At 43.0% G+C, this 125,462-nt stretch overlaps 2 protein-coding genes across 3 annotated transcripts; both read right to left on the bottom strand.

Annotated features, from left to right (window-relative positions):
- Positions 1-3,800: 3,800 nt before the first annotated feature.
- Positions 3,801-25,665, bottom strand: KCTD13 (potassium channel tetramerization domain containing 13). Of its 2 annotated transcripts, XM_070944386.1 has the most exons (7): positions 25,601-25,665; positions 22,226-22,490; positions 16,375-16,544; positions 7,603-7,692; positions 6,830-6,882; positions 6,502-6,697; positions 3,801-5,348 (listed from the first exon to the last, which is right to left on the bottom strand). In XM_070944386.1, the coding sequence occupies exons 2-7, from the start codon at positions 22,482-22,484 to the stop codon at positions 5,106-5,108; spliced, it is 1,011 nt and encodes a 336-aa protein (XP_070800487.1). In that variant the 5' UTR covers positions 22,485-22,490; positions 25,601-25,665; the 3' UTR covers positions 3,801-5,105. The 2 variants fall into 2 exon arrangements, with proteins under 2 accessions (XP_070800487.1, XP_070800488.1); XM_070944387.1 differs by lacking the exon at positions 25,601-25,665 and having other exon boundaries at positions 22,226-22,546.
- Positions 25,666-29,988: 4,323 nt separating this feature from the next.
- On the bottom strand, positions 29,989-117,168 carry KIF22 (kinesin family member 22). The gene is given in 14 exon segments (XM_070944804.1): positions 29,989-30,165; positions 35,829-35,905; positions 36,724-36,838; positions 40,652-40,820; positions 40,985-41,090; positions 66,051-66,125; positions 66,988-67,028; positions 67,030-67,091; positions 67,180-67,307; positions 97,133-97,173; positions 97,175-97,437; positions 108,172-108,391; positions 115,821-115,921; positions 117,097-117,168. Coding segments are annotated over 14 exon segments (1,647 nt in total).
- Positions 117,169-125,462: the final 8,294 nt, after the last annotated feature.

Here is a 125,462-nt window from a genome sequence, read left to right as displayed (position 1 = left end):
ATCCCTCAAATATCAGTTGTGTTCAAAGGCAAGCCAAGTGCTTCTATTGCAGTTCGAGATCCCTACCTTGATACTGCCATTTCTGTGGGGAGGGGGCCTGGTTCCCTTTATTTGCTTATTGCCCTCTTCCTGTTTCCTGCATATCCTGTAATCCCTTAGTTTATAACCCTAGTTTTGACACCTATTTGCCCTATGCTTTGATTTACCTTTGGGGGAATGTGTAAGGGGGGAGGGCCATCTGTTTTGCCTCAGTTCTGAAATGTCCTGAAAGAAGTGCCTGGGAACATTCCCTTATCTCTCCCAGGATGGGCATTTCTACAACATCTTTGCACCTGTGGATTGGCTCATTCAACATCGGACTGAGGGGAGGGGTTTCTAACTCCTTTATCCTAAGGGAATTGCCTAAGGCAGGGGTGGGCAACTATGGCCCTTTTATGACTTGTGGACTTCAACTCCCATAATTCCTGAGCCAGCCATGTTAGTGCAGGAATTCTGGGAATTGAAGTCCACAAGTCATAAAAGGGCCATAGTTGCCCACCTCTGGCCTAAGGGGAACTTAGAGCCTGCTTTGCTTTTGTCTTGCAATCGCCTTCCTTTCAATAAAAGTTTCCTTTTGAAAAGCTGAAGTTTCAAGAGTTCCTGCTTTCTTGAAAGGGGAGGGGAAGCAGACCTTACATATACTTTTAAATGCAGTATCACTGTATCAGAACCAGTTTGGGGTGGTGGCTAAGGGCTCAGGTTAGAAATCTAAAGAGCAAGGGTTCTAGTTCCACTAAACAGCAAAACCAGCTGAATAACTTTGTGACCAGTCTCTCAGCCATAGAAAGAAGGCAGTGGTAACTCACTTTTGAAAATGTTGCCAAGAAAACGGCAAGGACTTGTCCAGGCAGTTGTGAAGAGTCATGGTTAACTTAAAGGCAAATAGATGATATTATGAAGTCCTTAAAATTTAGAGGTGACTGCATCTTTATCACTGTTGTCTTTCTATCACTACTGCCCATACATTCTCTTTTTAAAACAGCATTTTGGAATATTCCTTGCATAAATGTTTCTGCAAAAGTATGTTTGGAATGCTGTATCCAATCTTAATACAAGGGTCTATCAATCTGAGCTTGGTTTCCAGTTCCAAAGTCTTTATGACAATTGACTATGAAAAATAGGATTTGTGGGAATGGAAGTATAAAACATGTTGACATTAGGTTAAGGAAAAGATCTAATATACAGGTGAAACTCGAAAAATTAGAATATCGTGCAAAAGTTCATTTATTTCAGTAATGCAACTTAAAAGGTGAAACTAATATATGAGATAGACTCATTACATGCAAAGCGAGATAGTTCAAGCCTTGATTTGTCATACTTTTGATGATTATGGCTTACAGCTCATGAAAACCCCAAATTCACAATCTCAGAAAATTAGAATATTGTGAAAAGGTTCAATATTCTAGGCTCAAAGTGTCCCACTCTAATCAGCTAATTAAGCCATAACACCTGCAAAGGGTTTCTGAGCCTTTAAACGGTCTCTCAGTCTGGTTCAGTAGGAATCACAATCATGGGAAAGACTGCTGACCTGACAGTTGTGCAGAAAACCATCATTGACACCCTCCATAAGGAGGGAAAGCCTCAAAAGGTAATTGCAAAAGAAGTTGGATGTTCCCAAAGTGCTGTATCAAAGCACATTAATAGAAAGTTATGTGGAAGGGAAAAGTGTGGAAGAAAAAGGTGCACAAGCAGCAGGGATGACCGCAGCCTGGAGAGGATTGTCAGGCCATTCAAAAGTGTTGGGGGCTTTCACAAAAAGTGGACAGAGACTGGAGTCAGTGCATCAAGAGCCACCACACACAGACGGATCCTGGACATGGGCTTCAAATGTCGTATTCTTCGTCAAGCCACTCCTGAACAACAAACAACGTCAGAAGCGTCTTACCTGGGCTAAAGAAAAAAAGAACTGGTCTGTTGCTCAGTGGTCCAAAGTCCTCTTTTCTGATGAGAGCAACTTTTGCATCTCATTTGGAAACCAAGGACCCAGAGTCTGGAGGAAGAATGGAGAGGCACACACTGCAAGAGGCTTGAAGTCCAGTGTGAAGTTTCCACAGTCTGTGTTGATTTGGGGAGCCATGTCATCTGCTGGTGTTGGTCCACTGTGCTTCATTAAGTCCAGGGTCAACGCAGCCGTCTACCAGGAGATTTTGGAGCACTTCATGCTTCATTCCTCAGACGAGCTTTATGGGGATGCTGACTTCATTTTCCAACAGGACTTGGCACCTGCCCACACTGCCAAAAGTACCAAAACCTGGTTCAATGACCATGGGATTACTGTGCTTGATTGGCCAGCAAACTCGCCTGACCTGAACCCCATAGAGAATCTATGGGGCATTGCCAAGAGAAAGATGAGAGACATGAGACCGAACAATGCAGAAGAGCTGAAGGCCGCTATTGAAGCATCCTGGTCTTCCATAACACCTCAGCAGTGCCACAGGCTGATAGCATCCATGCCACGCCGCAGTGAGGCAGTAATTGATGCAAAAGGGGCCCAAACCAAGTCCTGAGTACATATGCATGCTTATACTTTTCAGAGGTCCAATATTGTTCTATGTACAATCCTTGTTTTATTGATTTCATGTAATATTCTAATTTTCTGAGATTGTGAATTTGGGGTTTTCATGAGCTGTAAGCCATAATCATCAAAAGTATGACAAATCAAGGCTTGAACTATCTCGCTTTGCATGTAATGAGTCTATCTCATATATTAGTTTCACCTTTTAAGTTGCATTACTGAAATAAATGAACTTTTGCACGATATTCTAATTTTTCGGGTTTCACCTGTATATCTCAGATAGAAACAGAAAACTGATGGCAGAAAAAAAGACTCAGTGGTCCATCGAGTCTGCCTTTGAGTTGTTTGTTTTTATTTCCTTTTTATTTTTAATTACATTTTTATTTATTTTTTAATTTTTTTGGATGAGACGTGTTTATCTCAAGCATGTTCAAACTCAGTTATTGATGATTGACCCACTACCTCTGCTGGAAATTGCTTCCAAGCTTCCTCTACTATTTTTGTGAAGTAATACTGTACTTTCTAACATGACTTAACTTCTGTCAGTTGAGGTTATGTTCTGTGTTCTTAATCAAGTCTTTTGTGTATACACTTCACAAATTACAGATATAAAACCATCAGAGTACTTTTAAAAAAATGAAAGAAGTTACTCATGTACTAATCCGAACTAAACTGTGTCATATAATATATGTGGGTATATGCATACTTTTTATTTATTTGTCATGTTTATGTACTGTATATTGGAGGTGGTGACCCTTTGAGAGCTGTATGCAATGAAATTTCATTTTAATGTATGCTGATTAGTGTACATTTAAAGTGACAGTTATTCTAAGTCTAAGACTAATGTAATCCTGTACAGTAACCTTTCTTTCTTATGTATTGGATAGATTTACTCAATTCATATAGAAGACATACTAACAGCCAATCACCTTTTCAAATGTAGAGTCTGAAAGATCCAGAACTGGATGAGAAACATATCCATATGCTCGGTTTTCACCTTCTCCATGAAAGGCTACACAGAGAACAGGTAAATGTGGGGTTAGATTTATGCCTTGCTCACTATACCCAGAAACCTCCATTGTAGCATCTGAAATTAAGAAAAGGACAAACCCTCTGTCTTAGACAGATGCTATGAATGAAAGCTGTACGAAATATTCTAGGATAGAGTAGCTGCTTGAGGAATCTCCCCATCCCCTGGAAAAGAGAGAAATAATAGACAACAGATTTCTTTTTTAAAGCAGGAAACTTTATTACAATAATTTAATAGAAAAAAAACTCCACAGTTTAAATAAATGATGCAAATACAAAATTACAATAATTAATTCAAGATAACCTCCTCCAGAGAGGGGAGGATATACTGAAAGAATTTGGGGAGGGGCAGGAAAACTTGAGATAAAACATTAGTTCATTACAATCTCAACTCTCTCCCTAATCCCATTATTAGGCATATCCAAATAGAGTCTATCAAATTACTGGATTAAAGGGCTGCTGGAATGCCCTGTAGTAATTTGCTACATCTAATGTGAAACAGCGTACTATTTCCACAGAAAACAAGGAGTTCAAATATTGTGGTAGGTTGGACAGGGGTGATACAGGATAAAGTATTGTGGTGTTCCAAATAAATTGAGAATTTTCTAACAAACCTTGCATTTGATTGTGTCCAGAAGAATGGGAACATTATATATACAGTATATGCCTACTAAACTAAAGGTGGAAAGCATTTTAAAAGATATGTTGTGAGTGGGTGGAGAGACTTCAGATGAAATTTGGATTCAGTTATATTAGAAGGCAAAGGCAGCATGGAAAGAGCCCACTAAAATCTAGTCTGGAGAATTACAGTTAATGTTATTATCATCTAGATAATATTATCATCTAGATAAGCAACATTAACATGTCTAGACAGCACCTTGTCTTAGACAGCTGAGAAAGAAATGGAAAAATAGATTGACTGGGTACCAAATTGGCAGTCATAAAAAGCGTAAGTCCAAAGTTAAATTGAAATAGGTATTTTGACTTATACATATATATTTGACCTTATATCTATTTTGGTATTAAAAATGTTCTAGGATATAAAGTTTATAGCAGCCTTTAGGGAACCATAAGGCCATCTGTCTAGGGATGGTTAGAATAGAGCTAAATGGGAGTCTCCTTTCTGGAAGGAAAGCAGTCAGTTTAAAGAAGTTGTGAAGAGAGGATCACAATCTTAATCTCTGTACTGTGAGGATTACAAGGCAGACTGATTGGGCTGGCTGGGGAGAGGCGGCCAGATATTAAGACTCAAATCAATAATTAGAACATTCCAGTAAATTATAGGGCAGACCAAGGCCTTTTATTGTCACAACAAAAGTAGGTGAGAAGGGGAAGATGTGCTCAAATTAGTTATAAAGAAATAGGATTTTTTTTAAAAAAAAAATAAAATACCCCAAACAGAAAAGACTTAGAAAGGGCACAAACACCATAGAGGACCTCTTGGGTGAAATATCAAAAGAAAAAAGGTCCTCCTTTGGTACGGAAGAATTGGAGCAATGAGGACCCCAGAAACAAGGCTGGATCAGTCTTTGAAAACAGCCTGGTGGCCATGAGGGCGTTCGTCATGCATAATGTGCCTGCGGACGTGAATGCGCCGGACACGGTGCTCCCGCCCATCTTCGTCATCACCAGCATGGAGGGGGCCTCCACCTCCACCCACAACTCCCCTGGTGGCCTCCAGGAGGGCCCTGTCTGGCACCCGTGGTGTCTCATAGATCAGGATGTTCAGCGTTTCTTCAAAGATCCGGGCTTCGGGAAACTCGACCTGTACACCCAAGGGAAAGCAGGATGAAGCAAGTTTTAAGCTTCACTATGGGATCCCCTGTTCAAACTGGAAGCAATGTAATTAACCTCTAGCAATATGCTCAATACCAGTTGCTGAAGAACACGAACTAGAGGTAACTATTGCCTTGTGTCCTTCCTGTGAGTTTAAGCATCTTGTTAGCTGTCACAAGGACAGAATTCTAGACTAGACAGTCCTCTATTTTAGTCTTCTTACATGTTTAATTGGATTTAGGAAAGGCTATTTTCTTTAAGAGTTTACATTCCCATATGAAGACACCAAAACATACAGGTAGTCCTCAATTTACAACTGTAATTGAGCCTGGAATTACAGTTGCAAGTCATGCTGATTAGGCGGGTCCTATGACTGACTCAGTTTTATGAGGTTTTTTTTTCCTATAGTGGTTGTCCAATGAATCATCACAGTTGTTAAGCAAACCCATTATCCGCAGTGGGCATTGGAAGCAAACATTGGTTTTTGGCAAAAGATGTTGAAACTTGTGGTCATGTGACCGCAGAATGATGCAAATGGCCATAAATGACCTGCTGCTGAATTACCAAAATGCAATCGTGACTGGGGGGGGAGGGGGAGCAGCTGTCAAAACTTTGAATCTGGGTCATAAGTACCTTTTTGGGGGGTTGTTGTAATTGAATGGTCACCAAACGACCGCAAGTCGAGGACTACCTGTACAGGTAGTCCTTACCAACAGTTCACTTAGTGACTGCTCAAAGTTACAACAGCACTGAAAAAAGTGACTTACAACCATTTTTCACACTTATGACTGTTGCAGCATCCCCATGGTCACGTGATCAAGATTCAAACACTTGGCAATTGACTCACATTTATGACAGTTGCAGTGTCCTGGCGTCTTGTGGTCACCTTTTACAACCTTCTGACAAGCAAAGTCAATGGAGAAACCAGATTCACTTAACAACCATGCTACTAATTCGACAACTCCGGTGATTCACTTAACAAACATGGCAAGAAAAGTTGTAAAATGGGGCAAAACTCACTTAACAAATTTCTCACTTAACAACAGAAATGTTGGGCTCAGTTGTGGTCGTACGTTGAGGACTACCTATATTAGAAAATCAAAGCTTCATATTTGGAGGCCTGAGGACTGGCCACACCTTACCTTGGTCTGCTTCTTTTCGGTGGCATAGACAATGGAAGTACAGCAAACTTCCGCAATCTTGCGGCCCTGCCCATAGAATGACCAGCAGCAGATCTCATCCCCAAGAACGTCTTTGATGAAAAGCACTCGTCCGTTGAACCTCAGAGCTAGTTTGTCAAACAGTTCAATATTCTTCAGTAAGTTGTCATCAGAGTTACTTGGGAGGTGGGGGAGAGAGAAAGAAGAAAACAATTGTGTAGATACTACTAAAGAAATGGGACCAGTGGATGACGACTTGGGAGCAATGATCCCAAGGTCATCCTATTTTGACAACAGGACCATAGCTTACCTGGTATAGGAATACTTGTTATTACTTCTGTTATGCAGTAACTTCACCACAGGCTAAAAGGAAGGTGAGAGATATGAATGAATTGAAAACCGCCCACCCCTCTTGCTAAGAGGTATAGCAAAGCAAACTAGACCTTCCCTCATAATAGCCTCCCACCACCAATAGCCTCCCACCTGCCGGTACGCTCCCATAGAGAGGGGCTCCTCCGGGTGCCGTCAGCCAAACAATGCCGACTGGCGGCCCCCAGGGGGAGAGCCTTCTCTGTGGGGGCACCTACTGTCTGGAACGAGCTCCCCCCAGAGATACGGAGGATCCCGGATCTGCGCACCTTCCGCCGCGCCTTAAAGACCTTACTATTTCACCAGGCCGGCCTGGCCTAATTTTCCCCCTCTTTTATAAAAGATTTTTAAAATTTTAAATATCTTTTAGTATTTTATATATTCAATTTTAAATTGGTTTTAAAAGTTTGGGGTTTTAAATTTGTCGGGGCCAAAATTATTTAATTTGATTTTATTCTATTTTTAAATTTTGTATTGTATGTGTTTTTATTGTTTGGCTGTGCACCGCCCTGAGTCCTTCGGGAGTAGGGCGGTATAGAAATCAAATAAATAATAATAATAATAAATAATGGGGGATGGAGAAGACTGTATTTAGAAGAACCCTCACTTGCCTTGATACCATGATATATGAGGACATACATCCAAGACACTTAAGTTTGCCTGATCTCTATGATTTCCTGAGGTAAAACTTGTGTGACTTCTCAGCCTCCTTACCTTGGAACATCTTGAGATGATCTGCTGCTCTTCCTTGGGAGATGTCACCATGGGGATATGGCAGAGAGGGTCACAGGCTTCACTTTTTTGCTAGGAAGGAGAGAAACAGAAATATTTTTCTAGACTATTAATTATTTACAGATTTACTAAACAGATTCATACATCATGCTAAAACATGATTTGTTAATAAAACATAAGTGACAGGGTCCACAACAGCTGTTAAGCCATAAACAATGGCTTAGAAAACATAACCACTGTGTTTGCACAAGTGGGCTCAATTAAAGAAATTGTACCACAGTGCAGAGTAATGTGTAAACCAGTGTTTTTCAAACCTGGCAATTTAAGATGAGTGCACTTCAACTCCCAGAATTCCCTAGCTAGCATTCAAGTTGGGCATTTCTGGGAGTTGAGGTCCACATATCATACAGTTGCCAAGTTTGAAAAAAACTGATGTAAACCAAGTCACTGTATGCTCAAGGAAGATTTAGAACTAAAATTAAAAGCATAGAACAGGCACACCCAACCTCTTGGCTTGCCTAAGCTGCATTAAGTGAAGAGGAATTGTCTTGGGTCACATACAGTATGTCACAGAAGTGAGTACACCCCCTCACATTTTGTAAATATTTAAGTATATCTTTTCATGTGACAACACTGAAGAAATGACACTTGGCTACAATGTAAAGTAGTGAGTATACAGCTTGTATAACAGTGTAAATGTGTTGACCCCTCAAAATAACGCAACACAGCCATTAATGTCTAAACATTAATGGCTGAGGAGTTTTCTATCTAAATTTTTAATTAAATTTTTAAGAGGTTCTGGGGGGGAGGGTTGGATTGGAACTAGGGTTGTGGGTTTGGGGGATAACCCACTGAGGGAGGGACCAGGCCCGGCTGGGGGGCATGGCACGGGAGGCGCAGGGCTCCGGGTCGATGAGGGGGTTAGAGCTTGTAATGATGAGGGCCAGTACATCAGTACTGTGAGTGGGAGGGGCAGATATGGCGGGAGCTGGGGGCCAAACCTGGTTGTGGGAGTGCGCGCCCGCTGTCTTCAAGTGGTGGCGCACTCCGGCCCCCAAGGCTCCTCTCGTTCCCCAGGTAGTCCAGATTCTCAGGGCCCGGACCTGTTATGCAATGCCAGATCCGGAGAGGGCTCGCAACTTGGGGGTCCTCCTGGACCCACAGCTGTCTGTAGAAGAGCACTTGACGGCTGTGGCCAAGAGGGCGTTTTATCAGGTTTATCAAGTTGCGTCCCTTTCTGGATCGGGACTCGTTAAATACGGTCACTCATGCCCTCGTCACTTCCTGCCTGGACTACTGCAATGCTCTCTACATGGGGCTCCCCTTGAGGAGCACCCGGAGGCTCCAGCTGGTCCAGAATGCGGCCGCGCGGGTGGTTATGGGAGCGACGGGGTGCTCCCATGTGACCCCCCTCCTGCTCGAGCTGCACTGGCTCCCGGTGGTCTTCCGGGTGCGCTTCAAGGTTTTGGTTACCACCTTTAGAGCACTCCATGGCTTAGGACCGGGGTATCTACGAGACCGCCTTCTACCACCAGTAGCCTCTCACCGACCAGTACGCTCCCATAGAGAGGGGCTCCTCCGGGTGCCGTCGGCCAAACAATGTCGACTGGCGGCCCCCAGGGGGAGAGCCTTCTCTGTGGGGGCACCCGTCATCTGGAACGAGCTCCCCCCGGAGATACGGAGGATCCCGGACCTGCGCTCTTTCCGCCGAGCCATCAAAACATTTCTTTTCCAGCAGGCCGGCCTGGCCTAACCTCTCTTTTAAACTTTTTTAAAATTTTAAAATTTTAAATTTGTCTTATGAATTTGGGGTGTTTTAAATTTCGTTTTCCGGGCCAATTATTTAATTGTATTTTAATGGTTTTTTAACATTTGTATTATATGTATTTTATTTGGCTGTTCACCGCCCTGAGTCCTTCGGGAGTAAAGCGGTATACAAATTCAATTAATAATAATAATAATAATAATAATAATAATAATAATAATAATAATAATAATAATAATAATAAACCGCTGGCAACAAAAGTGAGTACACCCTTAAGTGATAATGTCCAAATGGGGCCCAAAGTGTCAATATTTTGTGTGGCCACCATTATTTTCCAGCACTGCCTTAACCCTCTTGGGCATAGAGTTCACCAGAGCTTCACAGGATTTTTTTTTTATTATTTTACTTCAAATTTATATACCGCCCTTCTCCCTAGGGACTCAGGGCGGTGTACAGCCAAATAAAAACACATAATAAATACATTAAGAACAGATTAAAAGAAAATATCTCAATTTGGCCCAAAATTTAAAAAGACAAACAAATTTAAAATCATTTAAAAGATTTGTTAGATTTGTCCAGAGGATGCCACTGGAGTCCTCTTCCACTCCTCCATGAGGGCGTCACAGAGCTGCTGGATGTTAGAGACCTTGCGCACCTCCACCTTCCATTTCAGGATGCCCCACAGATGCTCAATAGGGTTTAGGTCTGGAGACATGCTTGGCCAGTCCATCACCTTTACCCTCAGCTTCTTTAGCAAGGCAGTGGTTGTTTTGGAGGTGTGTGTTCTGACCTAGGCTTCCCCAGCAGCACGAAGCCGAGTCCTCGTCCCGATAAACCCCTTTTATTTAATTTACACTGAATTCCTCTCCAGCAAAGTTTTTCCTCTCCCAGTCTTTCAAGATCTTTACCGATCTTTATCAGGCTTGGAGAGTGGCCAGGCTGATATCTTTCAGACGCCGCAATACTTGGCAAGAATGCAGTAATGAACTAATTGTCTCCTGCAAACTCCACTCCCCTTTCGCTCCTCTTTTATTCCCTCTGGGAGGGGCCATTCATCATCCACCTGTGGCCTTACTCTCAAGTCGACCCTTGTTCTTTAGCTGTTCCCTTCGTCTGGCAACTCTGCACATGTGCACACTGGGAACAGGCTCCAGCTGTTCGTCTGCCTCACTGATGTCTGACTCCAAAGGCAGCTGATAACTGGCATACGGCTCTGGCCCCCTCTCTGCCTCCGATGCAGAGCCCTCATCAGAGCCTTCCCCAGACTCCGGGACTGGCCCATGTTCCTCCCCAACCTCCTCACTGTCCGAATCTGCTGCCAGATCCGCTGGCAGGCCACAACAGTGTGTTTGCGGTCGTTATCATGTTGGAATACTGCCCTGCGGCCCAGTCTCTGAAGGGAGGAGATCATGCTCTGCTTCAGTATGTCACAGTACATGTTGGCATTCATGGTTCCCTCAATGAACTGTAGCTCCCCAATGCCGGCAGCACTCATGCAGCCCCAGACCATGACATTCCCACCACCATGCTTGACTGTAGGCAAGACACACTTGTCTTTGTACTCTTCCCCTGGTTGCTGCCACACACTCTTGACACCATCTGAACCAAATAAGTTTATCTTGGTCTCATCAGACCACAGGACATGGTTCCAGGAATCCATGTCCTAAGTCTGCTTGTCTGCAGCAAACCGTTTGCGGGCTTTCTTGTGCATCATCTTTAGAAGAGGCTTCCTTCTGGGAGGATAGCCCTGCAGACCAATTTGATGCAACGTGCAGCGTATGGTCTGAGCATTGACAGGCTGACCCCCCAGTCCTTCAACCTCTGCAGCAATGCTGGCAACACTCATACGTCTATTTCCCAAAGCCAACCTCTGGATATGACGCTGAGCACGGGCACTCAACTTCTTTGGTCAACCATGGCGAGGCCTGTTCTGAGTGGAACCTGTCCTGTTAAACCACTGTTATGGTCTTGGCCACCGTGCTGCAGCTCAGTTTCAGTCTTGGCAATCTTCTTATAGCCTAGGCCATCTTTATGTAGAGCAACAATACATTTTTTCAGATCCTCAGAGAGTTCATTGCCATGAGGTGCCATGTTGAACTTCCAGTGACCAGTATGACAGAGTGAGAGTGATAACACCAAATTTAACACACCTGCTCCCCCTTCACACCTGAGACCTTGTACCACTAACACGTCACATGACACCAGGGAGGGAAAACAGCTACTTGGGCCCCATTTGGACATTATCACTTAGGGGTGTACTCACTTTTGTTGCCAGCGGTTTAGACATTAATGGCTGTGTGTTGTGTTATTTTGAGGGGTCAGCACATTTACACAGTTATACAAGCTGTATACTCACTACTTTACATTGTGTTGTGACCCCGACTCCCGAGCCTGTCCTAACAGAGGAAGAGGACTCAGAAGGTGATGGGGAGGAACTGACAAGGCCTCCCTCTCCAGGACCCTCCTTTCTGGCAATGCCTCAGGTTCCATCCGAAGGCCAGGAGGAACAACCTGGGATGTGCCAGGAGGAAGGCATATCGGAGCACCAATTGATAGGGAGCGAGGAGGATGAATCCTGGCTTGATCCCAGGCAGCGTCGGAGGGAGAAGCGTGCGCAGCAACGGAAGAGGCGTGGGAGGGCCAGAGATTGAGCTGAGTCACGGAGCCACGCCCCACCAGGAATAAAAGTGGGTGGGATTGCTCTTCAGGCTTTGTGACGGACAAAGTTAAACCCTGAAAGTCACATTGTGATCTCTGAAATTCGGCTTGGATATATTTTGGACTGAACATTGACTAAACTCTTGTCTCGTGGATAATTTGTTGCTCCTGGAACAGACTGAAGATAAGTCCTCTTCTGCTTTATTTATTTATTATTTATTTTTTTATTTTTGAATTTGTATACCGCCCTTCTCCCTGAGGACTCAGGGCGGTGAACAGCCAAGTAAAAACATCAAGTACAAATATTAAAATACAATTAAAAAGATATATATAAATTTGGCCCCATTAATTAAAAACGATAAAACAATTAAAAACACTTAAAAAATTAGGCCAGCCCGGCTTGCTGGAAAAAGAAGGTTTTAAGGGCACGGCGGAAGGCACCGAGGTCTTGGATTCTCCTTATTTCTGGGGGCAGCTGATTCCAGAGGGTAGGTGCCCCCACAGAGAAGGCCCTCCCCCTGGGGGTCACCAGTCTACATTGTTTGGCTGATGGCACCCCGAGGAGGCCCTCTCTGTGGGAGTGCACAGGTTGATGGGAGGCCGTCGGTAGCAGCAGGCGGTCTCGAAGATAACTAGGTCCTATGCCATGGAGCACTTTAAAGGTGATAACCAACACCTTGAAGCGCACCCGGAAGACCACTGGGAGCCAGTGCAGCTCACGCAGGAGTGGTGTTATATGGGAGCGCCATGCAGCTCCCGTGACTACCCGCGCGGCCGCATTCTGGACCAGTTGGAGCCTCCGGGTGCCCTTCAAGGGGAGCCTCATGTAGAGAGCGTTGCAGTAGTCCAGGCGAGAGGTGACGAGGGCATGAGTGACTGTGCACAGGGAATCCTGATCAAGAAAGGGTCGCAACTGGCGGATCAGGCGAACCTGACAAAAAGTCCCCCTGGCAACAGCCATCAGATGTTCCTCCAAGGACAGCTGCGTATCCAGGACTCCCCCCAGATTGCGAGCCCTCTCCGACGGGGCCAAAGACTCGCCCCCAATAGTCAGTGATGGAGTCAACTGACTATATCGGGATGCCGGGAACCACAGCCACTCAGTCTTGGAAGGGTTGAGCTTGAGTCTGTTTCTCCCCATCCAGATCCGCACAGCCTCCAGGCACCGGGACATCACTTCAAGGGCATCGTTGGGGTGGCCTGGGGTGGAGATGTACAGCTGGGTGTCATGAGCATACTGGTGGTACTTCACCCCAAAGCCACGGATGATCTCACCCAGCGGCTTCACATAAATGTTGAACAGGAGGGGCGAGAGGACCGACCCCTGAGGCACTCCACATATAAGAGGCCTCGAGGTCGACCTCTGCCCCCCTGCCAACACAAACTGTGACCGGTCTGAGAGAAAGGAGGAGAACCACCGTAACACGGTGCCCCACATCCCCAACTCTTCCAACCGGTGCAGCATGATACCATGGTCAATGGTATCAAAAGTCGCTGAGAGGTCTAACAGGGCCAGAACAGAGGAGCAACCCCTGTCCCAAGCCCTCCAGAGATCATCAACCAACGCGACCAATGCCGTTTCCGTGCTGTGCCCGGGCCTGAAACCCGACTGGAACGGATCTAGATAAGACGTTTCCTCCAGGTACTGAGGAAACTGTCGTGCGACCACACTTATGGGAGTGAAACCTGTCTTGGCAGGCATTCGGCAGTTTGCTGCCAAAACCTTGGTCTGCCAAGAATTCTAATCTGTTTACCTAATAAAAAATTGGCAGGCATGCTTGGTATTACGTTTGCCTGTGTGAGGAAGGGGGACAGAACACATTGTAGCCAAGTGTCATTTCTTCAGTGTTGTCACATGAAAAGATATACTTAAATATTTACAAAATGTGAGGGCGTGTACTCACTTCTGTGACATACTGTATAAAATATATAACTTAGTTAATATACACTGCTCAAAAAAATAAAGAACACAAAAATAAGACATCCTAGATCTGAATGAATGAAATATTCTTAGTAAATACTTTGTTCATTACATAGTTGAATGTGCTGACAACAAAATCACACAAAAATTATCAATGGAAATCAAATTTATCAACCCATGGAGGTCTGGATGTGGAGTTACACTCAAAATTAAAGTGGAAAAAAACACTACAGGCTGATCCAACTTTGATGTAATGTCCTTAAAACAAGTCAAAATGAGGCTCAGTAGTGTGTGTGGCCTCCACGTGCCTGTATGACCTCCCTACAATGCCTGGGCATGCTCCTGATGAGGTGGCGGATGGTCTCCTGAGGGATCTCCTCCCACACCTGGACTAAAGCATCCCCCAACTCCTGGACAGTCTGTGGTGCAACGTGGCGTTGGTGGATGGAGCGAGACATGATGTCCCAGATGTGCTCAATTGGATTCAGGTCTGGGGAACGGGCGGGCCAGTCCATAGCATCAATGCCTTCGTCTTGCAGGAACTGCTGACACACTCCAGCCACATGAGGTCTAGCATTGTCGTGCATTAGGAGGAACCCAGGGCCAACCGCACCAGCATATGGTCTCACAAGGGGTCTGAGGATTTCATCTCGGTACCTAATGGCAGTCAGGCTACCTCTGGCGAGCACATGGAGGGCTGTGCGGCCCCCCAAAGAAATGCCACCCCACACCATTACTGACCCACTGCCAAACCGGTCATGCTGGAGGATGTTGCAGGCAGCAGAACGTTCTCCATGGCGTCTCCAGACCCTGTCACGTCTGTCACATGTGCTCAGTGTGAACCTACTTTCATCTGTGAAGAGCACAGGGTGCCAGTGGCGAAGTTGCCAATCTTGGTGTTCTCTGGCAAATGCCAAACGTCCTGCACAGTGTTGGGCTGTAAGCACAACCCCCACCTGTGGACGTCGGGCCCTCATACCACCCTCATGGAGTCTGTTTCTGACCGTTTGAGCAGCCACATGCACATTTGTGGCCCTCTGGAGGTCATTTTGCAGGGCTATGGCAGTGCTCCTCCTGTCCCTCCTTGCACAAAGGCGGAGGTAGCGGTCCTGATGCTGGGTTGTTGCCCTCCTACGGCCTCCTCCACGTCTCGAGATGTACTGGCCTGTCTCCTGGTAGCGCCTCCATGCTCTGGACACTACGCTGACAGACACAGCAAACCTTCTTGCCACAGCTCGCATTGATGTGCCATCCTGGATGAGCTGCACTACCTGAGCCACTTGTGTGGGTTGTAGACTCCGTCTCATGCTACCACTAGAGTGACAGCACCGCCAGCATTCAAAAGTGACCAAACCATCAGCCAGAAAGCATAGGAACTGAGAAGTGGTCTGTGGTCACCACCTGCAGAACCACTCCTTTATTGGGGATGTCTTGCTAACTGCCTATGCTTTCCACCTGTTGTCTATTCCATTTGCACAACAGCATGTGAAATTGTCAATCAGTGTTGCTACCTAAGTGGACAGTTTGATTTCACAGAAGTGTGACTGACTTGGAGTTACATTGTGTTGTTTAAGTGTTCCCTTTATTTTTTTGAGCAGTGTATATAAATGGACATAATCTTAAAAGTTTATGATCTTGTTGGGCTGCATTACTAGCTGTCCAGGACTGCATATGGCTTGTGGGCTTGGACACATCTGGCATAGAGTCTAACAGAAATTTAAAAAGGAAACTGCAAGTAACACTTGAAAATATGCTTTTCTAATCTGAAGTCAGTTCTCCTTCATAGATACTCAATATAAACATATACAAAAATGGGAGAAAATATGTAATATGAATGTAGGTATCCATGCTTTTCATGTAATATCTAGGGAGTTCTTTCTCCCTTTTTTTTGGTAATGCAATTTAAATGACCCAAAACTGAATGGAAAAGAATATGGAAAGAAAAGGATGATTAAAGAACCAATTTCTATACCTTTTACATAACTCGTAAAATGTCTCCCTTTACCCTTTTTTCATTTTAACCACAATTCTATGAAGTAGGTAAGGCTGAGACAGTAGTATTAACTCAAAGTCAACCAGGGTGCTTCCATGACTAAAGGGGGAACCTCTCAGGTAGCACCTTCCTCACTATAGCAGCCCAGCTCTCAGGCTGAAAGAAGACTGGCTCAAAGTCACCCAGTGAGCTTCTAGGACCAAGGATGGACTAGAAGTTGGATCTCCAACTCCAATAGCGGAACCATTACATCACCCTCTGTATTGTTGCAAGTGAGACGATAATGGCTGGATGATGCTAGAAGGCAGATCTAGACAGACAGGACAGATCCTGCTTTCCTCTTGTCATCTCTTCTAAGGAGTGTGAGACTCAAGGAAGTCATTGGGCCTTCTAATTTCTCAGCCCAGCCACCCTCACCTGTAATGCAAACTGGCAGTCCTCAACCAAGCCTTGGATCAAATAGTATCGGGCTTCACACAACATTTCCTCCAGCTCCCGCTGGGACTCTGGAAGTGATACTGAGCCATCTCGCAAATAATTCAGAATAGTTCCAAAATGGCAGCCGCTTCGGTCAATCAAGATCCAACCTGGAAAAGCAGTTAATTTCAGTCCCTGAGTTAAAGATGCTGTAGACCAGGGTTTCCCAATCTTGGCAACTTTAAGATATATGGACTTCGACTTCCAGTTGGCACCGCAGGCTCCGTGGACAGTCATTTATGACCGCCAGCCCTGCATCTCCGTAAAAGCCGCTTTGACAGCGCAAATCGGCTGTCTAGCGGCTAAAAAACTCTCCTTCGGGAAAAGAAGGAGAGGAGAGCCGGTGGGCGAGAGTAGAGCCCCCCGAAAGTCCTCTGGATCATTTCCAGAGGCTTGGAGGGTGAGAGCTCCTCAGTCAGCCCGCCAAGAAGCTCCGGAGCCAGGACGACTCTGCAAAAGCAGGGCGAGAAGCCGCGATCCGATCCTGCTTTTAAAAGTGAGTTTGATTGATCCCAAGCGCAGGCAGAGCGGAAAACAGGAGAACAAGCCTTAAAAGTACAGAGCTTAACTCCAAAGTTACTTTGTTTCAATTTGAATCTTGAGCTGGAGGCGGAAGATGGAGTCTTTGTTAGGGCTTTGAAAGTAAAAGCCAAAAACGAAAGTGCTTGAGAACTTTGCGCTGGGAGAGTGGATTAGCTGCTTATTAACTGCTGGGAACTGAGAGTGCGGAGGGAAGAGAAAAAAAAAACTACTCTGTCTGGCAAATTAGAGACTATAAACTAACATCTTTAAGGACTTTGTTGCTTTTAAAGAAAAGAGGGGGGGGGAAAGAAAAAAAAAAGACTTCTAGACAAGTGAAACCAGGAGTTGTTAAAGGAGGGGGAGGCTCTCCAGTTGTGTCAGTGGTGACACAGAAAGCACAACTTCTGGCTGATACACAGAGCCAGACCCAGAGTCAAGATGCAGCACTTAATGATTTTAAGGAAGCTATGAAAGAAGCCATGAATAATCAAGCAACAGCAATGAGAGAAGCAATGAACAATTTAACATTACTTGTTGAAGGGAAATTTAAGAAAATTGAGGAAGACATAAGCGCGATCAAGGGAGCAGTTGCAAAGGAGCACGATAAAATAAGAGATGATATTGTTTTTGCTGTATCAGGACTCTCAAACCTTGTTATTCAGCTTGATGGGAAAGTTGAAGAAATTAATGAAGCCAACTTAAATTTGGAAAGCAAAATGGGTGATGTCATGACTAGAACAGAGAAAGTGGATGATGAATTGGTAATGTTACAATACAGATCTATGGAGTTTGCTTTGAGATTGAGAGGCCTGAAGGAAAATAGCAAAGAAAATTTAAAAGACATTTGTGCTGATGCTATTGCGGAGATAATTAAAGGAAGACCAGAAGATGTGGCAATCCAAATTGATTATCAGACCAAAAATATTTGATAAATTCAAGATTAGGTACAAATTTTGTGGCATCAGCGCCAGAGAAGAAAAATGGATTAGTCATATATGTAAGGAAAGGACTATCAGCTAATCTAATTGAGGCAGATGATCAAGGAAGATATATTGCAATTGAATTATTGACAGTCTGGAAAAATGCTTCTTATTGGAATATATGCCCCTAACCAGCAACAAGACAAGTTTTATAAATTTTTATTGGAATGGAGTAATTGATACGCAGAAAGATAAAAAAAGCTTATCAAAGACTTCAGCACGTGCAAAACTACCTAAATCTTTTTTTGATATGATGGAAGATATAGAACTGAGAGATATCTGGAGAGAACGTAACCTGGAGGAAAAAGATTTTACTTTTTTTTCTGATAGACACCAATCCTTCTCCAGGATTGATTTTATACTAATCACAAATGATTTTATTTCCAGGGTGAAGAAGACGAAGATATGTCCAAGAACTTTAACTGATCATAGTCCGGTCTGGATTGAATTTGAACAGGAGAGGGGAGAAAGGAGGTCTTGGAGGTTGAATGAAAACTTATTTAGATATGAAGAAAATGTAAAGGAGCTTAAAAAACAAATGAGAGATTTTTTTGTTATTAACATGAACAAGGGTACTCCTATGGAAATGGTCTGGGATGCTAGTAAGGCCTATATGAGGGGTATCTTAATACATATGAATAATAAATATAGACTAAAACAACAAAAGAAGCGTAAAGAGATAGAGGAAGAAATAAAAAAGAAAGAACAATTACTTATATCTAATCCAGGAGATAAGAAAGTAAAAGAAACAATAAATATACTACAAGGGCAATTTAATAGGTTAATGGCTGATCAGGTGGCAACTAGTTTACAATATGCTAAACATAATACATTTTGTAATTCCAATAAACCAGGTAGGTGGTTGGCCTACATGTTGAGGAAAAAACAGAAAGCACGAGTCATTAGTAAGATAGAATATAGAGGTAAGGAAGTTTACCAACAGAATATGATTAAAAAGGCTTTTTTGGAATTTTATACAAAGTTATATGCTAGGGACTCAATACAAGGTATAGATATAGATAGATATTTAAAGGAAGGGAATATTTTGGAATTAACGTTGGAACAGAAGGAAGGATTGAATCAACCAATAACTTCTGAGGAGATTGTTGCGGCAATTAAACAGTTAAAAATAGGGAAAGCTCCAGGAACAGATGGACTAACAGCTGTTTATTATAAGAACCTACAGCTTGAAATGGTAGAGCCGCTTAGAACTCTATTTTGTAAAATTCAATCAGGGGGAGGAGTTCCACCCTCTTGGAGAACAGCTTTTTTTTCATTGATTCCAAAGGAAGATCAAAACTGTATTAAACCTGAAAATTTCAGGCCAATTTCACTTTTGAACACGGATTATAAAATTTTTGCTAAGATACTAGCGAATAGATTAATGCCAGTTATGCAACAAGTTATTCACAATGACCAATCAGGTTTTATAAAAGGGAGACAGATGAAATATAATGTTAGGCAAATTATAAACTTATTGGAATATTTGGAGAAAAATAATCAGGTCCCTGCAGCGTTTATATTCGTGGATGCAGAGAAAGCATTTGATCGATTGAACTGGCAATTTCTGTTTAAAATAATAGAAAAAATGCACTTTGGGGAGTATTTCATACATTCAATTAGAGCAATATATCAGGAACAAACAGCACAAATAATAATTAATGGAGGTTTAACAGATGTGTTTAAAATTGAGAAAGGTACAAGGCAGGGCTGTCCCTTGTCGCCATTGTTGTTTATTTTAACTTTAGAAGTTTTGTTGAATAAGCTACGTGATTCTGACAAAATAAAAGGAATTGTAATTAGACAGCAGGATTATAGACTAAGAGCGTTTGCAGATGACCTGGTTCTTACTTTATCTCAACCTATAGAAGCGGCTCCCTATATGTTGGATATAGTAGCTCAATATGGTAAAGTATCTGGATTTAAAGTAAATCTACACAAGACAAAGATGATAACTAAAAATTTATCTATAACTCAAAGAGAAGAGTTAGGGAGGATAATGGGGTTTGAAGTAGTTAAAAAGGTTAAGTATTTAGGAGTATATATTGCAGCCTCAAATACGAAATTGTATAAAAATAATTATGAAACTCTTTGGCAAAAAGTACAGAAAGAAATGGAAAAATGGAAAAAGTTACAACTATCACTACTGGGAAGGATAGCAGCAATAAAAATGAATGTACTACCTAGGTTTTTATTTTTGTTCCAAATGATACCAGTGCTTAAAAAAGATGGAAATCTGATGGAATGGCAGAAAGGGGTTAATACTTTCATCTGGGCTGGGAAGAAACCAAGAGTGAAACTGAAAATTATGCAGGATATACGTGAGAGAGGAGGTCTTAAAATACCTAATTTAAGATTGTATTATGAAGCAGCAGCTTTATCACAAATTAGTGATTGGTTTAACTTAACTGAAGAAAGAATGTTAAACATAGAAGGTTATGATTTGTTATATGGATGGCATGCTTATTTGTTGTATGAAAAAAAGTGGATAAAGTGTTTAAGGGTCATATACTCAGAAATGCATTGTTGAGGGTTTGGAAAAAGTACCAATATAAGCTGAACTATAAGATACCTATATGGGCAAATCCCAGACATGCAATAGAAAATATAAGTATAGAGCAAAAAATAGAGGTGATTACCTATAAAGAGCTTCTTCTTTTGGAAAGGGGTAAGTTGCAACTGAAATCTCTAGATGAATTAAAAGAAGAAGGGATAATTTATACTTGGTTTCAGTATGGTCAGCTTCAAGCTAGATGGAGGGAGGATCAAAAAATTGGGGTTATGCAAAATGAGGAAAATTTGGTGAAACAGATTAGAGATCAAAGTCAGATGCATATTAAAAGGTTGTATAATGCATTACTGGAAATAGACTCAGAAACAGAATTGGTTAAGGATTGTATGATAAAATGGGCACAAAACTTTCAGGAACCAGTGATGATGGAAACGTGGGAAAAGATTTGGGTCAGAAATGTTAAATTTACGCAAGCACAAAATTTGAGAGAGAATTTTTATAAAATGTTTTATAGATGGCGCTTAGATCCTAAAAAATTATCATGTATGTACTCGAACTTGCAAGCTAAATGTTGGAGATGTGAATGTAATGATGCAACCTATTATCATATATGGTGGACCTGTAAGAAAATCAAGGCATTTTGGATAAAAATTTGGTGGGTGATGCAGATTGTACAGTTTCAGAGACTAAATTGATTTTGAACTTAATATCAGCAGCTAGGCTGCTGGTAGCTCAATATTGGAAGAAGGACTCTTTGCCTACTATTGAAGAGTGGATATTGAAAGTAACAAACCTAGCAGAAATGGCGAAAATCTCGGCGTATTTGAAGGACCACACGCAAGAAAGATATGTATCGGAATGGAGAAGATGGATTGATTATATTCAAAATAAGTATCAGACAAGAAAATATCAAATAGCTTATGAATGAATGTTAGTATTAGAAGTATTTGGTTATCTGTAGTGGAGTTAAGGTTTCAGGGGGGGAGGCAGTACTTTGAGGATAAGTAGATTAATCTAGTTTATGTTTGATTAAATGAAATACCTTGTATTTTGCTCTGGGAAGTCGGGGGGGAGGGTGGGATGAAGGGGGGGGAAGGGTGGGGGGAATATGGGGGGGAAAAATTTTGTATTTCTTTTTTGTAAAACTTTTCAATTAAAAAAAAAAAGATATATGGACTTCAACTCCCAGAATTCAACAGCCAGCCATGTAGGCTGGGGAATTCTAGGAATTGAAGTCCACAGGTCTTCAACGTTGTCAAGGCTGAAAATCCTTGTTATAGAGTGAAGAATCTACTTAGATGACCTCCCCACTCTAAAATGGCTTAGAGGGGAAGATACAGTTGTTATTATTTGCACTGATACAAGATTGTGTTGATGCTAGAAGAACAAGTTCTTCTTTGAATTAATTCTGGGCTTACAATGTACTTTATATCTCAAAAAAGAAAATGTAACAACCTTAGACCTAACAGAATCATTTTTATGAATCTACTTTGGATGTTATGCCTTGGCAAGTGGCAGCATTTAGTTGACCTTGTCTGGCCTGGTTAATACTTGGATGGGACATCTCCAGGAAGTATCAAGCATGGCTGGCTGGGGAATTCTGGGAGTCGAAGTCCACACCTCTTAAAAGTTGCTGAGGTTAGAAAAGCCCACTCTAAAATAGGTCACCCTGAAATTTTCCAAGGGCTACCTTAGATGAATCCCCAACACAATCTCCCATCATGCAGAAAATCCCATTTCTAGCTGTGAGAGAGATGGGTCAAGCTGAGACTCATACCTTCACTATCTGTGAGGACTTCCATTCGGCCACTGAACATGGCCTTGAGCATGGTATCTTGCTTGGTCAGAGTCTGCATGGTGGTGTAATGCAGAGATCCTCCCACATTCAGCTTGACGTACTTGCTGCTGGGGTTCAGGGGCTTGAGATCCAAAGTCACCTCGGTTTCCCCACCCCTGCCATCCTGTCGGTGCTGGGTTGGGACCAGCGGAGCACAATTCTGGGGTAGGGATGGATCTGTTGTGGCCTCAGCTGACATAGCCACCTACAGAAAAGAGAAACTGAGCGATGAAACCTTCCAACAGCAGATTTCCTGCACGGAGCATTAGCTGAAGCATTTGGGAATCCTTTTTTGACTTTCTCTAAAAGGCAGTCGATTTTTGTTTGTTTTTAAAGAAGAAAGAAGATGCAGCCTTGGAACTCTGTTAATCTGTGTGTTTTTTTTTAAATTCTCCCGGCAAATTTATTTCCAGTATTATTTGGCTAAATGTCTCCCTGCAGCTCTGCCATTCATTATCACCTCCCCCCTTTATATGTACCCTCTGCAAGAAAAACTGGATTCATTCCATAACGGAGGTAGCAGCAATGTATACCATTCAAGCTTATGGGATCTGTTTTCCCATAAATAGTGATATTTTGAAGAAAAGAGGGAGCACAAAAGGATGTTAACCGATCGATACACAGTCTGTAATTATTTGGAATCATATTTTTATGTTTTATTTTTGTTTTAAAATAAAATCTTTGTGAAAAAAAAAAGCTTATGGGATCTGTTTTATAGGTTACTAACTGGAGTCAAACAGGAAGTAATCCCTTTCGCTAAGAGTTCACAAACAGAATGATTGAGGTGACACATCACACTACTATGCCATATACTGTGTTTCCCTGAAAATAAGACAGGGTCTTATTTTCTTTTGACCCCCCCCCCCAAATAAGGGCTTTTATTTTATTTAGACTTCTATACCGCTTCATAGTGCTTTACAGCCCTCTCTAAGCGGTTTACAAAGTTAGCATATAGCATATTGCATTAGCATATTGCCCCCAACAATCTGGGTCCTCATAATAAAGCTTGGCCTTATTATCAGGGGTCTTATTATTTTGGGGGTGCAGGAGGCGGCGAGCATGGGACTGGATGTCCCGTCGCTGCCGTCGCCTCCCCTCCTTGTTCTTCACGCCGGCCGAACGGCCCAACACGTCCCACCCAGTGGTGGGTTTCTCCTGGTTCGCACCGGTTCACAAGAACCGGTAGTAAAAATTTGTAGCAGTTCGGAGAACCGGTAATAACATTGGCTGCCCACGCCAATCGTCGCTCGCTTCCCCACCCACCTCATCAGAGGCTTTTTTTTTTACTTTTAAAAGCATTTTTTTACAACCTCTTCAGCCGAAAAAATGCTTTTAAAAGTAAAAAAAAAGCCTCTGATGATTGCGCGGCTCAGCTGGGATCGTCAAAGGCTTTTAAAAGCATTTTCTTTTTGCAACCTCTTCAGCCGAAGAGGCTGTGAGAAAAAAAATGCCTTTAAACGCCTCTGGCGATCCCAGCTGAGTTCCTGATCCTCAGAGGCTTCTAAAAGCATTTTTTTCTGCAACCTCTTAAGGTTGTAGAAAAGATGCTTTTAAAAGTAAAAAAAAAAGTTGGCCACACCCAGTCACATTACCCCCCACCAAGCCACACCCACAAAGTAAGCCACGCCCACAGAACCGGTAGTAAAAAAATTTAGAACCCACCCCTCGTCCCACCCCACCCCAATGGCAACAGCTGCTTCCCTTCCCTGTTGTCTCTTTATCAAGAGGGGTGGCAGGTGGGGTGGGGGAGAAGTGAGACATGTGGAGCAAGACTTGGCTCCCCTTGCCACCCCTCTCGATAAAGAGATGGCGGGGAAGGGAAGCAGCCAGGCTGCTGTTGCCATTGGGGTGGGACATGTTGGGCTGCTTGGCTGGTGCGAAGAACAGGGAGAGGAGGGCATGTCCTCCCCTTCCCCCCCCCGGCCTCGCCTCCTCAACTCATTTTGGTTGCGCAGCAAGCAACCAGCGGAAATGGCAGGACCGGCTGTGCATGCGTGTAAGTAGTTGGTGGGGGGGTCTTATTTGTAAGTGATGTTTAGTCACCATATCTAAACAACTCAAGGCAAAGCACAAATGCACTAACCAGACATACGCTCAAACCAAGAACTAGTGATCAGTACCAGAATCTACCCCATCAATCTTTTCACACACAAATCCCATTCTTGCTCTCCCCCCCACCCCGGAATTTAACTGAAAGGAACTGCCTTTAGGTTTCAAGAGTGATTGAGCCACCTTCCCACCCAAGCGGTTGCCTCCAAGAGATGCTGGCACTGAATGGCCACAATCCACCTAGTTATACTGATTGTCAGACATTACAGGAGTTGGTCCAGTATGTTCATAGTGCACCAATCGGTGAGGGGGTGGGAAGATATTAGAAGATGGGGTCCACCCAGAGATCTACTAGCACATTCCAACCTACCTTCTGCTTCTGTGTGACACTCCACACACCTGGCACTACTAATAGCAAACAATGGGTTTGCCTTCAACTGTGCGTTAACTGGTCTTTGCCCCAACAAACATCCCTGCCCAGTGGGATCATTTCCTCGTACTGCCTGGCTCCACCCTGCTGCCCTTGTGCCCAGCCCTTGTACTCCCCAGATGTTACTGTATTCATTTTCCTGCCTGCCCACCACCAGGCTGTCTTTATTCACTCTTGCATTATTTATTATTACTGTTATTTTCTTGACTGGGACCAGAGGTGGGTTTCAGCAGGTTCTGACCAGTTCTGGAGAACCGGTAGCGGAAATTTTGAGTAGTTTGGAGAACCGGTAAATACCACTTCTGACTGGCCCCGCCCCCATCTATTCTCTGCCTCCCAAGTCCCAGCTGATCGGGAGGAAATGGGGATTTTGCAGTATCCTTCCCCTGCCATGCCCACCAAGCCACACCCACAGAACCGGTAGTAAAAAAATTTTAAACCCACCACTGACTGGGACCTTGGGGTGTGCCTACATGTGAGAAAAACAGAATATTAATACATATTGGAAGTAAGTGAAAGCTTCGGCTATGGACAAGTCCATTTTCCAAGTCTAACTCCTATTTAAATCCTCCGAGCGCCAGGATCTCCCTTTCTCCAACCTTTTCCCCTGCATTGGCCCCACGACAGCTTGCCTCTCCTATGGAGGCTTCCTTTCCACTCAGGGCGAGAAATCTTGGGTGCAATTCCCGGGCCATCCCTAGATGGCAGCAAATAATTGAGGTTCTTTATGCTCCTTTGCTGCCATCTAGTGGTAGGTCTGGTTTCTGCAGCCCAGATCCGGCATCCTTTTCCTGCCGCACTCCGACCTCGCCCACTCCATCCCCTGATCCACTCACCTCCCCCACGGGAGCAGGGTGGGCTCAAGCCAGGTCCCTCCCCTTCAGCCTGGGCAACAGCTCCGCAGGATGCCTCGACCCAAGAGAAAGAGGACCGGAGTTTGGGTGCGTATGCTCCCAAACGCTCCGACGCAGCCCCCCAACCCTCATGGAACAGTTACTCTATATACAGTACCCGCCTGCTTAAAACGAGACAGAGGCGGGTTGACTTTCTTTACTTCACCCTCCCGCGGGTGGCTGTAAAGCTGCGCCTGCGCAGACAGTGAAATCACGTCCGCAGTGAAGGGTCAAAGAAGGCGTGATGGAAGACTAAATCAATCGAGGTTGCTGGGGGCGCATGCGCAGGCGGTAGCGTTGAGCCGCCCGTGGTATTAACGCGATCAGCGGGGTGGGACCCGCCTCTGCATCTGGGCGGTGCCGCTCCTGTCTTTTTCATTAGGCAACAGGAGGGGAGGGGAAGGCGGGTCTTATTCTGACCCTGGACTGATTTTTATAGGTTATGTGAAACTAAGTCAACATTTGAGTAATTGTACTTGCGCACATAATTTTTGGTTTCTCCGGCTGGCTTTGGTAAATTATGGCTGGGGCCACGCAGAACGAATTTAATGACACCCCCCCCAACAGATTTAATCTGTGGAGGTCATTGCATTTTGGGATGCCTACACATTATCTGTATTTTGTATGATCTAGATCAGTGGTTCTCAACCTTCCTAATGCCGTGACCCTTTAATACAGTTCCTCATGTTGTGGTGACCCCCAACCAGGCGTGGGTTCTAATTTTTTTTACTACCGGTTCTGTGGGCGTGGCTTACTTTGTGGGCGTGGCTTGGAGGTCATGTGACTGGGTGGGCGTGGCTAGCTGGTCATGTGACCGGGTGGCCATGGCTATGTGTATAGGGACTACTCAGAGGGCTGAAAAAAGTCATTTCTGACAGGTCCTCGCACTTTTGACTGGTCCTCACACTTATGACTGGTCATCATTTATGCCCATTGTAGCATTCTTAACAACCATGTCACTCATTTCACAACTGCTTCTCTTCACCATGGTGACAAGATAGGGCGGAAAACTTAAAATGTGAGGACAGTCGTAAGTTCGAGGACTGGTCAAAAGTGCGAGGACCAGTCAGAAATAACCTTTTCAGCCCTCTGAGTAGTCCATATGCACAAAAGGATACAGCAATAGAGAGGGATGAAGGAAGGGAAGGGAAATTAGAGTAGGAGTGAGGGTAAGAGAGGGAGGAAGAGAGGAGGAGAAGGAGAAAGGAAGAGGAAGTAGGGAGGAGAAGAAGAGGGGGAGGAAGAGAAAGTAAGAAGGAAAGAAAAGAGAGAGGTGGTAGGTTTGAGGAGAAAGATTGCTGTACAATAAAAAAGATGAAAGGGAAGAAAGCCAACCCCAAACAAATATAAAGATATTAAGATAAAGAATGAATTGTTAAACTTTAAAGAATAAAAGAGAACAAATAGGAATAAATAACAATAATTAGAAATACACATACAAACATACAATGTATTTTCTTTGAACAGAGTATTTGGACGGTTCACAAATTTAAACAGTGTTTAGTCATTTCAATTAAATTTACAATTTCTATATTTCCTTTTTGCCATATTTATTCCTCATCTATTTTTGTAAAAAACCAATATTACCCTTCATCCTCATCTCTAATCTTAATCAAATTCAATTTTTCCCTTCTATTCTATATTATACCCCTTCCCATTGTCATCTATTTTTATATCCATCCTCACATTGGTTAATTATGTAATATTACAGTTGTTTAATATAAATTCAACATTTTAATATAAATCAATTAGTTATATTACTACCTTTTTTGTATATTAATCAATATGAACATGAATATTCCAATTATTTCCATGCAATCCAATTTCTTACAAATCAATTAATTATATTTACCAATAATAATAAACCAAATAATTTCCCCCATATATTCCTCCAAACCACAACTTAACCATTTCTGCTTTCAACACAATATACAATTAATAGTATCTCAATTATTACAATTCCCTAGTTAAATAGAGCTTTTTTTCTTTTGTGTTTTAAAATCTTGAACTCTCCTCTTTTTCCCTAAATTTCCCATTGTTTGCACCTACCTTTTTTGGTGAGGAAAAAGAAAAGAAATCTGCCTGCCTAATTTTCCAACGTTGCAGCAACAGCAAAGCCAACAGCCTGCTTTACTTTCAGTTTCGTTTTTCAGCATAGCTAGGGGGAAAAAAATCTGCTCCAGGACTCTTTGCAAGGAAGCAGCAGAGCCCTGAGCAAAACAGCTGAGAGCAAATCAGCTGAGAGTCGGGAGCCGATCTAATCAAGGGCTAATTAGCCTATGCTGAAGCTCCGCGGGCCAATAAAATTACAAAAAAACACCGAACCATTTGTTAAATTGCTGGTTCGCCCGCCCCTCGCCCACCACTATTTATTGGCAATAAATAGTGGTGCGGAGGGGCGGGGTGAGCCAGCAATTTAACAAAGCCCTGCGGGAAGAATTTAAAGTTTTTTTTCCTCTAGCCATCAGCTGGGACTCAGGAGGCAGCAATAGATTGGGAGTGGGCGGGGTAAGCGAATGGCCAGCGATCCAACAGAGCAGAGAGTGAGGGTGAGTGAAGGCGTGGGGGGGGAGAGGCCTTTGGCAACCCCTGTGAAATGGCCATTCGACCCCCAAAGGGGTTGCGAGCCCCAGGTTGAGAACCGCTGATTTAAAGGCTCAGAAACCCTTTGCAGGTGTTATGGCTTAATTAGCTGATTAGAGTGGGACACTTTGAGGCTAAAATATTGAACCTTTTCACAATATTCTAATTTTCTGAGATTGTGAATTTGGGGTTTTCATGAGCTGTAAGCGATAATCATCAAAATTATGACAAATCAAGGCTTGAACTATCTCGCTTTGCATGTAATGAGTCTATCTCATATATTAGTTTCACCTTTTAAGTTGCATTACTGAAATAAATGAACTTTTGCACGATATTCTAATTTTTCGAGTTTCACCTGTAAGTGATTTATTCTTACTCCACCTTCCTAGATTGAATTCTTTGCCACAAATAGTGGCTAGGTTAATAATTAATTAAATAAATAATTAAACATATTCTTAATTAAGACATAGTTTCTGAGTGCTGTATACTTGATACTACAATAGCTGATATTGCAAGTTCTAATAAGGCACAATTCCCAGTTTAGCATTTGATGGATTATAAAACCATTATGTGCTGAGTTACAGAAGACATTTCATTCCCCTTGGTTGCTCACATTAGCAAACCAGAAAATTTAGAATTTTCATGTATTCATGTAGCAGCTATATTTAACTCACATGAAAAAGGGAATAAAGCTTTTTCAAACTCAAGGCCCGGGGGCTGGATCCCGCCCTCAGGGTACTTAGATCTGGCCCACAGGGCTGCCCTGGAAACAGCAAAGGACTGGGCCGCAGTGCTTCTGCCAGTGAAAACGGGCTCCTGAGCTCTGTTTTCACAGGCAGAGGGTTGCAGGAAGCTGTGGCAGCCGAAAACGGAGCTCGGGAGCCCATTTTCGCTGGCAGAGCGTTCAGGCCACCACAGGTGCCCCAGACAGAAGTGACGTCAAGCTGGCCACACCCACCCTGGCCCCTTCACCCCAGCCCCCTGAGGTCAAACACAACCCTGATGCGGCCCTCAATGAAATCAAGTTTGACACCCCTGGAATAAAGGATAAAAAAATAAAAAGGAACAGGGCACAAAAAGACAGTTGTGTACCTAGAATTGGTCATGCTTAGAGCAGACTTGCTGAAATTAATTAAACCTGTTAGTCGTCACTAATTTGATCCACTGTAATTGGTGGATTTATTCTCAAATTGGAAGCATCTGGATCCAGACTACAGTTGGAAAGCTTCCATCAGAAACAAAACTAGCTTGTTTCTGATAGGTTAAGGGAGAATGGGTTTTTTTTGTCTGTCCTTACTTTACACACATACTTTTTAATTAAATATCAAAATATAATATACAAATGAAAATGAAAACAATGGAGAAGTGCTGGAGAGAAATGTAGGAGAAAGGAGAAAAAAGCATTAGCTTCTGACTCTTTTCAGTGCAATACAATAACATATTACAGTCTCAACTTTTACTTTTGCATAATTAATAGCCATTTCTATAACAACAAACTTGTCTAATCAGCAAAACCCAAAGTAAAGTTTTGTTTTATTTTGTTTTATTTATTTTATTATTTTATTTTATTATTTCAAGCACAAATCCAGAAGTGGGAGTTTTGTATCTGTCTTAAGTGACCCAGCTGGACAAATTGCTAAAGGAAGTCTATGGAGATTCTCAGTCATCCAGGTCATGGTTGTCCCAAAAGTGCTTTTTCAAAAGGCAACTGGACTTTTTTCCCTTGAAGATTTGCGTTTGAGCCGAACTCATTTGCGTTTGACCCGAAGCACCAAGGGTTTGTCCGTGGATTGCGTTTCCCACTGGACCAGATCACTCTGAGCAGCTCCTTTTAGTTTGGTCCAATGGATCCACGATTTAGATTCCAAGGTTTTTACTGCAAGGGGAGAACACATAACTACGGTATACGGCCCTTTCCATTGAGCCTTAAGAGGTTCATTTTTCCAATGCTTTACCCATACTCTACCCCCTGGTTTAAAGGGATGGCACTTAGTGCTTAGCAAGAGTGGCGTTTGTTCTCCTACATATGTCCTTATGGCCTCTATACATGTATTTAGCCCTTATAATTGCTTAATTCCCTGTTTCCTATTCCCCCCTTATGAGACAAGTCTGGCCAGCCCACCGCATCCTTACGCAAAACTGTGGGTGGTCTGCCATACATCATCTCGAACGGGGAAAGGTGATGGGTCCTCTAAGCCCGGTCCCCATCAGTCAGTCCAGTCCATTTCGGCCAACCCGATCAATTCCCCCGTATCAGGATGACACCTTCCCCGTCCTCTTGACCCATAACTTTCCGTCCCTCTTCCTCTAAATGGTCTCTCAGTCTGGTTCAGTAGGAATCACAATCATGGGAAAGACTGCTGAACTGACAGTTGTGCAGAAAACCATCATTGACACCCTCCATAAGGAGGGAAAGCCTCAAAAGGTAATTGCAAAAGAAGTTGGATGTTTCCAAAGTGCTGTATCAAAGCACATTAATAGAAAGTTATGTGGAAGGGAAAAGTGTGGAAGAAAAAGGTGCACAAACAGCAGGGATGACTGCAGCCTGGAGAGGATTGTCAGGAAAAGGCCATTCAAAAGTGTTGGGGACTTTCACAACGAGTGGACTGAGGCTGGAGTCAGTGCATCAAGAGCCACCACACACAGACGGATCCTGGACATGGACTTCAAATGTCGTATTCCTCTTCTCAAGCCGCTCCTGAACAACAAACAACGTCAGAAGCGTCTTACCTGGGCTAAAGAAAAAAAGAACTGGTCTGTTGCTCAGTGGTCCAAAGTCCTCTTTTCTGATGAGAGCAACTTTTGCATCTCATTTGGAAACCAAGGACCCAGAGTCTGGAGGAAGAATAGAGAGGCACACACTGCAAGAGGCTTGAAGTCCAGTGTGAAGTTTCCACAGTCTGTGTTGATTTGGGGAGCCATGTCATCTGCTGGTGTTGGTCCACTGTGCTTCATTAAGTCCAGGGTCAACGCAGCCGTCTACCAGGAGATTTTGGAGCACTTCATGCTTCCTTCCACAGATAAGCTTTATGGGGATGCTGACTTCATTTTCCAGCAGGACTTGGCACCTGCCCACACTGCCAAAAGTACCAAAACCTGGTTCAATGACCATGGGATTACTGTGCTTGATTGGCCAGCAAACTCGCCTGACCTGAACCCCATAGAGAATCTATGGGGCATTGCCAAGAGAAAGATGAGAGACATGAGACCGAACAATGCAGAAGAGCTGAAGGCCGCTATTGAAGCATCCTGGTCTTCCATAACACCTCGGCAGTGCCACAGGCTGATAGCATCCATGCCACACCGCATTGAGGCAGTAATTGATGCAAAAGGGGCCCAAACCAAGTACTGAGTACATATGCATGCTTATACTTTTCAGAGGTCCGATATTGTTCTATGTACAATCCTTGTTTTATTGATTTCATGTAATATTCTAATTTTCTGAGATTGTGAATTTGGGGTTTTCATGAGCTGTAAGCCATAATCATCAAAATTATGATAATGTTTTTCTTCTCCTCATTTCCAAATCTAATTTGTCCTTGCTCATCTAATAATTGTGTTATTTTCTTTGATTCTCTCTCTTTTTTCAGTTTATATGCTAGCCATCTGCCTGGTTTATTAGCATCTTCAAAGTAGTTCTGTTTAGCATTCCTAATGTTTTGTGCTAAGTCTTCTTTTTCTATTAATCCCATTTTATGTTTAGTTGTATCCATTTTCATTTTAATATCCTTTTTTTGTGGGAACTTCTGTAGTTCTTTTTCAAATTTCTTATAGTCATCCTCTAACGTTTTATATGCTTGCCTTTTCTTAATATTCCTCTTTCTCATATAGTCAATAATCAGGCCTCTGGCATAAGCTTTCATAGTATCCCACAGATTCTGCATTGATGTATCTTCTTTTCTATTTTCTTTGAAAAAGAAAGCCAATTCTTTCTCCATTTTCTGTACAAAGTCCTTTTCTTTTAATACTGTAGTATTTAAAGTCCATCTAGACCTTCTCCTTTGTCCTTTCCATCTCACTGTCGTTGGGTTGTGGTCTGCCCAAGTATTGGCTTCTATGGCAATTTCTTCTATATTTGAGGTCAATATTCCATTGTCATCCATATCATATCTATTCTAGACCATGATAAATGTCTATTAGAATAAAACGTATATTGCCTATTTTTTTCATTTCTTTCTCTCCATGCATCTTTTAAGTTTATTTCCTCTATCATCTTAAAGAAAGATTTTGGCAGAATTCTTCTACTTTGTTTTATTGTCTTTTGTGTGTTATAGTCCATTTTCCCATCCACTATTCCATTAAAGTCTCCCATCATACAAATATTGTCATAATCCAACTCAATTAATTTCATGTGTAGTTTTCTATAAAAATCATCTTGGTTGTCATTTGGAGCATATATCGCTATTAACAATATTTTCCTGTTGTTATCTGTAATTTCCACTATCAAAATTCTTCCCTCGTTGTCTGCGTAAATTTTTTCTGCTGGTATTGTATCTTTAATATACAAAGCCACTCCTCTTTTCTTACATTGTGGCAGTGAGGCAAATAATTTCCCTAGTTTAGGCTGTACCAAAAGTAGTGCATGTTGTTTTTTAATATGTACTTCTTGTAAACAAATTATGTCCAATTTTAATTTCTCCAATTTATGAAATACTTTCCTTCTTTTAGTTGCTATGTTAAGTCCATTTATATTCATTGTAATCATTTTTTTCTCTTCCATATTTATACTTTATATATAGGCTTTGCTGCTCTAGTGGATCTCAATTTGCGCTGTTCTTTGTGTTCTACAATACCTCTTACTGCACCTTCTAGTGCGCCCTCCGCCTTTTCAATCATCACTAAATCCTCTTCTTGTAGTTGGAGCAATGTCTCTTTCCTTCTTGATTCTACATCCTTTTCTTTTAAATATTCTGCATAAAATGCTTTGGCTTTATCAATTGAATCTATTTTAAATCTTTGCAATTGCCATGTGAACACCAAACCTTCTGGTATCAGCCATCTGTAATTCACTCCTTTCTGGAGCAATATTTTTGTCAAAAATTGATATTCTCTTCTTATCTCTCACTCTTCTCGGTATTTGCTTCAGCACCACAATTTCCTTGCCCTTGTATTGCAATGTTTTCTCTTTTGTAGTCTGCAATATTTGTGTTTTAATTGATTTCTTAGTAAATCTTATATGGACTTCTCTTGGTAATTTGTTTCTCATTGCATATCTAGTATATACTCGGTACATCTCATCAATGCCATCCAACATTTTTTCTTTAGTAATTTCTAGTGCTTCTGCAAGAATTTCTATCATTTTTTCTGGCAAATTTTCTCCTTTTTCTTCTTCCACATTCTGGAATCTTAAATAGAATTCTGATTTATCCATCTCCCATCCTAAACTGCTTTTGTCGCATTCAACTTCTTCTAATCTACTGTCCATATCTCTAATTTTTTTATCTTTTTGTTCCTCCTTTTCTTCAATTTTTTCAAGTCTGTCCTCATATTTCTTCATCATCTATTGTATATTTTCCACTTTTTCATCTGTTTTCTCTATTTTTAATTTTATGTCTTGTATTCCTTGTAGAATCATCTGCATTGTCGCGTCTTTTTCTTTCTCCCGTTCTCTATCTTTCTCCTGCTGTAACATTGCCTGTATTGATCGTTGTCCTCCCGCTGGTGATGAAGAAGGGGTCGATCCAGCAGAGCTAACAACTGCTGCTTTTTTACTCATTTCTATAGATAATCCAAATCAAAACAGAAAATAAAATATCTTCAGGTTCTTCTCAACCCTAATCCATTTTTATGAATGGCAAAAAGAAAAACAATTTTCAGGCTCTTGTGTGCCCTAATCCAATCAAATAACAAGGTAAAAAACAAATTTAAATAACAGCCTCCAATCAGTAGAGGAAAAAGAAAAAGGAATATAAAAAGAAAAAATTAAAGAGAAAAAAAAAAGAATGATAAATAGAAAAAAAAAGTCCAAAATATAGTTTCTTCAGGCTCTTGTAAGCCTTAATCCAACTGAAGAGTCACTTGTTGTGGAAGAGTACAAGGAGAAAAAAGAAAGAAAGAAAAAGAAAAAAGAAAAAGAAAAAGAATTTCTGTTCCAAAAATTTAAAAATAAAAATAATTAAATCATGAAGAAATGGAAATAGAAAAAGGAAAACTACTTAAAAGTCCACAACTGTGTAGCATTCAATGGCTCTTTCATATACCTCTCTCAATTTTACAGCTCTCTTTCCAGAGTCGCTGTTTTCTTCTTCTTTCAAGTTTTAGCCACCTATCAACAATATTTTCTCCAAAGAGCACCTTATAAACAACTGCAAAGACTCTTTGATCTCTTCTAAATTTTATCTATAGACATGCATCTTGACCTTGAAAAAAGGGACACAGTTGCTACTTTTTTAATCAGTGAAAAAGAGACAAAAAAAATACAATGTTTCAATCCACTAGGTGGCAATATTTCTTGTTTATTCTACTTCTTCTTCTATCTCTGATTTACAATAAAGCCAATGCAAAAGGAAATTAAAATGTAAAAATCAACCAAAAAGAGGGAATAACAAAGCCAATCCAAAAACTTATAAACTCAAAAAGCACCAAAAATTTAATATTTGAACAAGTAAAAAATAAAATCTCCTTTCCAATCCAGTCCAGTCAGATTTAAAAATAAAACTTTCCACAAGCATCCACAGATGAAAATAGTTTATGTTTTAGGAAAATTAACTTAAATTCAGGCTCAATTCTGCCGCTAAATTACTTCTAGCTTCAATTCTAATTGTACAGTATTTGCACTTCAGGGTGTTCTTAAAGTCCAAATAAAAAGCCTCTCACCAGATTGTAACACTTTCACTCATTCTCTTCCGTTCAGGGCTGTCCCAACTTCAGCAGCTTAATGGCTGCCTCTTCAGCGCCGGAAAAAAAAGCTTCTCCTGGATCAACCAGGGACTTTGTGGTGTCCCTGGGATCAGCAGGATGTGCCCTCCTCTATCACTGTCTCTACAGGACAGTGGGGTCCAATTTGGACCGTCCAGCGGTGAAGATATCGGCGGTGGTTTTGGAGCTCCGAAACTTCCCGTCAGTGACGTTAGCCCCGCCCCCGATTCTATCCCTCTGTTAATGCAGCCTAGAACTGTGTTGGCTTTTTTGGCAGCTGCAGCACACTGCTGGCTCATATTTAAGTGGTTGTCCACTAGGACTCCAAAATCCCTCTCACAGTTACTACTATTGAGCCGAGTACCACCTATACTATACCTGTGCATTTTGTTTTTCTTACCTAAATGTAGAACCTTACTTTTTTCACCATTGAATGCTCAAGTCTGTCAAGATCCTACTGTATCTTAAGCCTATCTTCTGGAGTGTTGGCTATTCCTGCCAGATTGGTGTCGTCTGCAAATTTGATGAGTTCCCCATCTATCCCCTCATCTATGGAGAACATAGACTTCCAATTGAGAGGTTGAAATGACTCCTTCCCAGGAGATACCTCTGTTCCTGTATGTTTGTGAGTTATCTTAAAAACTGTGATACATATAGCAAATTGGCTGGAGAAAAATTCTGCTACTCTTCCTGTTCTTCACCAAAACGAAGCCAAATCCTATTTACTCACCTTTTTCTTTCAGCCTCTGGTCTTCTGTTTCTTAATAACACTCTCCTCTTCTTCCTGACTCTTGACAGGTGTCTGCACTGGAGAGGAAAAGAAAGCAAATTGGGACTTTGCAACACAGGAGAAAAAGGAAGGCCTGACTTCAAAAACAGGGGTGAAAAGCTCCTGGTTCGGACCGGATTGCCTGATTTGGTAGCGATGGCGGTGGGTGGTTTGGAGAACCAGTAGCAAAAATCCCTGCCCCCCACCACATGCCCAGCTGAGCCGCGCGATCATCAGAGGCTTTTTTTATTTTTAAAAGCATTTTTTCTACAACCTCTTATTTATTTATTTATTGGTTCGATTTATATGCCGCCCTTCTCCGGAGACTCAGGGCGGCTTACAATGTGTTAAGCAATAGCCTTCATACTTTTGTATATACCTGCTTAGTAGGGCTTTCGGGGCCCCCTAAGCGGTGTTCTTTTTTATACAAAGTCATCTTATTGCCCCCACAATCTGGGTCCTCATTTTACCTACCTCAGAAGGATGGAAGGCTGAGTCAACCTTGAGCCTGGTGAGATTTGAACTCGCAGTAATTGCAGGCAGCTGGCAGCTAAGTGCTACTTAACAGCACTTTAGTCTGCTGCGCCACCAAGGCTCCCGAAGAGGTTGTAGAAAAAATGCTTTTAAAAGCCTCTGACGATCCCAGCTGAGTTGCCTGATCATCAGAGGCTTTTAAAAGCATTTTTTACAACCTCTTTGGCTGAAGAGGTTGTAGAAAAAATGGTTTTAAAAGTAAAAAAAAAAAGTTGGCCACGCCCACTCAGTCACATTCCACCCCACCAAGCCACGCCCACAGAACCAGCAGTAACAAATTTTACACTTCACCACTGTTCAAAAACCTTCCTAACCACCTCACCTTGTTGGAAGGGCAGTACTGTGGCCTGTTTTCGGGGTTTTGCAGCTTGGGGGAAAAACACACCTTTGTTCTTCAGAGTCTGGGCTTCTATTTCTATCTGCTTTTCTTTAACTCTCTGGAAGAAGCAGGGGCAAAATAAGTACTAATTGAAGGGGTAGGCGGGGAAAAGAAAAAAAAAATCATGATGTCTTTGTGGAAAAGAAAAGACTATTACTGAACTAATAGTTCAACCAGAATCTTATGGCAGTCAATCATCAGGGGTCGGTCCTCTTGCCCCTCCTGTTCAACATTTATGTGAAGCCGCTGGGCGAGATCATCCGTGGCTTTGGGGTGAGATACCACCAGTACGCTGATGACACCCAGCTGTACATCTCCACCCCAGGCCACCCCAACGATGCCCTTGAAGTGATGTCCCAGTGCCTGGAGGCTGTGCGGATCTGGATGGGGAGGAACAGGCTCAGGCTCAACCCTTCCAAGACTGAGTGGCTGTGGCTCCTGGCATCCCGATATAGTCAGTTGACTCCATCACTGACTATTGGGGGCAAGTCGTTGGCCCCCACGGAGAGGGCTCGCAATCTGGGAGTCCTCCTGGATACGCAGCTGTCCTTGGAGGAACATCTGATGGCTGTAACCAGGGGGACCTTTTGTCAGGTTCACCTGATCCGCCAGTTGCGGCCCTTTCTTGATCGGGATTCCCTGTGCACAGTCACTCATGCCCTCGTCACCTCTCGCCTTGACTACTGCAACGCTCTCTACATGGGGCTCCCCTTGAGGAGCACCCGGAGGCTCCAACTGGTCCAGAATGCAGCAGCGCGGGTAGTGACGGGAGCAGCCTGGCGCTCCCATGTAACACCGCTCCTGCGCGAGCTGCACTGGCTCCCAGTGGTCTTCCGGGTGCGCTTCAAGGTGTTGGTTATCACCTTTAAAGCGCTCCATGGCATAGGGCCTAGCTATCTTCGAGACCGCCTGCTGCCACCGACGATCTCCCATCGACCTGTGCGCTCCCACAGAGAGGGCCTCCTCGGGGTGCCATCAGCCAAACAGTGCAGGCTGGTGACCCCCAGGGGGAGGGCCTTCTCTGTGGGGGCACCTACCCTCTGGAATCAATTGCCTCCAGAGATAAGGAGAATCCAAGACCTCGGTGCCTTCCGCCGTGCCCTTAAAACCTTCCTTTTCCAGCAAGCCGGGCTGGCCTAATTTTTTAAGTGTTTTTAAGTGTTTTGTTTATTGTTTTTAATTAATGGGGCCAAATTTATATATGTATATTTTAACTGTATTTTAATATTTGTACTTGATGTTTTTACTTGGCTGTTCACCGCCCTGAGTCCTCAGGGAGAAGGGCGGTATACAAATTCAAAATAAAATAAAAAAAAAATAAAAAATAAAATCACCTCTATTGCTATGAACCTCTTCCTTCAACACACAAGTGGCATAGAATTTATTTAACAGCATGTGCCATGATATCTCCTTGGGGTTACCTGCTCTATCTAATTACCTCCCTTTTTAATTTATCTCTTTACCATTCCATTCAAATGAATGCCCATGCATCTCTGGTTCATTGGCCTCCATTTCGCCCTTCCTCCAAGTCTCCACTCTATCAACCTTTTGCTTCTAAGTGCTTCTCTCCTTTATTGCTTATTGTGAACATGAATAGTACCATATTGTTACTTTTTCTGAATGTGTGCACCGAACAGGATCAACACAGCAGAAATCAGAATATTATTCAGTGTTAATTTTTTTACCACTTTGAAGTCCAACATCTACCATTCCCACAACACTGAATAATTTGGGAAGGAATTCTGGGTCTCATAAGCTTCCAAGAAAGAAGAACTTCCATCATAATGGGACAGACAGACACTGCAATAACTTGTTCAAGATCAGAACAGCGTAAATACATAATTCTACTCTTTAAGAAGTAGCTCACTGGTCAAGGCTAATGGGAGATTCAATCCTGTCTAGAGGCATCATTGGTTTAAGGCTAGCAAGATATAGATGACAGGATGGGTGAGGAAGACATCATAATATATTCCACTAGAGCAGGGGTCTGCAACCTTAAACACTCAGAGCCATTTGGACCTGTTTCCCACAGAAAACACTGGGAGCCACAAGACCTGGGTGGGCATGGCCAACTCAACATCACTCCCACTCAGTCACATGACACCCCCCCAGCCACGCCTACCTAGGTTTTGTGGCTCCCGGTGTTTTCTGTGGGAAATGGGTCTCTCTCTCCCTCCCTCTCATTTCTGTTTTTCTGTTTTTCCTCCCCCTCCCCCCCTCTCTTTTTCTTTCTTCTCTTTCTTTCATTCTCTCCCCTTCTCTCTCTCATTTGTTTCCCTTTTCCCTCCATCATTTTCTCATTTCTCTCTCTCTCTCCCTCATTTGTTTTTCTCTTTTTCCTCTCCCTCTCTCCTTCTCTTTCTCTTTTTCTTTCTCTCCCCCTTCTCTCTCTCTCATTTGTTTCCCTCTCTTTTCCCTCCCTCCAGCTCTCTCTCATTTCTCTCTCCCTCTCCCCCTTCTCTCTTTCATTCTCTCTTTTTCTCCCCTTTTCTGTCGCTCATTTCTCTCTCGCACGTGCACGAGCGGGGATACCCTCCGCAAGTGAGCGGAGCTGGCGGCGTTGATTGAAAAGCGTCCTCCAGGCAGCTTTAAATCTTGCATAGGGGACTTTCGCCACCTGGAGGATGCTTTTCAATCAACACCGCCAGCAGCACCGCTCAGCTGGAGGAGTAAAGAAGCTCAGGGCAGCAGGAAAAGGGGGCTGGCTCTGCCAAACCTCACACACCCACCCCGGGGATCAGGCTCGGAGAAAGCCAGAGCACCCTCGCCAAAGACGCTCACCCATCAGCCAGTCAACCGGCCTGCTCTGCGGGCCTTCGTTGTGCTTTGGCCGAGCCTGGTCGCTCACTTGAGGGTATCCCCGCTCGTGCGCGCCCTCCCAGCCCCGCAACAGCCGGCCAGGGGGTTGTGTGAAGAGAAGGAGGGTCGTCTTTGGGGAAGCCACCACTGCAGCTTGTGCTCACTCAGCTGCAGGCCTGTCCCCCTTTCCGTCGTAACCTCCCAGATCCCATTCCCACCCTGCCAGCCCTTGTGTTAGCGAGGTTAGCATCAGCCATGGCTGGGTTGGGCCAGTGTCTTGGGGCAGAGAGCAGGTCGCGCGACCGGGTCGGCAGAGAGCTGCAGGAGAGGGGTCAAAGAGCCACATGCGGCTCCAGAGCTCCGGATTGCCAACACCCACACTAGGCTGTTGGGACCAATACATTTACATCCTATCTCAGAGGAAAGTCTTTGTAGCTAACTTCCTTTGTAGCTGACAAAAAGAAGTGAGGATGGCAAAAGGGAGAAAAGAGCAATTATCAGACGAAATGCTTAGGGTTTCATATTTTTTCATCAAATGAATCCATTTGTGATTCACATATAGGCTTTGGAGACAATACACATTTCTTTTAAAAAGCTTCAACTCAGCAGAAATATTCCTATCTGTATAAAACAGGAAATAAGTGCCTCAGTTTAAAGGCTGTGTTAAACTTTGCTCAATTTTCAGTATGAGTGAATTTTATTTTAAAAAATAGACAAAGACCCAGCATTCTTCTAAAAATCTGACTGGTTAATGAGGGCCAGTTTTTTAATCAACCAAAACACTTTTTAACCAATTAATCTGAGCATCCAACTACATATTGCATTCCTATTACAGTGGTACTTTGGTAATCATTAATTGGTCCCAGGAGGCATGATGAGTACCAAAAACGATGAGTACCAAACAGATTTTTCCTATAAGGAATAATGTAGTGAGTCACAAGGCAACTGACACTGACATGTTCTAGCTTGTGCATTGAGTACCAAATTTGATGAGTTGCAAAGCAGTTGAGTACCAAGGTACCATTTTACTTATTCACATCAAAGCAGAGCAACGGAAAGATAAAAGACAGACCTTCAGCTCATGGTGTGTCTCATCCAGGAGTTTCAGAACATTCAGGCGTTCCCTGCGTGGTGTGTTAAGGAGAGGTAACGTGTAGCTCCCAACCTTTGCTTTCTCTAGGGCCTCTAAGCGTAGCAGTCGTTCAGCCAAAGTGGGGTCAAGATTCTCAAGAGGCAGCAAAGAATGAGTACAGAAAAAGACCAGCTCCATGTCAGATTCTGTCTCACTCTTCCAACACACCAGCCAGAGCAACATTACCTCCTCAGTTCAGCATTTGGCAGGTGGCTTAGCTCTGTGGCATGAAAAAAATAGACTGCACCAAAATCTACCAAGTACCTGGTGACTCACCTGAGTGGCTTCTCTTCAGGTGGCCCTGGCTGTTCTTCTTGTAGGCAAGGTCTCTTGGCCTCAGGGTTTGCATCATGGAAGCCCGGACAAGTCCTCTTGTCATCTGTGGAAGAAGAGGATTAGCTGTCTTTGCCCAACGGTCAAAGTTTTCAACTTACAACCATTCGTTTAATGGTTGTTCAAAGTTACAATGGCACCAAAAAAGGGACTTATGACCGTTTTTCACACTGTTAGAATATTCATGACTGGGAAGACATGGTAACAAGGTCAGCCAATGAATAGGCATAGCAACTAAGTCAGTCAATGGGAGCTGAAACAGAACTGAGTCTGCAGAGAATTGAAACTGAAACTAAGCAGTCTGTGCATGCTTGTCTGCTCTGCTGAAATGAAACTAACTGTTCTCTCCTGCCTCGTGTTTTGCTTGTAACTGCTACATTGGAAGAATCTTCTATATTGGTATTGTACATTTATCTTCATGTACAGTATATAAAGAAGTTAATGAATCCTGCTGAATCAGGTTACCTGTGTGTGTTTTCTGGATTTAATTTCTGCAACAAACTCTGACACACATGACTGTTCCAGTGTCTCCCATCGTCCCATGATCAAAATTTGGACGCTTGGCAACTGGTTCATATTTATGATGGTTGCAGTATCCTGGGGTTATGAGATCGTCTTTTGTGACCTTCTGACAAGCAAAGTCAATGGGGAAACCAAATTCATTTAACATCCCTGTTACTAACTTAACAATTGCAGTGATTCACTTAAGAACTGTGGCAGGAAAGGTTGTAAAATGGGGCAAAAACTCTCTTGTTTAGCAACAGAAATTTTGGGATCAACTGTGGTCATAAGTCAAGGTCATTAATGTTGCAGGAAAAAAACGGGACCAGGCCAAGCTCTTCAATGCAGGAAAGAGTTTATTGTGCACGGTTCAAACAGCCCAAAGGCAAACAAAAGTTTGAACCCCGAGGGGTCCTTTGTGACAAGTATTTATACAATCCAACTACATATGCATATCAGGGAGCATTACATTTAACACGTAAGAACTAACCTCCATCAGTTTGCAAGGATCAAAGAGGAGAGGAAATAATAAACACCCACTAACACATTCAGGTTCTCTGGTCAGTGTCTCAAGACAAAACATAAGAAGATAAGGAACAGGAAGACACCTCAAGGGTAATAAAGGAAGCAGCATTTGTTATCTGGGGATATACATGACATTTGGGGTACAATAAACAGTGAGTAACAGGATGCATTTGTTTTGGGTCATTTTACCCTTTTACAGATAAGTACCTCCGTCAAATACCTTCGTCAATCCAGCAACCTTTTATCGGCACGGAAGAGGAACTTCAGCCTTGGCCAAAGTTTTAAGACATTAATATTCGAAGTTTAGCCAATATCAGAATTTGGTCTGCCTCATTTCCCCCCTTTGTGACTCCTCTGATTTATCCAGAAGAGTCACACATTCAGGTTCCTTTCCTGGCTGGAGCTGTTCATATTCCCACATAGCCATCACCTGAGCAGTTGTCTTTCGTTCCACCAGCAAGGATAGACTTTTGGAAATAGTTTTAACAAAAATAGGTAGGACACAGGGGAGAAAAATACATCCTGCAGCTATTAAGCCAATAAGGCCAACAATGGCTTGAAGACCTGATAATTTTGGCCACCATCCCGAAACCATGTTTTCCAAATTAAGACCCCTCCAAGTTAGGACGGGTACATGACCTATTTTAACCATTTTATCTGTAATTTCCTTAATAACTTTCCCACTTTCATCGATTTCTATGCAACAATTAGTCAAATTAAATTTTCCACATATCCCTCCTTCTTTGGCTAATAGGTAGTCCACGGCTAATCTATTCTGCATAATATATGTCCTTGATTTAACACTTTCCCTGGCTAATTGAGTAAAACCTTTCACGGTTTCATTGGTGATTATTTCAACCACTGCTTGCAGATGAATTAAACGGTTCAGAATGTACACGGGGGTCTGATAGCCATACATGCCATCTTCCGCCCACGTAGCTGGTCCATAAACTTCTATAATTCATTCTGCAGGCCTGTTAGGATAGGCATACCTCCTATCCTAACCCTTCCTATTGCAGATGTACCAACATGTCTTTTCTGTCGTTGATTACCTACATCATCATATACCGAAACACCCAAAATCTGTCGAGTTTTAAGGGGGAGCAAAAAGAATCCTGGCCTAATTATTCCCAGGACACAAGCTCCACACCAATCCTTAGGTAGATACCCATATGCCAGTTTACCACAAATCCAGTACAATCCATCAGGAGCAAGCCATCCAAGGGTTTGATTATCCGGATCCCCTAAGAAGGCTAATCTGTTTACCTCAAACAGAGCCGTTTCATCAATACCCTCTGTGACATTACTTCCGGACCACCATATCTTGCTTTCCCATTTTCCTGTGCATATGAGGTTTCCTACCTGTTTACAATCAGTTTCAGTCCTCCTTTGGAAGCATACATTCCCTACCAAACTGGTGGTAAGTGTCCAATCCCCATCTTTTCCCTGATTATATGAAGGGTTACCCTTTTGCTCCATTTCTAATACTTTGGAATAGTTCAATTCCTGGGCTTCCCATGGCCATTTTTCTCCCATATTAGTTCCTCCACATACAAAATAATTTGATACATTCAGAGTGTGGGCTATGTCTTCTGCCAATTTGACAAAGGTATTTGTTACATGGCTAGGAATTTCAGGTACATTTAGCTTTTCCATTTCCAGATAATATAACTAGAACAATCCTTTCGTATCCTGTGTTGTCCTAGTAATTTTGGTAACATACCAGCTAAGGATTACAAGGGGATCTCTTCAGTATCTATTACCAAATAATGTACTAACACATCCTCTATAATTTTCACGCACACTCTATCTTACAGCCTATACATAAAACACAATCTATACAGTGAGTGCAACAACAACACTCACACCCACAATTACAAAATCAGCACATTTAAAGAGAATTCTCTTTTCTGTTCCTTTGCATCAAAAGGCAGCTTCCAGGGTGTCCTAAGCAGGGATTTCTTTCATCTGTAAGAGGTTCACACTCCGCAGCCGGTTGGGGAAATGTAGGGACCATTAGGGATCGGAACGACTGAGAAATCAAATGGTCTTGGTTGTCCACAAAACCATTGCTTATATCTGTAAAACACAATGATCAATAAAGCTACTACCCCAATTACCCAAAGTGCCCACACCCAATTTTCCTCCCACATGGATCCGCAACGATCTTCAGTCTCTCGTCAGGATCCAAGTTCCGGAATAATTCAAGAGGGCAGGTGTTCCATCCTCTTTTTAGCTTGCAGCGGGTTACATCGGCAGATATACATCAAAGTAACCTATATATAAAATACAAAAGCTTTCTTTAAGCACGTTCAAATGTCAGTTTTGTTGGATGTTGTTTGTCCACGGACACTTTCCAGCCGGTGTCAGCTGCTGCCTTGACTCGTGTCCGATGGATCCATGATTTTGATTCTGCAATCTTAATAGCAAGTGGAGAAGTCATAATAACAATAAAAGGTCCCCTCCATCTTCCTTCTAGCGGCTCTTTCCTCCAGTGTTTGACCCACACTTGGTCCCCAGGTTTAAATGAGTGACATTAGGTTACTAATCTAGGGGGTACATCACATATCGTTGGAGTCTCTCAATTTGCTTATTAAGTTCTTGTATCATCTCCATATTCCAAACCCCCCCTTTATGACCTAAATCAGGCCACCTAACATACATATTTACCTTATTTTACCATATTTACATATTTACACATCCAATGTTTCTCCCTTGTTTCTCCCTTGGCCCTTTCTAAAGCCCGTATCAATACCCATAATTCAGCCACCCGTGCGCTATGTCCACCCCCCCAGAGGACCACTTTCCACCACTTTTTCATCATCCACAATAGCATATCCGGATATTCGCCTCTCATCTATAACATAACTTAACCCATCCGTATACCAATTAAGCTGCGCATTTGGCAACGGAATATCCGTTAAATCTGGTCGGGTGGAATAAACCTTCTCCAATACCTGTGAACAATCATGCTCAGCAACAGACTCCGTAGGCAACAAAGTTGCTGGATTTAATTGGTTAGACACCACCAGACGCACCTGTGGATTCTCACTCATAATTGCCTGATATTTTGTCAACCTTTGCCCACTAATCCACAAATGTCCCTTAGTATCCAACACAGACTGCACCGCATGAGGGGAGTGCATGAGTATAGGACAAGAAAAAGTAAGTTTATTACAATCCTGAATCAATTCTGCACTTGCAGCCAACACCTTCAAACAGTGGGGCCAGCTTTTGGCCACTCCATCCAATTGTTTTGACAAATAGGCTACAGGTTGTTGCCAACTTCCCAAAGGCTGGGTAAGTACCCAGCAATGTTTCTATTAGTGTTTACGTACAGATTAAAAGGCTTCCGCAAGTTCGGTAAAGCCAGAGCTGGAGCCTGAGTCAATGCAAGTTTTATGTATTTAAAAGCTTTTTTCTGTTCCCCCCCTCCACTCAAGGGGTTCCACATTGGCTCCTTTGGTAGCTGCATACAAAGGTGCTGCCATCAAAGCAAAGTTAGGGATCCAATTACGGCAAAAGCTAGCTAATCCTAAAAAGCTTCTCAGTTGTCTTTTTGTTCGGGGTTCTGCCAGCATTAGGACCGCCCTTTTCCGCTCTGGTCCTAAAGCTCGATGACCCTTATATCGTATCCCAAATATCTAACTTTCCTTTTCACCAATTGAGCTTTCTTCCTTGATACCCAATAACCACACTCTAATAACAAAGCTAGCATTATCGTGCATTCATCTTAGTATTATCCCAACATAAATCCTCTGTCAGTCCTGTTGATCAAAACATCATCAACATATTGCAGTATTGTGTCTCCTGGTTGTTGAGGCACATAATACTATAAGTCTCTAGCTACCGCTGTTCCAAACAATGTGGGGGAAGTCTTAAATCCCTGAGGCAGCCAAGTCCAAGTATATTGCATTTTCGTTCCTGTATAAGGATTCTCCCACTCAAAATGCAAACAGTAGCTGGCTTATGGGGTGAATTGGAATTGTAAAGAATGCATCCTTTAAATCAATAACAGAAAACCACTCAGCCCGGGGTGGAATTAAACTTTTTTTTTTTTTAATTGAAAAAGTTTTCAATTACAAATTTTTCCCCCTTTTCCCCCCCTCCTCCCTAACCCCCCCTCACCACCCCATCCCCCCGTGACTTCTTCAAAATAAAAACCTAGTACATAACAGATTATATAATATTTTACCATCCCCTTACTCCCCCCTCCAAATACTGACCCTTACTTCTAGTGATATTATTAATATTATCACTTCCCCCTCTTACCAAACACTTCAAAATAACATTCCATTATAACACTGTATGATAACTTCTGATTTAACACAGTAATATTATTATAACTCCCAATTTATCGATAGTCTGCCCTTTTTTTTTTCCCCCTTCCCCATACATATGTCTGTATATTAATATAACATTTCAAAACAACCTTCCACTTTAAAACTATATAATAAATCCTACTTTAACATTTAATCTTTTGCATATATTAATATAACATTTCAAAGCAGCCTTCCCCATGAATTCTAGTTTTACATTTATTCTACTCTATCCATTTCCTCCACTCCCATATATATGTCTCTTAAGCATCCCTTTTTTTAATCTATACAATCAATACACTAGCCTGTCTCCACCCACTTTCCTACAAGATTACCATGCACAACAATTCTTAATATCTTTATTCTTCTGCCCATCCTACTAAAAAAAATATTCCCTTATATAAACAAAATCAATGACTTTAAATTTATAATCCATATAATATCTTCTTTGATGTCTTTCCACTGGATTGCTGACTCCATCATCCGGACTGGGGTAACATAACATCCCAGTTGCAACAGAGTATTCAAAATCCTCAGTTATCATCTGCCCCCATCAGTAATGAATATCTTCACATATATATAAAAAAAAGAAAACAACCACCCGAGTGACTTTATAATTGTAATCCATATCTGTAATAGTGGCTTTCTTCAGGATTATTAATTCCCATTCTCATAATGGGGTAACATCCAGATCTTCTGCATGCCCCAGCATAACTCTCTTGCCTTATAGCTCAACATAAATATAATACGTTAATCAATAAAAAAAACCCAAAAATAGATAATTCCAATCCAACAATTCATAGGCCCTTTTCACATCCCAAAATTACAGCATTGCAGAGGTCTGTCACTCTCCTCAGGATGATATCAACCACTACTTCGCCTCATCCATCTTTTCATATATTCAGTCATGTATTTTTTCAAAGTAACTGGCTTTACTGTTGCTTAGTTTAGAAATTTTTATTTTTGTGAGACCTGTTTCTTTTTTTCCTTTCTTTTTGTGGGTTGGCTCTCCATCCTGATTTCCTCCCTGCCAGTTGTGTATCAACTAGTCGATTTTCATTCTGTTTTATAACTTGATCCTGTTGGTTTTGTTTTTGTGAATCATATTTCTTTTCTGTAAGTTGTATATCAATTGGTTGGTTTCCATGGTTATCTGTAACCTGGCGAGTCATCACGTTAGAATCCGATGCCACTTCTCTCTTATTTATAAATAATCCATCTGAGGTATCTGAAGAATCCAAAGGCAATTCATCTGCAAAGGCCTCTGTAACTCGATATTTTTCGTTTATTTCTAGCTCCTTCTGCTTGTCTTGTGTTGTGCATAAAGATGTTAAGTTCATTTTTAAAATTTTTTGATAAAATACTTCTGCTTTTTCAACAGTATTTAATTGATATCTTTCTCCTTGATATCTCAATATTATACCAATTGGAATATTCCATCTGAATAAGATATTTCTTTTTTTAAGCTCAGCCACCAAGAAGCCAAATTTCTTTCTTTCCAATAATATCTTAGGCGGGAGCTCTTTATAAATCCAAATCTTTCTTCCGAAAAATTGCAAAGTAGATTTAAAGGATTTCTGCACAATATTATTCCTTATATCTTTATCTGTAAAATAAATCACCACATCTCTAGGCAATTGCCTTTGCTTTGCAATCCAGGAGTTTATTCTATAAACTCTATCGATCCTACAAAGTACCTCCTCAGGTTGAACCGTTGAACCAGCCAGAACCTCAGAAGATATTTTTCTTAAATCCTCTCTGTTATTTTCATGTAATCCTCTCAGTCTGATCGCATATTCAGTAAAATTATATTGCATCAATAAAACTTCCTTTTCAATACATTGCTGTATATTTTCTACATTACAATCAGCTTCCATTTCAGGTTTTTCTTCTAAACTATTGTCTTGAGTATTTATCAAATCATTCTCAATTTTTTCTATTTTATTTTCCAAATTATCTTCAATTTCCTCCACTTTGGACTCTAATAGATTAGTATTTGTATCCAGCCTGATCATAAATTCTGAGAAACCATTAGCCATTTTTAAAATCTTTCGATGCAAAATATCAAACTTTAATTGCACCAATTCTTTAGTTTCCTGCTTAAATTTCTCAAAGTTCTGATTCATAATCTCATCCCTTCTTACAATCTCCTCCAAAAGAAATTCAATTATATTAAAATCAGTTTTCTGAGACTGTAAGTTAAGAACTTGTTCATATAATTTGTGGATGGGGGAATCCCCCCCCCCTGCTTGTTTGTCCAGCTTTATAAGCCTAAACGCCATATTTCCACACAGGCAAACTTTTTAGAAAAAAAAAAAACAACCCAAGCCTCTTTCCAAACAGGATCAGTATCAAATCAAATCAAATCTCCAGGAAGGAGAAAACACAAAAGTGTAGCTTTTTCTTCAAGTGTAGCCAGGAGCATTTATTCCGCTACTTTGTGGCTTAATAAGAAACGGAAGGACTTTCCCTTTTCAGCTTCTCTGCTCCAGTTTCGGCAGTCGCCATTTTAAAAGACCTTTTTTACTTTATTGAATATCCTTTGCAAAATAAGTATTAATACTTGCAATTTAGGGTCCAGGTCCAGATCCAGATCTCATCCTCTTTGATTAATCTGTTAGTTATCTTGGAAAGCTTGTCTTCGTAGCCTTGCTCTGCAAAAGGCAGAGCTCTCCCAACGCCCGGAGCAAATGGCGAGTGCTATAGGGAGCGTCATCCGCTCGCCCCCAGGAGTAAAAAAAAAAAACTCTGGGGGCTACGGAGAGCTCTACCTACACTCACCTGCTCTGTCTCACATTTCCTCCTGGAAATGGAGTTTTTCGAGCCGCCTTTCCGCTGTACAGGCGGCTCTTTACAGGCGAAGGGGCTGGCGGTCCCGAGGGACCATCTGGTGGCTACGAAGAGCAAACCGGAAGTCGGGGTGGAATTAAACTTAACAGGGTATACGGATTCAACACGGCCGGGTGTAAGGTTACCATGCACCGGGCGGTAAGACCCATCTGACTGTTTAATTGGGATAATTGGAGTATTCCAGGGGGACTGAATAGGCACCAAAACCCCCACTTCCAAATCTCTGAATGCTTTCATAAATAGCACAAATAGCTTCCCAAGAAACGGGACGCTGCCTTATACTCACAGGCACCGCTCCAGGTTTTAGTTCCACCACCACTGGAGGGTGGTGAGCTGCAAAACCCGGCAGGTTATCCTCAGGCACATCAAACAACCCCACTTCCCTTCAACCTGTCTCCCTACCATCAACCATCAAATTTCGTCCAAGTTTCCTCCGGAGAACGTCTTATGGTCACCCTTTGGCGACCCTCATCAAATGAAATTGTTGCCCCTAATTTGCTAAGCAGATCCCTGCCTAACAATGGAATAGGGCATTCAGAAACATACAAAAATTCATGCTGGATTTCAGCTCCCTTAAACTCACACATCTCTGGTTTCAAGACCTGCCACCCCATTGCTTGCCCTGATACCCCCTGGACCTGAATTTTATGGGTTCCGGGGGCTGCAATCTGCTTATTTACAACTGATCTTCCTCCTCCCATATCTACCAGAAACGTTGTGTGCTGACCCCCTATTTTCATTGTAACCAATGGCTCAGGCGGGGGTTCTTCCAAGCCTGGTCCCCCTCAATCTGACCAAGTCATGTCTGCCAATCCAATACTTTCCACTTTCTGCTGCCCTGCGCCCTCTCCAAATCCTCTACCAAAACCCCAACCTGAACTTGTCTGTCCAACCTTTTACTCAAACCTCTCCTCTGTCCTCGTTATCCCCTTCTCCCAAAGAGCTGCCTACGCATCCCTGACCCAAAATCCGGTCTTCTCATCCCTCTACCTCTCACCATCCGTCTTGGGCATTCCCTCTGCCAATGCCCTTCCCCCTTACACATTGATTAGGACCCAGGGGTAAATTCTGAGAAAAACACCCTTGCATCCCACTTTGCAGTGCCACTGCCAACAAACCAGCCTTTTTATTCATCCGTGCCTCCTGCTCTTTCTTCTCCACCTTATCCCTATTCACATACACCTTCCTTGCTATTTCCAATAATTCACTTGTGTTTTTCCCCAAAGCTCCTTCTAACTTTTGCAACTTCTTTACAAAATACTTCTTTGTATTGCATAACCTTCACTTTCTCCACCCGGTATCTTCCCTTGCTTACCCCGCACCCCCTTACTTTTCCTGCCTGCCCTAGATACACATAACCTAACCATTTCAGCCTGACATTGCAACAAATCTTCAGCTTTTTCCATTAAAGCCCTTGCCCACTGATCAATATATAGAAGTTGATCAGGATATTTATCCTGATTTACCACTATCACTCCCCACAATTTATCCACTGTTTCTTCCAAAACCTTTTAACATGCACGCCAACGGAGTGTTGGGCACGCTTTGAGCCCCCCCATCCTAACACACTGCCGCCGACTCATAGCCCCAGAACTCACAGTCACTAACGAGAACTGAGACGGCTTACCCAACCCACACAACCTGACACGGACTTCGTTAGGGTTGCCACCCTGAGTCCAAGGGATTGATCACATCCCTTCTTCTGCCTACAAGTGAGGCAGGTACAACACCTTTACTATATACTTGCCTGAGACGTCTCTACTCCTTAACCTCCTGGCCAGGAATTTGTTCAGATCTCCTTTCCTGCACTGCAGGGTTCTTGGACTCGATCAGAGCACCGTCGGTCCCACAGGGCTGCCGCTGCCGTCTCCCGGAGATATACCCCCGTGGCTCCTGGAGAATATTCAGGAGCGACTTCCCGATGGTCCCGAGGGGTCGAACGGCCCTCAGCGAAATATCGCCTTGTACCTAGTCCCGGCGGAGTCGCCAGCTGTTGCAGGAAAAAAACGGGACCAGGCCAAGCTCTTCAATGCAGGAAAGAGTTTATTGTGCACGGTTCAAACAGCCCAAAGGCAAACAAAAGCTTGAACCCCAAGGGGCCCTTTGTGACAAGTATTTATACAATCCAACTACATATGCATATCAGGGAGCGTTACATTTAACACGTAAGAACTAACCTCCATCAGTATGCAAGGATCAAAGAGGAGAGGAAATAATAAATACCCACTAACACATTCAGGTTCTCTGGTCAGTGTCTCAAGACAAAACATAAGAAGATAAGGAACAGGAAGACGCCTCAAGGGTAATAAAGGAAGCAGCATTTGTTATCTGGGGATATACATGACATTTGGGGTACAATAAAGAGTGAGTAACAGGATGCATTTGTTTTGGGTCATTTTACCCTTTTACAGATAAGTACCTCCGTCAAATACCTTCATCAATCCAGCAACCTTTTATCGGCACGGAAGAGGAACTTCAGCCTTGGCCAAAGTTTTAGGACATTAATATTCGAAGTTTAGCCAATATCAGAATTTGGTCTGCCTCATTAACTGTATTCAGTCAGTTCAGTTTCTGCCATCACGATAGGCTGATCCATAAAACTAATCACCTAGGCTTGCTTTGTACAATTCTGTAGGCTAAAACTGGCTGGCTTGTTTGTGACTCAGTGCATTGTCGGAACATAGCCATTTGTTTATCTGATATAAAAGTAAAATTCTCAAAACCTGTCTCTTCCCTATTGTCCAACTCCTTTGGCCACTTTTAGGAAAAGGAACCTTATATCTTCTTACATTATGATTTTGCCCCTAATGTTGTATATTATTCAAATTCATTCCATCATGTGTCAAAATAAAAAGAGCATTAAAATAGGCCAACAAACATCCTATATATATATTTTTTTATTGCAAAAGTTTTACAATTACATTTTCACCCCTTTTTCCCCCCCACCTCCCCCCCATACTTCCCAACCTCCCTAACCCTCCCTAACCCTCCCCTCCCCCCAGACTTCCCTATAATATACTCATAATCATGAAGAACCCTAATATAACACTTATATATAAACTTGAGCCCCTCCCTCCCCTGTATAATTTTTCTCTTTATCTCATTACATTAAAAAATTTCTAGTACATTATTTTCAAGTAAAAGCTATTTGATACTTTCTAGTTTGATATTTGTTCTGAACATATTCTATCCACCTTTTCCATTCCCACTCATAAGTCTCTTGTGAACAGTCTTTTAAATATGCTGAAATCTTCGCCATCTCTGCAAAACTGGCCATCTTCAAAGTCCATTCCTCAATAGTGGGCAAAGCTTCATTCTTCCAATATTTACCTATCAACAATCTTGCTGCTGTTATCATATACAATATCAATTTTGTTTCACCCGATGTAAAACTCTTAACTATACCCAATAAAAACAGTTGTGGAGAAAATTGAATTTTTTTCTTCAAAACATTCTGCATGACCCACCAAATTTTTATCCAAAAAGCCTTAACTTTCCTGCAGGTCCACCAAACATGATAATACGTAGCATCCAAACATTCACATCTCCAACATTTTGGCTGAACATTAGGGTACATACATGACAACTTTTTGGGATCTAAATGCCATCTATAAAACATTTTGTAAAAATTTTCCCTCAGGTTCTGCGACTGTGTAAATTTAACATTCTGAACCCAAATTTTTTCCCATGTTTCCAGCATCACTGGCTCTTCAAAATTCTGTGCCCACTTAATCATACAGTCTTTAACTAATTCAGTTTCTGAATCTCTTTCTAGCAAAACATTATAAAGCCTTTTGATATGCATTGGACCTTTCTCTTTTATATGTCTAACCAATTCTTCCTCATGCAACATAATACCATTTTTTTGGTCCTCTTTCCATCTCAATTGTAATTGATTATATTGTAACCAAGTTAAATTAATCCCTTCATCCAACAGTGTCTGCAATGTCTTCAGCTGCCATCTGCCCGCATCTGTAAAAAGAACCTCTTTATATAAAAACCCCCCGAGTGACATTATATTTGTATTCCACAAAGTATGACCAAGATCCAGCCATAGCGGTATTTTATAATCCCATTTGAGTCGGTGCTTCTTCCAAACTCTCATCAAAGAATCTCTAAGTATATGACTTTTAAATACTTTATCTACTTTGTCGTCGTAAAATAAGTAAGCATGCCATCCAAATTCAAGATCAAAACTTTCTGCATTCAATATTCCAGTCTTTTTCCTTCCAAACCAATCACTTGTTAAAGTTAAAGCTGCTGCATCATAATATAGCTGTAGGTTTGGAAGTTTAAGACCTCCTCTTTCTGGAACATCTTGCATAATTTTCAATTTCACTCTCGGCTTCTTCTCGTTCCAGACAAACTTATTCACTCCAGATTGCCAAACTTTCAATTGTTTATCACTTTTAAGCACCGGAATCATTTGAAACAAAAAAAGAAATCTTGGCAAAATGTTCATCTTAACTGCTGCTATTCTTCCAAGTAAAGACAGCTGCAGTTTTTTCCAAGTCTCCATGTCTTTCTGCACCTCTCGCCACAACACCTCATAGTTATTTTGAAACAATTTCATGTTTGATTCTGCAACCTGAACTCCTAGATATTTTACCTTAGGTACAGTCTCAAAACCTGCCCTCCTTTCAAGCTCATGTTTACAATCTTGTGTCATATTTTTAACTATCATTTTAGTCTTTTTTGGATTCAGTCTAAAACCTGAAACTTTACCATAGTCTTGTAAAATGTCCTTCATCAGGATTATTGATTCCGTTGGTTGTGATAGGGTAACAACCAGATCATCTGCAAATGCCTTTATTCTGTAATCCTCTTGCCTAATCTTTATACCTTTCAAGATATTAGAGTCCCTTATTGTATTTAACAAGACTTCTAGTGTTAAAATAAATAAAAGTGGGGACAACGGACATCCCTGTCTTGTTCCTTTTTCAATTTTAAACTCTGTTGTCAAACTTCCATTAATAATAATCTGTGCCTTTTGCTCTTGATAAATTGCTGAAATCGCCTGTATAAATTGATCCCCAAAGTCCATCTTTTTTAAAGTCTTTAGTAGAAAATTCCAATCCACTCTATCAAAGGCCTTCTCTGCGTCCAAAAAGACCAGCACTGCAGGAATCTGTTTATTCTTCTCAAGATATTCCAATAAATCTATTACTTGCCTTACATTGTCCTTCATGTGTCTGCCCTCGATGAATCCCGCTTGATCCTCATGAATCACCTTTTGGATTACTGGCATCAACCTGTTGGCTAATACTTTCACATAGATTTTATAATCTGTATTCAAAAGAGATATTGGTCTATAATTCTCTGGTTTTTTAGGACCGACTTGTTCTTTTGGTATCAAAGATATGTAAACTGTTGTCCATGATGGGGGTATTTTACCCCCTTGTTGAATATTGCAAAATAAATCTCTAAGTTGTTCCACCATTTCAGCTTGCAAAGTTTTATAATACACTGCGGTCAAACCATCCGTACCAGGAGCTTTGGCTGTTTTTAACTGTTTAATTGCTACTATTATCTCCTCCTCTGTTATAGGATAATTCATTCTTTCCTTTTGTTGATCAGTAATTTTTGTAACTCTTTTATCATTTAAGTATTTTTCTATAAGTCCATTCTGCACCTCCTCTTTAGCATATAGTTTGGTATAATAGTCCACAAAAGCTTCTTTAATTAATTTTTGTTGAAAAATTTCTTTCCCTCCAATATCAATACTATCTATAGTCCGTATACTTTGTTTTTTCCTCAATGTGTAAGCCAACCATCTGCCCGGTTTATTAGCATTACAAAATGTATTATGCTTCACATATTGTAAGTTTGTTGCAACTTGTTCCGCCATAAGCATTTGAAATTGGTCTTTCAAAAGTTTTATAGCACTACTTATTCTTTCATCTGTTGGATTTTTAATAAGTAACTGTTCTTTATTCTTTATTTCTATTTCCAATTCAGATCTTTTCTTTTGTCGAAACAGTCTATGTTTAGAATTCATGTGGATAAGTACCCCTCTCATATAAGCTTTACTTGCATCCCAAACAATTTCAATTGGGGTACCTTTATTCGAATTTATTTCAAAAAATTCTTTCAAGTGCTTTTTAAGTTCTATTGTATTTTTTTCATATCTAAACAAGTTCTCATTTAATCTCCAAGAACGTCTCTCAACCTTATCCATCTCAATTTCTATCCATACTGGGCTATGGTCAGTCAAAATTCTTGGAAAAATCTTTGTTCTTTTTGTCTTGACAAGTAAATCATCTGACAGCAAGATAAAGTCAATCCTAGAGAAGGATCTGTGTCTATCAGAAAAGAAAGTGTAGTCCAGTTCTTTTGGATTATGTATTCTCCAAACATCTTTTAGTTCCATATCTTCTTTCATGTCAAAAAGTCTGTGGTAGTCTGATTCTAGACTTTGCCAAACTCTTTTTATCTAATTTAGAATCAATTACTCCATTCCAGTCTCCCATAATTAAAATAGATCTGTAATCCCATTGCAGTATTTTAGTATGTAACATCTTATAAAAATGGTCCTGTTGTTGTTTGGGAGCATAAATTCCAATCAGAAGAATTTGGCCATTTGCTGTAAGCAATTCAATTGCTACAAACCTACCATCTTCATCTGCTTCTATAACTTTAGCTGTTAACTTTTTATTTACATAAATAACCACACCGTTCTTTTTTTGCGAGGTTGAAGATATAAAATGTGTTCCTAGTTTGGAGTTTATCAAATATTTTTGATCTTGAGTTGTGATGTGCGTTTCTTGTAAACAAATTATATCATTATTAAATTGTTTCAAATATGTAAATAATTTCTTCCTTTTCTGTGCTGAATTCAACCCATTAACATTCCAAGATAAACACTTAAAGGCCATCAGCCTCTTTCTGGAGCACAGAGCAAAATACTTGAAGGTCATCCGAAAGCTTCGATCTCGCTCCTCCCATAGCTCCAATCTCTTGTGCAGTACTCTTAACTACCTCCTTGTCTTGTCTTTCCTGTTGTTGTTGTTGCTTTTGTTTAAGTAACTTAGATTGAGCTCTAGTTATACGTTGATCCTTAACTTCAATCATCCGAACCGAGTCCAAAATTGGAGAAGATTCCAGCAAGGGCTCATCCAGAAAACCTCCTTCTGCACCTTGCACTTCTTCTAATTCCTGCTTGGACTGTTCTTGCAATTCTCGTTGAGGTTGCTTCTCTTCACTCTCTTTAATCTCCAGAACTGTAGATGTACGTGGAGATGGTGTTCTTTCCTTAAGAATAGTAGTATAAAAGTGTTGTGCCTTCTCCACGGTATTCAAACGGCATCTTTCTCCCTTGTATCTAAAAATTACTCCAGCTGGTGCGTCCCACCGGAAGGGTATCTGTAAATTTTGCAATTCCTTAACAAGAAAGCCGAATTCTTTTCTAGCTTTCAACATTTTAGGAGGCAATTCTTTATAAATTCCAATTCGTGAGCCCCCGACTTGTACAGAAGTGTAAAAGGATTTTTGCAGGATATCATTTCTTATTTCTCTATCTGTAAAATATATGACCACATCTCTAGGTAATTGTCTTTGTCTGGCCACCCAAGAGTTCACTCTGTAAATTTTGTCTATTTTATGAAAAACCACATCAGGATTAACTTGTAGAATCTTAGCCAAGGCCTCAGAACAGACTTGTCTCAAATCCTGTCTTTCCTCCTCTCGAATTCCCCGAAGCCGTATAGCGAACTCCATTACCCTGAATTGTATCATAACAATCTCGTCTTCAACTCTCTGCATTTTATTGTCAACATCAGCAATTTTATAATCATTGTCTTTCATCTTAACATTAACTTCTGATTTAAGTTCTTCAACTTTAAAGTCAACTTTCCCAATAAATTCTGCCAGGCCAGATGCCACTTCTGATATTTTTTTGGTCACCTTGTTTTGATTCTGTTTCACCATATCTTTAACTTCATTAATTTCCTGCATAAATTCCTGGTGTGATTTTTGAAGTTTATCATCTATCCCCTGATGTGATTTTTGAAGTTTGTCATCTATCTCCTGTTGAGATTTTTGAAATTTATCATCCAAAGTTTTAGAAATAAATTCTTTTAAATCTCCCACATCAAATTCTTTTTTCTGAGTCTGTAACTGTTGAGCAGGGGGAAGCTGCGTTTCATGTTTGTGTGTGGGGGATCCCCCCCCTGTTGCCTTCCCTTCCTGCTTCTTTGAAGCCATCCTGCCACGTAGGCTAGTTTTTCTGAAGAGGGAAATTCCTTTTCCTTTCCCTCTTCCACAGAAACTTCTAAAAAAGTCCCCCAGATTTAATCAAATGAAACTGAAGTAAAACAAAGTCAAATTTTAGAAAAAGAAATTTTTTCTTTAGATAGAGCAACTTTGTAGCAGCTTTATAACTTTGTAGCAAAGCAGGAAGGCTTCACAAATCCACTTTCACTAGCTCGTTAACTCAAATGCTGGGCGCCATATTTTTTCAAATCACTTTCACTCACTCGCTTTCTCTTTTGAGTTAAAAAGTCAACAAAGCACTAATACTTGCAATTTTCAAGTTTCTGGATTCAAGTTGATATTTCCGCTGTTTGTTAAGGTTAGTTCCTTTCGCTTTAAGAGTTTGCTGCTGCCGGCTTGTTCTGCTAATTAGCAGAAACGTCCCACGCTGCCCGGAGTTTCAGCAGGTTGGAAGGGAGCCACGCCTGTTTCCTCCCCAGAAACAATTCCCTGGGGGGTTACAGGGGCTCAACCTGTACCCTGCTGTCTCTTCTCCTTCAATCTTCAAGATTTTGGAGTTTTCGAGCCGCTCCTCGATCGCGGGGCGGCTCTACAGGCGGCGGGGCTGGCGGTCTTTAAAGAAACACTGCCGTCGCCGAGGCTCGCAAACCGGAAGCCCAACAAACATCCTATATTTGTTGTTGTTGTTGTTGTTGCTGCTTGGAAACTATGAGTCTCGGCTTCCCCCGGTCTGTGCTCATGAAATCACAAGCAACGCACTCGAAGTTTCGATGCAACTTGGTTTATTGTGACAAACAGCTCGTACGGAAGTCGGACTGCAATGCAAAGCAAAGACGCGGCTACCCCACGCCTCACACAGAGTCTTTATATAGGGGTCTCTCTAATGGCAGGCAGCTGCGCGGAGGTTTTCAACTTCCCACCTCTCGTCACGCGCGCACAGTAATGCCGTCATCCATGCTGTCTTGATTCATTTACGCTGCTTGTCTCCGTGCGTGTGTTACACCCCCGCGAGCCCCCATAAACGCCCGTGCATTATAACGCCTAATCGCCAGCCTGTCCCCATCACCAACACCCGTGCAGCCCGCCTCATCCCTCCTCCGAGCAGGTAGGATGGACGTTCATGGATCAGCGATCTTGTGCATGGTGTCGAGTGCTTCTTGACGCTCGACAGGCGGCTCCCCCTACCAGGTGTCTGCCTAAAGGAGAACAGAAAACAAACAGTGGTTAGCGTTCCTATGACGGCTTTGGTTTGTGGGGGTTTTTCTTATGAAATTTCCCCACCAACCGCGGGGCATTTACATCTTTTTTGTGAACCCATGAGGCCTCTGTATCAGGATATCCTTTCCACCGAACCAAATAGTAGAGATGGCCTCTTCGCATTTTTGTGTCGAGAATATCTGTAATTTCATAGTGAGCCCCTGTTACTGGACCTGGGGGTGTTTGTGTTGGCTTAGGGGGTACGGTTACTGGTTTTAACAGACTTGAGTGGAAAACAGGATGAATTTTTCCAAGCAGAGAGGGTAGCTTTAACATAAATGTTACCGGGTTAATGATTTTTACTATGGGGAATGGGCCTATATATTTAGGACCTAGTTTTCTACTGGGCAACCGTAACCGTATATATTTAGTGGACACATACACTAAATCCCCAACCTGAAAAGAAGGACACGTGGCTCATTTTTTGTCAGCCTGCTCTTTATATTCCTCAGCTGACTTAGTCAGTGCTTGCTTTATTAGAGGCCATGTCTTCCGTATGTTAGCCGCCCACTCCTGGGGAGTCATCGAGGGTGGAGCTGGGAGGTCCAGGTCGGGAATAGCTGGGAAATCCCATCCCATAACAACCTGGAAGGGAGTATATCCGGTGCTCCTATGCACCGAGTTATTATATGCCGTTTCAGTGAATAGCAAATAGTCCACCCAGTCCCTCTGTTGGTATGATACGTAGGAACGTAGATACCATTCCACCATGGCATTCGCTCGCTCGGCTGCTCCATTTGTGCTGGGGTGATATGCTGAACTGAGGCCTTGTGTTGTTCCAATGTCATGAAGGAAACTTCTCCAGAACCTGGCAGTGAATTGCACCCCTCTATCCGAAATGATCCGTTTGGGTGCTCCGTGTAATCGATAGATATGTTGGAGAAACATCCGGACTAGCCGTTTTGCAGATGGTAAGCCTTTACAAGGGATGAAGTGTGCCTGTTTTGAAAAAAGATCGACTACCGTCCAAATGACTGTATATCCCCTACTGTTAGGGAGCTCTACGATGAAGTCCATGGTGATTTCATCCCACGGCCTGCTGGGCTCTGCCACTGTCTGTAATAGCCCTAACGGTTTTCCAGGACGTGGTTTGGACATCGCATATATGTGACATCCGTGGACGTATTGGTCAATGTCTTTCCTCATTTTGGGCCACCAGAATTGTTTCCGGATTAGATGCAATGTTTTCAAGAATCCGAAATGTCCTGCGGTTTTATTATCATGGCACTGAGTCAACACCCGATGCCTCAAGGAAGCGGGGATATACAACCTATCCCCCCACCATACCAAACCATTTCGGTGGGTGACAGAAGAGTGGTTGTCTTGTACCCACTTATCCGTTAGCAGCTCTTTTTGCAGTGTTGATAACCAGTCAGTGGGTTGACAAGTCCCAAGCATATACGCCTTTATGGGTGGCAATATAGCCTGTAAAACCTCATCCCTTCTGCTTCTGTATTGAGGCATTCGTGACAAAGCGTCAGCCAAAAACATCTTACCCGCTGGTTTGTATACGAGAGAGAACCGGAAGCGCTGAAAGTATTGTGCCCATCTGACTTGTTTTGGGGACAACTTTTGAGGGGTTTGGAGCGCTTCTAGGTTTTTGTGGTCTGTCCAGACCTCAAAAGGCTTTGCGCTTCCTTCTAGTAGATGTCGCCATGTCTGCAAGGCCCACTTCACGGCGTATGCCTCCTTCTCCCATATGGCCCAGTTTCTCTCTGTTGTCGTGAATTTACGCGAGGTGTATGCACAAGGCCGCAAGTCACCGTTTGTATCTTTTTGTAGTAGCACAGCCCCCACGGCCACGTCACTCGCGTCTGCCTGTACAATGAATGGTTGTAATGTATCTGGATGTTTAAGCACAGGTTCCCTAGCAAAGAGACGTTTGAGACCTTCGAATGCCTGTTGGCACGCGGACGACCATTGCAGCACATGTCCTGGCCTGGGTTTTACTCCGGGTGCCACTATACCTTTCGTTCTTAAGAGCTCGGTTAAAGGCAATGCTATCTTCGCAAAAGATGGGATGAACTGCCGATAAAAATTCGCAAACCCTAGAAAGCTCTGTAACTGCTTACGTGTTCGCGGGGCTTGCCATTCCATCACTGCTTCTACTTTTTTCGGATCCATTTGAATTCCCGTATCACTAATCCGAAATCCAAGGTAATCTATTTCTCTCCGGTGGAATTCGCATTTCGAGAGCTTGACAAAGAGGTGTGCTTCCAGTAATTTAGTAAGTACCTGTCGAACGAGCTGGACATGCTCTTCCATTGTGTTTGAATAAATAAGTATATCGTCCAGGTAGACTAGTACCCCCCCGATATAGGTGTTCGTGTAACACTCCGTTTATGAGCTGCATGAAAACAGCTGGTGCACCTTGCAGACCGAACGGCATCACTAAGAAATGGTAACTACCGAGGGGACTGTTGAACATGGTTTTCCATTCGTCCCCCGAACGTATTCTCACCCGATAATAAGCTTCACGTAGGTCTAGTTTCATGAAGATCTTCCCGGTGCCCAAGGTCGTTAGTAAATCGGTTATCAGCGGAAGTGGATATAGCGGCTCGACACAGACAGCATTTAGTCCCCGGTAGTCGACACATAATCGTAACCCGCCGTCCTTCTTTTCCCGGAACAGCACCGGTGCTGCTAGGTGTGACCTACTAGGGCGGATAAACCCTCTTGGCAGGTTTTTGTCTATATATGCGCGTAATTCCTCTAGCTCTTTTGGGGTCATCGAGTACATTCGGGGTTTCGGTAGTCAAGCTCCGGGGACGATTTCGATACCACAGTCTGTATCTCGGTGTGGTGGTAATACGTCACATTCGTCCTCGCTAAACACTCGAGCAAGATCGGCATACACGGAAGGGTACTTCCGTTGGGGCGCTGCCTCAGACTGGAGTGCAACACAAGGTTCCCCTGCGATCGGAAGCCTTAATTTACGAAAAAACCCCTCCCACCAGATGTGAGGCTGCCACTTATCCAGCCAGGCAAGACCAAGGATGATTGGTTCTATCATCTGTGTTATTACAATGAACCGGATGCGTTCTTGATGGGCCCCTATTCTCAACACTACAGGTTCTGTTACGCTAGTGGCGGGTACACCCCCCAGAGTAGTGCCATCCACCTGTTCGAATTTAATGGGGTCACGTAACGTTAGTATCCGGAGGTCTAAAACCTCTGCTATGGACCGGCGGATAAGGCAACGGGTGCAACCAGAATCTATCAATGCGTCTTGATCACACTCCCGGTTGGTTGCGGGGTGCCTAAGGGTTACTGGAATCAGGAACGGACGGATGGGATCACTCACCATAGGATCGTGTATGTCCTCCTCAGTATCAGTCTCCTCTGGAGTCTCGGGCACGCGGGCTGTTCCCGGTGGACCACCTGTAATGGAACGAGGTGTTGCCTCTACCAAAGATGTCTGAGTAACTGCTCTGGATCGTTCTGGCGTCCGTGCAGGCCGGTCCTGTGGTGTGGTAGCCGGGCTCGGCGGTCGTGGAGTGGACATCCGAGGCGGCGGCACTGGACATTCTGCTGCTCGATGCCCCTCCCAATTGCATCTGAAGCAACGGAACGGTCGTCTGGCTACCTCACCGCTTGCGGACCCAACGAACGGGGCTGTTCGAGCAACGTTCCTGTCACTAGACCGGCCCATTGGTCCCCGTCGTACTGGACTTAGATTTACGTTACGGGGCCTAAATTCCCGCAACCCGACGTCCAAGCTAACAGCCGCTTTGTACCAGTCAGACAGGCAGGGCCCTAGACCCCGGTAGACACAGGCCTGTCTGATGTCTCTATCAAGCCCCGCCTGAAATTGATGAATCAGAAGGCGTTCCGGCCACGAACGGAGCTTCCCGGCCAAGTTACGGAATTCTTTAACATAGTCCTTTGCTGGACGACCCCGTTGTCGAAGGTTTACCAATTCCCCTTCGATAACCTGCGTTCGGGTTTCATCCTCGAACCGGTTCCGCAACGCTTCCAGGAAAAGCCCTAAATCTGTTAATTCGCGGGCATGTTCGCTGTGCAGGTCAGCGACCCAATCAGCAGCTTCGCCTGTTAACACTGCTGTCACGGCAACCACCATTGACCATTGCGAGGGGTAAAGCCTACCATATAGATCCATATGGCTTATCACTTGGCTGAGAAAGAGCGCCACCTTTTCTGCAGTGCCATCAAAGGCCGCCTGTATGGGAGGTAAGCTCCAGGGAGTCTGGCGAGGGGTCCATGGCCCATGGCCCCATATCGACACAGGGTCTAGTTGGGGTGGCTGTGGTGGTCTAAGCCCCGGTCCCGGCTGGTTCTGCTGGTCGCCTCCACCATGGTTCACCCCTCTCTCCCTGCGGGGTTGCGCCACAGTCCCCGTGGAGGTGTGCACACCGTCCCCACTTACTGACAGACCGGCGCTAGTGCTCGGGCGTTCTCCGCTTACCCGCTGTGTGCGTTGTTCCCGCCGCTCAGATTTGAACTTCGGGCTGGCGAGACGGAATCTGCTGCCTGAGCTGCCTCCCGCCGTACCGCTGGACCAGGAACCAGACGACTCCACTGTGGCGGCCCATGGCTGCCAGGAGGACGCGTCGCGAAAGCTGGCCTCCCCGAATCTATCACGCAAAACGTCCATAGTGGATGCCCCTGGGCCAGTGGAGTAACTCCACTCCCCCTCTTCTTCCTCGACCCACTGCCGTTCCCTCCAGCCCAGGAACTGGGCGCCCGCATAAGGTGGGGGTTGTGGACGTGCCTCAGTCGCTCCCGGCTCTTGCAACTCCCACTCCTCACGCCCCACCTCTGGCCGCGGCTCTGCGGTACTGCCTTTCGGTTGCTCCCGTCGTTTCGGCCGCACCACCGGCTGTTCGTTCATCTCGGGTGCGTCGGAAACGGCAATGTCCCCCGATGCCTCCTCGTCTCGCAACGCCTCTATGGGCAGCACGTCCCTGGTCACGCCCTCGGCCATCGCGCCGCTCCGAAACCAAACTAGATGAAAGGAGGGGGGAGCCGCGTCTTCCTCTCGGCTTCCCCCGGTCTGTGCTCACGAAATCACAAGCAACGCACTCGAAGGTTCGATGCAACTCGGTTTATTGTGACAAACAGCTCGTACGGAAGTTGGACTGCAATGCAAAGCAAAGACGCGGCTACCCCACGCCTCACACAGAGTCGTTATATAGGGGTCTCTCTAATGGCAGGCAGCTGCGCGGAGGTTTTCAACTTCCCACCTCTCGTCACGCGCGCACAGTAATGCCGTCATCCATGCCGTCTTGATTCATTTACGCTGCTTGTCTCCGTGCATGTGTTACACCCCCGCGAGCCCCCATAAACGCCCGTGCATTATAACGCCTAATCGCCAGCCTGTCCCCATCACCAACACCCGTGCAGCCCGCCTCATCCCTCCTCCAAGCAGGTAGGATGGACGTTCATGGATCAGCGATCTTGTGCATGGTGTCGAGTGCTTCTTGACGCTCGACAATGAGATCAGGTAGGATGGAAAAAATTGCCAGGAAAGTGTTCTCAGCTGTAGTCTACTGTTCCACAAGCACCTTGACATATAGTCATGCTGGTCACATGACCACAGAAGCATCTTCGGACAATGCAGGCTCCCTCAGCTAAGAAACAGAGATGAGCACCCACCCCTTACAAAACTGGGCTGGGGAAACCTTTACCTTTATTGTCCCACAAGCTGTAGTAGCAGAAGCAGAACCCAGCTAAGGATGTAGTCAAGCCCCAAGCAACAATGCATGACCAAGATATAACCATATAAAGTCTCATTAATCTCATGAATTAATAACAGTATTAATGTTATTGCAAAAAAGCAGTTATGGTAAATTACAGAGTCTTGGAACCTGGATAAGTCCACTCTAGCCCAGAGGTGTCCAACCTTGGCATCTTTTAAGACTTGTGGATGTCAACTCCCATGCTGGCTGGGGAATTCTGGGAGTTGAAGTCCACAAGTCTTAAAGATGCCAAGGCTGGACACCCCTGCTCTAGCCTTTATTTGCAAATAGATTAAAGGAGAATATTTGTAGCTCAGGGTTGATATGAGGGGTCCTTGGTGCTCTCTGGGCTTGCTTGTTTTCTTGCAGACATTTAATTACCCAAACTAGGTAACGTCATCAGTGCTAGTAAGGAGTGCAGTTTGCTGTCAGTTTATATTCTACTGGCTTGCCTGTCAGTGTTGGTGGGGATGATCTTAGAGATTCTTTGGTTGGGCTGTTTACTGTTGGCTCTTTGGTAGTTTCTTGATTGGGGTATAACCAAAGAATCTCTTAAGACCACTCCCACCAACACTGACAGGCAAGCGAGTAGAATATAAACTGACAGCAAACAGCACTCCTTACTAGCACTGATGATGTTACCTAGTTTGGGTAATGAAACATCTGCAAGAAAACAAGCAAGCTCAGATAGCAACAAGCTCCCTCAGATTAAAGCAGGGTCATCTGAGCCCCCTTTTTCACAGAGTCCTTAACAAATGAACTAACTCTCTTGTTATCTGGAAAGAATTGTTTGACTGCAGTGGGTAACAAATAAGTGAGTTTAGATAGAATATGGCCTTCATCTGCCATGTTTTGGAAGATCCTTTCTTTCCATGATTTAGAAAATTTCTAAGGATACTTCTCTGTCACAGAAGGAAAATAAGTAAATATTTTACTTGATGCCTGAAACCCACTATAATTTGATAGGGTGGCCCCTTAATTCCCCACCAACTCTTTATATGGAAAATCCCAGTCTTTACTCAGGAAGAAGCAAGTGGAACTCCGGTTTTCTGGCCTTTCTGCAGCTAGCAAAGTGCAATATGTGGTAGGGTGACCTCCATGTCAGAATGTTCAGAAAAAGATACACATTTATTATGTAGATTAAGGTTAAGGAGCTACTTGAGAAATGAAGGTAAAAGGACAAAAAATGTTCATGGATCCCACAGTTTTTAACTTACACCCCATCTATCGGATAGGAATCTACACAATACAGATTAAGACATAAGAATAATACAGATTATTATTTTAAAGAGAAATAATTTTCAGATCCCAGGGAACTGTGGCAGAAACATCACCAGAAAATATGAATATGCTTCTAACCCACACAGTCCATGTTTTACAACATTTACAACAACAGCAAATCAGCAGGCCAGCACCCGAATGCAGTGTGTAAGCATTCCATCATTGTGATTGCTAGCATTGTGTTGTGTACGGAAGTTGGAAAAAAAAATTCAATTACAATCTCTGGCAGAACTCCTAGTGACCTCTCAATTCTGACTGAGAAATGCTACTCTAGAGTGTTAATGCTAAGGCTGAAGAAAGATCTCACCTCCCCAAAATGGAAGGTAAAATGAAGTCAACCCTCCTCCCTTTTCATGAACTCACCTGAGAAAGATCTTCCTGTTTCTGGCTGGTTGCTCAGAGTTTCAGTTTCCCCAGGCTTTGCTGGTTTCCTACTACCTATATAAGGTTTAGATTTGATTAACATGTTTTTGTCCCTGAACCTTTTTGAAACATTTTCTTCTTTACTACATCCATTAAGCTTGTGTAAACTCAACTGTTTCTCAAACTTGGCAACTTTGAAGATATGTGGACTTCAGCTCCCAGAATTCCACAGCCAGCATGTCTGGTCTAGACCTTGGGAAAGTGTTCTAGAATGTAGGTGCCATGATGAAGAGGTCTGGTCCTACACTACCACTGTGAGGGATCTCACGAAGAATGATGGTTCGTTGAGGGCGCTTCCAAGAAAAGGTCAGCACGCAAGGATGCAATCAAATTAAGTCTTTATTTAGAAGTAAAAGTGGAGTAAAATAAGGTCCCAGGCATGGAGGCATCCATACCTGGATTGAGCCCATGGGTCAGTCCCATAGGAGACTAGAACAAGAGCAGGCAAAAGGGAAAGGGTAAAAAGGGCAAAAAAAGGGAGAAGGGAAGAGCAGCCCCCGTGCAGGGGTTCTTATAGGGGCCTCCTGGCCCCTCCCTTACAAGGTGTGTGAGGGGGCCGGAGGGCCATTAACTTTCCCCAATGGGGCTGCAGGGGCCGGAGCCCCTTGACCCACCAGTGGGATCAAAGGTGTCTCTTTGCCCCCATCTGGTGGCCTTTGAAGAGACTGCCATGGCTGGCACAAAACACCTAACAACCACCACTTGCCTAGCCTTTCTGGGTAGAACAATTTACACCAATATTTTTCTCATTTCATTTAATCATGGAAGGTTCAAGTACTGAAGGTTATAAAGCAGCCTTTTGTTGCTTGGTGCCTGCCAAACTTCAGAATTCCCAATGCTTTCCTCCAAAGCCCAGACCTCATAATTCCCGATTTACCAGTTTGTGGTAGGGCTTTCTGGGTGAAGGGTTTATTCACAATACTTCTTCTCTGGAGCGATGTTTGCAATAATCAAGCTGTGGGCACTGCCTCCCAGAGAGTCCTAGAGGAAAGGGAGATTCCAGGGGAAAGATCAGTCCCTGATGCCAACTCCTTCCCATCCCAAGAAAATAAAAATGAACCCCAATTACCTGCAGCAGATGGGTCAGCTTGCTGTCTTTATAGGAAACTCAAGGCAAACCCTGATTAAGGGCATCAACCACCTTACTGAGCACAAAGAGGGAGCTGTTGATGGCTCCACTCTCTTTCAGACATAGGCCTTTTGTCAGAATATTCATGACTGGGAAGACATGGTAACAAGGTCAGCCAATGAGAGCTGTTTAGAAACAGAAATTTAAGAAGTCTGGGCGTGGCTTAGGTATTAAGCTCTGAGCTCTGAAGCTGCAAACAAGTCTGAACTAGTCTAGTCTGCCTCTCTGAACTGATCTGAAACTGAAGAACCACTCTTGGTATTGTATATATTACTTCATGTGTTGTAGGGATTGAAGAATGACATCAGGCCGAATGCAGCAGACTGCTTCCGTTTCTAGTGTCATTGTATCTTCCTCCTGGATGATCTCATTCTTGCTCTGGTCTGTGTTATCTGACCTTCTTCTGAGTGGGGGAAGATGGAGGAGGTTTGTCCAATTAGAACACTGTTGCTTGTTTATTTATTTATTTATTTATTTATTAGATTTTTATACCGCCCCCTCTCCCGAAGGACTCGGGGCGGTGCACAGCCAAGGTTAAAAAACATACAATATAAACAATTAAAATACGTTTAAAACAGAATTAAATCTAAAATGGCTCCCCAATTTAAAATGCCTTACCCATACCCCTATAAAAAGACGAATTTAAAATTTAAAAATTTAAAATTTCCACATTTAAAAAGGGGGAAGATTTAGGCCAGGCCAGCTTGATAAAATAGAAAAGTCTTAAGCGCGCGGCGGAAGGTGCGCAGATCCGGGATCCTACGTATCTCCGGGGGGAGCTCGTTCCAAATCGTAGGTGCCCCCACAGAGAAGGCTCTCCCCCTAGGGGCCGACAGCTGACATTGTTTGGCCGACGGCACCCGGAGGAGCCCCTCTCTATGGGAGCGTACTGGCCGGTGGGAGGCTATTGGTGGTAGCAGGCGGTCCCGTAAATAACCAGGTCCTAAGCCATGGAGCGCTTTAAAGGTGATAACCAGAACCTTGAAGCGCACTCGGAAGACCACCGGGAGCCAGTGCAGCTCGCGCAGGAGAGGTGTCACATGGGAACTCCATGTCGCTCCCATCACCACCCGCGCGGCCGCACTCTGCGCCAGTTGGAGCCTCCGAGTGCACCTCAAGGGGAGCCCCATGTAGAGAGCGTTGCAGTAATCCAGACGAGAAGTAACGAGGGCATGAGTGACTGTGTGTAGGGAGTCCCGATCTAGATAGGGACGCAACTGGCGGATCAGGCGAACCTGATGAAAAATCCTCCCGGACACGGCCGTCACATGCTCTTCTAACGACAGCCGTGAATCCAGGAGGACACCCAAGTTGCGAGCCCTATCCGTGGGGGCCAATGATTCGCCCCCAATAGTCAGCGATGGCATTAGCTGACTATATCGGGACGTCGGAAACCACAGCCACTCGGTCTTGGATGGGTTGAGCCTGAGCCTGTTCCTCCCCATCCAGATCCGTACGGCCTCCAGGCACTGGGACATCACTTCAAGGGCATCGTTGGGGTGATCCGGGGTGGAGATGTACAGCTGGGTGTCGTCAGCGTACTGATGGTACTCCACCCCAAAACCACGGATGATCTCGCCCAGCGGCTTTACATAAATGTTGAACAAAAGGGGCGAGAGGACCGATCCCTGCGGCACCCCACATATGAGGGGCCTCGGGGTCGACCTCTGCCCCCCTGTCAACACAGACTGCGACCGGTCGGAGAGAAAGGAGGAGAACCACCTTAGTACGGTGCCTCCCACCCCCAACTCTTCCAACCGGTGCAGCATGATACCATGGTCGATGGTATCAAAAGCCGCTGAGAGATCTAACAGGACCAGGACAGAGGAGCAGCCCCTGTCCCGAGCCCTCCAGAGATCATCAACCAACGTGACCAATGCCGTTTCCGTGCTGTATCCAGGCCTGAAACCCGACTGGAACGGATCCAGATACGACGCTTCATCCAGGTACTGGGGAAGCTGTCCCGCAACCACACTCTCAACAACCTTCACCACAAAACGAAGGTTGGAGACTGGACGATAATTAGCCAATATTGCCGGGTCCAGGGAAGGCTTCTTGAGGAGGGGCCTCACCACCGCCTCCTTAAGGGCGGCGGGGAAGACACCCTCACCCAATGAAGCATTTATAATCCCCTGGAGCCAGCCTCGCGTCACCTCCCGGGAAGCCAGCACTAACCAGGAGGGACACGGGTCCAACAAACATGTGGTCGCGTTCAATCTACCCAGAATCCTGTCCACGTCATCTGGGGTCACAGGATCAAACTCATCCCAGATAACAGTCTCAAGACCTGCCTCCGTCACTCTCGCTGGATCTACCCAGTCAGAGTCCAGACCTTCCCGAATCTGAGTGATTTTGTCATACAGATACTGAACAAAGTCCTCGGCTCTTCCCTCCAAGGGGTCCTCCCGCGCTTCCTGGTGGAGCAGGGAGCGGGTCACCCTAAACAGGGCGGCCGGGCGATTATCTGATGACGCAATAAGAGCAGCAAAATGCGTACATTTTGCTGCTTTTATCGCCACTAGGTAAGTCCTAATATGGGATCTAACCAGTGTCCGGTCCGATTCAGAAAGACTAGCTCTCCAACTACTCTCTAGGCGTCTTTTCCGGCGCTTCATCTCCCTCAGCTCCTCGGTAAACCAAGGAGCAAGGCGAGATCCGCGCCGGGTCAGAGGCTGCAAAGGCACGACTCGATCCAGGGCCCCAGCGGCCGCCCTATCCCAGGCGGCCACTAGGTCTCCAGTCGAGGCGTGAGCCAGAACCTCAGGAATTGGCCCAAGCTCCGTCTGGAACCTATCGGGTTCCATCAGGCGCCTGGGGCGGTACCATCTTATCGGTTCCGCCTCCCTGCAGCGGGGTGCCGCGGTACGAAGGTCAAGGCGAAGGAGAGAGTGATCCGACCATGACAAGGGCTCGATGACTACATCCCCTATCTCAAGATCACTCAACCACTGTCCAGAGACAAAAAGCAAGTCCAGTGTGTTTCCCCCAGTGTGCGTAGGGCCATGAATTAGTTGGGTCAGATCCATGGCCGTCATGGAAGCCATGAACTCCCGAGCCACCTCAGACGTCTCGCCCACGGACGGCAGGTTGAAATCCCCCATGACCATAAGTCTGGGGGTATCAACCGCCACCGCAGCAATAACGTTGAGTAGCTCAGGCAGGGTTGCTGCCACGCGGCAGGGAGCCAGGTACGTGATCAGCAAGCCCATCTGAACCCCATGGCCCCACTTCACAAGGAGGGACTCACAACCAGCTGTCTGAGGTACAGTGGTCTCCCTGGGCCTAAGGCCTTCTCTAATAATAACCGCTACTCCCCCGCCCCTCCCTCGTGACCTCGGCTGATGGAATGCGCGGAAGCCTGGTGGGCACATTTCTACCAGAGGGACCCCTCCCTCCGGGCCCAACCAGGTCTCCGTAATACCCGCCAGGTCCGCTCCCCCCTCCTGAACAAGATCACAGATGAGGGGGGCTTTATTTACTACGGACCTGGCGTTGCACAACATCAGACGAAGGCCCGGGCCGTGAGGATCTGTGCAACCTGGCAAACGGGTGGAGCCTTGGGGGCCGGAGCACCCTACCACTTGGAGACAGCGGGTGCGTGCTCCCTTAACATGATATGGCCCCCTGCTCCCGCCATATCTACCCCTCCCACTCACAGTACTGATGGTAAAAACACAGTCCGAACAAGCTCGACCCCCTCCATTGCCCCCGGGTCCCCCACCCGCCCCGCCGCGCGTCGTGGCCGGGCCCGACCCTCCCCTTGGTGGGTTATCCCCCAAACCCACGCCCCTAATTCCAATACCACCCCCCTCCCCCCTCCCCAAACCCCTTAAAAGGTTAGACATAGACAATTTTAAAAAACCCCGCAACCCCCTCTTTGCGACATGCCACCTCTCGGGGTTCCAAAGCCCGTCATCGAGGTAGGCCCTCGATAGAGTGGAGGGCCAAGCCTGCGAGAGGGGGGAGTCTCGCAGACCAAGAAGCTCCGCTGCTGAGTACAATTTGGTCATAGTGGCTCGCCATGACCATATCCTAAGGGTCCTAAAAGGACAGGGAAGAAGGTAGGGAAATGGGGAATCTCACACATAATTCACAGGACCAAGTCCACTGTCCCCTCACAACAGAGGACACAGTCACAATCCACAACGACCACAATCCAAGGGGGAAAATCGATCCAACCACCCTCTCACGGTGATTAGGTCAGCTGGTCCGCCCCCATTTGTGGTGAAGTGGCAGCAATAGTGTCAGTATATCCAGTGTCCAGGGATCAGGTCCAAAAAAACCGCCGTCTCACGGCAGTTGGTCCGATGGTCGGGTCTCCACCGCTGGTAAAGTGCTTATGTGTGAATACATCCCGATTCAGCCCTCAGGAGGCCCCAACACCAGGCCACCCTCTCACGGTGGCCAACTGGTGTCCAGCCCTCTTAGCCGAAGGGATGCAGCTATGGACCGACCTCCAATTTTCCATAGCCCTCTCCACAGTCAGGGGGTTCAGCTGGTAGTGAGAACATAGCGGAAGTGAGTCCCACCGGCTAAAGTTGGTCCCCGTGGGCCCGGTCTTAAAAGGGAGCGCTGGGGAGAGACAAATGAGGCAGAAGTGGGGCAGTTGTTTCAAGTCCCCAACCTCCCGCACAACCACAGTTTGAGGCCGCCTAAGGCCTGGGAAAAAAAAGTCAGACCAGGTCCTTTTCGCCCCAGCCATGGTTGCAGGTCTCCCGGTCTTATTTAATTCTCGTTGGTTCATTGCCCCCCCAACTCCTAAACTCCGACTCCAGCTCCAGGAGCTCCAAGGGGGGGGCACCAACGCCCTCCGACCGCCGGCTGCCTCCGCCGCCATCGCCATCGCCGCTGCGCCATCGTCTGGCATCCCAGAGATCTTCGGGGGTGCCCGGCACGTCTTGTAGCTCTTCGGGCAACCCCCCCGGGCTTAGAAACCCACTGCGCAGTGGCGCCCCGGCGCCTGGACGGCCTCCAGCCTCGGAAAACGCCGCCGACGCCCAGCTGATCGGCCCGGCATCGGCTCCCGACATCGCGCCGTCCTCTCTGCTCTGCTCAGCCACGGAGGAGAAAAAACCCTCTCCGTGCTGGCAGAGAGCTCCCCCGGCCAGTCCTGGGGGTCATAGCTCCTCCAAACGACCCCAAAGGGCCCAAAAGGTAGGTCGGCGCCCCATCCTCAAATCGCGGTCCCAGCGGGCGCCGCCATCTTGGGCATGCGCAGAATGACCTGACAAGGATGAGGAACTGTTTATGTTGAAGAGCTCGATGCATTCATTCCTGATGTTTATTACATACCAACAGCAACCAGTAATTTGCTTAGTCAGTGTCACTTGTCTAGAATTGGTAAACAGGTTGCTCAGAGCAAGCCTGAGGTTCCGCATAAAAATGTCAATGTTGAGAATTCACTAACAGGTAAACCTTTGCATTCCAGGTGTATCCATAAATGGCATAGAAGATTGGGGCATGCCAGTTTCCGTGTTCTTAGGAAGATGCCGGAGTTCGCAAAAGGTTTGGATCTAAAGGGGTGTAAGGTGTTTTTGGATTGTGCTGTATGCAAGAGGGCCAAATCCAAAGCAGGGAATGGCCGCTGCTTTGGATGTTGTTGCTTTGTTGTTGTTGTTGTTGTTGTTGTTGTTGTTGTTATCTGCCTGTGTAAAACTGTATAAAAAATAAAGCTCTCTGTGAGAGCGAGAGAGACATCTTTGCACAGAGCAAAAGCCTGGACCTCTGATTTACAACATCTGGCGCCCGAAGCAGGGATGGCCCTTCACGGGAAGCAACAGCTGAACATACTCATCATCACCTGGATAAATAGACCCCTGGTGCACCTTTCATCCTATGTGGATCCCTAATGGTGAGTGTGGGTTGCAATCTGTCTCAATATAGAAAGCTCATGTGCGGGAACTTAGATTCCTATTGCACAAGTCTGGCGTGACGATGTGCAGACTGACAAAAGGAAACTGGTAGTTGAGACAGGGAAACGTCCCTATTATCCGGAACAGGGGACGCCTTGTTTGAGAGAGAGAACAAAAATAGGGCATGCTTTACATCTTGAACCTAGGGCTTCAGTGCAAATACAGTATTACATCAATGGTATCAATGTCATCAAGCAATAGAAAAATATGGCTCTGATGCTTTGGAAGGGCAACAATTAACTACAAGCCCTCCACCTGATTATGATAAAGTTAAAATTGTCACCCCAAAACCATCTTTAATTGAACCATCAGCTCCTTCTGAAGGAGCTAGTTACACCTCCATTAGGCAGAATTTAAAGAAACAGTTAGACAAAAGGGGGGGGGGGAAGAGAAGAAGTTCCTGATATGCTTTCTGTTTGTCCACCAGCTGCAACTTTGCAAGTTTCTTCTGAATCTGTTTATCAAGCCTTCAGAAAAGTGCCTGTTTCTGGCAAGCCTCAACAAGCCTTCTCTAACATCAGGCAAAAGGCTAAAGACAATGCCACTTCTGAATACCGAAGAGCAATTGTTGGGCAGGGAAAAGATCCTGATTTGGCAGATATGATTAAAGCATGTCAGGATATAGGAACATTCTCTTATCAAACCAATTTGTTAGCAGTTGCTTTATCACAAGGCAGCAAACCTCAAGGAAAGTGTTACGATTGTAGAAAACCTGGTTATTTTAAAAGAGAGTGTAAAAATCCAAGGGGGGGCATGTCTGTAACATCTTGCCCTCTCTTTCATCAGGGATCAAAACCCTGTGTCAGGTTTCGGTGCTATCTTGAATAAACTTCATTCTCAAGTGCAAACTGTCTAATGAATCATTTTTATTTTAAGAATAGCAATATCCGACATTTCTGATTCAAATTGTAGCCAAACTGGCCCCTCCTTCCAACCCCCTCCTCTTCCGCTCTCCAACCCCAATGTCCCATTGGCCATCATGCAGATCCATCTCTACATCCCCGCACGTTCTTTTCACAGGAATGTAGCCCCCATCCTCGTCTCCCAGGAAACACTATCTGTAACATACAAAAACTAGGTAAAAGTTCATCTCAGCAATAAATCAAGCTTCTGCTTCATCTTGTTATGTCAGCGCTGGAAGAGAGCCTAATTTGGAACGCTGACATCCGGCCCCTCTCCCTTCACTTCTGCGACATCACCTATCCCATAGGGAAAAACCACAACAAGATAAGTATCATCAGCCCCTCCCTGGCTGTGCACCCTCCCCTCCCGGCTTTCCCAGGTGGTCTGCATGGAATTTTGCTATAAGGCGATCAGCTTGAATGTTTGCGCTCTTCACCCAGGAAGCCTCTGACAATGGGTAACCCTTCCATTTAATTAAGTACTGAAGGCGCCCCCTGTGCCATCTTGAATCAAGAATCCGCTGCACTTCGTAGTGCGTTTGGCCCCCAACAACCAGGGGCCCAGGGGGTTCACGTGGCGTTGGCCTTAAAGTAGACCCCACTACAGGTTTTAGAAGGCTACTGTGAAAAACGGGGTGAATTTTCCCCAAAAGCCGTGGCAACTGCAATTGCACTGTAACGGGGTTGATTATTTTTATTATAGGAAATGGTCCTATAAATTTTGGGCCCAATTTCCTGCTCGGGAGTCTAAGTCTCAAGTACTTGGTGGAGAGGTAAACTTTCTCTCCCAGCTGAAATGGTCTTTGGGGAGTTCGGTGCTTGTTTGCTTGGTCCTTATAAGATTGAGCCGCCTTTGCCAGCGCCCTCTTAACATTTTCCCAACTTTGTCTCAACATTGCCATCCAGTCGGTCAAACTAACTGAGGAAGGGGGCTCCCTCGGGTATTCTGGCATGGGAACAAAATCCATGCCACTCACTATTTTGAACGGGGTTAGCCCCGTGCTGCTGTGGACAGCATTATTATATGCAACCTCCGCAAAAGATAGGAGGTCTGCCCAATTGGACTGCTGGTAGTCGACGTAGCATCTTAAATACTGTTCTATCATAGCGTTCAGTCTTTCTGCCCCCCCATTGGTGCTCGGGTGAAATGCTGAGCTGAGCCCTTGGGATGAACCTATGGATCGTAGAAACTCCCTCCAGAACTTTGCTGTGAACTGGACCCCTCTGTCGGAAATGATTCTCCTGGGGACTCCATGTAGGCGGTAAATGTGTTTCAGGAACAGTTTGGATAACTGACGGGCTGAAGGCAGTCCACTACAAGGAATGAAGTGTGCCTGTTTGGAGAATAAGTCTATTACAGTCCAGATCACTGTATTTCCACTGCTCCTCGGTAGGTCTACTATAAAGTCCATTGCAATCTCCTCCCATGGTCTTGTTGGCTCAGCTACTGGTTGCAACAATCCAGGCGGGCACCCTGGCCTTGTCTTCATCGTGGCACAAATGGTGCAGCTTTTTACATAACTGTCTACGTCCTTTCTCATGTGTGGCCACCAGAACTGCCTTCGTACTAGGTGCAGAGTCTTTAGGAACCCGAAGTGTCCTGCTGGTTTGACGTCGTGGCTCCTCTTGAGAATCAGGATGCGTAAACTCTGTGGGACATAGAGCTTTGTCCCCCTCCATGCTAGTTCATCTCTTTTTGTTAAGAGATGTTGATTGTCCCGATACCAGGGGTCTGTCAGCGTTTCATTTTTTAATTTTGCAGTTAAGTCACTTGCAAGTTGGCCTTGCTGGTCATGTCGTTGCCGTCTGGTGATCACCTGGGCCGCAGCTTGGGTGGAGGGGATGATGGCATTCACTACCTGCTCCCGCTCACTGTTGTATTGGGGCATCCGGGAGAGGGCATCAGCCAGGAAATTTCTCCCTCCTGGGATGTGCTTAAGCTCGAAATTGAAACAATTGAAGTATTGTGCCCACCGCACTTGCCTGGGCGACAGTTTTCGTGGGGTTTTTAGGGCCTCTAGGTTTTTATGATCAGTCCAGACTTCAAATGGTTTCTGGCCTCCCTCTAGAAGGTGCCGCCAAGTCAACAAGGCCCACCTTACTGCAAACGCTTCCTTCTCCCACGCCGCCCATCGCCTCTCCGTATCGGTGAGTTTGCGGGAGGTGTAGGCGCAGGGTTGTAGATCACCTTGGTTGTTCTTTTGGAGTAACACGGCTCCTACTGCCACATCACTTGCGTCTGCTTGGATGACAAAAGGCTGTTCCGGATCTGGGTGTTTTAAGACAGGTTCTTTCGCGAATAGTCCTTTTAGCATCTCAAATGCCTGTTGGCAGGTCAGGTCCCACTGTAGGGGTTGTCCTGGGCGAGGTTTCATCACTGGGCTTCCTGTCTTTAGGAGGTCCGTCAAAGGTTTGGCAATCTTCGCGAACGAAGGGATGAATTGTCTGTAGAAATTCGCAAAGCCTAGAAAACTTTGTAGTTGTCTGCGGGTGCGAGGAGGCTGCCATTGTAGAACTGATTGGACCTTGGCTGGGTCCATCTCTATCCCCTCATTTGATACTCGGTAGCCCAGGTAGTCTAGCCGTGATTGGTGGAAATCGCATTTTGGCAGTTTGACATATAGGTTTGCCCATAGCAGTTTTTTCAGTACTTGGCGGACAAGGGGTATATGTTCGTCCATGGTCTCCGTGTAGATAAGAATATCGTCCAGGTAGACGAGGACCCCTTTGTAAAGGTGTTCATGTAAGACTTCGTTTATTAACTGCATGAATACTGCCGGGGCTCCTTGCAATCCAAAAGGCATTACTTTAAACTGGAAACTACCCAGGGGGCAGTTGAATGCTGTTTTCCATTCATCTCCTGCCTTTATGCATACTTGGTAATAAGCTTCTCGAAGGTCTAGTTTGGTGAAAATCTTCCCTTTAGCTAGGTGGGCTAACATGTCTTTCATGAGGGGGAGGGGGTACAAGTTGTGTACGCAAACAGCGTTGGTACTTCGAAAGTCGACCACCAGTCTCATGGAGCCGTCCTTTTTCTCTTTAAACATGACCGGCGCCGCTACCCTTGGTTTCACTGGCTCAATAAATCCCCTTTGTAAGTTTTTGTCTATGTAGTCCCGCATTTCCTGCATTTCTCGGGGCGTCATGGCATACATTTTAGGTTTAGGTAGTTTCGCTCCTGGGATAATCTCGATGGCACAATCGGTCTCGCGGTGGGGGGGCAGAATGTCACTCTCGGCCTCGCTGAATACCCCTGCAAGGTCTTGGTACTCCTTTGGGATCTGGTTTGCATTACAAGCGGTGGTGGGTGCGGCTGCCAATTGCTTTGCTGCACCTTCTGGGAGGGATCCTTGTGTTGGTGGTGTTTTCTTCTGTAGTGGAGGGCTGCTTTGGGGTTTCAGCGTGGGAGGGAATTCTTCTGGTCGGGGCGGCAGGGGTTGGGGCCCCTTTGCTATTCTCAGCCTGCGGGTTCCCTCTTGCCACCAAATGATTGGGCCCCATTTGTCGAGCCATGAGAGTCCCAATATGACTGGTTCTGTCATCTTGGGGGCTATTATGAAGCGGATCGTCTCCCAGTGATCTGCGAGTTCTAGTCTCACGGGTTCAGTCAAGTGTGTGGCGTACGTTCCTCCCACTAGGGACCCATCAACTTGCTCGAAGCGAATTGGTTGTTTGAGCTGTTTAGCTCGGATTCCCAATTTTAGAACTGTGGGTAGGTTGATTAGGCACCGTGTGCTACCCGAGTCTATTAGGGCTTGGAAAGTCTCTTGGGCCCCTGTTTTGGGGGCTGTTAGGCGTATGGGGAAAAGAAAAGGATGGACGGGTCCACTCACCATCGGGTCATCCTCGCCTTCGTCTTCCGTGTCATAGGGTTCGGGGGACTGATCTCCCTCATCTGGGATTCCTCTGGTTTCGGTCAGATGAGCGAAAAACTCAGGGATTTGGGGAGCTTCCCGCGGTACGTGGGTGACGCACTTGGGCCCTCGTTCCGGTCGTGCTTTGGGCGGTGGAGCTGGTCCCGGTCTAGGCGTTCCACATCTTGCTGCTATGTGGCCGCTTCCTCCACATCTGTAGCATTTCAGTGGGCTCCGTGGGGCAGTTGGTCTGTAGGAGGGCTGTGATGTTGGGGTTTCTCGTCTGTTGAGTGGCCCCTGGTCTGGTCGGCCTCTCTCCTTTCCCTCTGGTGGTTTTGACGTGTCACTCGCCCGCAGCCCTCTGTCGACTTTTATCGCTACCCGGAACCATTCAGCGAGTCGGTTTGGGATGTCACGATAGGCAGTCACTTGGGAAATTCTTTTATCTAGGCTTGTTCTAAAAAAATACACCAGCAATCGCTCTGGTAGGGGAGGCAGTGTCCCAATGACTCTCCTGAATTCACGGATATGCTCTCTGATGGGCTTCCCCTTCTGCATTAGGTTTCTGAGCTCGTCTTCCACATAGGGGTCCTCCTCCTCCTCCTCATAACGGGCTCTCAATAGTTGCAAGAACCCATCCGCATCTTGTAGCTGGGGGGCCCTGTATTTGTAGAGTGATGCTGACCACCTCTTTGCTTCTCCCTCCAGCCCTTCCGAGATAGCATTCACTAGGGCTCTGGGGAAAGGGTAGAGGTGTCCGAACCGCTCTATGTATATATCAGCTGAATCGAGGAATTGGGCGAGGTTGTCTGGGTCACCATCGAACTTCCCTCTGAACTGGGGTGGCTCCTCCCTCTCTGCCCTCTCCTCTCTGTGCTGAGCTCTGGAGGGCCAGCCTTGGTGTTGATAGTCCTCTGCCTCGTCTCTCATCCTGGGGTGGGGAGGTGCTGCCTTGTCTGGGCTTCGCTGCCATTCCCATCCCCAGCTCGCCCTTCCCAATTCACTTAGGGGTTTTTCTTTATCTTTTACATTTGCAAAAGGAAATTCCACCTCTAAGGCTTTTGGCACAGTCCCCGGGTACTTATCTGCCTCACGTTTCTTTGCTTGAAGTTCTGCGGGGAGGGAAGGCGGAGAAAGTTGAACGTTTGTATTTTCCAAGTTGGCTGGAATCACGACCGCTTCTGCTCCTCCCGTTTCTTGAAGCAGGCTTTCCTCCGAGAGCTTGGCTTCAGCCATAGTCCGTCCGACCAGATGTCTGGGAGGGAACGGGATGATTTAAACTCAGCCAGCCTGGATTTGGAGGAGAGTTTGGCTGTCTGTCAGGTTTCGGTGCTATCTTGAATAAACTTCATTCTCAAGTGCAAACTGTCTAATGAATCATTTTTATTTTAAGAATAGCAATATCCGACATTTCTGATTCAAATTGCAGCCAAACTGGCCCCTCCTTCCAACCCCCTCCTCTTCCGCTCTCCAACCCCAATGTCCCATTGGCCATCATGCAGATCCATCTCTACATCCCCGCACGTTCTTTTCACAGGAATGTAGCCCCCATCCTCGTCTCCCAGGAAACACTATCTGTAACATACAAAAACTAGGTAAAAGTTCATCTCAGCAATAAATCAAGCTTCTGCTTCATCTTGTTATGTCAGCGCTGGAAGAGAGCCTAATTTGGAACGCTGACAACCTGGTATATCATCATATGGATGACATTTTAATTGGAGCACCAAAAATACAATCTAATTGGCTTTCTGAAATAGAAAATGATTTATGTATCTATGGATTGTAAATTGCCCCAGAAAAAATACAACTGCACGCTCCTTGTCTGTATTTAGGACATAAAATGTTGCAGTCTTTTTCTGAAAGAAGCACCAACGACGATGGCAAAGCTGAAAGAACCTGGGGTGAAATTCAGCCAGTTCTATCTGGCTCAGGTGAACTGGTAGCAGTGGCTGCGGGAGGCTCCACCCACCCACACAGACATCATGACGTTGCTTTTTTGTGACGATTTTAAGCCTCTGCGCATGCACAGAAGGCTTTGTGCATGCGAGGACGCCGCCGTGCGCTTGCTTCGCTTGTGTGTGGTGTGCGCACATTTGCAAACCGGTAGGGAAGGTAAGTGAATTTCACCCCTGAAGGAACCAGTGAATAGACCGGTTCCTTGGAACTTCTCTGGATAAGGAAAGGACAAGAGATCACCCACATATGCTCCGGACAACTGACAGCTTTGTTCAACTCTAAACAAACAAATTAAGTACAAAGTTAAGAACATAAAAATTCTGAAATAAACAGTAAAAAGCTAAATATGATTTTGATCTACAAAGTCAGAAATGGATTTAAGGGCCCAAGTAATTTGCAATATTGACTTTTGCTATAAGCTTTTGGAATTAACTATATTAAAAAAGCAACTTCTCATACAAAACATACTTACTTGGTTAGGTTTTAATAATATAATTATGCCTCCAAGAGAAGTTTTTTAAGAAGGTTTTTTAAAAGGCCTTTCCACCAGTGGAATTAAAAGCAGTATATAAAGATGGTTTTGATTCCAGTGATTTTTCCAGAGATGGAAGCAGTGGTGAAATGTAAAATTTGTTACAACCTCCCCGGAAGAGGTTGCAGAAAAAAAATGCTTTAAAAGTCTCTCTGACGATCCCAGCTGTGTTGCCTGATCGGCAGAGCCTTTTCAAAGCATTTTTTTGCATTTGCAGAAAAAATGCTTTGAAACATTTTAAAAAAAAAAAAGTTGGCCGCACCCACCCAGTCACATTACATCCCCCCACGAAGCCACGCCCACAGAACCGGTAGTAACGAATTTTACATTTCACCCCGGTACAAACGCAGGTAGTCCTCGACTTACAACAGTCCATTTAGTGACCGTTCAAAGTTACAAAGGCACTGAAAAGTGACTTATGACTATTTTTCACACTTATGACCATTGCAGCATCCCCATAGTCACGTGATCAAAATTCAGATACTTGGCAATTGACTCCTATTTATGACAGATGCAGTATCCTGGGGTCATCTTTTGCGACCTTCTGACAAGCAAAGTCAACGGGGAAGCCTAATTCATTCAACAACCATGTCCCTGACTTAACTGTTGTGATTCACTTAACAACTGTGGCAAGAAAGGTCGTAAAACAGGGCAAAATTCACTTAACAAATGTCTCACTTGGCCACAGAAATTTTGAGCTCAATTGTGGTTGTACGTCGAGGACTACCTGTATTTCCTCATGGTTAACTTAATGGAAGTGAACAAATTAATCAGTAGCCAAACTAAACAGGTGTTCACATCCATGTCATACTAAACCACATTCATATCTTCCAAAAAGGAAAAAAGAAAAACAAGAAGAGACTCTGGAGCCATGTTTTTCTGAAGACCTACTCCAAATCTCCAAATGTTAACCGTGAGAACGTGTCAAACGAAGTTAAGGATTTCGGTACAGGAGTTAAGCGCAGCCTTAAAGCTCCAGTCCTGCGTTCAAGTCCAGGGTTGTACATGAAATACTCATGGGACCAAAGTAATTTAACTGCTTTGGAAAAATCAGATGCCTTGGATTTAGTTAGTTAGTTTAGTTAGTTAGTTTATTTGATTTGTATACCGCCCTACTCCCGAAGGACTCAGGGCGGTGAACAGCCAAACAATAAAATACATAAATATAAAAATTTTTAAAAACCAGATAAAATCGAATTAAACCATTTTGGCCCAGACAAATTAAAACACCCCAATAATTTAAAAACAGATTAAAATTTACATTTTAATTTAATTTAAATCTTAGGCCAATAAAAGAGCGTTGAGCTTCACCAAGCTAAAGGCACCCGTTGTCTTTTTGAGAAATGGTATTCTGTGTATGCTCAGATGCACTACGGCCCCAGTTCCAAGGGGCGGCGTTAAGCCCCAAACAGACAAACGGACTCGGCGACTCCACCGCCCCATCCACGCATCCACGCTCACGAACACTCCCCCCGCCCCCACTTTCCCCTCTAGCAAGACTGTAAAAGTTGAGCCCAGCACAATCGATCGCAGTTTCGGGCGATGAATCTAATCCCACCCTGAGTGTTAGAAAAAAGGCATAAACGCGCAACTGGCTTGGGTGGTGCATTGCACATGTGCTATCCCTCTTTTTTTTATCGGATTATGTCCGGTCTCCCCAACAATCTTTTTTTTTTTTAAATTCAAATGTTATTTATTTCCCTATGTTTTCATACAAAATTAGAGATTAAAACTATTACGAGTGACCAAAACAAAAAAGCCTGGACATTTAAGAATATCTTTATAAGGAAAACTGTAAGAAGGCGCGGCTCCAGCTCTTGAACATTGGTGTGGCAAAAATCATGTTCCAATAGAAGAGAGATTGCTTCTCTAAGGTTTCTAATCGTAATACAAAAAAAAAAAAAAAAAAAAAAATAGGCATCTGTGGAAAATTCGTTCAATGTCAAATAGGTGTTTATCAAAAATGAGTTTACGTGACGTGCCTCCCACACCCTACGTAGTACTTCTGTTCCGAATTTACCTTGTTTTACTGCGCATGCGTATCTTCTCCAAACGTCCTTTTGTTCCAATGCGTGTGTGAAAATTTCCATTCTATTCCCCCCCCTTCCCACAGCTCTAGAGTTTGCCACACTTGAGAGAGCGATGTGTACGCGCAGGACACAAACGCTTAACTGTTTTTTATCAGGGCAACCTGGTCTACCCAAATATGGGACGGAGTGTACTGCTTCCGCTCAAGGCAAACGCTTGTTAAAGTTTTTACTTTGTAGTGAAAAACAATCTCATAGTCTTTAATCAATCCAAGTCTTTGCCAGTCAAATCAGTCCAGTGATACAAAAATCTTCTTACCATAAAAACAGCAGTAGATAATAAATAGCAGCACATTCACGCTGGTAACAGATCACTCTGGTAGCATATCCACCCACGATGATAGCATCTCCGCACACGATGGTAGCATATCATCAATGACTACATTTCAGCTCCCTTCTTAAATACAGTTACAACAGAGCTCATCCAATCAGGATACAATGACTCAGCATTACAATGACTCAGCAGTACTTCTTAAAGTCATATAATACATATTCATGTTAAAGTCATAGAACACATATATTGTCCATATATTGCCTGGACAACCTGTTAGGCATATACCATATCCTAACATTCTCTCCTTTGGACAGGCCAATATATACCAGTTTGTATTCTCAAGCCATAGCTTTCGCAACACATCTTATGTTTGACTGCACCCTGCGCTTTGGTGAAATTATCGGCAATATTATTTTCGGACATACAATATTCCAGCTGGACCATATTGCTTTGAATACTCTGACGAACATTTAAATAACGAATATCAGTATATTTAGACCTTGTCTTAATCGCTAAATTGGTCGCCATTTTTATAGCAGCTTGGTTATCTTCATAAATTATGATTGGATAATCTACGTTCAAACCGACGTCCATCATTAGTTGTTTATAATAAATCAGATCAGTACATACTAGTGACAAACAGGTGAATTCTGCTTCCATAGTGGATAGACTAATATGTTTTTGCCATATTGATTTCCATCCGATTAAACAGTTACCTAACATTATCGCAATACCTGATGTAGACTTTCTGGTGGTCAAATCAGTAGTGAAACTGGCATCAGCATATGCACTCAGTATTAGATCACGGTTAGGTTCTAAATATAATGCATAATGCATTGTCATCTTTAAATATCTCACTATCCGCTTTGCAGCCTGCCAATGCTGATCTGTTGGCTCTGCATTATATCTTGCTAATTGGTTTACGCTATATGAAATATCAGGTCTCGACCAATTGCTGATATATGATAGACTTCCTATTAGGGATTGATAGATCTCCTTACTAAATCCAGGACTTTGGATTTCTCCATGTTGAAAATCCTGTGCCATAGGCGTTTTAGCTGGCTTACATAGCTCCATACTATAGCGTTTCAACATCTGACTTATCTTGCTAGACTGAGACAGTTTATATCCTCTAGCTGTTTGAACAATAGCAAGGCTCAAATAATGTCTAATATGACCTAAATTCCTGATCTTGAATTTATCTTGCAACTTTCTAATAATCTCCATTGCTTCCTTATCAGTTTTAGTTACTATTGCTATATCGTCAGTAAATAATAGCAAAAATGACATTACACCATCATTCTCTCTTTTAAAGAGACATTTGTCTGCTACACCTTCCTGAAATCCAATATTATTAAGCTCTTTAACTATACATTGGTTCCATTCAAACCCTGATTGTCTTAAACCATAAAGGCTTCTTTTTAATTTCCAACAATCAGTTTGATTATTTGTTTTAACTCCTAATGGCTTTCTCATATAAATGGTATGTCGTAATGGAGCATGCAAGTATGCTGTCTCCACATCTATATGGTTAATTATATAATTATTCTTTGCTGCCCACACTAGCATTGTTCTTAACGTGCTAGCTCTTAAACTCGGAGCAAATACCTCATCAAAATCTTTTTCAGTTTGAGCAAAACCTTGAGCTACAAGGCGAGCCTTATGGGTTACAGTCCCATCTATACCTTTAATTTATACACCCATCTACAACCAATCAATTTCTCTCCAGGTGGTATTTTAATATTTTCATAAACTCCTAATTCAGTTAATGAGTTGATTTCTTTACTCATTGCCTCCTTCCAAGCATTCTGCTCCTTTTCAGGATACATCTTGATGTCCTCATAATTGGAAGGTTCTATGTTAACCTGACGAACTACGGTTGCTTTCTACCTATCAGGTGGATGTCTTTCCCTATTAGATCTCCTAGGCAATACAGGACTCATTGCAGGTATTTCAATTTCCTCCCCTAAACCTACATCCTGTTCTTCATCCTTAATAGAAGACCCTACATTGTCTATATCCTCATCAGGGGTATCGTTGAACATTTGATGCTCAATACTAACATTATTGTCATCCTGTCTGTAATCTGCACGCTCAAGTTTCTCCCATCCTTCGTGCTCCAGAAATTTTGCATTTGCACTACAGTAAACACTAGTAGTTCCTGGTGCCCAAAATCTAAAGGACCGATGATTTGAGTCATAGCCAACAAAAAACATTTTTCTGGCTCTCTGTTGTTCCTTCCTCCTCACATTAGATGGAATATGTACCCAAGCAGGGGCTCCAAATGTGTGCAAGTAACTAAGGTTTGGTTTCCTCCCATGCCATAATGTAAATGGTATTTCACCCGTAGATGAATGTACAACGTTATTTAGTACATGGTTAGCACACATAACAGCCTCACCCCATAAGGTTTCAGGCAAACCAGCATCTGCCAACATTGTTCTAGTCATGGCTTGTAATGTTTGACCCCTTCTTTCAACATAAGCGTTGTGTTGTGGTCTATATGGTGCAGACCGTTTATGCTGTATTCCTGCCTCTTGCAAAAATTTCTCTAACCTTTGGTTAGTGAATTCTGTGCCATTATCAGTTACTAAGCACATTACTTTAAACTTCTGTTTCCTTTCTACAAATCGCAGCCAGTTATTTATATGCTGGAATGTTTCACATTTTGTTTTCATTAGATAACAGAAACCGTATCTAGAGTAATGGTCTACTATGCTTAGGATATAGCAGGCTCCTCCTATGCTGGGTTTTTTGGGTCCAATCAAATCTATAAACACTACCTCTAATGGCAAACTGGTTTATCAAAGTTTTTACTTTGTAGTGAAAAACAATCTCATAGTCTTTAATCAATCCAAGTCTTTGCCAGTCAAATCAGTCCAGTGATACAAAAATCTTCTTACCATAAAAACAGCAGTAGATAATAAATAGCAGCACATTCACGCTGGTAACAGATCACGCTGGTAGCATATCCACCCACGATGATAGCATCTCCGCACACGATGGTAGCATATCATCAATGACTACATTTCAGCTCCCTTCTTAAATACAGTTACAACAGAGCTCATCCAATCAGGATACAATGACTCAGCATTACAATGACTCAGCAGTACTTCTTAAAGTCATATAATACATATTCATGTTAAAGTCATAGAACACATATATTGTCCATATATTGCCTGGACAACCTGTTAGGCATATACCATATCCTAACAAATCCCATTTTAGATGCTTAGAAAGAAATCCAAGTCCCATCAAAAGCCTCCTTGCAAAATAGGGCTTTGATCTGACATCAGAGGTTTTTGCGTCCAAAATGAAGGCAGATCCTTAAAGTTCATTAAGCAGCTTGATGCAAGATTGATCGCCCATCGATTTTTTTCTAAATGCATGTTTCCTTTTCCTTGATTGCTTATAATACCCCTTCCCATACCATAGTATGCTTCTATGGAAATGTATGATTGTAAGTTCAGCAACGATTCCAATTATTTTAAAAAGACGTGGTTTTTTTCGATCAAACTGTAATGAAACATTACAGTAGTGATGTCAAATTCTGAATGGGTTAATAATACCTATGAACAATGGAATTTTATTTCTGTGATTCTTACTTTAAATGTAGTTGTGACGGAGGGATACCTTAAAATGATAATAAAACATGCTAAACTCTATTTTTCCCCCTAAAGAAACAATAGGAATGTGAAAAAGCAGTCTGGTTTTGATATAATTGTCCAATAAATGTCAGGATAAATAAGAATGGTTTCAGTTGCTTTTGGAAGTCAAGTTTAGGCTTTTGTAGAGGTTGAAGGTCATGATATCGAGCCGTGTGCAGCAAACTGCCTCTGCTTCTGGTGTCATGTATCTTGTTTCCTGTATGATCTCATTCTGGCTCTGGTCTGTATTATCTCACCTTCCTTCTGAGTGGGAGAACAGGGAGGAGTATCTGCCAATTAGAGCACTGTTGCTGGCTTGCCTTTCTCTGCTTGTAAAAACTATAAAAATAAAGACTCTGCGAAAGCAGGGAGAGACATCTTCGCACAGAGCAAAAGCCTGGACCCTGATTTCTACATCTGGCGCCCGAAGCAGGGACACCCTCCGTGGGCAGCAACAGCCAACATACTCATCATCGTCTGGTATAGACCCCTGGTACCTTCATCCTACGGGACCCCTAGTGGTGAGTTATGGGTTGCAATCTATCTCAACATCGGCAAGCTCATGTGCGGGAACTTAGATTCCTATTGCACAAGTCTGGCGTGACGACGTCTGAGACTGACATAAGGAAGTTGGTGGTACAGATAGGGAAACATTGTCCCTTTTATCCGGAATGGGGGACGCTTCGTTTGCGAGATTGGACAAAGATAGGGCATGCTTTACATCTTGAACCTCAGGCTCCAGTGCAAATATTACATCGATGGTATCAATGCAGTCAAGCAATAGAAAAATATGGCTCTGATGCTTTGGCAGGGCAACAATTAACTACAAGCCCTCCACCTGATTATGATCAAGTTAAAATTGTCACCCCAAAACCATCTTCAATTGAACCATCAGCTCCTTCTGAAGGAGCTAGTTCTATTGCATCCCCACGGCCACTGTACACCCCCATTGGCAAATTTTAGAGGAACAGTTAGACAAAGGGGGGGGGGAGATATAGAAGAAATTGCTGATATGCTTTCTGTTTGTCCAGTGCATGTTACGGGCCAATTAGATCAGAATGGGGCTCAAATAGTGGAATATCGCCCTTTGTCATATGCAGTTTTAACAGAATTTAGAAAAGGAATTAGAGATATGGGGTTGGGAAGTACCTATATGCAGGGAATGTTAGAAGCCTTAATGAGAAACCATATCCTAGTACCTGAAGATTGGAAAACTACTTTTCGCATGTTGCTTACTCCAGCACAATATGTAGTTTGGGATAGTGAGTTTAAACATCAGTGTGCTATGCGTGCCCTCCACTCTGGGGGAGCATTTATTCCTGATCAATTATATGGGTCTGGCCCCTTTGCCCCAGTTGATGCTCAGATTGTTTTACTGGCTGCAACTACACAAGTTTCTTCTGAATGTGCTTATCGAGCCTTCGGAAAAGTGCCTGTTTCTGGCAAGCCTCAACAAGCCTTCTCTAACATCAGGCAAAAGGCTAATGAACCGTATCCTGATTTTATTAACAGATTACAGGGTGCTTTAAGGTGACAGACAGATAATCCCAAAGCTCAAAATGAGTTGTTGATGAGGCTGGCAAAAGACAACGCCACCTCTGAATGCCGAAGGGCAATTGTTGGTCTGGGAAAAGATCCTGATTTGGCAGATATGATTAAAGTGTGTCAAGATATAGGAACATCTTCTTATCAAACTAATTTGTTAGCGGTAGCTTTATCACAAGGCAAGAAGCCTCAAGGGAAGTGTTATAATTGTGGAAAACCTGGTCATTTTAAAAGAGAGTGTCAAAATCCAGTGGGAGGCATGTCTGCAACATCTCGCCCTTCGTCCCATCAGGGATCAAAGCCGAAAACAAAATGCCCAAAGTGTCAGAAAGGTTATCATTGGGCAAGTGAATGTCGATCGAGTTCGGGAAACGGGCGATCGGGCCGGTCTCTGGCCCCAGTCCAAACAGAGACAACAAATCAACAATAGAAAATGCTCCTGCAGCGACAAATGGTAGTGCTGGTATTGATTTGATATTGCAGGAGGAAGTGAAATTTAAATTTCCTGGGGAGGTTCAAGTAATTCCATCTCAATTATCAGGCCCTCTACCAGAAAAATATGTAGGGCTTGTCCTTCCACGGTCAAGCATGGGTATTTTTGTCATTCCTGGAGTAATAGATTCGGACTACACTGGGATTATCTATGTTCAATTGTGGACCAATTTGCCCCAAACTTTGCCCATTTATACTAGCCCTGCTCAACTCCTGCATTTGCCTTATTTTGTTCTGGCAGGGGAAGCACAAATGGAGAGAGGGAAAGGCGGCTTTGGTTCAACTAACCCTGCCAGTTCTATCATAGCTGCCATCACATTCCAACGACCACGTCAGATCATTGTGTTGCAGGGTAAGCCCTTTGAGGGGATTTTGGACACTGGAGCAGATGTCTCAGTGATCTCTGCTAAACAGTGGCCTGCCACCTGGCCAACTGAGCCCTGTCCAAGTGTGTGGGGTGTGGGGGCTCGTCAAACTGTATGCCAAAGTGTGCAATTTCTTTCAGCTCACTTGCCTGATTCAGATTTGGTCATTCAGGTCCATCCTTTTATATTAGATATTCATGTCAGCCTTTGGGGGCGCAACCTGCTTAGTAAATTGGGGGCCACCATCACTTTGGAGGACTGAGATTACTGCCCTCCCATTAACTTGGATGGTTAAAGAGCCGGTGTGGATTGATCAATGGCCCATGTCACATGAAAAATTAATGGCTTTCCATCAGTTAGTAAAGGATCAGCTGCTTGCTGGTCACATTGTGCCGTCCGCTAGTCCATGGAATACCCCTCTATTTGTGATAAAAAAGAAAAGTGGCAAGTGGCGTTTATTACATGATCTTTGTGCTGTGAATGCATGTATTCAACCTATGGGCCCCTTGTAGTGTGGGATGCCTAATCCTAATTTGATTCCTCAAGATCATAAGGTGATGGTAATTGACTTAAAGGATTGTTTCTTTTCCATTCCTCTATGTCCTTCTGATCAAGAAAAGTTTGCATTTACAGTGCCTGCGGTGAACCATTCAGAACCCAATAAACGCTATCACTGGACGGTTTTACCATAGGGAATGTTGAATAGTGAACCACACCCCTCCCCCCCCGTTTTTGAGATATTAGATTTTTTAATTGTTTAATGGGTTTTAGTCGTAAGGTTCTTAATTTTCAGCCAAAGGGTATAATTCTTTTAAATTTTTAAATTTTGTATTGGATGTTTTTTACTTGGCTGTGCACCGCCCTGAGTCCACCAGGAGAAGGGCGGTATACAAATTTAAATAAAATAAATAAATAAAATAAATTTATCAATTTTATGTTGCTGAGGCATTAGCCCCTTTTCACAAACGTCATCCATTGGCTTTGGTATATCATTATATGGATGATATTTTAATTGGAGCACCAAAAATACAATCTAACTGGCTTTCTGAAATACAAAATGATTTATGTGTCTATGGATTGCAAATTGCCCTGGAAAAAATACAGCTGCATGCTCCTTATCTGTATTTAGGACATAAAATGTCGCAGTCTTTTTCTGCTCCGGCTTTTCCTCATTTAAATTTACCCAAAGTTATTTCCTTAGTAAATTTGCAACAATTGCTGGGTACTATTAATTGGGTCTGCCCATATTTTTCTCTGCCTACACATTTACTTAGTCCATTATTTGATTTATTGACTAAAGGAAAAAAGCCTGGAGATTTAATTATAGTTCCGTCTGTAGTATTTGCTACAGTTGAGAAAATTAATAACATCTTGAGTACTCAGTTTGTGGATCATATTCCTCATAGAGATTGTCAGTTATCTCTTTTAATATTCCCTACTAGCAAGCTGCCCACGGGAGTATTGGCTGTTTTAGAACAGCAAAAAAGTATATTGTATTGAATGGCTTTATTTGCCTCATACACCATCTCAAAATGTTTTGCCCTTAATTCAAGCCATTGCTGAATTTATAATCTTGGGGCGAACTTGAGCTTGTCGTAGAAATGGGACTGATTTAATAAATATTGTTCTTTCTATTTCAAAATCTGACTTTCACTTTTATTTTCAGAATAATTTATCTCTTCAGTGTGCATTAACTGACTATGTGGGTTGTATTTCATATCATTTGCCTAAAGATCCTCGGCTTACTTGTTTAATGACTTCCTCCTTTCCTGTCCGTCCACTGCTTTCTCCCTCTGCATTATCGCAAGCTCTTACTGTTTTTTCTGATGGAGGATGAACGAGAGGAGCGATTGCTTACAAGGATCCTCATGATGATATCTGGAAAGTATCCTACACTGCAGTGCAGTCTTCATCTCAATGCTCAGAATTGTCTGCTGCTATCTTAGCTTTCCACACTTTTTCTCAACAGCCTTTTAATCTGATCTCTGACTCTCAGTATGTGTGTCAACTTATTTTTAATCTTCCAGGTGCTTATATCACAGCCAGGATTGACTCCAATCTTATGGCTTTATTTCTCACTTTACAGCAATTACTACAAGACCGGAAGCATTTATATTTTGTCTCTCACATACGCAGTCATTCATCCCTTCCTGGGCCTCTTTCTGAAGGCAACAGTCACGCTGATGCTGCTGTTCATGTTTTACCTACTTTGTTTACAGATCCATTTTTTAGTCATTCTTTTTTCCATCAAAATGCCAGGGGGCTGGCACAAGCTTGCCACATTCCATTAGATCAAGCCAAGCAAATTGTTTCATCCTGTCCCCAATGTTCTGGGGCATCCCCCTCAGGGGACACGGGAGTTAATCCCCGTGGTCTCACCTCTAATCAATTATGGCAAATGGATGTTACCCATGTTCCCTCTTTGGCTCCTTGGAAATATATTCATTTATCTTTTTTTTTTAAATATACTTTATTGATTTTAAAATTTTAAAAAACATCAAATCTCTGTTAACATCTGAGGTGTCGTGTAATTACATATTTACATTATATACATTATATACATATCAAATACATTCAAATCTACCATTATTGAAAATAGACATAACCTTACAATCTCATTCTATTATTCCACCATTTGTACCACCTTTCCCATACTGCATTGAATTTTGAGTTCACTTCATTGTTAAGATCACTTGTTAATTTTGCCATTTCTGCGCATTCTAAAATTTTGTTTATTATTATTACCTCTGGAGGGGTTAGTTTGTCCTTCCAGTTGCCACATTCCATTAGATCAGTGTTTCCCAAACTTGGCTATTTTAAGATGCATGGACTTCAATTCCCAGAATTCCCCAACCAGTATGCCTGGTTGAGGAATTCTGGGAGTTGAAGTCCATACATCTTCAAAGGGTCAAGTTTGGGAAACACTGCATTAGATCAAGCCAAGCAAATTGTTTCATCCTGTCCCCAATGTTCTGGGGCATCCCCCTCAGGGGACATGGGAGTTAATCCCCATGGTCTCACCTCTAATCAATTATGGCAAATGGATGTTACCCATGTTCCCTCTTTCGCTCCTTGGAAATATATTCATTTATCTATTGATACCTATTCTGGAGCAATTTGGGCTACGCCTCAACGAGGGGAAACAGCTAATCATGTTATTTCTCATCTTTTTTCGGCCATTACAGCTCTGGGCAAGCCCTCTTATTTAAAAACAGATAATGGGCCTGCCTATTCTTCACAGGCTTTTTTGCAATTTTGTACAACCTGGAATATTGTTGTTACTCATGGTCTTCCCTATAATTCAACAGGTCAAGCCATTGTGGAGCGTGCTAATAGGTCCTTTAAGGACTGCTTTCACAAACAAAAAAAGAGGGCTCTCGGGTATCTAATTTGTCATGGGTAACACAGCAGGTTACAAAAGTATTATTTACCTTAAATCAATTGAATTTTTCAATTTCTAATTTGACCGCTTATCAGAGGCACTTTCAACAGAAAACAAGCTTGCCACCTCCTCTGGTATATTATAGAGCATTACCAGACAAAACATGGTTAGGACCGGTCCCTTTAATTACTTGGGGGCGTGGCTATGCTGCTGTGTTTATACCTACATGACCTTTGTGGATTCCGGCACGTTGTGTTCGCCCAGCCAAGGATGTCATGGCACCAACCCCTGAATCCGGTTCCAGAGATGGCAGGGGTGACTATACAGATGATGCAGCGACCAATCCGATCCCGTCGTGCCAGTCGTCCAGTGACATGGGGAGATGTGAAGATGTGAAGCGCAGGCAGTACTGCAGCAGCAACAAGTAGAACAAACACCCGAGAATTTGTGCGCTGCCATTTTTGCAGTTTTAACTGCCAATTCCGTAGCCATAATTTGTTTGTGCTTGATTGTTAATAACTGTACTTTGGCAACAGCAGCTGTCATACCACTCAAACATTCACTTGAACAACGCATGAAACAAAACTTACGGGTGCAGCTTGCAAACATCACAAAAACGGATGCCTTTTGTTTGTCTGAAGTTTATGATATGGAAAATTTGCTTTCTTTTTTTTTTTAAAAAAATTTTTTTTATTGTAAACAAACATACACATACAGACGTAAACATTTAAACAAACTAAACATAACTAAACATAAACTAACTATACAATAAAATCAAGTCATAAAGCTTGAACTTTGAAAATAGAGTTACTTCGGTAATTATATATCAATATATCTATATATATTATCTTTCATCTTGTGTCAATGTTTATATAACGATATTTCATTTTATTTTCTTATTTTTGTATCATTGGGTGGTATTCTCTTATTTCGTGTCTTTTTTATCTAACCATTTGTACCATTCTTGCCAAATTAAATAAAAGTCTGTGTCTTCTTTTCCCTGTATTTCTTTGGTCAGTTTATCCATTTCTGCACATTCCATTGTTTTTTGTATTATTTTTTCTTCTGGTGGCGTGTTTTCCAATTTCCACATTTGTGCGAAAACAATTCTAGCTGCAGTTAGGATGTGTGTTATCAAGTATTGTGTCTCTTTTTTATAGTCCTTTGTCAATATACCTAATAGGTAAGTTTCTGGTCTGAGGGGTACTTTTTGGGCGGTAATTTCTTCCAATTGACTTTGAATTGTTTTCCAAAATTTTTTGACTTTGGGGCATGACCACCACATGTGATAATAGGTCCCCTTCTGTATTTTACACTTCCAACAGTTCTGATTGGTATTGGGAAACATCCTTGCCAATCGTGCAGGGGGAAGATGCCACCTATAAAACATCTTGTATGTATTATCTTTGTAGGGCACGGACATTGTCAGCTTAGTATTTACTTTCCATATTTTTTCCCAATTCTCTAGTTTAATATTGTATCCAAAGTTTTTAGCCCAAATAATCATATTTTCCTTCACCACTTCTTCTTCCAATTTATATTTTAATAGATAATTATATATTTTAGTAATTAATTTGTCGTCTGATTGCATTATAATTTTATCTAATTCATTCCTTTCTTTTTGGATTCCAAATTTTTCCATATCGCTTTTATATCTTGATTTTATCTGTAAATACGGCCACCAATCAATATCCGTGCCCTGTTGTCTCAGTTCCTCTCTTGTTTTCATATCTCCCTCTGTGTTCAACAATTCGTCGTAGGTTTTCATCTTGTCTGTGTCCATTGTGTTCGGGTAGATTTGGGCCTCCATGGTTGATAGCCATCTTGGGATCTTGTCGTAGTGTTTTCTCCTTATTTCAGTCCAAATTTTTGCCAATGCTCCTCTGATATAATGTCTCCTGAAGTGTTCATGTTGTCTGGGCTTTTCCTCCCATAAAAATGCGTGCCAGCCTTTTGACAAGTCAAATCCTTCTAGTGCAAGTGTTCGTTTATCTTTGAGTGTCATCCAATCCTTAATCCAAGTTAAAGCTGTTGCAGTGTAATAAGTTTGCCAATCTGGTAGTCCCAGGCCACCCCTTTCTTTGGTGTCCTGCAGGTGTTTCAGTTTAATTCTGGCTCTTTTTCCTTGCCATATATACTTTAATGTCATTTTGTCAAGGTCTTTGAAATATGATTTTCCTGGATTTATCGGTATTGTTCTAAATAGATATAATATTTTTGGTAGAATTGTCATTTTAATTGAAGCAATTTTGCCTAGTAGTGATAATTTCAATTTACTCCATACCTCTAAGTCCTTCTGGATTTGTTTGGCCAATTTGATGTAATTATCTTCTTTGAGGGATGATATCTTATTGGTGAGCCAGATTCCTAAATATTTTATTTTTGTTGTTATTTGTATTCCTAATGACTCTTCTAATTCTTTCTCCTGGGTTTTTGTCAAATTTTTGGTTAGTAGTTTTGTTTTTTGTCTATTGATTTTCAATCCTGCCACTTCGCCATATTGATCTATCTTCCTTAATAAATTCAGTCCTGATTGTTTTGGTCGTTCTAAAATAAATACTACATCGTCCGCGAATGCTTGTAACTTATACTCCTGGTTTTTTGTTCTTAATCCTTTTATTTCATTGTCATTCCTAATTCCATTCAATAATGGTTCCAATGCTAATATATATAATATAGGAGAGAGAGGACATCCTTGTCTCACTCCCTTGGATATTTTGAATTGGTCTGTTGTCTCCCCATTTATCCATATTTTTGCAATTTGGTCTGAGTATATTGTTTTAATCATATTTAAAAATTTGTCGCCGGTTCCCATTTTTTCTAATTGCAATATTAAGAATCCCCAATTAAGATTGTCAAACGCCTTCTGTGCGTCAAGGAAGAGTAAGGCCATCTTTTCGTTCGATTTTTGCTCATAATATTCCAGTATATTGATTATTGTTCTTGTGTTCTTGTTAATTTGCCTATTTGGAATGAATCCATTTTGATCTGGATGGATATAATTCACAATAATTCTCTTCATTCTCTGGGCCATAATTGATGTAAATAATTTATAATCTGCGTTTAGGAGTGATATAGGTCTGTAATTTTTAATTTGGGTGAGATCTGAGTCTTCTTTGGGTATCAGTGTAATGATTGTTTCAATCCATGATTTAGGAATTTTGGCTTTTAAGATTGCTTCATTCAGGACTTGCAATAAAATATCATCTATTGGCTGGTATTCGATTTTGTAAAATTCCACTGGGATGCCGTCTGGACCTGGTGTTTTATTGTTGTTCAGCTTCTTCTTTGCTTCAATTAATTCTGACATCGATATTGGTCTGTTCAAGAGTTCTCTTTGAGTTTCCTTTATTTCTTGAATGTTGGCTTTATTTATATACTCTTTCACTTTTTCCAATTGGATTTCTTCCTGTGCATATAGTTCCTGATAGAAATTTCTTACAATTCGCTTTTTTTCTTCATCCATGTGCTGCAATTGCCCTTGTTCATCTTGTAGTTGGTATATTAATTTTTTTTCCTTTTCTTTCTTTAGTTTATAGGCCAGCCAACGTCCTGTTTTATTTGCAAATTCGAAATGGTTTTGTTTTGCCATTTTGATTTTCCTAGCTATTTCTGTTGTTGTGATTAGGTTTATTTCATGTTTAATGAGATGTGAAGATGTGAAGCGCAGGCAGTACTGCAGCAGCAACAAGTAGAACAAACACCCGAGAATTTGTGCGCTGCCATTTTTGCAGTTTTAACTGCCAATTCCGTAGCCATAATTTGTTTGTGCTTGATTGTTAATAACTGTACTTTGGCAACAGCAGCTGTCATACCACTCAAACATTCACTTGAACAACGCATGAAACAAAACTTACGGGTGCAGCTTGCAAACATCACAAAAACGGATGCCTTTTGTTTGTCTGAAGTTTATGATATGGAAAATTTGCTTTCTACATGTTTAATCCCTGTATGTACCCCTGCTGTAGTAATTCAAAACTTTACTGATTTGAGTGAATATTTGTTCAAAGGGAACTTTGACTATAAGACTATAGCTCATTGGGGGGAAGATGTATATTATTCACCCCCTAATGCAATTGATTTGTATACTCCAGTGGTAGCAGTTCCTGAAAATATAACTTTGTTGCTTTAACATTTCAGATGAGTCACAGAACATTCAGCATCAACTTAAAATTTTGCACAATTTGGCCTCTGATTTAAAAATTGATCTTGGTGGGAAAGTCTTTGGTCTTGGTTACCTACAGGTTTATTGGGAAATATAGTGGTAGCAGTTCCTGAAAATGTAACTTTGTTGCTTTAACATTTTAGATGAGTCAAGAAACATTCAGCATCAACTTAAAATTTTGTATAATTTGGCCTATCATTTGTGTTATTTTAATTGGAGGATGCTGTTTTGTTCAGTGTATTTCTTCCTTTTGTAATATATGTATAACTGCATTTTGCTTTAAATCCCTTCCTACACTGTTCCAAAGTCATGCCTTATATAAGGAACTGCAAGGATTTTCCTCTCCTGATAATAACCCCTTTTTCTGGCCCCTTGTAAGAGGATGGCTTCACAAACAAGATAAAAAAGAGTAGAATGTAGGGATTGAAGAATGACGTCGGGCCAAATGCAGCACACTGCTTCTGTTTCTGGTGTCATTGTATCTTCTTCCTGGATGATCTCATTCTTGCTCTGGTCTGTGTTAACTGACCTTCTTCTGAGTGGGGGAAGAGGGAGGAGGATTGTCCAATTAGAACACTGTTGCTTGCCTGCCTTTTTATCTGCCTGTGTAAAACTGTATAAAAAATAAAGCTCTCTGCGAGAGCGAGAGAGACATCTTCGCACAGAGCAAAAGCCTGGACCTCTGATTTACAACAGTATATAAAGAAGTTAATGAATCCTGCTGCATCAGTCTGCCTGTGTGTGCTTTCTAGATTTGATTTTTGCAACAAACTGTGACACCTTTGTTGCCCATTTGTCGATTGTCATCGGAGCCTCCTAGTCATGCACAGCTTCGCAATCTGGTGAGAATATGTGGGCCAGTCCCGGATCCGGTTCACCAGAACCAGCAATACAGTATGACTGCAGCTGGAGTGCTGGTTCAGCTGAGTGGATGCCGTTCGTTTTCTTCTTGCGGGCAGAAAATGGCTTTCAAAGTCTGCAAAGTTAGTGATCTCTTTCTGGGTCAAGTCTGGCACCAGGATGTTGTGGTTACAATCCTCTCGGATAGGCAGGTCTCGGAGGGAGGGCTGAAGAAGGTCCAAAACCTGAGAAATGGAGGAAAAACCCTAGCTTGATTGGTGGATGTGGAATTTCAACCTCCTCCCCCCACTGCTTGTTTATTTTTCCCCCAGATAAGCTGATGCATCCCAGCAAGAACATTTTTCCCAAGGTGAGTAATATGGGCACTGATTTTTAAGTTGTTTAAAAAACTTATTCAAATCTTGTTTCTCAAATGACAGGATCCTGAATCAATTCTACATTGGTTTCTTGTTTTTCTTCTAAGACACTCATTTCAGTCCTTGGTCAAATGAGCCTTTTTCCTGCCTATTCTGCTTCAGGTATAAGAGGCTCTTTTATCCTTAATACTCTCTGTTAGATTTCTGTTGTTGCCATGAGAACTGTCATCCTTCAGCGAATAGATACGTTGCTTAGCAAAACACAGATACTCACAGACTCTGAACGTTTAAAGAAAAATAAACAGTCTTTACTTGTAGTACAAAAAGCAAACTTGGCTTCTCAAAACAAAGATAACACTTCTTCAAATAATCACGATTCAACACAAAACATAGTTTGCTTACAATTCCAGTTCTCTTCAGTAACACAGACACAGTTCCTTTCAACAGTTCAACCTTCTTCTTTTTTTTAAATAATCTTTATTTACATTTTCCATTAAAAAAAACAAAAAATAACAACACACCATAGAAATAACATACAAGACAACATAACAAATAACAAACCTATTTGCAAGTACATTATATTCCGAGGGAGACGGAACGACTTATATCTCTTTATACATCAATTAGATCTATCCGACCTCACTTTGTTAATATAATATAGGTTTCTCAGTAAATACCTTTCCTCTTTTCAATTGGGTTGTGGTTCTCTCTTCGCTAGCCAAGTATATAATTTTTCCCAGGATAAACATGTTTGAGTTTGATCTTTATCTTTTAATTTTTTAGTCAATTTATCTGCTTCCGCACAATCCAAAATCTTTTTTATAATTGCTTCCTCCGATGGGATATTTTTGTTTTTTCAAAAATGCGCGTATATCAATCTCGCCGCTGTGATAATGTGTAGGGCTAAGTACCATAAGTCTTTTTTTATATTATCCGGTTTGGAGCCGAGCAAGCATGTCTCTGGTGCCCAATCAATCTTTTGGTTTAAAATCTCATTAAGCCATTTTTTTATTTGTCCCCAGAACTTAACTGCTTCCGGGCATGTCCACCATTGATGATGATAGCTACCTCGTTCCTGCCCACACTTCCAACATTCAGCCGATTGTCCAGTGAACATTTTAGCCAATCTATCGGGGGAAAGGTGCCACCTGTATATCATCTTATAAATATTCTCTTTGTATGCCGTGGATACTACTGACTTCATATTCTCCCACCAAATCCTTTGCCATTTGTCTAAATGAATTGAGTAACCGAAGTTTTTCCCCCAAGCGATCATTGTATCTTTGATTATCTCATCACCTATCTCTAATCTCATTAACAATTTATAACTTTTTGAAATCATGCCTTTTTCTTGTCCCATCAAAATTTTATCTAATTCTTGTAGGTCCACATGTATACCTTTCCCATCTCTATCTTTCTTAAATTTAGATTGAATCTGTAGGTAGGTCCACCAGTCCACTTGTAGTCCTAGAGAATTCAATTCCTGTTTAGATTTTAAATTTCCCTGTGCATTCAATAACTCCTTATATATTAATTTCTTTGTCGGATTGTAGATTTTAGGATATGTCAGTGCTTCCACCGGTGATATCCAGCACGGTGTTTTAATATAATATTTTTTGTTGACCTTTTCCCAGTTTCGAATTAAGATGTTTCTTATGTAATGTCTGGTAAACCATTTACTTTGTGGGTTACTGTCTCGCCAGAGAGCCATATGCCAGCTCTGTTGTAGGTCATAACCTTCTAATTTAAGAAGACGATTGTTACCTAGGGTAATCCATTCTTTTACCCATACTAAGAAAGCTGCTGAATAATAATTCTCCCAACATGGTAAGCCCAGGCCCCCTCTTTCTTTTATCTCCTGCATCATCTTTCTTTTAATCCGTGGCTTTTTCCCCTGCCAAATAAATTTAGTTATTATTTGATTTAATTCCATAAAGAATTTTTTGGATAGGTTCGCTGGAGCCGTTTGAAATAAGAAATTAAATTTCGGTAGAATATAGGATTTAACTGTTGTTACTTGTCCCAAAAGTGAAAGTTGAATTTTACCCCATTTATCTAATTCTTTCCTTGTTTGAATTAATAATTTATTATAGTTGTCTTCTTGTATACTCGAGCATCTGCCAGATAACCAAATTCCCAAGTATTTAATTTTGTTAACTACTTTCAATCCAATCACTTCTTGTAAGCTCCTCTTATCTTCCTCTGAGATATTCTTCGTTAATAAATTTGTTTTTTTTTATTAATCAATAACTGAGCCTTGGTAGTACAGTGGTTTAAAGCACCCTGTTATTAACACAGCTGCCTGCAATTACTGCAGGTTCGAATCTTACCAGGCTCAAGGTTGACTCAGCCTTCCATCCTTTCTAAGGTAGGTTAAATGAGGACCCAGTTTGTGGGGGCAATAAGCTGACTTTGTATAAATATACAAAAGTATGAAGGTTATTGCTTAACGCATTGTAAGCCGCCCTGAGTCTCCGGAGAAGGGCGGCATATAAATCAAATTTAAAATAATAATAATAATAATAATAATAATAATAATAATAATAATAATAATAATAATCCTGCGACTGCTCCAAATTCCTCAATCAATTCTAATAAGTATGGGCCAGATTTTATAGGGTCTTCTAAGATGAAAACCATATCATCCGCAAAGGTCTGGGTTTTGTATACCTGTTGTCCAATTCTAAGGCCTTTTATTCTTTCCTCGTTCCTTATTTTTCGTAATAAGGTTTCTAGTGATAGAATGAATAATAAGGGGGATAGGGGACAACCCTGTCTTGTACCTTTGCTAATAATAAATTCTTCTGTTAAATCCCCATTTATCAATAGTCTGGCCGTTTGTTTGGAATAAATCGTTTTGATTGCGTTTATGAATCTCTGTCCAAAACCCATATATTCTAGCTGTAATAATATAAACTCCCAGTTGACCCTGTCAAATGCCTTCTGGGCGTCTATAAAAACTAGTGCGACCTGTTTACCGGGCTGATCTTCATAATGTTCCAGTATGTTTAACACGACTCTCAGGTTATCTCGTAATTGGCGTGATGGTAAAAACCCATTTTGGTCAATATGTATAAATTCATTCAGGAAGCCTTTTAATCTATTTGCTAAAATTGTTGTGAAGATTTTATAATCGGAGTTCAGGAGAGATATTGGTCTATAATTTTTTATATCTGTCAAGGGGGGGGTGTCTTCTTTTGGAATTAAGCTAATATTGGCCTCTCTCCATGAGTGGGGAATTTCTGCTTTCCCCAGAACTTCATTAAATAAGTCTTTCATATGCTCTCCCATTACCTCAAACATTGTTTTATATAACTCCGCAGGGAGTCCATCTGTACCAGGTGTTTTCAGATTTCCCTGTTTCTTCACTGCTTTTTCAATCTCAGTTAAGGTAATTTCCTCTTCTAATAATTCTTTCGTTAGATTGGGTATTTTAGGTAAATCCGAATTCTCAATATAATTTTTTGTCACCTCTGTTAAGATTTCTTCTTTTTTGTATAATTCTTTATAAAAATCAACTGCAATTCTTTCCTTTCCTCCTTTATCTTTTATTAAATTTCCCTCCTTATCTTCTAACTGATCAATTCATCTGTTCTGTTTTTCTTTTTTGAGTCTATACGTAAGCCATCTTCCTAATTTATTAGCTGATTCAAAATGTTTTTGCTTTGCTGCTTTTATCTTATCTTTCAGTTTGTCCAACTCTAAAAGATTAAGCTGATGTTTTAACAGTATTATCTGTTCCTTCGCCTCTCTAGATAGTGGGTTATCTTGTAGCTGTTCCTCAGCCTTTGTTAGTTTATTTATTAGATCACCCCTTTCTTGTTCTTCTTTTTTATGTTTAACGGCCATATGTTTTATAATAAGACCTCTTATAAAGGCTTTAGCAGCATCCCAAATTGTTTGAAGTGGCATTCCCGGTGTCTTATTTTCTTGAAAGAAAAGGGTTATTTCTGTCTTAAGTTTTTGTGTGAATTCAATTTCGTTTAAAATCTCTGATCTCATCATCCACCTTCTTCTATTTTTCCCCTCTTTTTTTAATACAGCTAGTACTGGATTATGGTCCGCCCAATCATTCGGTAAAATTCTAATTTCTTCTACTTGGGAATTAAATTCTTGTGTCATCCAAATCATGTCCAATCTGGACCACGATTTGTGTCTGGGAGAATAATAAGTGAATTGCTCTACATTCCAATTATGTTCACGCCAGGTATCTTTCAGTCCTAATTCGTCTCTCTTTTCCTCACAAATGGCTGGTAGAATCCTTTTATCTTGTCCTCTATTTCTTTTGGGGGAGTTTTCTCCTGTTTTATAATCCTGAGTCCTGTTGCTAATTGCATTAAAATCACCCATGAGACATACTTGCTCGTATTCCAGTTCTTGGATTTCTCTTCGTAATCTTCGGAAGAATAATGATTGTTTAGTATTGGGGGCGTAAATTCCAATCAATAAAATCTTATTTTGTAATAATTCCACCTCCAATATTAGTATTCTTCCCTCTTCGTCTGCGAATATTTGTTTCGGCGAGAGATATTCTTTTACAAATATTGCTACTCCTCTTTTTCTCTCCTCTGTAGCCGCTACAAATAATTTCCCTGCTTTGGGGCATTTCAATAAATTTGTTTGTGACAGTTTAATATGAGTCTCTTGTAAACATGTTATATCCGCTTTGGCTTTAGTAATTTTAGCTAAAATGTGTCTTCTTTTGGTCAGGGCATTGAGACCATTGACGTTCACTGTCAGTAATCTCACTCCTTGATTCATTTCTATCTATTAATCCCTTTAGTTTTAGCTGCTAATCTAGTCTCTACCCCGTATTCTTCTACTACTCCTTCTTCCCCCTTCCTCTCATTTCGTTTCCCCTTTCCGTAATATGCTTGTGCTCGTCTCTCATTTCTCCACTCCTCTTTCTGATCTCTCTGACTCTCTCTCTTTTTTTTTTTAATTTGATTTATATGCCGCCCTTCTCCGGAGACTCAGGGCGGCTTACAATGCGTTAAGCAATAGCCTTCATACTTTTGTATATTCATACAAAGTCAGCTTATTGCCCCCACAAACTGGGTCCTCATTTAACCTACCTTAGAAAGGATGGAAGGCTGAGTCAACCTTGAGCCTGGTAAGATTCGAACCTGCAGTAATTGCAGGCAGCTGTGTTAATAACAAGGTGCTTTAGACCACTGTACTACCAAGGCCCTTGACTACTTCTTTGTCTCTTTCACTTTCGTCAGATTCAAAAAAGTCTTCGCAAAATTCCTGTGCATCGTGTATGTTCTCAATTTTAAGTTTCCGCTCTTGCCATGTCACCAAAAGTCCTTCTGGTAATAACCATCTGTACGGCACATTGTGTTTCCTCAGTTGTGAAGTTATGAATTGGTAATTATGTCTCTGCTCTCTCACTCTTCTAGGGATCTGTTTCAAAATTGTGATCTGATGTCCTTTGTATGTAACACTCTGATCCCTGGTTTTGTGGAGAGTTTCATCTCTTAACACCTTTTTAGTTAGCCTCACGTGTATTTCTCTGGGCAGGTTATGACATCTCGCATAATTAGTATAGACACGATATGCTTCATCAACATCACCACAAACTTCTTCTTTTTTCCTCCCCACTACTTCTGCAATTACTTCTCCCACAATTTCATCCAGCTGTTCCTCTTTGTCCTCGACCACGTTTTGGAGACGTAAGAAAAAGGCGGATTTCTCAATCTCTAAGGAGACTACTTCGTCCTCAAGTTTCCCCACCGCTTGCGCACATTTCCCTTCCCATTTATCAATCTGGGTTTCAACTCTTTCTGTATTTTTTTCCACCTCTATCAATTGTTCCTCGTGTTCCGAAATAGTTGTTCTCATTTCTCCCAAAGTCTCTTTTATTTGTACAATTTCTCCTCTTAGTCCACTCATCTCCACTTTCAAATCATCAAAGTTTTTAGAAATTGATTCTTGATTTTTTTCCATTATTTCTTGGATATTTTGAAACATCTCCTGCATTCCTTGCATTGTGATTGGTTTCTCTGCTATTGGTAAATTTTCCTATGATTTCCTTAATCCTGGAGGCGTTGTTATCGGAGAAGAAGCCACAGTAGAGGCTATATGTTTCTTCGCCACTTTTGTGGATGTCACTGTGGTAGACATGTTGGCTAAACAAAGAAGGTTTTTCCAAATTATCATGCACAGATATTATTTAAATTACTTAAATTAACACTCCCCTTTAACTAAGCTCTTACTGTTATTCAATCACAATTCTATCTAATTATTAATCAATTCTAATTTATCTATCCACAATTAAATACACTCTAAACGTATATATATGATACTAAATAGTAAATCAAAACAGAAAAAAGCAAGCAAAAAGGTGAATAGTCAATCAATTAGTCAATAATCACTATATACAATTAATAGATATTAATAGATATTAAAAATATTGAAAGAGCATATATAAATTATTAATTAACTCTTCAGGTGGGTGTTAATCTCCAGTCTCACTTTGATTAATTCAGTTCATTAGAGTGATTAAATTACACTGGAGAGGGCTCACTATTAAGGCTCCTGGGAGGAAGGGGGTTCAGGAGAAGATTTACCCCCTGGTCATCACCCACTTCATACAATTAGTAAATCCAAATTTATTGTTCTTTTATTCGTTGTAATTCAATACGCCAATTGATTCATACTTCCGTTTCCTTCCAATTCCACAGCAGCAAGATGGTTGAAAAATTAGTGAGTAAAAGCTTCCTTCACTTGTAATCTCAGCTGCCGCTATTATCTCCAGTCGCTGTACAGTCCCTTTAATTTTTAAATCAGTCTCTTTCTTGTTTCTTCCCTATCTCGTTCCGTCCCGTCTCCCTGTACCGGTCAAAAGAAAACGCAGCGTCATTGGCTTCGGGGCCGCTGTTTTCGCGGCCCTCTTCCTGTCCTCTGGATCCTCGGAGCTCATGCTTCGTTGCGGCGAGGGGTTGCACTCCCCTTTCTCGCCTCCAAAGAAAGCCCCTCTGCTCTCCCAACCTCTCCGGGGCTGAGAACGGCAAAAAAAAGCCACGGAGGGTCTGGAAAATCATTTGTCGCTGCAGAGCTAATGCAGCGCCGATCTTTCCGCCCTGACAGGTGCACCGGAAGTAGCAGTTCAACCTTCTAATAGCAGGAGCAGAAGTGAATGAACTTCCTGCCTTCTTTTATGTCTGCTTAGCACAGCCAATTAGTCATCTTGTAGCAGTTAAAGTTAGAGAACATAGTTTTCTATATATTACCTACCCAACTGTAGGATAAGCATCCAACAAGATGTAGGAAATCAGGAGCCAAGAGAGAATTCAAAAGCACTGAGTTTATTTCCTGCTACCTATTCACAGGAATCTGATCTAGTAATGGTCAAGGCAAATTGGTGCCAGATAAGAGTCAACAGATTTCAAGGGGAAGCTGGTCTTAGATCTCTTATGGAGTGTAGTGACTCTAAACTGATGATGCGTTTGATGCCGCCCACAGGCTCAGCTAACCTGGTCATCTCCTACAAATGTCCTTTATTGTTCTTATCCTTTCACTTCTTTCACTCTCTGTAGCCATTAGCTTCTTTTGCCTTTATCTAGTCCATACTGGCTGGGGAATTCTGGGAATGGAAATCCACACACAGCTTAAAGTTGCTAAGATTGAGCAACACTGGTCTACTTTAAGATCTTGGCTTAACTTCAAAATCTTCCTTCAAAAAGTCAAACTGAGATTTCCGATAAGAGATTTTTTTATTTTTTTTAATTTTACTTTAGATTTATATACCACCCTTCTCCCTAGGGACTCAGGGCGGTGTACAGCCAAGTAAAAACACATAAATACATAATACATAATACATAGATTAAGAACAGATTAAAAGGAAATATCTCAATTTGGCCCAAAATTTAAAAAGACAAACGAATTTAAAATCATTTAAAATCATTTAAAAGGATTTGTTAGGCCAGCCCGGCTTGTTGAAAAAGGAAAGTTTTAAGGGAACGGCGGAAGGCACGAAGGTCTTGGATTCTCCTTATCTCTGGGGGCAGTTGATTCCAGAGGGTGGGAGCCCCCACAGAGAAGGCCCTCCCCCTGGGGGTCACCAGCCTGCATTGCTTGGCTGATGGCACCCCGAGGAGGCCCTCTCTGTGGGAGCGCACGGGTCGATGGGAGGTCGTCGGTGGCAGAAGGCGGTCTCGAAGATAACTAGGTCCTATGCCATGGAGCACTTTAAAGGTGGTAACCAACACCTTGAAGCGCACCCAGAAGACCACTGGGAGCCAGTGCAGCTCGCGCAGGAGCGATGTTATGCGGGAGTGCCATGCAGCTCCCGTAATTACCCGCGCGGCCACATTCTGGACCAGTTGGAGCCTCTGGGTGCTCCTCAAGGGGAGCCCCATGTAGAGAGCGTTGCAGTAGTCCAGGCGAGAGGTGGCGAGGGCATGAGTGAATCCCGATCAAGAAAGGGGCGCAACTGGCGAATCAGGCAAACCTGACAAAAAGTCCCCCTGGCAACAGCCGTCAGATGTTCCTCCAAGGACAGCTGTGTATCCAGGAGGACACCCAGATTGTGCGCCCTCTCCACGGGGGCCAAAGACTCGCCCCCAATAGTCAGCGATGGAGTCAGCTGACTATATTGGGATGCCAGGAACCACAGCCACTCGGTCTTGGAAGGGTTGAGCTTGAGCCTGTTCCTCCCCATCCAGATCCGTACAGCCTCCAGGCACTGGGCCATCACTTCAAGGGCATCGCTGGGGTGGCCTGGGGTGGAGATGTACAGCTGGGTGTCATCAGCGTACTGGTGGTATCTCACCCCAAAGCCACGGATGATCTCGCCCAGCGGCTTCACATAAATGTTGAACAGAAGGGCCGAGAGGACCGACCCTTGAGGCACTCCACAGATGAGAGGCCTCGAGGTCGACCTCTGCCCCCCTGTCAACACAAACTGCGACCGATCGGAGAGAAAGGAGAACCACTGTAACACGGTGCCCCCCATCCCCAACTCTTCCAGCCGGTGCAGCATGATACCATGGTCGATGGTATCAAAAGCCGCTGAGAGATCTAATAGGACCAGAACAGAGGAGCAACCCCTGTCCCGAGCCCTCCAGAGATCATCAACCAACGCGACCAATGCCATTTCCGTGCTGTGCCCAGGCCTGAAACCCAACTGGAACGGATCTAGATAGGACGTTTCCTCCAGGAATTGTGGAAACTGTCGTGCGACCACACTCTCAACAACCTTCACCACGAAGCGAAGGTTGGAGACAGGACGGTAGTTAGCCAATACTGCCAGGTCCAGGGAGGGCTTCTTGAGGAGAGGCCTCACCACCGCCTCTTTCAAGGCAGCGGGGAAGTGACCCTCACTCAACGAAGCGTTGATAATTCCCTGGAGCCAGCCTCGTGTGACCTCCCGGGAAGCCAGTACTAACCAGGAGGGACACGGGTCCAGTAAACATGTGGTCACATTAAGTCTCCCCCAAATCCTGTCTATTAGAGATATCTAGAGATATCTAGAGATATCTATTAGGTTCTTATGGTTGGCTGAGCTTGACTGTTTTCCTGCAGACATTTTTTATGAGTATAGCTAGCATCATCAATATACTGAGGAAGATGGGCAGTTTCTAAATGTGATAAATAAAAAAATATCATTCAACGCTGAGGTACACATATACTCATCCATGAGAGATATCCATCCTTAGGGGTGCAGTGGCTCAGTAGCTTAAAGATGCTGGATTTGCCAATCAGAAAAGTTCGCTCCTTGTACTCCAGCAGTTTTAAGCCCTAGCACCACATGACAGAATGAGCTCCTGTCACTCGCCTCAGCTTCTGCTAACCTAGCAGTTCGAAAGCATGCAAAATGCAAGTAAGATAAATAAGTACCATTCTGGTGGGAAGCTAATGGCACTTTGTGCAGTAGAAATAAATCAACTGGCGCTGGTCTTGCCCAAATGCAAGGCAAAATCAGTGGAGGAAAAAGGCCCGGATGACACCAACATTAGCCATTGCGTGTGTAACTAGTTTGCTCCCTGCGATGCAGCCTGAATAGCGCGCGAGTGTGAACTAAACAATCTAATAATCTTAGGCAGCCAAACTACTCTGTAATAACATTGTAGACTCCCTGGCTCTCAATGTACAAGCACCATATGCTAAATAAATAAATATCTATTCCTACGTTTACTTCTTGGGGGAGAGAGGGATAGGCAAAGTTATCAGAAAAGAATGGAAATGCGAGGAATACCAGAAATTGTGTCTGAATGCCTAACTCCACTCCATCTGCACTCTGACTCCCCCTGCCCATTGCTTCAGTTCCCCTGTGTTCAAATAACCTTGAATGAAAGTAGAAAAAAGATTGTCCAGCACTTCCTATACCAATCAGTAAACATGTTGAATGTTTACATTCAACACATTTTCCATTAAAAGGAGTGATAAATCCTAAGTGCAGCATGAAAAGGAATGAAAGCCTACATCACATCCATCAACAATCAATGATCAGTTGGCCATGCTCTCTCCATCAGATCTGGCTTTTTATTCCCATGTTGTAAATCTCATTCTTCCCAGAAAAATCCTGACATTCTGCACCATTATGCTTACCGGGCTCAATTTCCCCTTTGTACAATTGTGTAAACCACACATTTTTACCTTTTCTTGATAGATTTCCAGATAGGACATAGAGACGGAGTATTTGCATTTATCTTCTGAAGCATCCCTTGTCATCTGCAAGACAGCTTGAACAGTCTGCCCACTGTTTGAGTTATCTTTGTACCCAGAGTTGGCAGCTTCTGTCCTTTTGGTTAATGCCTGCCAGCCTAGTTGGGGATGTGGGTAAGTGTGGATGTGGGTAAGTGTGTCATCTTGACTCCTGCCAAATCATAGGCAAGACACACCATGCTGGGAAATCCAGATCACCCAGGAGTGATCCCTCGAGCTGTTCAAGCTGTCTTGCAGATGACAAGGGATGCTTCAGAAGATAAATGCAAATACTCCGTCTCTATGTCCTATCTGGAAATCTATCAAGAAAAGGTAAAAATGTGTGGTTTACACAAGCTTTTAATTAACATGCTTTTAAGCATGTCAGGATTAAAAATCTAGGGGAGATACAACAATACCTAGGTGTAAGGATTGAAAAAACTAGGGGAGGATTTAAATATTGCTTAATGCATTGTAAGCCGCCCTGAGTTTCTGGAGAAGGGCGGCATATAAATCAAATTTTAAAAATAAAATTATCCCAAACTGATAAAATTAATAATCTATTAAAACAGTTCAGAATGGAATTGTGTAAACCATCAAAGACACCTATGGTTCATGTTCTGTCCCCGTCCCCACACACACACAAACAGCCAGCCGGGGGTTAAAGAAGTACTCGGCACACACAAGGTTCGTTATCAGGAACTTGGCAGCAATACGATAACCGTCTGCCAAGTGCTTTACTTCAAGAAGAGGGAGTGTTCCTCCACCAGATAACACCAACTAATACACACAGTTTTCAAAACAGTCCAGCTCAAACATGAAACCTTCAGCAGATCAGGCGTTGTACAAAGTGACTAGCCAGAAGTTAGCTTTGTCCATCACAGAGTCTAAATGGCCACCACACTCTCTTATATAGCCTGTGGGGTGTGGTCCAGTGACTCAGCTTAATCCCTGGCACATCTCCTCATCTGCTGCAAACGTTTATCTCGCCTTCATTGGCGTGGATCCAGGAACGACTTATCACCCACATTGCTGTCATCGGAGACACCTGGCTCCTGGTCAATGTCCTCTCCCTCGGCAGACACCTGAGGCATTGCCAGAGAGGAGGGGCCTGGAGAGGGAGGCCTGGCCGGCTCCTCTCCTTCATGTTCGGAGCCTTCTTCCTCCGATAAGATAGGCTCGGGGATCGGAGCCACAACAGTTCAAGATTATTGCAACACTGATGTGCAAAGTCCGTTGTTTGATAAAGGGATATACCAATCGTTGATTGGCAGTTTATCATACATTAGCAATTGGTCTAGACCTGATATTTCTTATAGCGTGAAACAATTAGCTAGATTCAACACGGAACCTATGGAAAGATACTGGCAAGGAGCAAAACGTATTCTTAGATATCTGAAATATACCATGCATCATGCATTATATCTACAACCATCAGAAAAATTGCATGTAACCGCTTATGCGGATGCTAGTTTCGCAACAGATGTGAATACAAGAAAATCAACCTCAGGAATCGCTGTATTTCTGGGAAAATCTTTGATATGGTGGCGTTCAATAAGACAGAAGCATTTAAGTATGTCTACAATGGAAGCAGAGTTTTCTTGTTTATCTTTGTTATGTACGGATTTGATCAGTGTTAAGCAGCTGATGCTAGATTTAGGAATAGATATACAAGATCCTATAATAGTATACGAAGATAATCAGGCAGCGATAAAAATGGTGACAAATATAGCTGTAAAGACTAGAACAAAACATACAGATCTTCGGTATCTCAATGTAAGAGAATGTATAATGAACAAAATGATAGAACTTGTATATTGTGCATCAGAAGACAATGTGGCTGATCATTTCACAAAAGCACAGGGAAGTAGGAAACATATAGATACATGTGAACAGTATGGTTTAAAATTGTAAATATATTAGTCTACCCAAACGGGAGAATGTTGGATGCTTATCCTATGGTTGGGTAGGTAATATATAGAAAACTATGTTCTGTAACTTTAACTGCTACAAGATGACTAATTGGCTGTGCTAAGCAGACATAAAAGAAGGCAGGAAGTTCATTCACTTCTGCTCCTGCTATTAGAAGGCTGAACTGCTGAAAGGAACTGTGTCTGTGTTACTGAAGAGAACTGGTATTGTAAGCAAACTATGTTTTGTGTTGAACCGTGATTATTTGAAGAAGTGTTATCTTTGTTTTGAGAAGCCAAGTTTGCTTTTTGTACTACAAGTAAAGACTGTTTATTTTTCTTTAAACGTTCAGAGTCTGTGAGTATCTGTGTTTTGCTAAGCAACGTATCTATTCGCTGAAGGATGACAGTTCTCATGGCAACAACAGAAATCTAACAGAGAGTATTAAGGATAAAAGAGCCTCTTATACCTGAAGCAGAATAGGCAGGAAAAAGGCTCATTTGACCAAGGACTGAAATGAGTGTCTTAGAAGAAAAACAAGAAACCAATGTAGAATTGATTCAGGATCCTGTCATTTGAGAAACAAGATTTGAATAAGTTTTTTAAACAACTTAAAAATCAGTGCCCATATTACTCACCTTGGGAAAAATGTTCTTGCTGGGATGCATCAGCTTATCTGGGGGAAAAATAAACAAGCAGTGGGGGGAGGGGGTTGAAATTCCACATCCACCAATCAAACTAGGGTTTTTCCTCCATTTCTCAGGTTTTGGACCTTCTTCAGCCCTCCCTCCGAGACCTGCCTATCCAAGAGGATCGTAACCACAACATCCTGGTGCCAGACTTGACCCAGAAAGAGATCACTAACTTTGCAGACTTTGAAAGCCATTTTCTGCCCGCGAGAAGAAAACGAACGGCATCCACTCAGCTGAACCAGCACTCCAGCTGCAGTCATACTGTATTGCTGGTTCTGGTGAACCGGATCCGGGACTGGCCCACATATTCTCACCAGATTGCGAAGCTGTGCATGACTAGGAGGCTCCGATGACAATCGACAAATGGGCAACAAAGGTGTCACAGTTTGTTGCAAAAATCAAATCTAGAAAGCACACACAGGCAGACTGATGCAGCAGGATTCATTAACTTCTTTATATACTGTTGTAAATCAGAGGTCCAGGCTTTTGCTCTGTGCGAAGATGTCTCTCTCGCTCTCGCAGAGAGCTTTATTTTTTATACAGTTTTACACAGGCAGATAAAAAGGCAGGCAAGCAACAGTGTTCTAATTGGACAATCCTCCTCCCTCTTCCCCCACTCAGAAGAAGGATGATCTGTCCCCGTCCACACACACACACAAACACAGCCAGCCGAGGAAGCACTTGGCACACACCCAGGTCTTTATCTCCAACTTGGCAGCGATATACACACCGTCTGCCAAGTGATTTTATTTCCACAGAAACAGAAAGATAATATACTCAGCGTACAAGAGTCCAACAGAAAATAATATTCCTCTCAGCAGTTTCGGACGATGCTTTAGTGACTATCCAAGGTTTATTTTTATTCGTCACAGGGATCACTGGCCACCACCCTCTATTATATAGTCTCTGGGGTGTGGTCCAGTGACTCAGTTCTAATCCCTAGCACGCCTCCTGAGCTGCTGCAATCGTTTATCATGCCTTCGGAGGCGTGCGTCCAGGAATGATGTCTCTCCTTCACTCTCATCCGAGACACCTGTCTCCCTGCTAATCTCCTCTCCCTCGGCCGGCACCTGAGACAGTGCCAGAGGGGAGGGGCCTGGAGAGGGAGGCCTGGCTGACTCCTCTTCCTCATGCTCGGAGCTTTCTTCCTCCAATGGGATAGGCTCAGAGGGCGGGGCCACAACAAAGGTCAGTTAACACAGACCAGAGCAAGAATGAGATCATCCAGGAAGAAGATACAATGACACCAGAAACAGAAGCAGTGTGCTGCATTTGGCCCGACGTCATTCTTCAATCCCTACATTCCACTCTTTTTTATCTTGTTTGTGAAGCCATCCTCTTACAAGGGGCCAGAAAATGGGGTTATTGTCAGGAGAGGAAAATCCTTGCAGTTCCTTATATAAGGCATGACTTTGAAACAGTGTAGGAAGGGATTTAAAGCAAAATGCAGTTATACATACAGGTGAAACTCGAAAAATTAGAATATCATGCAAAAGTTCATTTATTTCAGTAATGCAACTTAAAAGGTGAAACTAATATATGAGATAGACTCATTACATGCAAAGCAAGATAGTTCAAGCCTTGATTTGTCATACTTTTGATGATTATGGCTTACAGCTCATGAAAACCCCAAATTCACAATCTCAGAAAATTAGAATATTGTCAAAAGGTTCCATATTCTAGGCTCAAAGTGTCCCACTCTAATCAGCTAATTAAGCCATAACACCTGCAAAGGGTTCCTGAGCCTTTAAATGGTCTCTCAGTCTGGTTCAGTAGGAATCACAATCATGGGAAAGACTGCTGATCTGACAGTTGTGCAGAAAACCATCATTGACACCCTCCATAAGGAGGGAAAGCCTCAAAAGGTAATTGCAAAAGAAGTTGGATGTTCCCAAAGTGCTGTATCAAAGCACATTAATAGAAAGTTATGTGGAAGGGAAAAGTGTGGAAGAAAAAGGTGCACAAGCAGCAAGGATGGAGAGGATTGCCAGGAAAAGGCCATTCAAAAGTGTTGGGGACTTTCACAAGGAGTGGACTGAGGCTGGAGTCAGTGCATCAAGAACCACCACACACAGACGGATCCTGGACATGGGCTTCAAATGTCGTATTCCTCTTGTCAAGCCGCTCCTGAACAACAAACAACGTCAGAAGCGTTTTACCTGGGCTAAAGAAAAAAAGAACTGGTCTGTTGCTCAGTGGTCCAAAGTCCTCTTTTCTGATGAGAGCAACTTTTGCATCTCATTTGGAAACCAAGGACCCAGAGTCTGGAGGAAGAATGGAGAGGCACACACTGCAAGAGGCTTGAAGTCCAGTGTGAAGTTTCCACAGTCTGTGTTGATTTGGGGAGCCATGTCATCTGCTGGTGTTGGTCCACTGTGCTTCATTAAGTCCAGGGTCAATGCAGCTGTCTACCAGGAGATTTTGGAGCACTTCATGCTTCCTTCCGCAGACGAGCTTTATGGGGATGCTGACTTCATTTTCCAGCAGGACTTGGCACCTGCCCACACTGCCAAAAGTACCAAAACCTGGTTCAATGACCATGGGATTACTGTGCTTGATTGGCCAGCAAACTCGCCTGACCTGAACCCCATAGAGAATTTATGGGGCATTGCCAGGAGAAAGATGAGAGACATGAGACTGAACAATGCAGAAGAGCTGAAGGCCGCTATTGAAGCATCCTGGTCTTCCATAACACCTCAACAGTGCCACAGTCTGATAGCATCCATGCCACACCGCATTGAGGCAGTAATTGATGCAAAAGGGGCCCAAACCAAGTACTGAGTACATATGCATGCTTATACTTTTCAGAGGTCCGATATTGTTCTATGTACAATCCTTGTTTTATTGATTTCATGTAATATTCTAATTTTCTGAGATTGTGAATTTGGGGTTTTCATGAGCTGTAAGCCATAATCATCAAAATTATGACAAATCAAGGCTTGAACTATCTCACTTTGCATGTAATGAGTCTATCTCATATATTAGTTTCACCTTTTAAGTTGCATTACTGAAATAAATAAACTTTTGCACGATATTCTAATTTTTCGAGTTTCACCTGTATATTACAAAAGGAAGAAATACACTGAACAAAACAGCATCCTCCAATTAAAATAACACAAATGATAGGCCAAATTATACAAAATTTTAAGTTGATGCTGAATGTTTCTTTTTTTTTTATTGAAAAAGTTTTTCAAATACAAGTTTTTCCCCCTTTTTTCTCCCCCCCTCCTCCCTAACCCCCCCTCGCCACCCCTCCCCCTGTGACTTCTTCAAAGTAAAACCCAAATTCATAACAGATTATATAATACTTTACCATCCCCTTACTCCATCCCCCAAATACTGACCCTTTCTTTCTAATAATATTATTATATCCCCCTTCTACTATACATTTCAAAATAACATTCTACTATAACATTGTATAATAACTTCTGGTTTAGCATAGTAATATTATTATAACTCCCAATTTAGCAATAATCTGCCCTTTTTCTCCTACCCCATACATATATCTCTTAAATCAAACCTTTTATGTATATTAATATAACATTTCAAAGCAGCCTTCCACTATAAAGCTATATAATAAATCCTAATTTAACATTTATTCAACTCATAGTCTATCCATTTCCTCCACTCCCATAAGTATATCTCTTAAACATCCCTTTTCTTAAACTAAACAATCAATAAACTAGCCTGTCTCCACCCACTTTCCTACAAAATTACCATACATAACAATTCTTAATATCTTTATTCTTCTGCCCACCCTACTAAAAAAATATTCCCTTATATAGATAAAATCAATGACTTTGAACTTGTAATCCATATAATGTCTTCTATAATGTCTTTCAACTGGATTGTTAACTCCATCACCCATATTAGGGTAACATCACATCCTAATTCCAACAGAATGTTCGAAATCCTCAGTTATCATCTGCCCCCATCAATAATAAATATCTTCATGTATATAAAAAAAAAGAAAGAAAACAACCACCCGAGTGACATTATAATTGTATTCCATATAGTATCTGTAGTAGTGGCTTTCTTCAAGATTATTAATTCCAACCATCATAATGGGGTAACAAACAGATCTTCTGCATGCCCCAACGTAGCTCTCTTGCCATATAACTCAGCATAAACGTAATACATTTATCAAAGAATCCAAAATAGATAATTCCAATCCAACAGTTTAAGGCCCTTTTCACATCCCAAAAATACGGCACTGCAGAGGTCTGTCACTCTCCTCAAGATAATATAAACCAATACTTCGCCTCAACTGTCTTTTCATATATTCAATCATCTTTTAGATAACTGGCAACGCTGTTGCCTAGTTTAAAAATTTTTGTTTTTGTGAGACCTATTTCTTTTTTTTCTTGACTTTTTGTGGGTTTGATCTCCATCCTGATTTCCTTTCTATGAGTTGTATATCAACTGTTCGGTTTTCTTGACTCATCTAAAATGTTAAAGCAACAAAGTTACATTTTCAGGAACTGCTACCACTATATTTCCCAATAAACCTGTAGGTAACCAAGACCAAAGACTTTCCCACCAAGATCAATTTTTAATCAATTTGTCATCTTGTAGCAGTTAAAGTCACAGTACATATTATCTACCCAACCGTAGGATTAAGGATCCAACATTCTCCCCTTTGGGTAGACTAATATATTTACAATCTTAAACCATACTGTTCACATGTATCTATATGTTTCCTACTTCCCTGTGCTTTTGTGAAATGATCGGCTACATTGTCCTCCGATGCACAATATACAAGTTCTATCATCTTGTTCATTATACATTCTCTTACATTGAGATATCGAAGATCTGTATATTTTGTTCTAGTCTTTACAGCTATATTTGTCACCATTTTTATCGCTGCCTGATTATCTTCATATACTATTATAGGATCTTGTATATCTATTCCTAAATCTAGCATCAGCTGCTTAACACTGATCAAATCTGTACATAACAAAGATAAACAAGAAAACTCTGCTTCCATTGTAGACATACTTAAATGCTTCTGTCTTATTGAACGCCACCATATCAAAGATTTTCCCAGAAATACAGCGATTCCTGAGGTTGATTTTCTTGTATTCACATCTGTTGCGAAACTAGCATCCACATAAGCGGTTACATGCAATTTTTCTGATGGTTGTAGATACAATGCATGATGCATGGTATATTTCAGATATCTGAGAATACGTTTTGCTCCTTGCCAGTGTCTTTCCGTAGGTTCTGTGTTGAATCTAGCTAATTGGTTCACGCTATAAGAAATATCAGGTCTAGACCAATTGCTAATGTATGATAAACTGTCAATCAACGATTGGTATATCCCTTTATCAAATAATGGACTTTGCACATCAGTGTTGCAATAATCTTGAACCATAGGTGTCTTTGATGGTTTACACAATTCCATTCTGAACTGTTTTAATAGATTATTAATTTTATCAGTTTGGGACAATTTAAATCCTCCCCTAGTTTTTTCGATCCTTACACCTAGGTATTGTTGTATCTCCCCTAGATTTTTAATCCTGACATGAGCTTTTAATTTATCAACAATTCTGTTGGCCTCTTGCTCATTCTTTGTAATCAGAGCTATATCATCCGTAAAAAGAAGTAATAATGATACTATACCATCCCTTTCCATTTTAAATAAACATGGATCTGCTAATCCTGCTTTAAATCCGATATTCTTCAATGTTTTTACAATGCACTGGTTCCATTCATAACCTGACTGTTTTAACCCATACAGACTTTTCTTTAATAACCAACAGTCAGCCTTCCCATTTTCCTCAAATCCTGAGGGTTTCTTTAAATAAATTTCATGCTGTAATGGTGCATGCAGATATGCGGTCTCTACATCTAAATGGGTAACTATATATTTATTTCTAGCTGCCCATACCAACGCTGCTCTTAATGTAATGGCTTTTAAGCTTGGAGCGAACACTTCATTGTAATCATTAGGAGACTGATTAAATCCTTGAGCTACTAGCCTAGCTTTATATATTGGTATCCCATCTATCCCAGTCTTTAATTTATATATCCACTTACTACCAAGTATAGTTTTCCCTTTTGGAATTGTTACAGGCTCATACACTTGCAAATTCTGCAAAGATTGTAGTTCTTTAGACATTGCACCTCTCCACACTTTCTGGTCTTCAGGTGGAAACGTGGTTAACTCATTAAATGTAGTAGGGACTTTATTTACTTGATAGACTGTAGTTGCCTGATACCTATCAGGTGGTCTTGTTACTCTACTCGACCTTCTTGGGAGTTCAGGACTTACAGATTGCCTCTCCACCTTTACTTCTTCCTGTACTACGTCTTTCTCTACCTCTTCGCTCTGGCTCTCTGGCATTTCATTGGTAGCTTCAGTCTGAGTTTCAATGATAACCTCATTTTCAGTACTTAATTTATTCCACCCTACGTGCTCCATAAACTTGGCATTTCCACTGTTAACCACTGTTGCTGTTCCTTTTACCCAAAATCTGTAGGACCTGTGGTTTGAATTATAACCAACAAATATTAATTGTTGTGCCCTACTCTGGCCCTTACGCCTTAACTGCGCTGGAGTATGTACCCATGCAAGTGATCCAAATGTGTGTATGTAGCTCAAATCTGGCTTCCTTCCATGCCATACGGTATATGGAATTTTGTTAGTGGTTGTATTTATGGTGTTGTTTAAGAGTGTATTTGCACACATAATGGCTTCTCCCCATAAATTAGCTGGTAAACCTGCATCAGCTAATATTGATCTCATCATTGCTTGTAGAGTTTGTCCTCTCCTTTCAACATACGAGTTATGCTGTGGCCAATATGGGGCTGAACATTTGTGCTTTATACCAGCATTAGCTAACATTGTCATAATAAATGCCTAACTACTACATCTCCCTGACCACCCGGACCTTCAAGGGTTAACTAACCACATATCCCATAATCCCTGTAACCACTCCTTACCTCTTAGCCCCTCCTCCTGGGTACAAAAGGTCCAACCACATGTTCCACAGTTGATTCCAGATGTATACCTAAAAGAGAAAGGTACAAGGTCAGTGACCTCCAGTACCAACAGATCAACAATAAAACTACAGAAAAGAATTGGAGTCTGTCTTTGAGTTATTGGGCTAGATCCAGTTTCTAACAATATGGTAGCAGAGGTCGGTTGCCCATAACTCCAGACAATGACTGAACCCAACACCTACCCTGAAGAAGCAAACAGAGCACAGACCAGAGCTCTTACCAAGAAGATGGCTGAGAAGCTTGCAACCAAAGCCACAGCCATGGAGGAGACAGAAGCTGGAAGCGAACAGGACTCCAGCCTGGACTCACAATCAGATGAAGAGGGGCCATCCAAGGAAATCAACGCCCCGGAAGAAGAAACAGCACAGAAAATGAAAAAATTCAAACTCTCCATCCTGAAACTGATGGAGGGAAACAGCGACAAAGAAAACCTCATCGCGGACCTTCAAAGCCTCTTCGAGCAACAAGAAGCAGCGATTGAGGCCCCAAAGACCACCGAGAAAGAAAAGCCAGCAAAAAAGGGTAAGCCACCCCAACCCGATGACCCTGAGCCGGCAGAATCCATTTCCGCGCCCCCTTCCCGGCGGCCATCTTGGGACGAGCACCAGCCAATGGGAAGCCAGGATTTGAATCCCTTGGCGCGAAAATGCCCGAACCCCGAAACAGACGAGGGGGGCTCAGAAAGTGACTACGAAGAGCCCAGCTCTGAAAGCGACCACGAAGAGATCGCAATAACAAAAAGAAAAACGCCTACCGATCTCGAATTGCAAAAGGCAATCGAGACCATCACCGCTGCCCTAGGCTCCGCTTTCGAGCCTCCTGCGGCACTCAATAAACCAAAGAAAAATCCTGGAGGGCACAAGAAGGCCAGGACAACCAACAGAGACCAGGCAACCGAGTCACAACCTACAAAAAACACCGCGCGCGCCAACAACCGGCACAAAAGACCGCCCACCTGCAGGAAAAATCAACCGCAGAACTCGAACTCACCACCCGCTACACCGGCAACGCGAGGCCCGAGGCAGAAGAGAAGAACCGGCTACTCACCAACGCCACGACACCCATCGGGCCAGTCCACGCGACCAGGGACCAGCGACCACGAGGGAGGATCAGCCGCCGCCGCCGCCATTACCGCCGAGCCGCTGGGTGCAGGGAATCCTCAACCTACGACCTCCGCTGCTGCCGCGCCGCCGACCCGCGAAAGTCCTCGACTTGCGACCGCGTCGCCCCCTCACCTTCTGCCCTTCTTCGCCGGGGATCCGGCCATCCAGCAGTGGTGTCCACCTTCAGGAGGAATCTTCGGACCCACCGGGGGCGGGTCCAGCCTCCCACCGACAGGCCTAGGCCTAGGCCTGGGAGCTCCAGCAACAGGAACCTCACCCGATGGACTCCAGCGCGGAATGAGCTTCGCGCATGCCCAGTACCTGCCTGTAATAAGAGAAGCAAGTTACATAGATCCAAGCAAGTACAGAATGGCCACAGACATCCCAAAGCCTTATTGTGAGTTTAATCACAACTTGGACCATGGACAGCTCCCCCCAGTAAGTAACCTTACTAACATTTCTGGGGCAAATTATACCAATTTGCCAAAACTGCAGTTAGATGGGGGTAATATTATAGAATGGAGCCAACAATTAAGGGTTGCTCTCATGAGAGAGAATGCACTGTTCCTAGCTAACAAACCTCCCCAAAAGCCCTGGTCACTGGAAATTGACTGCATTCATCACAGGGCATTTTGCATCATGTTAACCTCCATTCCATCTGCTATGTATCCATCTATTGAGGACAATCTAACTGTTTATGATATTATGCAAAAACTATGTAACCTGTTTTATAGCCAAAGCAGAGCCACCACCACTAGACTATCTAGGGAGTTCCACTCCACCAAGCATAAAGCAGGGGTCCCCATGAGTGAGCACATCTTAAAGATGAATGCTGCAAGGACAGAACTCATGCAGAGGGGGGAAATCATCACTGAAGAGAGCATGATAAGCATAATCATAAACTCTCTTGATAGCAGCTGGGACATCTTTATGACCCAACTAAATAGCCTCAACTTGCAATACCTCACACTAGGCTCACTGACCAGTCAGCTCGTTGCAGAGGACACTCTGAGGAGGGAACGCCAACTAGCCAAAGGGGACCCCAGACCCACAAAGAGGGTGGATTTCCAGGATAGGGCCAGGGATACCTCAGAATGTTATTCTTGTGGATCGAGGAACCACTTAAAGAAGGATTGCCCCAGGAACCATAGGGATAGGGGACAGCACGACAGTAGAGGGGGAAGGTCACCTGAACGCAGGTACCCAAAGGAAAGGGGGCGAGGGTGGTCACCCAACCCCAGGAAACACCACGAGCGCAGAGACCACTCCAGGGAGAGTAGCTCTGGCTCCATGTACGGGATCAGGCACGATGACCCAAATGACAAACATAAGATAGAGAGAAACTCATGGCTTCTAGATTCAGGGGCCACAAGTCACACTACCTGTAACCCAGAGCTGCTAGACTCACTCACAGAAATAGACTCAGAAATAAAGGTGGCAAACCAAAGCAAGGTCAGAGTAGTGGGGAAAGGAAACGTACACATCACACAGGTAGGGGACTTAAAAGAAGTACTGTACATACCAGAGATTCCCCACAATGTGCTAGCCATCACAAGGCTAACACGAGACACAAATATAGAAATAAAATTTAAAGATGGAAAGGCACACTTGATCAAGCAAGGGAAAGAGATAGGAAAGGTAACCATACACGAGGGACTTCCCTACTTCACACCCAACGCAAGGGAGGAAGAAGGCATTGATACCAGCACAAACCACAGGGTAGATAAGTATCCAGAAACAGAGGGGGTGCAGCAGGAGGCAGGATGTAGCCATGAGAAGACAAACAAGTCTGTATCTATCGGCAAGCCATTACATGATAACTGCGCCCACCTCCTCCACAGGAGACTGGGACACATAAGCTTCCCCATTGTAAAGAAAATGACGGAATGTACCGAGGGTCTCAAAGTAAAGAACTGCGAAAACTACTTGGAGTGTTCAGTTTGTAAGCGTTCTAAGATCAAGGTTAAGGCCATCCCCAGGGGATCCAAACGAACCACGGAATACCCCTTCCAATTGGTGCATATGGACTTGGTAGGGCCAATGAAACCCTCTGTAGGACATAGGAAGCGATTCTTCCTCACGATTGTAGATGACTACACCAGATACGGGTACGTCTACTCCCTCAGACACAAAAATGAAGTATTCCAAAGGTTTAAAGAATTCCACAGGAGAGTAGATATGCAACACAACATGAGAATAAGGCAGATAATGACTGATAGGGGCTCAGAGTTCATGGCCAAAGAATTCACAAGGTGGCTGAGGGAGCAGGGCATAGCGCATTACACCTCTTCACCTTTCTCCCCATTCCAAAATGGAGTCTCAGAGAGAAAAAACGGGGTGTTGCAAACCATGATGAGGTGCGCCCTGGAGGATGCTGGGATGGGGCAGCATTTCTGGTCAGAGGCATTACACTACGCCAATTACACCCTGAATAGACTGTGGTCAAGCTCTATCAATAAGACGCCATACGAGATGCTATACAACAGAAAGCCCAACATTGCTCACTTACACATATTTGGCGCCCCAGCTGATGTCCACATTCCCAGGCAGCTAAGAAGAAAGGGGGAGAAATTATCAAAAAGGTTAAGGTTCGTGGGTTACGAACCGGGCACAAAGGGCTACAGATTTGTCGACAACAATAACCGTTTTGTGGTTTCCAGATCAGCCAGTTTCCACGAAAACGCAAACTGGTCGAGGGTACACTCCAATGACATCCCAACCAATAGGGTCACATTCGAGCATGACCAAGGGGAAAGGGAGGTCAGAGAGGTCACAGGGCACAAAGCCAACCATCGCAAGGCAAGCGTCAAAGGTTGGAAAGAAGGACACCCCTCACTGAAGATAGATGACCTGACGGACAATGAGGCAGACAACATGCAGGAAACCGAGCCAACCCCCAGCAGGCCAGTCAGAGGAACCAGAAACAAGCTACCAAAGAAGTTAGAGGACTACGTCATGACCATCCACGACACCCATTTCACGCCCAGCTCATATGAAGACATCCTCGGGCTCCCCCAGGAAGAAAAAGAAAAATGGATGTCTGCCATGGAGAAGGAGATGGAAAGCCTAAGGAACCTCCAGGTATACTCACCTGCCCAAGTTCCAAAGGACAAAAAACCAATAGGAACCAAATGGGTATTCAGGGTTAAGACATTAGAGGACAACAAGGTCCTATACAAGGCAAGACTAGTCGCACAGGGTTTCGCCCAAAGATACCCCGAAGACTATACAGACACCTACTCGCCAACCGTCAGGGCGGAAAGCGTCAAAAGCGCCCTGGTGGTGGCCACCATCCTGGGCTTGGAGGTCTTCCAGTTCGACGTGCAAACAGCGTACTTACACGCCGAGCTGGATAAAGAAATATACGTCAAAGCGCCGCCTGGGTACAACAAAGGCGAGGACCAAACCTGGCTGCTGAACAAAAGCCTGTACGGGCTCAAGCAGTCAGGCAAAAGGTGGTATGACTGCCTGGCCAAGGCACTCAGATCCATGGGCTTCGAGGCCACCTCAGCCGACAAATGCTTCTTTACGAGGAGAGAAAACAACACATTCGAGGGTGTGCTCGTTTACGTGGACGACATCTTGTACATCAGCAAACACAAGGACAGATGTGACAAGTTCGCCACTGACCTGGGTAGCCACTTCTCCCTAAAGTCACTTGGAAAGATTGACAGATACCTAGGGGTCCAAGTGATGAAAACCAACAAGGGCTTCCGCCTCTCCCAGAGAGAAAAGATCATCGAGCTGCTGTCCAAATGCAACATGTCCGAAGCAAAACCCAGCGAGACCCCCATGCAGCCTGAGTTCCTGAAGACCATGTATGAGGAATCTGAACCTTTCACAGACAACAAATTGTATAGATCAACGATAGGGTCACTGCTGTACATATCCAACTGGACCAGGCCCGACATCGCCTTAGCCGTCAATCTACTGTCCAGGCATGTAAGCAAGCCCACGTTAACACACTGGAACGCCATAAAAAGACTACTCAGATACCTAAAATTCAGTGCGGATGCCCTACTCTGCCTAGAACCAGAAACATCCGAGAAACCAAAGCTAACCTGCTATGCTGACGCTGACTGGGCTGGGGACATAGGGTGCAGAAAAAGCACCTCTGGCTACGTGCTACTACTCAACAATTGCCCCATCCATTGGTACACTGGAAAGCAAAAACTGGTGGCCACATCAACTACGGAAGCAGAATTTGTCTGCCTATCAAAGGCCGCAAACAATTTAGTATGGTTCGATGACCTGCTCTGCGACATCTGGGCTGAACCCTCATATCCAATAGTTATCCACGAAGACAACAAAGCAGCAATAGAGATCTCTAGGGCCGATGCCATAGGTCAGCGTTCTAGGCACATTGACATTAAATACAAACACGTCAGGCAGTTTTCAGAGATAGGCTTCATTAGAGCAGTACACTGTGACACAGAGGAGCAAACAGCAGATATTCTCACTAAACCCCTACCACATAAACAACATGCTTACCTAATGTCAAAAATGCGTGTTTGCTTGTAATTCATGCCTGTACTTGTGTATTTCCTGTATGTATGCAAACATTGCCCCAGGTACCCAGTTAGGCATTTAGAGGGGGTTTTGTCATAATAAATGCCTAACTACTACATCTCCCTGACCACCCGGACCTTCAAGGGTTAACTAACCACATATCCCATAATCCCTGTAACCACTCCTTACCTCTTAGCCCCTCCTCCTGGGTACAAAAGGTCCAACCACATGTTCCACAGTTGATTCCAGATGTATACCTAAAAGAGAAAGGTACAAGGTCAGTGACCTCCAGTACCAACAGATCAACAATAAAACTACAGAAAAGAATTGGAGTCTGTCTTTGAGTTATTGGGCTAGATCCAGTTTCTAACAAACATTGATTTAAACCTTGTGTTGACAAACTCAGTACCATTGTCAGTTACAATGGTAACTGTTTTTTGATTTGTTTTTCTTTCCACAAACTTAATCCATTGAACAAAATACCGAAAAGTATCTACCTTAGACTTCAATAGGTAGCAAAAACCATACCTGGAATAATGGTCAACTATACTGAGAACATAGCAAGCACCCCCTAAACTAGCCTTCATTGGCCCTATTAAATCAGCAAATGCCACTTCCAGTGGTCTCTTTGTTTTAAACCTGTCAAACCTATTAGCAGGGATTGTTCTACTTTTCTGCTGATTACAAATATTGCAATTTAAATACTGGTTACATGGTTTCAGCTTCAACCCATCAACTAATTTTACAGTTTTCTGTAACATCTTAAAACTGATATGCCCCATACGTCTGTGAAGCAGGTGAACACATTCATCATGTGGTTTGACATTTGAGTATACAACATTTGTAACATGGTTACTAGATAATACATATAAACCATCTTTCAGTTTTCCAATAATCTTGGTTTCACCTTTTTCAATTAAACAATCATTGGTTCTAAATGTTACTGTATATCCTAGCTTAACCTATACTCTAACCGAAATCAAATTAAAGTTTAGGTTTGGAACATATAACATATGCATTGTTTCTTTTACATATGGACATATTGCCATTCCCTCACCACATGCCTTTAGCTTCCAACCATTTGCTAAAGAAACCTTATTATTACTAGGCAACATTTTCACAAAATAGTTTTGTGTTCTGACAATGCATAGTGACACCCCACTATCAATAACCCATGAATCGTGGTTAACCGGTTTCTTATCAGACATAGCTACATTACATTGTTTTTTATCCTTAACCATGGTTTCTGGTTTCAGCCTTCTGCAAAACTTGGCTATATGACCCTTCTTGCCACAATTAAAACAATGTTTTACAGCATATACATGGTTATTTGCCTTTACATTTACATTAATCAACTCAGGTTCTTCCCTTAGTTGTTTTCTTTCTTCTCTCCTTCTGGCCTCTTCTAGTAGTCGTGAGGTTACATTGGCCAAAGTTAGTTCCTGCTGTGTGAGAACTTCAAATGATGTTACTACGTCATCGTAGCTCTCATCTAGCGATGATAACAGTATATAAACCTGTTGTTGCTCGGAAAAAACCACCTCCTTCTGATGTAGCTCTTGAAAAATGCTTTTTATGCAATTCAGGTGTGTTAACATGTCACCACCCTTAAGGAGTCTTGTGCGAAACAACTTTCATGTAATGTTAATTTGCGCCCCTACAGTGTCACGAACATAAAGACGTTTCAAATTTCCCCAGCATTTTGCAGCAGACTGTTCACCCTCGATATGAACAAGCTGGGTATCATCTAGAGACAAACCAATAATACACAATGCACTCTCTCTTTTTTTTTTTTAAATTTAAATGTGTTTTAATACACAATGCACTCTCATTCTTCCTTTTTTTTTTTTTTTTAAATTTGATTTATATGACGCCCTTCTCCGAAGACTCAGGGCGGCTTACAATGTGCTCAGCAATAGCCTTCATCCTTTTGTATATTTATACAAAGTCAGCTTATTGCCCCCACAACTGGGTCCTCAATTTACCTACCTTAGAAAGGATGGAAGGCTGAGTCAACCTTGAG

This window comes from Pituophis catenifer, unplaced genomic scaffold (genome assembly GCF_029215685.1).
Source record: "Pituophis catenifer annectens isolate HBS135680 unplaced genomic scaffold, rPitCat1.0.hap2 SCAF_5, whole genome shotgun sequence".
In the NCBI taxonomy this organism is placed as follows: domain Eukaryota; kingdom Metazoa; phylum Chordata; class Lepidosauria; order Squamata; family Colubridae; genus Pituophis; species Pituophis catenifer.
This window is presented reverse-complemented; position numbering and strand designations above follow the sequence as displayed.

Bases quoted from the DNA above. Each gene is read 5' to 3' on its own strand.
- KCTD13 (XM_070944386.1), bottom strand. From the start codon at position 22,484: ATGTCAGCTGAGGCCACAACAGATCCATCCCTACCCCAGAATTGTGCT. The intron at 16,545-22,225 runs GTATGAGTCTCA...CTGCTTTTCCAG, and splicing joins AGTCCTCACAGATAGTGAAG to GTTGGATCTTGATTGACCGA. The intron at 5,349-6,501 runs GTAAGGTGTGGC...TTGGGTGTACAG, and splicing joins CCGAAAAGAAGCAGACCAAG to GTCGAGTTTCCCGAAGCCCG.